At 48.9% G+C, this 140,615-nt stretch overlaps 5 protein-coding genes and 1 pseudogene across 7 annotated transcripts; 4 read left to right on the top strand and 2 right to left on the bottom strand.

Annotated features, from left to right (window-relative positions):
* Positions 1–3,860: 3,860 nt before the first annotated feature.
* On the bottom strand, positions 3,861–4,089 carry LOC122726077 (annotated as a pseudogene).
* Positions 4,090–5,115: 1,026 nt separating this feature from the next.
* LOC122725369 (nuclear body protein SP140-like protein) lies at positions 5,116–49,478 on the top strand. The gene is given in 20 exon segments (XM_043962454.1): positions 5,116–5,224; positions 8,595–8,745; positions 9,994–10,162; positions 10,588–10,686; positions 15,728–15,850; positions 17,377–17,463; positions 20,465–20,569; positions 22,278–22,420; positions 24,773–24,820; positions 25,617–25,694; positions 30,554–30,601; positions 34,356–34,395; positions 38,536–38,661; positions 41,240–41,379; positions 43,012–43,077; positions 44,830–44,948; positions 45,696–45,819; positions 46,594–46,665; positions 46,944–47,087; positions 49,162–49,478. Coding segments are annotated over 19 exon segments (2,007 nt in total). The 5' UTR covers positions 5,116–5,224; position 8,595; the 3' UTR covers positions 49,288–49,478.
* A 10,023-nt stretch (positions 49,479–59,501) lies between these two features.
* On the top strand, positions 59,502–72,840 carry AIRE (autoimmune regulator). Its single transcript, XM_044003101.1, has 14 exons — positions 59,502–59,651; positions 60,099–60,273; positions 60,501–60,653; positions 60,898–60,969; positions 61,676–61,789; positions 62,027–62,160; positions 62,733–62,813; positions 65,116–65,231; positions 66,460–66,550; positions 66,774–66,959; positions 69,648–69,766; positions 70,541–70,637; positions 71,504–71,572; positions 72,570–72,840. Exons 1-14 carry the CDS (start codon positions 59,502–59,504, stop codon positions 72,648–72,650), a joined length of 1,638 nt encoding a protein of 545 aa, XP_043859036.1. The 3' UTR covers positions 72,651–72,840.
* Positions 72,841–75,237: 2,397 nt separating this feature from the next.
* FAM183A (family with sequence similarity 183 member A) lies at positions 75,238–82,303 on the top strand. Its single transcript, XM_044004546.1, has 4 exons — positions 75,238–75,410; positions 79,708–79,767; positions 80,947–81,050; positions 82,193–82,303. The coding sequence occupies exons 1-4, from the start codon at positions 75,278–75,280 to the stop codon at positions 82,301–82,303; spliced, it is 408 nt and encodes a 135-aa protein (XP_043860481.1). The 5' UTR covers positions 75,238–75,277.
* On the bottom strand, positions 82,037–89,170 carry EBNA1BP2 (EBNA1 binding protein 2). Its single transcript, XM_044004544.1, has 9 exons — positions 89,019–89,170; positions 88,835–88,918; positions 88,405–88,565; positions 88,164–88,287; positions 84,293–84,382; positions 83,798–83,873; positions 83,585–83,675; positions 82,635–82,797; positions 82,037–82,536 (listed from the first exon to the last, which is right to left on the bottom strand). Exons 1-9 carry the CDS (start codon positions 89,079–89,081, stop codon positions 82,486–82,488), a joined length of 903 nt encoding a protein of 300 aa, XP_043860479.1. The 5' UTR covers positions 89,082–89,170; the 3' UTR covers positions 82,037–82,485.
* Positions 89,171–89,217: 47 nt separating this feature from the next.
* CFAP57 (cilia and flagella associated protein 57) lies at positions 89,218–136,611 on the top strand. Of its 3 annotated transcripts, none has more exons than XM_044004542.1 (23): positions 89,218–89,324; positions 89,468–89,651; positions 93,559–93,875; positions 96,866–97,152; positions 101,750–101,957; positions 107,650–107,802; positions 108,351–108,490; positions 109,091–109,256; positions 110,023–110,136; positions 114,604–114,816; positions 115,957–116,130; positions 116,972–117,133; positions 118,319–118,474; positions 123,320–123,413; positions 126,115–126,305; positions 126,942–127,115; positions 128,102–128,260; positions 128,489–128,632; positions 133,341–133,457; positions 134,272–134,406; positions 134,487–134,630; positions 135,224–135,356; positions 136,120–136,611. In XM_044004542.1, exons 2-23 carry the CDS (start codon positions 89,495–89,497, stop codon positions 136,323–136,325), a joined length of 3,744 nt encoding a protein of 1,247 aa, XP_043860477.1. In that variant the 5' UTR covers positions 89,218–89,324; positions 89,468–89,494; the 3' UTR covers positions 136,326–136,611. The 3 variants fall into 3 exon arrangements, with proteins under 3 accessions (XP_043860477.1, XP_043860476.1, XP_043860478.1); XM_044004541.1 differs by having other exon boundaries at positions 133,341–133,535; XM_044004543.1 differs by lacking the exons at positions 128,102–128,260; positions 128,489–128,632 and having other exon boundaries at positions 133,341–133,535.
* Positions 136,612–140,615: the final 4,004 nt, after the last annotated feature.

Genomic DNA, 140,615 nt, shown 5'->3' with positions numbered 1-140,615 from the left:
TTGATTTACTCAATCAACATATAACCCTTAAATTATGATGCTAAAGGGGGCAGTTAGGTGGTGCAGTGGATAAAGCACTGGCCCTGAATTCAGATTATTGATAAAAGGAGAGTCATTTGGCCATCTCTCTCAGACTAAGACCATCATGGTGGTGGGGCACAGAGTTTATATGCCCTTGAAATAGTAGGTGGTCAATAGGGCCAAGAATTGACCCCTGCACAGAGAGAGTATCTCCAGCCTTGGGCTATCAATTCAAAGAATGTCAATGGACGGGTGGAAGGGGGAGGGACCCCTCCCTGGATGGAAAGGCTTTCCTATCTATACAAATGTATCTGTCTCCACCCAAGCTTGAGTAGAACACAATGAGCTTTCCCCCCTGGCAAGCTTGGGATGGGTCTGGCAAAGATGAAGTGATTCAGTACAATGTTATTATCCAGGGGAAAGTGGATCCCTAAAAGTCAGGGCTTTAGAAGAAGGGGAGAAGCTCTGAATCTCCTGAAGATATTATTATTAATAATCATTTCTCACATTCCTGACCTGCGATCTTGTTTCTCCAGCTGCTTATTGGACATGTCCAACTGGATGGATACTCTGTAGACCAGAAATGTCAAACAGAGACCAGTAGACCTCAAACAGTCAGTTAAACCTCCAGAGAACCAAATTAAAATGTGTGAGGAAATGGATTTTTTTGTCTCTCAGTATGAATCAATTCAAAAGCTAATTAGAACCATCTGGGAGAATGTATCTGATGTAGGAGGCAAAAAAGAGGTTAACAGAAAAACCCAAGCTCTAATTCAGATATGAGCTCTAAGAGGGATTCAGATCTCAGTTAATGGATAACTTATAAGTCAGGATGCTAAGTTCTCTTACCCACAGTAATCAATACCCATAACAGGAACTGAGGGAGCCAGGCCATGAAGGCCTAAGACTATAACAATGAAAAAATGACAAGCTATAGAAATTTAGACTAGCAATAAATGATAAATGAAGATGTTTTGAAACTAAAGTAAGGGCTAAAATTTTAGCTATACTGTCTAAAATATCTGATGAGTGGCTGCCAATAAATTATAAGCTTTAGCAAGAGTTAGGCTTTTAAGCATTTATTAAGGAGAATAAGAATTTGGTAAAGAGAGAGAGAAAGGCCTAGATTAATCTATCTATCAAAGGGAGAGTGCGTTTCTAGCTCTGCTCTCCGCCAGAGTCCACGCGAAAAGAGAGCGCGCCAGCCTCCCCCTTCCACCTCCCACAAGCCAACGTCACTTCCTGACACCAAAGACAGCCGCATGGTCCTGCCCTCAGAGGCCCTCTTCTCATGTTGGAGCTTTCCTACAGTAAATCTCCAGCAGGTGGCGTCATTCCAATCATGACACTAAGCATAGGAATCAGAAAGAGACATGCACAGTAAAGGCCAAATTTGTCCCCAGATTCACCTTATGATGTGTAAACCCCCAAAACACACCTCCCCAGAAAAAGGTACCCATCTCGGTGGTTGGCTTAGGACTCTAAGAATTCCAAATTAGGATAAGCCCTCCCCTGTATCTCCCAAAGGTGGAGATTATTATAATGAATAAGACAGGTCTTCCCCTGTACCTCTGTAATTAGGGTGGAGATTATTTTAATGAAACTGATAATCAATTTATCCATACTACTTATTTGAGAGATGCCTTTCCACTTTTCTGGTTCTCTCCCTGTGGTCACTCACAGTATTGCAATAAAACTTGGGAAACTGAGTCACTGAGTCTTGTAATTCTTTGGGGATGACTCATGATCAATTTGACCCCCGATTCCATCCCATATCAGTATCCACAGGTGAGGGTTAACTTATAGGCTAATTAAGAACTGTCTGGAAGAGTATATCCCCAGATGAAGGTTAGTTTGGGACTGTCTGGGAGAGTCGATAGAGAGATTTTTCCCATGGGAAAAGTCATGCAGAGGGGTGGGAATACTGTGTTCCTTAGCCAGTTCTTGCACATAGATTGTAACCCTTGAAAAAGGGAGGGGCCATTTCACATTAGGGGTGAGAGGAGATAAAAACTGGCCTGCGAGCCTCCATTTTTGGTCACCCACCAGCTGGACAAGGGGTGGCCCATTCTTGCAAGAATGACAATAAATGAGCCTTTGACACATCACCAATGCTGAGTTCCAGAAGTTATTGAGGAGTGATATTTCTCACAAAATGTAATTGGGAAATGTTTAATGAAATAAATAAAAATACAGTACAACGTACATCATTATAATTTGTGGTTTTCTGTCAATAAACAACCATTGTTTCTTTTTTTTTCACTTAATATTTTATATTTTCACAATTACATGTAAAGAAAGTTTTTAACATTATTTTTTTTTAATTGAGGCAATTGGGGTTAAGTGACTTGCCCAGGGTCACACAGCTAGTAAGTGTTAAGTGTCTAAGACTGGATTTGAACTCAGGTACTCCTGAATCCAGGGCCAGTGCTCTATCCACTGCACCACCTAGCTGCCCCTTAACATTCATTTTTGTAAGATTTTAAGTTCCCAATTTTTCTTTCTTCCACCCTTCCCTCCTCCCTCCCCAAGACAGAAAGTAATATGTCGAATATTAAAATGTAGTTTTTGTATCTGCCTGTCTCCTACAAACAAATCAGAAATAATGCTTAATTTCTCCTACAAAATTAACTCTGCCTCACTTAAATCCAATTTATACAAGAGTTAAAAGACATCATCCATACCATTTAACATTTTTACCTACCTCAAAGTCCTGTGGTGACAAGGCAAGTGAGGAAACTGCATGTGCAGATACACTGGGAGCTATAGTCCCAGCCCTGCACACAGGCAGTCCAGGCCATTGGGGTTCTCTTCTTATGAGACTGAAGCAACTGTGGGATTCAGCAGCCCCCTGGATGTCTGAGCAGCCTTTTGGTAGAACTGAACCGCTCACCTCCTGGAATGAAGAAGGGGCTAGAAAAAGGCCCCTCAAAATGATCTATTTCACCTAACCTTGGCAGGCAGGATTGTACCCTGCAGTCAAAATACACAAAAATGGACAAAAACTTGTGCGAAGATGATTCCACTCTCTGAAGTACTTTGGAACCAATTGCATGTCGTGGGAGACACTGGCACGGGACCACCCAGCATGGTGTCCCTGCATCAAATAAGGTGTTGTGCTCTACGAATTGCAGGGGCTCAAAAGAAATGTGAGGTGTGCAGATTTAGGTACATCTTCCCAAATGTTCATGTGGACTATCTGTGCCCAGCCATGGTAGAACATTCCCAGCTTGTATTGGTCTGATCAGCCACGTGCAGACAGGCTGTTCCTTGACCCCAGGATAGTGATGTCATTTTGGTCCTCTTTGAGACCGAAGGACAACAACAATAGACTACATGCTTCTTGAAGACAGGTACTGTTTTTTGTCTTTCTTTGTATCCCCAGTACTTAGCACAGTGCCTGTCACACAGTAAGCACTTGATAAATGTTTGTTGACTGATTGACAGTAGCTGTCCTGCAAGACTGTGGTAGCAAACTGCTTGTAGTTTTCAAGCTTCCAGCTGTTGCTCTCATCTCCTCCTTAGCACTCTCCTTGCTCTTCTCTCACTAATTTCTTTTCTTTTCTTTCTTTCTTTCTTCCTTCCTTCCTTCCTTCCTTCCTTCCTTTCTTTCGGAATTACAAAGCTACTTTTAATATTCTGGAGTAAGCCCAATAGGAATAAAAAACACTGGGAGAGGGTAGTCTTCCTCACGCCCAGGAATGCCCTGGAGGAGAGCAAGGCTGCCTGGGGGAAAGGATGCACAGAGGGAACCCATTGCAGACACAGGGCGAAGGGAATGCCATCAGTTCTCGGACCTGTGAGCGCTACAGGAGGAAGCGAAAGCGTGACGCGACTGGCTCCAGGCACACGGTCGACCGGCAAGAGAGATGGGCATGAGCCATAGAGTTACTTGGGCTCTTCCTTCTTCTCATTGGCCTTTTTCTGCTTCTGTTGCATGATCTCCGAGTTCCTCTGCTTTCGCGCAGCGGCAGAGAGCCCGTCATCCCGGCGTTTTCCCTTGCCTGAGTCGCTTTGCTTTTTCATGTTCTTCTAGCCGGCCAGCTCACGCTGATTACCCCGGGTCATGGCGACGGCAGCAGCTCCGGCCTTACTCCCTCTCACTAATTTCTTACCAAATATCACCAACTATCTCCTGGTTACCCAGGGAGGGCGTGCCCCTAGGTAGTTTCCTGAGGCATTTTGAGAAAGAATGGAAGAGGGAGGTGGTAGAGGGATGAAACCACAAGAAGGCGAAACTGTTAGCATGGGGAGAAAGGAGGATAGATTTGAGGTGACCCCCAGGATTGTTCACCTGTATGACAAAATAGGCAAGTAGGAATAAGCATTTATACAGCCTCTACTGAATGCTTTTACAAATAAGACCTCATTTGATCCTCACAACAATGCTGTGAGGTAGGAGCTGTTATTATTCTCATTTTTACAGTTGAGGAAATTGAAGCAAACAGGGCTTCAGCGACATGCCCAGGGTCACAGAAATAGTAAGTGTCTGAGGCTGGATTTGAATTCAGGTCTTCCTGACTCCAGGCACAGCACTGTATTCACTGAACCACCCAGGTTCCTCTAAGTTAAGGAAAGAGGTAGCCAATGTAGTCTGTAGCCACGGAGCATAGAATGTTTAGAAAAAATATATTAAACAGAAAACCAATCTACTTCCAGGGAGTTGCTTGTAGTTGAGACAATGTCACGGGGTTTCACCCTCCCTCCCCTCTGCTAACTTTGGGGTGAAATGGCTGTGGCACGTCCTGTCTTCCTGCCTCAGAGGATTCCAGATCTAGGAATGGAAGGGACCCTTAGGGTAACAGAAGGGGAAGCTTAGGTTCTGGTAGATTAGGGAGGTGGAGGGCCCCATCATCCAGGGTCATACAGATAGCAAGGGGACACCTTGAGGGGCTGTGGTGTACCTGGGCATGGGCCCTCTGATAACCTAGCAGAAGCAAGTGATGCCACACCCTGCTCCCTCCACGTCCGCCTCCCCTGCACTCTTCTGGGTGCAGAGAGGGAGGGCTGGAGCCTGGCCCTCCTAGCTACTTCCTGACCGTGTTTCACCACCCCACTGACAGAAGATACTTTCACTTTCAATTATTATTTCTAACGAAGTTTTTAAAGAGGAAGTTAAATTCCTGGCGATACTGAGTCAAGTCTTGGATAAAATCGTCCCAGTTCTTCAAAGGTCAGACTGACCAGCCGAGAGGGGCTTCAGGTAAGGAAGAGGGCAGCTGGTGGTGACCCAGATTGTTGGTCCAGGGGGAGGGAGTAGAGAGAGAGGGGGCCGGGTGTGCCGGGCCTCCCTGAGGAGGGAGAGGGAGAGACAGAGCAGGAAGGGCCTTGGAAACTTGTGACTATAGCCATGCCTCTTCTGCTCAGGGGCATATCTGCATTTTAGAAAAATCACTTTGGAGGCTGAGGGGAAGATGGCCTGCGCTGGGGAGGGACTTGAGGCAGGGAGACCCATAACCCAGGAGTGAGGTGATGATGGGGGCCTGCACTAGGGTGGTGCCGGGGTGCAAGGAGAGAAGGGAGGAAGCGATGGTGACCCAAATGATAGTCTACCTCTTTGGAGGCTTCACCTTATTCTCCACAATCTCACCTGGCTCGTAGCCAAACAACCTAAGAGGAGTCTGGTGACAAGGCCACATACCGGACACAGGGCCATGAGATAACAGTGATGGGGAACCCCAGTTATCCACACACCCATTGGAGCTCTCCATCTAGACTTTCATCCTCCATAAAGGTGAAGGAGCCAACAAAGGGAAATCCTGTTGTGATCTGATTCTCACCACCAGGGAAGGGAGCACAACAGATTTGGGGAGAGCAGAGGGCAAAAGGGTCAGAGGAAGGAATGGCAGGAGCCTAACAATCAGACTTCCCAAGGAAAGGGAGCTTAGCTGGGATGGGACTCCTGAAACAATCAAATTCTGAGGAAACAAAGAGAAACAATTCAAATGAGGAGGAAAAATGTGATTTGTCTGAAAAGGCCTATGTGTGGCTTCCCTGGGAACTCACTAACGAAAGTAGGTTTTTAAAAGAGATGTACAGAAGATGGAAACAGGGTAACAAAAAATGAACGAATGAATAAAATAATGAATGAATGAATGAACAAATGGATGGGTGGATGAACTAAAGAATCAGTAAATGGATGAATAGATGGATGGATAAAGGAATGAATGAATGAACTAATGAATGAATGAATGAATGAAAAAGCATTGATAAAATAAATACATAATATGTACAAAGAACTGTTCTAAGTGATGAGGCTACAAAAAAAAAAGAAAGACAGTTCATGTTCTCAGGGAGCTCCCATTCTAATTGGAGGTGGAGAGACACAACACACACACACATACACACACAAATATATATATATATATATATATATATATATATGCACACACACAAATATGTATATACACGTGTGAAGTTTCGGTTTCAAGCACCATGGAAAGTTTCCATGAAAAAAACAAGAAAGTCATATAGAGATCTTATTGAAAATCTCTTATTCAAATCTATGATGGGGTTTTTTTTGTTTGTATCAATATTTTCGACAATTACTATTAATGTCTTGGATAAATTACTTTCTCTGAAAAAAAATGATTTGAGAGTTTTTAGTGAGTTGTAAGAAGCCCTGGAAAAGAAAAGACTTAGGAGGCACATGATGGTCAACCCCAATATTTGAAGGCTGAAATGGTCAAATAATAAACATGTCATGCTTTGTTGCATTGTGCCAAAATAGGAGAAATGTATGGGAAGCAGTTGGAGAAAGCCAGAAAATAGGCTTGATACAAGAACCAGCTCCTAACAATCAGAGCTATCCCAAAATGGAATGGGCTCCCACTGTTACACAAGGGATCCTATCGTTGTCAGTCTTTCAGATGGAGGTTAGATATTATAGAGGGGATTCTTGGTCAGGTTGCCCTAGATTGAATGTAGCATGTCTTGCAATTCTGAGATTGACCCTGGGATCTCTTTTTGTGTCCACTTCCCAAGAACTGAATTCCCAGTGCATCCTCAATTGTGGACCATTCCCTCAGCTCTTGGTTCTTGGTCCTCTGTCCCATCTCTACCCACTAACTGGAGTTAGTCCCTTAACCTCTGTGGATCCCAGACTTCTCATCTGTACAATGGAAGACAGAGTGTAGATTAGATGATAAGGTCCTTTCTAACTTGAAAATCTCTCTGTGGTCCTATTTTTCAAGAGGCCAAATAAAAGAAAATCCAGATGGAAGAATGGAGCTCACAAAAAAATGGACTTTTCTTCAATTCAAGCTTCTTCCTTCAGACATGTTTCTACCAAATCCACTCAATCTCCCCCCCCCAAAAGTAGAAATAGCTGCATACATTTATATTTTTTTTTACTATTTGGATAAATTCTTTCATTTCTGAGATTCTATTAACTTTGCCTTTCTCTCAAAATGAAATTATTTATTTTTAAAGGATGTTGCCTTTTTTGTTTGTTTATTTGAACATTAAAAAAATTTCAACTTACTAAAACAAGTAATATACTATTTCCTCACCAAAAAACAACAACAACAAAAAACCAAGTCCCCATGGTCCTTAAGGTTCAGTCCACTTCTTTTTGTCACTTTCTAAAAAAACACATTCATTTCTGATCCTGATCACCACCTGACATCACCAAGAACTTTGATATCTAGAACATTCTTTTGGGTTTTTTTTTTTTTTTTGCTGTGGCTGCAAAGGAGATGGGGATCTGCAGCACTTTCAGAAGCTCTTAGTTCTCATCTCCACAAGGACTACTTCCCCGGACAATGCCTGGGGATGGAGGGGGGGGCAGTGAACCTGGCTGGAAACAGAGTGGTCCAGGAGTTACTGCTGTTTCCAGGGCTCTTGGGTACAGGGACCAGGGCTATTAACATCAGAGTCTGAGGGAAGGTGGTGGTCAAGTGGTAGCAGTAGTTTAGATTGTCTGGAATATGCCTCTTGTCTCACCTTTAGGGCACCTTCAGCTAGGCTGACTTTTCTGCCCCAGTGGTGGCAGTTGGTCAGCCATTGGTATCATTGTTGGTGGGGATAGCAGATCCCTTTTCCACAGTAGGAGTTGCTCCCCTGGGTGATGACTGGGAGGTTAATGGTATGGAGCAGTCAACACTGCTATTTTGGTGGGGGGGGTTGGGAGTATACCTGCCCATCAGAGGCAGTTGGTCAGTGACTAAATCAGTCTTCTAGTTTTTAGAGATTTCCCTGGAGTTTTATTCTGAGAAAGTGCAATGAACTGAGAGAGAGCCCAGAGCTCTCCTCTTTGGGATAATTAATATCCCCTCTGACACTGGATCCTAGTGAGCCCTTTGTGGGAGGAAAGGAATCCTGGGCCATCAGCCATACTTATAGTTGTATCAGTCATCACAGATGAGGCCAGAGGAAGGGGGAAAAATCCTGAGCAGCCCCTGCTCTGCTCCCCTAACCTCACTGGGTCCTGTCCCCTTCCTGTTTTGGTGGCTTCAGTCTTCTGCTGAAGAGAAGGGATCCTCCAAAAGCCCTCAGAGAGCCCCTATACATTCTCCCAGATACTTCCTCCATGTTCTCTGAAAGACACATTTTCTATGGTCTTCTCTCCACAGGATGTCAGATCTGGAGAGGAAGGTGGTTAAGGATGACCTTCTCACCACCTTTAAAAAGAAAAAAGTAGAAATATCCCGGGCAGTAACCACCCCATCTCCTTTCCTGGAGATTCTTCAAGACTACTCTATTATCACTGAGCAAATGTACCTTGTGAGTATTCCCCATCACCTGTTCAGTGGCAGCCCCCATCAAGCTTACATAGTCAATCAATCAGCTAATGTTTATTAAGCACCTATATGCTGGGCACTATGAGAAGTGCTAGGGATGCAAGTACAAAGAATGAAACAATTCCTACTTGAAAAAAATCCCTACTTGACATTCTAATGGGGAAGCAAGAAGCACATATAAAACTGAAGGCAAGGAGACAGCTAGGTGGTACAGTGGATAAAGCACCAGCCCTGGATTCAGGAGGACCTGAGTTCAAATCCGGCCTCAGACACTTGACACTTACTAGCTGTGCGACCTTGGGCAAGTCACTTAACCCTCATTGCCCTGCAAAAATAAACAAAACAAAACCTAAGTAAATAAATATACCGGGTAGTTTGGGAGGGAGGACACTAGCAGTTGAGAGGGTGTGAGGAAAAGCTTCATGAAAGAGGTCATACTTGGAATCTGCAATCAACTCCTTTTCCTTTTCCTCTCCCTCTTTCTCTTCCTCTCTTTCCCTCCCCCTTAATCTCCTCCCCCTCTCTATTTCTCTTTGTCTCTGTCTCTCTCTCCCAGTCTCTCCCTCATGCCTCTCTCTGTCTCTTCTCTTTCTTTCTTTCCCTCTCCTCCACACATATCCAATCTGTTGTCAAGTCTTATAGATCCCCAACATATCCTCCCTTCTCTCTACTCACACACAGAGCCACCAACCCAGGTCAGGTCCTCTTTACCAGAAGTAGTCTCCTGGTTGATCTCCCTGCCCCTTTGACTGTGTGAACCAAGTAAACTGGAACTGTAGGGAGAGAAGGTGGGGGCTCTTGTAACGATTGCTACAAGGTGATTGCAACAAGCCAGTATTCACAGAATGTTTGAAGGTTTGCTCAGCACTTTTTATATGCTACCTTAGTCAAGCCTCCCAACAATCCTGGAATACAGCAGCTGAGGCTGAGAAAGATTGAGTGACTTGCCCAGGATCACACAGCTCATGAAGGTCTTAGGCAGGATTGGAGTGAGTGCAATGCTCTCTCCACTACCGTAAGCTATAGTGAGAGGGCAATTCAATGAGAGTTGGGGTCAGGGCAGGATCTCCAGGACTTCCCAGTGGTGACTGGCTTCCTTGTCCAGGAAGATCCCAAGCCTGGAAGCTGGAGATGGTTTGAAGATTTTTCAGCATGGTGGGAAACCCCTTTTTGGGAACATGGAGTCATCTGATAACCATGATAGTAACCCTGTCTTGTCAATAATTCTTAGCATGCACAAGAGGAGTACCAAAGATCGGTTCCTGTGTACAATGTGGTATACAACATTCTCATGCATCTGGAGAAGAAATTCAGCACCGAGATCCCAGAAGTCTTGTTTCACCCCATCAACCTGCAGGAATATCCGCCATTGGTCCAAATCAAAAAGCACTTCGATGACTGTAAGGGGAACATAGAGCCAGAGGGAATTTGGGGAGGGGGGCTCCTATGGGTGCAGGGAGACAGGAAGGGACATTTTCCCAACTTCCATTGTCATTCCCAGGGCATAGATGGTAGGCTTTGACTGTCACAGCTGCCACACAATAGCTGTGTCTTCCTGTGGATACAAGGAGAGGTGTCTGCTCCTGTCTCCCACGGGCATTCCCAGGGTTAGTTAGGTCTGGCAGCTCTGGGGATCCCCAGCTGCCACACACAGGAGCTGTCCCCTCCTATGGGTACAGGCACCTGAGCAGCTCCATCCATAGTTGCATATAGGGCTTAGATAGGGAGCTCTGAAAAAGATATGAAGAGCCAGGGAGGTATCTGTCCCTGTGCACTTTGCCTGCTTCTTTGACTGAAGCTTTCCTTTTCTGTCTATTGCCACCAGATGAATCATCATCAGAAGCCAGTGGATCATCTATGATTCAGAGGAGTAGCCTTGATAAGACAGTGTTGGCTGTCAGCACCCCACAAAGCTCCATCCAAGGTATTTGGGCTTTTAGGAGACCTCCTGCCTCTGCTCAGGCCTCTCTTACACAAATCCTTCTCATCTTACCCACTCCCCTCCCTTGTCTTCTCTCCCTCTTGTGTCCAGGTTTCCCCCTCATGCCACATCAGGTCTTCCTCTGATCTCCTGTGCATATCACACACAGGTCCCTGAGGGCAGCCCCTTTGGATTTTCATCTTTGTAATAACTGCAAGATTGCAGGAAGTGAAATAAATAATTTTGATTAGATGAAATTCAAACATTTTTGCATAAATAAAATCAGGGCAGACATAATTAGAAGGAAAAAGGAAACTGAAAAGAAATTTTTTGCAGCAAGTTTCTCTAAGAACCTCATTTCTCAAATATATAGAAAACTGAGCCAAATTTATAAAAATAAGAGCCATTCCCCAGTTGATAAATGGTAAAAGGATATGAACAAGCCATTTTCAGAAGAAGAGATCAAAGCTATCAATAGTCATATGTAATAATTGCAACAGAAATAATAACAGCTCACTTTTCTTGTGATGCTTTAAGGTTTGAAGAGGGCTTTCCAGATATTATCTCATCTGAGCCAGAATGGATGAGGAAACTGAGGAAACTTAGAGATGTGAATGGACTTGCCCAGGGTCACACAGCAAGGAGGCTTCTGCCATAGAAATACTGATTCTGAAGTCATGGCATCTAAATAAATTCATTTACTCTCCTAAAAACTCTAAGTGGGCCCATAGGCCGATGCTGATTCTCACAGATGCTCTAAGGCCATAAATGAGCTAAGGGTAGTGGTAGTGGTGGTGGTGGTGGTGAGGCAGTTAAATGGAGAAAATTGAATGGCTTCAAAATAACCAGTAATTTTATTCAACCAATTTTGTTTTCAGCAACAAACATTTATTTTATTTTCCAGTTACATGTAAGGGTAGTTTTCAACATTCATTTTCATAAGATTTAGAGTTCCAAATTTTTCTCCCTCCCTCCCTTCCTTTCCTTCCCCCTCCACAAGATCGAAATCAGGTTATATATGTACAATCCACAAGTGTTCTTTTTATCAGTTCTTTCTATAGGGGTGCATAGTAAGCTTCCTCATTAGTTCCTTGAGATTGTCTTGGATCATTGCACTGCTGAGAGTAGTTAAGTCATTCACAATTGCTCATTGAACAATACTGCTGTCACTACGGCACAGTGTCCTCTCAGCTCTGCTCACTTCAGTCTTTCAGGGTTTTTCAGGGATCATCCTGTTTGTCATTTCCTGTAGCACAAGACCATTCCACTACAATCATATAACAGCTTTTTCTATCATTCCTCAATTGATGGACATTCCCTTGATTCTCAATTCTTAGCCTCCACCAAGAGTTGCTATAAGTATTTTTTGTACAATTTGTCCCCCTTTTCTCTTTTTCATGATTACTATTATAAACTGTTTCCCTTCCAACCTATTCCCTTCCCCATCTTCTTTCATTCTATCACTCTTCAAAAGGGATTTGCTTCTGTCTGTCCCCTCCCCCACTCTGTTCTTCCTTCTTTTGCCCCTCTCTCTTTATCCCCTTCCCCTCCTATTTTCCTGCTGGGTTAGAGAGATTACTCCACCCAATTGAGTGTGTACATTATTCCCTCCTTGAGCCAATTCTAATGAGATTGAGGTCTTTGAGCCAATTCTGATGAGTGTTAGGCTCATTTACTGCCCAGATTAAATAGGTTACTACACTCAGTTGGGTGTGTCTGTTAGTCCCTCCTTGAGGCAGCTCTGATAAATTTAAGGTCTTTGAGCCTTTTCTAATGAGTGTGAAATTCATTTACTACCCTGCTCCTCTCCCATCTCTTCCCCAACTCCATAAGCCTTTTACTTTCATGTAAGATTTCACTTCTGCCCTTCCCCCTCCCCCAGTGAATTCCCTTCACCCCTCAATTTAACCCTAAAGATGTCATCACCTAGCTAAGTGACACAGTGGACAAAGCATCCACCCTGGACCCAGGGGGATCCCAGCCAAAACCCGGCCTCAGACACAAGACAGTCACCCACTGTATGACCCCAGGTATGTCCCCCAGCTCCAATTTTTTTATGGTCCTCTAGGGTCTTGCATTTGAAAGTCAAATTTGCCATTTAGTTCAGGTCTTTTCATCACAAATATCTGAAAGTCTTCTTTTTCATTAAAGTCCCACTTTTTCTGCTGAAAGATAATGCTGAGTTTTGCTGGGTAGGTGACTCTTGGTTGTAATCCCATTTCCTTTGCCCTTTGGAATATCATATTCCATGCCCTCCGGTCCTTTAATGTAGAAGCTGCTAGATCTGTGGGGCTCCACAGTACTTGAATTCTTTCTTTTTGGCACCTTGCAATATTTTCTCCTTGACCTGAGAGCTCTAGAATTTGGCTATAATATTCCTTGGAGTTTTCCTTTTGAGATCTCTTTCTGGAGGTGATCGGTAGATTCTTTCAATTTCTATTTTAGCTTCTTCTTCTAGAATTTCAGGGCAATTTTTCCTGAGAATATCTTGGAAGATGGTGTCTAAGCTCTTTCCTTGATCATGGTTTTTAGGTAGACCAGTAATTTTCAAATTATCTCTCCTGGACCTATTTTCCAGGTCAGCAGTTTTTCCCAGAAGATATTTCACATTGCCCTCTATTTTTTTATTCATTTGGATTTTCTTTATTGTGTCTTGGTTTCTCATAAAGTCACTGGCTTCCATTTGTTCAATTCTAATTCTTAAGCAATTATTTTCATCAGAGAGCTTTTGTACCTCCTTTTCTGTTTGGCCAATTTGACTTTTCAAGCTATTGACTTTTTTCTCATGTCTTTCCTGCATCACTCTCATTTCTCTTTCCATTTTTTCCTCTACCTCTCTAACTTTATCTTCAAAGTCCTTTTTGAGCACTTCTATGGCCTGAGACCAATTCGTATTTTTCTTGGAAGCTTTAGATATAGGGGCCCTGATGTTGACATCTTCCTCTGAGGGTGCCCCTTGGTCTTCCTTGTTACTGAAGAAACTTTCTATGGTCCTCACCTTTCTCTGTCGGCTCATCTTGCCTTTCTTTTACTAGGCTTTTAGCTCCTTAAAGTGGGGCACTGTTTCCAGGCTGCAGTATCCCAAGCTTAAGAAGTCCCAGGTGGTATGATTTAAGGAAAATCAGGTTCTTCCCTCGTCTGGCCTGTTCCCTGGTCCTTAAATGACCCCATACCAACTTGCTAATCAACCAGCTTTGTGTGTTGTGGTTGTTAGCTCCAATGAGCCTGTGCTCCTTCCCCACCTGGGCCACTGCTACTCAAGCCTACCTCCTGGTTCTCAGCAGGGGTGTAAAATCCAAGTTCTGCCTTAGCACCAGCACAGACCCCTGTAGTCTCCCCCCTGCCCAGGGCTCAGCCCACTCACCAGACTGTGAGTTTAGTTCCAGACGACACTGGTGCTTCAGCTGATTCAGAGGCTCTGGGGATCTGCTTTTCTGGTGAGGCCTTCCTGGGACTGGATCTCTGTCAGGGTGACTGTGGGGTTGGGCTCGACTCCTGTATCAGCACAGCAGCTCCCTCCTTCTGACCTTCCAAGCCGTTCTTGGCTAGAAGATGATTTCAGCACATTCTTCTGTGAGTTTTGCTGCTTCGGGCATTTTCCTATGGCGTTATTTGGATGTTTTTTGGAGTGATTGTGTCATGAATTCGGGAGCTCACTGCCTTTTTCCAATTCTGTTTTCAAAGAAGCCTCATGGCATAAATACTTTGTCTCTGTGGTGCAATTAAACCCTGTGTAGGATAATCTTACATGTTTCTCTCAAAAATTAGGTTGATGCATGTCTTCACCATGACTGGTGACCCAGGGAATCATGAGAGGCTTACTGAATGAGGCTCAATTCCCTGGCAAATCCTACTACTAGTAGGAAATTCTATGATTCCATATCTCACAGAGATTAAATTCTACGATTCCATACCCCACAGGGATTAAAAGAAAGACACCCTATAGTAATAATGAAGACCTATAAATAGAACAGAGACCCACTGATTGTGGAATAGCTAAAAAAAAGTTGTGGTGCAAGAATATATTGTAACATTACTGTGCAATAAGAAACAATGAATATAAAAAGTTCAGAGAAGCCTAGAAAGACATATATGAACTGATACAGAGAAAAGTAAACAGAATCAGGGAAACAACAAAGCAAATTCTGCAACAATGTTAGCATAAAGAATGACAAATTGAGTGCTGTATAATTATAATGACCTAGTTTGGTCTTAGTGAAGATGAGGGGAAAAAAGCATCTCCTTTTCTTTCTTGAAGAGGTGGGAAATTATAGGTATGGAACATATGCTGCATATATTGTCATATCAAATGATGTGTTAATTTGACAGTCCTCCCTTAAGAAAGGTTATTATAGAAGCTAGGAATGGAAAAATACTAACAATAATATTTTAAAGCTTAGTATAGCTGTGTGCCCCAAAACAACTTGCCAACCATCAGTTTGTCTTCCCTCCCAGCATTTGTGGGGCCCCCCCAGAATCTTGACATGTAAATCAGGCAGCTTCAGGCAGCCACTAAAAATATTTAAGTATTGTACTCTCAGAAGGGCACTCTGGAGCAGATCTCCCTTCCTGATCTCTATGATCCCAAACACAGCATTGCCCTTATGTGAGTTTTACTCTGTATATGTCTAAGGTGTATCCTGGGTCCCCATCTCTCTCTCCCTTTCTCCCTCTTTCCTATCCTTTACCAATAAAACTTAACATTGAACTGATCCCCATGGTTAGTATATATTATTCTTGGCATCCAAACCCATTAAGGGATTTACCTCTCTACTGTCTCTAGCTGGCCCACAGGCCTTTTCTGAAATCTCAACTGAGACCCCAAATGAGGACTTTATCTATTGGCAATCCTACCTACACTGGGAGAATCTGACACTCTGTGCCCCATCACTGAAAAGAGGGATCAGTGGGAAAGACCTCTGTCCTCTGTGACATTGAAAATAATTACTATAGACATCAGTTTGGGATAAACACATTATTAATTTATCAATATTATAACAGTAAGGAATTGACTGTGTGTCTCCCTATCTTCTCATGGTCCCAGACGGTGTGTTGGAGGAGGAAAAGAGGGCATCAGCATACCAGCCAGCACAAGCAGGAAAAAGGCCCCGAAAGCAAAGAAGAAAGGTCCAAAAGACCAGAAGAACCCGAGTGGTGTCTTCCAAAGGTTTTTATCCTTTTTGGATAGAGGCGGGTCATTATGCATCAGTCAAATCTAATTGGGTCATTAGAGATCAAGTAGATCTAATTGATTAGCATTATTTAAATCTATTGGTTGACATGACTTGAAGGTGGGCTATATTATAATAAACTCCAGGGATAGCATCAGGAAAAGGAATGGAAAACCCCTCACTCCAGTTGGTCAGGGTCAAGTCCATTATCCAGCAATCTAGACAAAAGAATCTATCTCCATTCTTTTTGTTCCCCTGGGTTTGTCCCAGATGAGATTTGATGAAATTTCTCAAGGAGAATTTTCGGGGCAGGGGGGGGAGGATTGATCCCTGGGTTCCCCTCAAGAAATAGATTATTAATAATTATTGTCATGGGGCAGCTAGGTGGTGCAGTGGATAGAGCACCAGCTCTGGATTCAGGACTACCTGAGTTCAAATTCGGCCTCAGACACTTTACACTTACTAGCTGTGTGACCCTGGGCAAGTCACTTAACCCCCATGGCCCCTGAAAAAAAAAAAAGATAAATAAATAAATTATTATTGTCTCCCACCTCCCAGGAGGGACTCCCTTATGCCAGAGAACTGTCACACAAGATGGGGGTTGTTATAAACCTCTAATGCTACCAACCTCTCAGGGCTACCCCTAGGACACAGAGAGGGGACATGGCCACCTGACCTGCCAGTGAGAGTGGGGAGTTGGGAGAATAACTGCAGAGGATGTATCGTGAGTATCAAGATAGCTCTAAAATCTAAACTCAGAAGCCATCTGATCAAACGGATTCTTTTGAAGATGAGAAAACTTAGTCCAGACGGGCTAAAAGGCTTTTCCAAAGTTGCCAGGCACTAACTAGCAAAGCTGGGCTCTGAAGTCAAGCCATGGGACTCCAAGATCAGTGGTCGTTCCACCGTGTCACACTGGGATTGTAACGTCGCAGTGGGGAGAAGCTGAAGGGAGGCACATGGTGGCTGTGTATATTAGAGCTCTCCAAATTGGAAAGCTCCAACGGGTGATATAAGATATTCTCTCTTCCATTGACTTTTTTTTTTTTGTGGGGCAATGAGGGTTAAGTGACTTGCCCAGTGTCACACAGCTAGTAAGTGTCAAGTGTCTGAAGCCAGATTTGAACTCAGGTCCTCCTTAATCCAGGGCTGGTGCTTTATCCACTGTGCCACTGCTCTTCCATTGACTTTTTAAAAATCACATTTTATTTTTTCCCAATTACATGTAAAAATTTTTTTAACATTAGGTTTGGTTTTATTTTAAACATTTTGAGTTCCAAATTTCTCCCTCCCTCTCTCTCCTCTCCAAGCCTCCTTGAGAAGGCAAGCAATTAGATATAGATTTGGTCTGGTTTGGTCCCAGCTGGCTCATAAGGTATGGAATTCTGGGGCAGAGTTTCAAAGAGTGATTTGGTCCCCTAGTTCTGGGGAGTTTTATTTTGGGGGTCTCTAAAGGACAGGGGCCCAGAATGGCCCTAACTGACCTCTTAATGCTTCCTTCCTCCAATTTTATCTTTCCCAGGTGCCAGTAATAACAACAAACTTTCAAAATTGGGGAGACAAAGGAAGCCAGGAACCACAAAGAAAATCCATTGGATGAGGAGGAGAGGTAAACTGAGCTTTTAGCCCAGTCTGTCCACGTTAGCCCTGCTGGGAGCCTCCAAAAGTCTGTGTGCTTTGAACCCTTCTTACCAGATTGTCTCCAGCTCACCAGAGTCCCAGGCTGTGAGTCCAGCAGGAGTGACTCAGAATCAAAATGTAAAACAGAGCTTTAGGAGAACCCTGGGCTCTGTTGGGGTCCCTTGTCTGTAGCAATCAAGGGGAGAAGAATTGCTGGGTTAGACACGACCCTGAGGATGGAGCTGTTGTTTCATTCCCACTTCAGGGCATGATGCTTAAAAATCTGACTGGCTTCCTTTGGCCCTCTTTACCTCCTCAATGGGAAGTAAGCATTTCTGCTTAGGGTGCACAACATCCTGAATCCAGCCTTCCTCTCCTCCCTTTCCCTTTCTAGAGAGTATAGGCTGCCTGTACTCATTGCCTCCACTTCCTCTCCTCCCCATCTATTCTCTCACCCTGGCACTACAGACCTTTCCTGCTGACCTTCTAAGCTGTCTTTGGCTGGGAAATGATCTTACCCGGTCCTTTTGTGGGTTTTACTACTCCAGGAATTGTCTTATGGCATTATTTGAAGGGGTTTGGAGGGATTTGGGGGAGAGCTCTGAGGAATCACGTGGCCTGTCCTCTACCATCCTGGCTCCGTCCAGGAAGTCCTCCCTATCTATTCTCAACTCTTCCAGTTTGGCTTCACCACCACCCCCTCCGTCCAACTGAAACTTCCCTCTTCAAAGTCACTGTTGATGTCTGTTAACAAAAAACCAAGTCTTTTCTCATTGCCTCCACTTATTTGACCTCTTAGTAGTTCTTAATACTGTCAGTCACCTCCTCTGTGAAAATAGTCTCTCCTTCATCGCGTTTTATGCCACTGCTCTTTCCTGGCTCTCCTACTTAACCACTCCTCAGCATCTCTGACATCTTTTTCTTTCTTTCTCTCCTTTCTTTCTTTCTCTCTTTCTTTCTTTCTCTCCTTTCTCTCTTTCTTTCTTTCTTTCTCTCTTTCTTTCTTTCTTTCTTTCTCTCTTTTGGGGTGTGTGTGTGTTTGTATTGTTTTGTTTTGTTTTGTTTTTGAACTTGACCTTATCTTTATCCATGCCTTGCCTCCATGCAGTCTTTACTTGCTTTCCTTCTTGGCTCAACACAAGTAATATCTCCTACAGGAAGTCTTTTCTGATTTTTCTCTTCACACACACACACACACACACACACACTCCATGTGGTGCTCACATGGTGCCAATTTTAGCCACATAGGAACTGTCTAGGTAGGGAGGCATGAGGCCCTCTCTATCGTCAGAGTGGCAAGAGACATCCTCTCTTTTGGCCCTAATACCTGCCATTCCCTGGAAGTAGACTGAGTAACCATTGTGGTCTGTAGAACAGCAGAGAGAACAGAGGCGGTTAGGTGGTACAATGGATGGAGTGCTGGACATAGATTCTAGAATATCTGAGTTCTAATTTGACCTCAGACACTTAGGACTGTGTGACCCTGAGTAAGTCACTTAACTTCTGTCTGCCTAGGTTTCTTCAACTGCAAAATGGTCCATCTCCAGGGTTGTTGTAAGCATCAAAGAGATAACATTTGTAAAGCACCTGGCATATAGTAGGAATGTAATTAAGCACTTGTTCCCCTTCCTGAGAAAATTTTAAAATTAACAATAAGTTTTAAAAAGCCATTAAGGAATCAATTTCACAAAACTGTAGGACCTTAACATTTAGAGCTGGAAGAGACACTAGGAATGACCTGGTCCTACCCTTACATTTTGTTGATGAGGAAGAGGAGGCAGAGGTAGAGTGACTTGTCCAATGCCCTACATTCAGGTCAGAAATAGCAGTGCCAGTCAGAACTCAAGAAAGATCCTCCACCCTTTCTATCACACGTTGCTTCCTGCCTCAGACTCAAGGCTTGGGACTCTAAGGCCCCTGTTCATTCCTCTTGGCCACCTGCCTTCTGACACCCTAATAAACTTGGGCTTAAGCTGGGACCATCGAGTCTGACCCCCTGGTTTTCCAGAGGAGGAAACTGAGGCCCGGGGATATTCAGTGACTTGCCTATGGTCACACAGTTAGTAAGTAGCAGAGGTAGAGTGATGGTGCTGCTTATAACCAGCATTTATATAATGCTTTGAGGTTTCCAAAGCACTTTGCAAATATTATCCTACTTGATCTACACAACAATCCTAGGAGGCAGGCACTACATTATTATTTCTATTTTACAAATGAGGTAACCCATGTATAACTTATTTTGAATTGCTTGAGTTCTTGTGGGTGGGGGGTAAGAAGGGAGGAAGGAAGAGAAGGTGGAACACAAAGTTTTAAAAAATTGATGTCAAGGGCAGCTAGGTGGCACAGTGGATAGAGCATTGGCCTTGGATTCAGGAGGACCTGAGTTCAAATCCATCCTCAGGCACTTGACACTTACTAGCTGTGTGACCCTGGGCAAGTCACTTAACCCTAATTGCCTCATTAAAAAAAAAATGATGTCAAAATTTGTTTTTACATATATTTTGGAAAATAAAATTCTATTTAGAAAAAAAAATTTAAATACAAATAAATACAAATAACATAAAATAAATGCAAACGAGGTAACTGAGGCAGACAGAGGTTTATTGACTTGTCCAGTGTCACACAGTTGATAAGTGTTTGAAACAATTTGAACTCAGGTCTCTGCTGCCTCAAGGATTTGAGCCCAGGCCCTCTGTCTCCAGGGCTCTTTCTGCTTTACCACACTGCCAACTCAAAGGTGGGCATCTCTATGGTGCTTTAAGATCTCATCTGACTCTCACAAGGATCCAGGGAGGAAGACACTGCTCTGACGCTCCTGAGTAAATTGCCACAGCCCCATAGGCAGCGAGCCCTAGAGGCAAGGCTGGCATCTCTGTCCCTGTCCCCCAAGGCTGGCACTCTCTTCCTCTGGAGCTCCTGGCAATGCCTTTTCTTGGGGTAGGGCACAACCTGGGTGGGATAAAAATCAAATCAGATCAAATCTCTTCCAGTTTTCAGAAAGGTCCGAGATCCAAAGGTGAATCTCCATCTCCCAGAGCTTCCAGTGACCTGTGGGAAGGCAAAGGGCACTTTACACAAGAAAAAAATGAAGGAAGGTGAGCCTTATGTCCTCTGGCTCTTGGGAAAGCCAAGCCCAGAGGGATCGATGGAAATGGAAGGGTGGATGGAGGGATGGATAGAGGGATGGATAGAGAGATGGATAGAGGGATGGTTGGAGGGGTGGATGGAGGGATAGATAGAGGAAATGGATTAGAGGGATGGTCGGAAGGATGGCTAGAGGGATGGTTGAAGGGGTGGATGGAGGGATGGATAGAGAGATGGTTGGAGAGATGGACAGAAAGGTGAATGGTAGGATAGATAGAAGGGTGAATGATGGGATAGATGGGGGATGGATAGAGTAATAGAGAGGGGGATGTTCAGAAAGGTGAATGGAAGGGTAGATGTAAGGATGGACAGAAGGGTTGATGGAGGGATGGATGGAAGGATGAATAGAGGGGTGAAAGAAGGGGTGGATAGAGGGATGGATGGAGGGTGCAAGTAGTCACTAGCTCAAGAACATCTGGTTCTTTGAGGTCACAGTCCTTCCTGACTCTTTCTAAATGAGCTTGGAAGCCCAATAAGTATGTATTAAGTACCTACTATGGGCATAACCCATAGTAGAAAACAACCCAGTCTCTGCCCTCTGGGAGCTTATGAGCTTGTGGGGGATGGGGGCGGGGCATACAAACACATAGACTCCCAGAAACTTAATAGCCATAAACAGGGACCAAACCTGTGATTTCATTTGTATAAGGAACTCCTGGGTGAGGAAGTTCCATCTACCAGTGCAGGTCACCACCTTCTCTGCAACTTGTAGTCTTAAGATTTGCCTTTTTGTTGTTCATTCATTTCAGTTGTCTCTGACTCTTTAAGACCCCATTTGGAGTTTTCTTGACAAAGATACTGGTTTGCTGATTTGCCATTTCCTTCTCTGGCTCATTTTACAGATGAGGAAACAGGCAAAGATGGTTAAGTGACTTGTCCAGGGTCACACAGTTACTAATTATCTGAGGCCAATTTGAACTCAGGTCTTCCTGATTCCAGGCCTGGTGCTCCATCCATTGTGCCACCCAGCTGCCTGAAGATTTTCCTAGAGCAGCAATTCTCAAACCTTTTGGTCTTAGGGCCCTTTTGCACTCTTAAGAGTCATTGGAAGAGGTTTTGTTTATGTGGGTCATACCTATCAATATTTACCATATTTGTCAGTTGTGGAATTAATGCAAAGAGAATTCATAGGAAGTCGTTAAAGAACAAAGAGTTTGGAAAAGCTGGACTCAGGTCATGAGTCTGCCTGCAGCAACCAACTAGTCAATCCACAGGCATTTAAGTGCCTACCCTGTGCCAGACATCGTGCTAAGCTGGGGATACACGAGGCAACAAAACAAAACAAAACAAACATTCCCCGTTTTTGAGGAGCTCACAATCCAAGGAGGGAGACAACTTGCAAACAACTCTTTCCAAGCAAGCTATAGATAAATGAGGCCTCAGCTTTCTTGGTTTGGGGGTAGGGTGCAGTTGGGAGACCAGGTAGTGTCTAATTCGGGTGCTCCTCAAGGAGGCCAGAACCCAACAAAATTCAAGGAATCTCAATCTCTCCCTCACTGTCTCTGTCGCTCTGTCTCTCCATCTCCCTCTCCCATCCCTCTCCCTCTGTCTCTATTACCGGTTCCCTCTCCTCCTTCCCCCCCTCCCCTCCCACTTTCTTTCCCTACCTCTCTCTCCTCACCCGCCTTCACCCCTCCTCACCCCCCTCCCAAATTCTAGGCTCCTCAGAGAAGTGCATCGAGATGAAAGATGGGAGGTGGCTCACCCTGAGGGAGTTTTGAAATTGAAGGTGGCGAGAACTTAGCAAGAATTGGAAGAAGAGCATCTACTGTGGCTTCCTCACGCTGCACCATCTCCTCCAGGTAAGGCCCCAAGCACTCCCAGCATTGGTGGGGAGGGGTGCTGCACACCAGCCACCTCTCCAGAGCTACCTCTCCACTCTCACACACCTGTCAACCTGCTCTGAATGAACTTCCCTCACCCAGCCACACACACTATCACCCACTTTCACACTCACACCCAACATTCACACTTTCACATGGAGCACAAATAATACAATAAAACGCACTGCAGGAGAAGTCATGGCCGATAGTCCGGTGCCCCTGCCCTGTCACCAGCAGTGTTGGGCACTTGACCTCTGGCAACTGGGTACTCACTGAGTTGTCCATTGTACTTGCCCTGATTTCTGGGGCCCTTTTGAGTTTTCTTCAAGTGTTCAGTTTTACTCCCAGTATGAATTGTTCTGTTGTCTCCAAACGTCCCTCTCTACCCCAAAACTCTGTGTGTCTGTCTCTCTCCCTCCTTCCCCAACCCCCTTCCCTCACCCCCTCCTTCCTTCCCTCCCACCTCTTCCTACATTTCTCTGTATCGGTCTTGTCCACTCTCTGTTATCTGCCCTTGCAGGGCACACATACATCTTTTATGTGTTTCTAAAATCTAAGTTGTGGAGTACCCTATGCGGCTCCATCAATCTCTTCAGACAAGTCTCATTTGTCCTCCTCAGTAGAATTGTTTCCCATTGTGTCTTCAGAATTTCATTCTTGAGAGTTTTCCATCCTTCCTGGACTAATTTACCCTGTAGAATTTTAGATCATGGCGCCCTAACCTATCTTCTGCTCCAAATTTGGTCAACATTAAGACATAATTTGCTCATTACCAGTTTTCAGACCTTTCTTAATTTTGTCCAATTTCTGATGGATGCTTGGCCAATGGGGGTATCCAAGGGGCCAGTTCTGAATTCTTTAGCTGGAAAGAATTCTATTTTCTAGCTTGATTGAAGAAACTTTATTGTGGTGAGTATGCTCAGCTTTAGGGACAGCTAGGCAGCAAACCGAATTAGAGCCCTGGCCTGGAATTGGGAAAAGCTGAGTTAAAATTCAGCCTCAGATACTTAGTAGTTATGTGACCCAGCACAAGTCACCTAACCCCCATTTGCCTCAGTTCTTCATCTGTAAAATGGGAACACACTGGAGAAGGAAATGGCCAACCCCTCTAATAACTTTGCTGAGAAAACCCCATGGACTTGTCCATGGGGTCACCAAGAATTAGATGTGACTGAAGAACAACAAATGTTCAGTTTTGAAGGAAAAGCCATTTTAGAGGACAAGCCTACTTGACTTGCTTTCCAATTAACTTCTTTTTTACTCATCTCTTTCATTTCCTGTTCTTGCTCAGTAATTTTTCATAATTAGAACCAGTGCTTTTGAAACATGTAAATCAGTTCCTCCTGGCTATTGGTAAGAGGCTTTCTTTGCCATTGAAGCACTCTGGATTTTGTGATTACATTACTGGGTGAGTTCTATATTGTGTTCTTCTCTATTGGGCTCCTAGGAATAAAGTACAAACCCTTCACCTTGGGAGTTAAGATCATCCCAGAATCTGGCTTCAGTTTACCTTTCCAGATGGGTTTCATGTTACTCCCCACTGTGCACTCTACATTCTGTCCAAGGGGGAGTTTAATGCTCGTATATACAATTTTAAATCTCACACCACAATTACACAGGCTATCTCCTTGATGCTCTCCCTCCTCCCTTCTACCTCCACCTTGGAATGCCCAGGCATCATGGATCAGCCCAAATGCTACTTCCTCTCCAAGGGTCTTTCCTGATCACTCTGGTTTTTCATTCCATCCCCCTCCCTTTGCCCCATCCCCATATCATTTCGTATGTTTTTAATATTTAGTTTATGTACATACATACTGCTTCCTCCAAGCAAAATCTAAGCTCCTCGAGGGCAGGGCCTGTTCAGCTTTGTCTCTGGATCCCCAGCACTTAGCACATAGAGATTCAGTAGGCATTTAATAAATGATTGTGGAGTTGAGTCGAGTTAAATTGTCTTAGTCCAAATGAGGTGATCACAATCTTCCTTGTGGTGGTGTTAGTGAGTATGTAAAATGGCCATTGGGATGGACTGTCCACAGGACTTGTCGGTCACCTGTAGGTGGGAGGTTAGGGCAAAGGAAGCACGTGAACTGCCCCTGAGGCTCAGATTCAGAGTGGACAGAGGGTGGAGGTGTACACCACAGGAGGTTCAAAGTCAGAAGGAGGAGCCATTTTGGGGGAGGGAAGGGCAGGCTGTGAGTTTTGTTTTAAATGATAATGAGATTTTGAGATGGAAATTGTTAGTACAGATTTAGAAATATGGAACTGGGAGGGGGGTGGCAGGAGAGACTGGAAACAAGGAGACCCTGCTCATTAACTTTATGTCCCTTTCAGAAAAAAATTCTACCTACTCCTCCAAGAAAATATGGCAAGAGTAAAAAGGTAATTATGACCTCCCTTACCCAGGTGGCTCCATGTATTAGCTAGAACAGCAGTGATAAATAGAAACAGAGGCTATTAAACCAGAGGATCCCTGCCAGCTGCATTTTGACTTAGAAAACCATATATCAATATTATCTATGTTCTATTGTATTTTTGTTCATTTCATTAAATGTTTCCTAATTACATTTTTAATCTGGTCTTGTTGGCAGTGGACCCTACCACATTTGACAGCTTGATTTAGGGGTCCCTGAGGGCATCAAATATAATGAATGCCTGCTCCTGGGAAGAGTCTCTTGTATTTATTTTGAATATATTTTTTATATTTGGTTTCTCTCTTTATAGAGTATAAACTCCTTGAGGATAAGGTCATTTATGTCTTTATCTCCCTAACACAGAACATGAGGCCTATCACACAGTAGATTAATTAATGCTTTTTAAAAAATTGATTGGTAGTTGCAGCTTAAGGAAAATACTTTGCGAACACCACCTGATTTTTAGATTCAAGGAGCTAGTTATGCTTCAAACCACTAAAAGGACAGAACTGGAGTCACAAAGATGTGGAAGAGAAAGATCTGAGAGTCATAGTAGCTGCCAAGCCAAATAGTCAGATATCAGTGCTTCATACCTGCCATTGGGATGCACATCAGGAATTCCACACGTAGGGAAAATAAGTTCATCTTTCTTTGAGTTTCTGACCTCAGTTTTCACACAAATATTTCATCCTCAGACCTTTCTGGTCACAATAAATGAACACAGAATTGAACCAATGGGCACTAATTGAGTGTGGTCTCTGTAGTCCCTCCCTGCAGGTAAAACTAACAGACAGCCAAGAGCTAAGAAAAGGAGACTTCAGTGCAAGTCTCCATCTGCTCAGGTAAGTCCTTCCTTCATCAAGAAAACAGATGCCTCATCAGTTCCATCCCAAACTTTATTTTACTCTCTTCTAGCTTCATATGCTTTGCTGTTGTTGGAGGGGAGTCCACTGCTTTATTTAGAGTCTCCACTAGTTTTTCTAAACTGTCATTTCTCAGGTTCCTTTTCTTCTTTTCTTCCTTCAAGTGTTCTATTTCCATCCTTGCAGATGACAAAATTTCCTTTGAATCTCAGTGAATTCTAGACTTCTCTGAAGATTCTCATGGTCAACCCTTTCTCCTTTGGGGGGCTGTGGGTCTTACAGGCTTGGTCTTTCCTTTCAGAGGTCTCTCCTCTTCTTTCACTGTTCATTGTGTGGGGGCTCACTTCTTCATTGTCTCTTTTAGTTTTCATTCTTTCAGAACTTTTCCCAGTTGTGCTTCTTTCCTCTCCCCTTGTTTTCACTCTTTTATCCTGTTCATATTTGTTGCCCTTTAGAGGTAAGGCCAACTATCCTGAAGTGGGTGTGTTGTTCTGTGGCATGGAAGGCAAGCAGAGCTGATAATGGAGAACAGAGTTCTCCATGGCATTCCATGCCCAGAAGAAGGATATTCTAGGGTGGCCCCACTGAGGACAGGCATACATAGGGCCCAGCTTGTCTGAGGTATGGATTGGCTGTAAGCCGGTCACTGGGGAAGAGATCACAGATCCCCTGGGACTCTGAAGCTCATTCTCAAATGAGATAATATTTATAAGGGCTTAGCACAGTACCTCGCACATAGGTGCCATATCAATGCTTATTCCCATTCCTTCCCTCTGAAACTCTGGCCATTTCAGGAAAGACAGCTGGCTGCTTCAGGGCCACCTACAGAGGGACGAACAGAGTGAGAGTGTCTTCTATTCTATTAGGCAGCTAGATAGTGCAGTGGATCAAGTGCTAGACCTGGAGTCAACAAGACTTGAGTTCAAATTTGGCCACAAATTTACTAGTTAGCTGTGTGACCTTGGGCAAATCACTTAACCTTTTTCAGCCTCAGTTTCTTAATCCATAAAATGAGCTAATTCTGTGTTCTAAATTTTTCTTCCTCCCTCCCTCCTCAACCCTCCCTATGAGATCAAGCAATTCAGTTTGTCATACTGGTGCAGTAATGTGGAACATCTTCAACTTCCTTGAAAGTGTTTTGCTTTTTACTGCTCTCTTCCCCAATCTGCCCTTTCCTCCTTCCCTTCTCCTCCGCCCCTTTTCTCCCTCCCCCCCCAGGGCAAAAATATATTACTATGCCTACTTGAGTATGTATGTTAGTCCTTCTTTGAGCCAATTCTGATGATATTAAGGTTCACTCACTCCCCAACTCCTTCCCCCCTTCTGCTCTCCTCCATAAGCTTTCTTCTTGTTTCCTTCATGTGAACCACCTCTCCCCAGACCATCTCTCCCCTTCTCCCTGCCCCAGTTTATTTCTCCTATACCTCAACCCTATTTTAATGATGTCATCATGGATTAGTTAGGTGGCACGGTGGACAAAGCACCAGCCCTGGACCCAGGAGGCCCCAAGCCCAAATCCAGCCCCAGACATAAGACACCCCACCCTGTCTGCCCTACAAAGAACAAAACATAAATGCTTTACAGATATCATCCCTTCATATTCAGTTCAGCCCTGTCTTCTGTGAATTTCTTGTGAAGACTTTTTTGTTTTGTTTTGTTTTTTGGTGAGGCAATTGGGGTTAAGTGACTTGTCACACAGCTAGTAATTGTCAAGTGTCTGAGGTCACATTTGAACTCAGGTTCTCCTGAGTCCAGGGCCGGCACTCTATCCACCGTGCCACCCAGCTGCCCCTGAATTTCTTACTGAGATAGTTCTTATGATTTCAAAGTATTATCTTCCCATGTAGGAACATAAACAGTTTGATCTTTTAATATCCCTCATGAAGTCTTTTTCCTGTTTACCTTTTTATGCTTCTCCAGGATCTTGTATTTGAAAGTCAAATTTTCTATTCAGTTCAGGTCTTTTCATCACAAATGCTTGAAAGACCTCTTTCTCATTGAAATCCCATTTTTGCCTCTGAAAATTATACTCAGTTTTGCTGGGTACGTGATTTTTGGCTGAACTCCCAGTTCCTTTGCCCTCTGGAATATCATATTTCCATGCCCTTCAGTCCTTTAATGTAGAAGCTGCTAGATCTTGCTTTATCCTTATTGGGGCTCCACAGTATTTGAATTCCTTTTTTCTAGCTGCTTGCAGTATTTTCTCCTTGACCTGGAAGTTCTGGAATTTGGCTATAATATTCCTGGAGGTTTTCCTTTTGAGATCTCTTTCAGGAGAAGATCGGTGAATTCTTTCAATTTCTATTTTAGCTTCTGCTTCTGGAATATCAGGGCAATTTTCCCTCACAATCTCTTGGAGGATGGTGTCTAAGCTTTTGTTTTGGTCATGGTTTTCAGGTAGTCCAATGATTTTCAAATTATCTCTCCTGGATTTATTTTCTAGGTCAGCTGATTTTCCAAGGAGATATTTCACATTGCCCTCTATTTTTTCATTCAATTGGATTTGCTTTACTGTGTCTTGGTTTCTCATAAGGTCACTAGCTTCCATTTGTTCAATCCTAATTCTTAGGCAGTTATTTTCATCAGACAGTTTTTTTAATCTCCTTTTCCATTTGGCTTTTCAAACTGTTGACTTTTTTTCTCATGACTCTCCTGCATCGCTCTCATTTCCCATTCCATTCTTTCCTCCTTTTCTCTACATCTTCTTCCTATTTCTACTACTTTCTCTTCAAAGTCCCTTTTGAGAGCTTCCATGGCCTGAGACCAGTTCACATTTTTCTTGGAAGCTTTGGGTGTTGGAGCTTTGACCCTGTTACTATCTTCTTCTTCTGAGGTTGTATTGTGGTCTACCTTACCCCCAAAGAAGTTTTCAATGGTCTTCTGCTTTCTCTGCCTGCTCATTCTGGCTGACTATTTCTTGTCTTTTAACTCCTTCTTTAAGTGTGGTGCTGCTTCCAGGACACACTGTTCAAGCTACAGCATAGCTTAGGGGGATGGTTGGGCTTCTTCTCAGCCTGCCTGGCCTCACTTTCATTTGATTTTAAACTCTCCACTGGGGGGTGGGGGGTGGGGCTGCTTCTTGGCTCCACTCCTGTTCTCAGCTTCAGAGGGCCCCAGGTGTTTTGGGTTGAGGAGGGGCAGGCTTTAATCTCACTTGGCCTGTTCTCAGGTCCGGAGATAACCTCAGGCCTACTTTACTAAGCAACCAACCAGCAAAGCTTTCTGTGGTGTGGTTCTCAGCTTCCGATGAGACTGCTCTCCTGCTCTCCTCCCCCACCTGGGTCTCCTGCCACTCAGGATTTCTTCCTGGTTCCCCTCTGGGGTGGGACAGTCGAATCCTTTCCCCCACTCCACTGGTACCCCTGCACTTACCCCCACTCCCCGGGTCAGCTGTTCAGTCCGACCGCATGCTCGGTTCCAGAAGACGCCAGTGCTGCAGCCAATTCAGAGGCACTGGGGCAAATTCCTCTGGTGGGTGTCTGGTGTGTCAGCCCGATTGCAGGGTCAGGCTTTATTCGTGGCCCAGCACGGCCCCCTGAAATCTATCTATAGCTGGAGAAAACTCTCAGCCTGTATTTTTGTGTGTTTTTCTGCCCCAAGGGTTTTTTTATTGCTATTTTTGGGGTTATTGTATCAGGAGCCCTGTGGGTTTAATGTCTTTCCTCCACCATCTTGGCTCTGCCTCCCCCCCCCCCAGTCTTGTACAAAGAATCTTAATGCAAGACAGGGGATGCAGCAAAGTCCAGTAGGAAACCAGAGGCATTCTTGGAGCAGACTTCATGCTTTAGGCTTTGTATTTCAGTAGACAGAGCCAAGGCCATGGAAGGGAAGTCTAGGCAGAGGGGATGGTGTCAGACAAGGCATGGAGGTGGGAAAGGTCATTCATGGTAAGTTTACACAAGTTGTGACCTTTTCCTGACCCAATCCCAAAACCAACCTGTGTCCACCTTCTAGTCAGGCTCATGATTAGTAATTTTGTCTCTTGGGGAAAGCCTCAAGAGATGCTAGGGACAAGGTCCTAGAATGGTGGCTGGGTCGAGCAGACCCTCACTTAAGGTTGTGCTTAAGAAGAACATAAGTAGTTAATGAGAAGAGGGATGGACAGTGACTGCTGCAGATTTCAGTTGGAAGGTGGCCCTCCCTTCCTTTTTTTTTTTTTTGTGGTGCAATGGGGGTTAAGTGACTTGCCCAGGGTCACACAGCTAGTAAGTGTCAAGTGTCTGAGGCTGGATTTGAACTCAGGTACTCCTGAGTCCAGGGCCAGTGCTATATCCACTGCACCACCTAGCCACTCCTCCTCCCTTCCTTCTGAGTGATGTGGGGGCTGTGGTAGTAGAACCTTGGGGATAGCCTCCGCTGAGTGTGAAAGAGCATGGGTAGGGAATGAGAGATATCACAAAGGAGTCCCCAGGTAGGGGTGAGGAGGATACAGGGGCCTGGATGGCTTCTGAGTGTCCAGAGGATAGGGGTGGCCACACCAGGAAGTCCACAGCCAGAAGGAGGAACAAGAGGGCTGATGGAGGGGAGAAGAAAGGGGGAGTTTTCATTATTTGGGGGGGGGCAGTGGGGGTTAAGTGACTTGCCAGGGTCACACAGCTAGTAAGTGTCAAGTGTCTGAGGCCGGATTTGAACTCATGTACTCCTGAATCCAGGGCTGGTGCTTTATCCACTGCGCCACCCAGCGGCCCCCCGGGGAGTTTTCATTTAGATGTGCTGAGTTTACATAATCAGGGGGCAGGGAGCTGGACACTTCTGAAAGGCAATTAGAAATATGGGACTAGAAGACAGAAGAAGGAAGCTCCATGGGCCCTGCTCATTCTGGTTTTTCTCCTTTTCAGAATGGATCTGCACCCCAACCTAAAAGAAGGGTCCTCCAGCGAAAGCAGGTAATTTAATGGGACTTTCCATGTTGAGCTATTGACTGCCCCAGGAACCCTCTGAACTGGGTAGAAGCAGCTCTTATCAGGGCAGATGTGGCAGCTGGCCCAAGACTCTTGTGGGAGGAGAAGCTGCTCTTCTTGGTCCCCAAGGACAGAGTCAGGAGTGGGGGATGGGGCAGGGAAGCTGAAGAGAGGGTTACATTGAGGCTCATGTCAGTAAAAGCTTCCTCATTCTAAGAGCTATCCCTTAGCTGAAGGGACAGTCCCCCTTGGGAGGGGGTTTGTGTGCCATAGATAGGGTTAATGGGTTCTTGTTGAGGTCTTGTTGGACTGGATGCCTACCGAGGTCCCACCAGCTCCCGGTTCTGTGATTCTTTGAAATCTGATGAGTCTCCACTTGCTTTGATAGTTTATCTTCTTCCTGTGGTTTTGTTTTCAGGAAAGGTAAGGGTAAACTTTCCTGTCTTCATTGTTAGACGGGTTGGGAGCCAGGATCAAGAATGGATTTGTTTTCCCGCCTAACTCCCGTCACTCCCCCGGGGTACCTGGAGCCAATTACTGCTCCTGAATTGTGGAATGCTACCTAGAAATCAGGGCTAGCAACAGAAATAGGGATAGAGTCAGGGTGTCCCTAACCCTAATTCCATCTCTCCTCCCTTTCATGATGGAACTCTGCTGGGATCAAAGTGAAGTTCATTGGTACACCTCCTTTGGCAGACTGGGCACTGGCAGACTCCAAGCTCATGCACAGATCACTGCTAGGCAAGGCTCAGCGGTCACACCTGCCAAGTCCTCCACTCTTCTTCTTTTCTTCACTGCCCCAGTGAATCTGTGCTCTTTGGTGAGGCATGCCCTCCACTTGGCAGGAAATCATCCACCCAAGGCCTCTTCCTCCTGCCCTCCACTTATGAGTCCTCCCCAGAGAGATCAAGGGCTGAGGCCATCTTTTAAAAATATATATAGGGGGGCAGCTAGATGGCACAGTGGTTAAAGCACCGGCCCTGGATTCAGGAGGACCTGAGTTCAAATCCGGCCTCAGGCACTTGACACTTACTAGCTGTGTGACCCTGGGCAAGTCACTTAACCCCCATTGCCCAGCAAAAAAAACAAAAACAAAACCAAAAAATATATATATAATATTTTATTCCTCCCAATTACACATTCAAACAAATTTTAAAAACATCTTTTTAAAGTTTTATGTTCCAAATTCTATCCTTCTCTTCCTCCCTCCCCCCTCCCTGAGACAGCAAACAATCCGATATAGGTTATATATGTGCAATCATGTAAAATGTATTTCCATATTAGTTATTTGGTACAAGAAGACCAGTAAAAAAAGGAACAAGATAAAGTGAAGAGCAGCATGCCTTGGTCTACATTCAGACAGTATCCGTTTTTTTCTGGAGATGAATAGCATGCTTCATCATGAGTCCTTTGGGATTGTTGCCAATCATTGTATTGCTGAGAATAGCTAAATCATTCATAGGTGTTCATTGTATGAGATATTTCTGTGGCTGCACACAGTGTTCTCTTGGTTCTGCTCACTTCACTTTGCATCAGCTCATGTAAGTCTTCCCAGGTTTTTCTGAAATCAGCCTACTCATCATTTCTTAGAGCAAAACAGTGTTCCATCATAATCATATACTACAGCTTGCTTGGGCTCAGGTCATCTTGACCAGACTGGCCTACTTCCTGGTCATGCTTTCATGCCTCTGATAATATCTTTAGGCTTATAATTGATGTCTTTTGTTTTCAACACTATAATCATGTCCCAATATTCCTCCTCCCCTTTCTTCATTGGGTGACACATGTAGCCCCCTCATGTCCTTGGGTAAGATTCTCTTGCCCCTCTTGATGATCTGAGACATTGACCACTCAGAGACCACCAAACTTTATGACTCACAGCCATACGAGGCATCTCTAGAAGAATGTTGGTGTTACATGTACAAGAATAAATGAAATATATTCAGAGTAAGGCTAGGATAGTGACCTCCCAGAAGAGGAAACTCCCTTTATCAAAGCAAGTCAACACCATCTCTGAAACAGATAGTCTTAGAAAGTTGCCCAGAGGCCTAAGATGGTGAAGGGCTTGCCACATGGCCAGTAGGTCTCGGATATGAGACTTGAACCCAGATCTTTTTGGCTTGAGAACCAGCTCTCATAGAATAAGGTTATTTTGAAGGGAGTTATTAGAGGCAAGGGAGAGAATGAGGAAGCAGATAAAGAAAGACTTCATGTAGGAAAGGTGAGCTTGGAAGGTAGCCTGGCATCCCAGAAAGGTGAGGAAGGAGTCCATTCCAAGCACTGGGGACAGTCAGTCAGTGCTATGTACAGAGAAGGAGACAGAGTGCTATGTGTGGGGACCGGAGAAGGCCCCTTTGGGTGGATCTGAGAGTGAGGGGAGATGAAGTAGATTGAAGTCAGGCAGAGAAGAGCTGTAAACTCCAGAGGAGTTTATATTTGATCCTGATGGGGGGAGGGGTCATTGTTTTATTTTGCCTCACACCTCAAGTTAAAGATCCAGGTTTAGGAATTTCCAAGAAATCGGTACCCGGGAAGCTGATATAAAGAAATGCTTTGTTACTTTGTGGCTCAGCAGGCAGGAGAACAAACACTGTGTGGCAATGGAAGCAAACAGAGGTTCTCCTCACAAATGCAAGAAACTCACCCAGCTGGAGGGGGAGGGAGACATGTCAAGGAGGAACATGCTCAAAGTTGGGGTTCAGGTGGTGAAATTATATACCCTAAGAATGGGTATTGGTTGAGAACAAGTAATCGGTGCCAGATGTGGGAGGGGGCCTTCCTAACGTGGAGAAGTTCTTGGGGTCACTTACCAATAGCAGTTCTGAGGTGAGGCTCAGACAGGGGAGTTTCTTTATTGGGACCACAAACTAGGTTATCTTTCTAGGTCAGCAGATGGAGAATGACTTAAGGGCCCTGCAGCAGGTCAAGGGTTTCATCCAGTCAAAATCTGTGAGCATTATTTGCCTGACTGAGTTCACATGAATCAGAACAGTGGAAAACTAGAAATTGTCTCTTTGCCCATCTGTTCTAATGGGCATTAGTCCCACTTAGCCTAAGTAACTCCCTCTCGGGTCCTGTCATTATAACTAGAATACCAAACAATCGAAAGCTGACAATTACCACTGGTTATTGATGAAAATCAGGGATCTTTGATTCCACTGGGTTAGAAGAGGGAGGCCCAGAGCCAAGGGCACTTGAGTCTTTTGTCCTGATGGGCAGGGGCCCTGGCAACTTGTCTCATTTCTTCAGCAGTTCCTGGGCCACTACCCCATGCAAGTTTTCAGGATGCCAGTTCCAAGGATGTCCCTCTCTTTGACCAACTCCCTGGCATTGGAGTGTGCATGAGCGCATGCAGGCACACAGTCACGTGGACAGCCTGAGAGGTCTTTCCTCTGGAATAGAGAGAGGACCATGAGCCTTGGACTCTTTGAGACACTACCAGATGGAAGGAGATTTGACCTCATTGAAGTGATGGCACACACACACACACACACACACACACACACAGCTTAGGGCTCCTCCCCATCCTGGGAAATACAGACCCAGTGGATAGCACCATGCCTAGATATTCTAGGGCAGCCCAAGGGATGGTTGGCTTATGCCTTACATGTTCTCTCCAGGATTGGGGAGGAGAGGACCAAAGGTCCTGGAATTCTTGGGTCCATCCCCTAAGACTCATTCTGCATTGTGCACAAACACACTCTGACTGGCATTTCCTCTCTATTGTTTGCCACAATAGGTACCAGAAAAGACATATTGCCGCCTGCCCCAGTTGCCAGGTTAGTACCAACTTTTAATTCTGTTTAAGATTTCTAATTTGCAAAAGGAACAGATTCTGTCTTAGGATCATAATACATGAATATTTCCCACCAGTGGCGTTATATATGATATGTAATAATAATAATAATTTGCATTGACATGGAGATTTAAGATTTGAAAAGCACTTTATACATGTTAACTGATTTGATCTTCACAGCAACTCTAGGAGAGATGTGCTATTATTATCACCATTTGGCAGATGAGGAAACTGAGACAGATGGTGGTTAAGTGACTTACTCAGGACCACACACAGGATTTAAATTCAAGTCTTCCCTACTCCAAGTCTGACACACTCCCTGCTGGTCCGCCTGGTTGCCTATGTAACACAGATGCACAATTATATGTATGTGGAAGCCACAGCAGCTGAACTGTAGGAACAGGGAGACAGCCGCTTTATGTTTGGAGATGAAGCTCAAAGAGCAGGGGACTTCTGTAAGAACTTTGTCGTGGCAAAACGATGAAAGGTCTGGGAAGTTCTATGTACCTGGGTGCCTTTTAAAAACTTTATTTAGGGGGCAGCTAGGTGGCGCAGTGGATAGAGCACCGGCCCTGGATTCAGGAGGACCTGAGTTCAAATCCAGCCTCTGACACTTAACATCTAGCTGTGTGACCCTGGGCAAGTCCCTTAGCCCCAGTTGCCTCACCCAAAAAGAAACAAAGAAAAAAAAAGGATAAAAACTTTATTTAGGGGCAGCTAAGTGGCACAGTGGATAGAGCACTGACCCTGGAGTCAGGAGTACCTGAGTTCAAATCTGGCCTCAGACACTTGACACTTACTAGCTGTGTGACCCTGGGCAAGTCACTTAACCTCAATTGTCTCAGCAAAAAAAAAAATTTTTTTCAAATAAATTAAACTTGTAAAAATTATTAAAATTAAATTAAACTTTTAAAATTCATTTAAATATATTAACCCTTTTAATTAAAATAAATTAAATCTTTTTATTTATTAGAAACAGATTTAAAATTTTCAATTTATTAAAATTAAATTAAACTTTAAAAATTCATTTAAAATATATTGACCCTTTAATTTATTAGAAACAAATTAACTGGGGGCAGCTAGGTGGTGCAGTGAATAGAGCGCCAGCCCCAGAGTCAGGGGAACCTGAGTTCAAATCCAGCCTCAGACACTTGACACTTACTGTGTGACCCTAGGCAAGTCACTTAACCCCAATTGCCTCACCCCCCAAAAAAGAAAAGAAACAAATTTGTTCTTTTTATTTAAAACAAATTAAACTTCTAAAAATTATTAAAAATAAATTAAACTTGAGGATTTTAATAAAATTAAAATTTTGAAGATTTAATTTAAAATAAACCATTTAATTTATATTTTATTTTGTCCCTCTAAACTTGACAGTCACCCACAAAAATGAGCACTTTTTAATATCTGACATGCACAGAGGAACAAGGAAAGAGGTTTGTACAGGAAACCATGAGTCAATACTACATAAAGCTTGTATTTTTAAAAATAATGTCATCCATTTGACATATCAGCTTCAGGGTCGTCCTGTCTGTCTTCATCTTCTCAACTCCTCCTAGCTCTCTTCTCCGCGTAACTCACTGGGTGAACTTTCCCTGTGTTCAGCTGAGTTTTCCTTCACTGTCAGTCTCTAGAGACTGGGAACTGACTCTGCTACCGATTGCCTGAGGTCCTATACCTATAAAGTTCTGTGTCACAGAGTCAGGGACAAAAAAAATAGTCAGGGACAATCTTTTCTGAGCTCATTCTTATTCTCTTGCATGATGCACGTGTCAAAGGCCATAGGGTGATTGCAGTGTGTGTATGTATGTATTTATATGTACATGAATATATGTGTGTATTTATATTTGAAGAGAGAAAGAGACAATGTGGTGGGAGAAAGAGAGAAGAGAGGAGAGAGAAAAAAAGAGAGGAGAGAGAAGGGAGAAAGAGGAGAGAAAAAGAAGAGTGAGAAAGGAGAGAGAGACAGAAGGAGAGACAGAGACACAGGGAGACAGAGAGAGACAGAGAGGGGCAGATGGGCTGGTGCAGGAGATCAAATGCCCAGGATTCACGTTCTACCCCTGACAATAACTGGTTCTGTGACCCTGGACACTTGAGTATTTAGCCTTTCTAATCCACACATAACTTTCTAAGCCCATCTGCTAAATTACAGATGAGTTGTGATTAGTTTTGGTACAGGGGGGCACTACACCAAGGAATGACAGCTGCTGAACATCTGAACAAATGGGAAGTGGTGGGGATGGTTTGGGAAGACAGGCAACATGTAGCTTTCTGCCCCCCCCCCCCGCCATCATGCTCCCTGAGAATCTGAAGCGACCCCTCTTTCTCACTGACTCCTCCCTCCCTAGCAGCTCCTGAATTCTGGCCCCTCAGCACCACTGGCAAGGGGTCTTGCAGCCCATGCCTCCCAGCATCCTGCTGGGCCCAGTGACTTCTCATATTTTGGGGGGATCTCATTCTTCAGCTTATAGTCATCACTGGTTCTCCTACAATGCCTGATGCTCCAATACCCCTGTGATCCTCCTTGGTGTTCATTCTCAGGTTCTCCCCCAAGCCATTTGGAGATGCCAATGATCATGTCCTGCTCCCCACCCCCTCAAGTGTCCCTGCACTGTGCATGGGGGTGGGGCTCATAGAACCACCATGGAGTGCCCAGCCAGGAGCACTTGTGAATATCCCATTCTGTGCAAAGTCAAGGACCAATGGGGTATCCACTCTGTATTCTTTCTTTTTATGTTTTTGTTTTTGTGGGGCAATGAGGGTTAAGTGACTTGCCCAGGGTCACACGGCTAGTAAGTGTCAAGTGTCTGAGGCCGGATTTGAACTCAGGCCCTCCTGAATCCAGGGCCAGTGCTCTATCCACTGTGCCACCTAGCTGCCCCCCTGTATTCTTTGTAGTGTGTCCCCTGAAACCCTCAGGATGCATGTGCCTCTCAGGCCAGAATTAGCCTACACAAGTGTGTTCTCCTTTTCAAAGCAGATACTTCAGAAGAGCTAATAGGGGGCAGTGTGGGGAGCAGTAAGAACAAGTCCACTCAATCCAACAAGCATTTATTAAGTGCCTACTGTGTGCCAAGCTCTGTAGTAGGTGCCAGAGATACAAAGATAAATAGGCCTTGTCCTCATTGTAGCTCATATTCTCCTGGGGGAAATAGCATGATCACAAAAAAGTAGATATAAAGTAAATGGAAAGTAATTTAAGGGAGTAGTAAAGGAAGGAGGGAGGGGAAGACCACAGATACCTGGAGGGATCCCCAAGTGCCAAGGTGGTGGGGTTTTTTGGAGGCAGTCAGGGTTAAATGACTTGCCCAGGACCACACAGCTGGTGAGTGCCAAGTCTTGAAGAGAGCCAAACATTCCAGCTCTTGTCAGTTTGGGGGGATTGTGTTGCTGAGGTCCCCTCCCCCACCACTGCATAGGCAGCCCTGCCCCACAGCTCCATCGTGCGGGCTCTCTCTCTCTCTCTCTCTCTCTCTCTCTCTCTCTCTCTCTCTCTTTCTCCACCCCTCTTTTTTCCTCTCTCTCTCCCTTTCCATCTTCCTCTCTCATTCTCTCCCCCCTTTCTCCCTCTCATCTGTCTCCCCTTCTCCTTTCTCATTCCTTTTTTTTCTGTCCTTCTATTTCCTTTCTTTTCTCTTTTCTTTATTTCTCTCTCCTTCCTTTCTTTCTCTTTTCTTCTTTCTCTCTTTCCCCTTTTGCTTTCTTTTTCTTTCCCCTGCCCCATTTTATAATCAGTCTGTCTGCCTGTAACTTTACCCCTTGCTGGGTTTGGGGGTGGGGTTTGGCCATGTTGGGCTGTGTGGGGGATTGTGGCAAACTTTCACTTGGTTAAACTATTTCATGGGATTTTCACTGAGTTTACCAGAAGGTGACCATCACTCTTGCCTTTCGGGATGACTGCTCTGATCGTTACTTTTTTGTATTATTTTCTATCCTCCTTTGTTCTCTGCTCAGTTTCAGTGAAACCTCATTACCAGAGACACCTGTTGCTTCAGTTTTCATCCCTGGAAGAGAAACCTGTCCTCTTGACCCAAGTCCAGTCAAGGCTAAGGATCAGAAGGGATTCTGTGGTGCCTCTGAGAACTGAACAAACATTGTCCCTTTTATTTTCTTGTGACAGAGAAAAGAAGGGTAACTACACTTCATGATCGACCGAAGTACGTGGCACAACTCCTAACTAGGCGATGGATTCCTGTGTCGTGCAAAACGAGCGCAGGGCGCTTGTACAAACACAGATTTGCCTCAGGTGAGTTCTCAGAGAGGCAGCTGGTGTGCCATGGAGGGGGAGGGGCTTCCTAAGGTTCATTACACCTCATAGCCTCTGGTTTTATCACTCTTCAAGGGACACTGAAGACTGAACAAAAGAGAAAACTGAAGGAGAAATGAGTGACCCATCCTCCCAGGTTCTCCCCTTGACCATCCTATGGTGTCTGTGCCCTTGGGTGGCATAGCCATGAAGGCAAACAGGTTGGCTAGCTAGGGTGCAAAGAACATGGGGGCAGATTTGGTGGTCAGAACTGAAATGAAACTATGGTGTGTGATGACTAAAACTAAATATATGTGGTCACCTTACCTGTCCCCAGTGTGGGGAAAGCTAGCTAGGATTTACTTATAAATAAGAAGCTTCAGCAACAGTTTAGGCATTAAGCATTTATTAAAGTATATTAAGGTTTAGCAAAGAGAGAACACACGTCTCTGAAAGGATAAGAAAGTCTAGCTAAGATCTACACTGAACAGAGAAAAAGCCACCTCTACCTAGCAGATCATGCTACCAAAAGGGAAGTTCCTGAGGCTGTTCAAGAGGAAGCTCCCTGTGGGACCGGAAGTGGGGGGCAGGGGGGGTCCCCCCACACAGCTCCAAGCTAATTGGCTGGTAGCATTCAAGTCCATTGATTGACATGACTTGAAGGCGGTCCATGTTGTGAGGTAACTTCTGCTGGGACCCATGCTCTCTCAGCAAGGGGGAGCCCCTGGTAATATTTTCACAGGTGTCTGTGTGGGACCATGATTATAACATGAACCTGGAATTATCACTGGTGATATAGACAGTCTATGCTGATTTCTAGGACTGAGAATTGCCATCAGTGCAAATGAGGGGCATATCTGCTTCTGAACAGATGCCTGTAGACAAGCACCAACCTGGACTGAAATGCCAAAGCCCATTAGACAGGGTCCTCAGATGTTGAGGGAGTGGGAGAGGCCAGGGGCTAACTCTACGATGGCCAGTGGGCAGAGGTGCTTGTGGGGAATTGGACACACCTTCATAAATGGGTAAGAAGGATGGTCTCTCACATGTAGCAAGGTTACACAGGTCTACCAGCCTCACTTGTGGGTCACCCCTGAAACTGCTGTTGACTCATTCCCATATTTAATCTAGGATAATATGACAGTATATTTATAGATCTCCTCAGTAAGTAACCAATCTCAATTAACCAATTGAGTTCAGAGCCCCCATTCCAGTTCATCAGCTATTATTTATTCAGTAAACTAGAGATGTGTCTTTTCCAGATCATTGTGACTCATTATTTACTCATTAACATGAGTTGTAGGGGCAGCTAGATGGCACAGTGGTAAAGCACGGACCCTGGATTCAGGAGTACCTGAGTTCAAATCCGACCTCAGACACTTGACACTTACTAGCTGTGTGACCCTGGGCAAGTCACTTAACCCTCATTGCCCTGCAAAACAAACAAACAAACAAAAAACATGAGTTGTTACTCATGTTAGTGGTGTGCACCTAAATATTTAACAACTGGTTCTCTGGAGGGAAAAAATGTGTGCATGACACACTTTAAAATTTGATCTGCATAATTAATATTTTCTCCATAAGTTCCTTGAGTCTAGGTAATCAACAAAAACCAAAGTCAAACCCTGATTTTAAACATTTGCTGATTTCTGAAATGTAAATGCTCCTGTTAAAAATTTAACAGCTCTTTCAACCTGGTATAAGCTGACTCCAGCACCCCCTCAACCCCCCCCATTTTCCCCCCTTCCTCATTCTCTCTATATACTTAATTTCTTAATCTTCTAATGTAGGCCCAAACTATGGAGGAAAAGGAGGGGGCAATCATGGTGGTATGTGCTTTGGAGATGAAAAGGCATTGAGTGGGGCAGCTAGGTGGCACAGTGGATAAAGCACCAGCCCTGGATTCAGGAGGACCTGATCTCAAATCTGAGCCATACCCATTCTTTTGTGTGTGTGTGTGTGAGAGGCAATGAGGGTTAAGTGACTTGCCCAGGGTCACACAGCTAGTAATTGTCAAGTGTTTGAGGCCGCATTTGAACTCAGGTCCTCCTGAATCCAGGGCCAGTGCTTTATCCACTGCGCCACCTAGCTGCCCCAACACTCACTTTTGATTGTTCTCTGACTGTTGTTTCCATTTACATTCTTCTTGTCATCATATATTTTGTTTTCTCGGCTCTGTTTTCTTCATTCTGCATCAGATATGTGAATCTTTCCATGCTTTCCATTCATTCCATTCATCATTTCTCATAGCACAGTAATATTCTAATACATTCGTGTACCACCAGTGGTTTAGTTGTTCCCCAATAAATGGGCATATACTTTGTTTCCAATTCTTTTCTATCACAAAAATTGCTACTATAAATATTTTGTTCGATAAAGGATAACAGATATTTTCGTCACTTTATTTGCCTAATTCCAAACAGTTTTCCAAAATGATTGTACTGATTCACAACTCCACCAACAATATACTAGCATGTTCATCTTCCCACAGCCTGATGTTCTCTCCCCTTCTGGAAGGGTCAGGAACAGGCAGGCCATGAGTACCGAAGGGTGAGCTTGAGGCAACTCTTTTTTACAGTCGATCGAGGAAAATGCATCCGGACGAAGACCAAGTGGTACACCCCAGCAGAGTTCTTGAGCATGGACCCTGACTGCAATCTTGTGTTCTGGACCCACAGCATCCTCAGTGGTGCCCTGCCCCTGCAGGAACTGATTGAGGTAGGCTCATAAGTTTGGCTCCTCCCTGGAACTCTGGGCAGTCCAGCACTTTTTTTTGTTTTGTTTGGTTTGGTTTGGTGAGGCAATTGGGGTTAAGTGACTTGCCCAGGGTCACACAGCTAATAAGTGTCAAATGTCTGAGGCCAGATTTGAATTCAGGTACTCCTGAATCCAAGGCCAGTGCTCTATCTACTGAGCCACTTAGCTGCTCCAAGTCCAGCACTTTGTACGCTTGTGAGGTGGACAGTTCAGAGGCCATGAGGTTACAGGAAGGTCATCCCGTGCCCTGGACTTTGGTCCAGGCTCTTGTCCTCTCTCTACCCCAGTCAGAACTTGTGTCTTTCATCCCTTCAGGACCCTGGCTTCTTCTACCAGCTAGTCTGGAAATAGTATAATCTGATCCACTGAATGTGTTTTAATGAAAGCTAATGTATTAATAAGGGAGGGCACTCCCATCACAGCATATACCACTCATCCCTCAACTGCATATTTTATCCTGTGGTGTTCTTGATAGAAAATCCTACTTTCTCCAGCATAAACTATTGGCAATAGAATGTAAGCACCCTGAGGGTAAGTGTTATGTCTTGTCAGTCTTTGCAGCCCCAGCACCAAGCATAGTGCCCGGCATACAGGAGGTGTTTAATAAATACTTATCTCCTTGAGTTGAACAAGAGGGCAGGCGCAGGAGGGCAAAGACGAGCTAGCCAGGGAAGGGCAGAGTTTGAAGCACATGGCAGGGACCTTGCGATTCAGATCACAGTGTGTAGTGGCTGCCTAGCCCACATAGGCTGTGAGCCACAGAAGCCTGAGGGAGCATAACTGGTCAGGACTTTGGGGGAAACTAGACCAAGGTAGATATAGCCCCACAGGATGCCAAGGGATAAATGAGCATGCAGGGACCTAAGACCAAGCCCTGAGCCAACTTAAGGCAATCTGACAAGCATCTCATGAAGCACCTCCACGTATTTAGTGCCAGGTCTTGTGCTACAACATGTGCTGACGTTCTATTGGGGAAATGTGATCAGGGTCTCCTGACTGCTGGAGGCCAGGACCCTACACCTCTACAGCTAGAAATCCCAAGAGAATGCTTGCAAGATCTGGTCAAGGATTCAATTGTCACTGACCCCTTGACATAGAATTATCACTACTCAGATCTCAGGTGTATTTTTGCCCAGTATCCCAAGCAATTCACATGCTCCACTGTGAGAGACTTTATCCCAGAAATACACACTAAGCAAGTAAACAAACACCAACACAGACATTCAGGGACAGTCATCCACTCAACAGGTTTCCTGAGCCTGTGGCTCTCTTGTTCCCCTTCCTTCTGACACTGTCAGTCCCACAGTGACAGAAACAGTGCCAGAGGAGCAATACCAGCCCAGGAGCATGGACTCTTCCTGTGGTAGAGGCCTCATGCGGCTTGGATGCCCTGCCCCTCTCCATGGAGACCCTTGGTCCTTGAGATGTGGTCCTGACTTTCCTCCACAGTAGTGTAGACAGTTTTAGGAGCTATGTCTGAGGGAGATGAGAGCATGTCAGGCAACACGGGGTCAGCTGTCCCACCCAGCCCCCGAAGGGCTTAGTGTCCTCAGAGGGCACCTCCCTCAATGGCACTCTGTCTTCTCTCCACAGAACAACATTTTAGTGCTTCACATAGACAGCTGCACTTGTGTCATCTGCAAGGAGGAGGATGCCTTGGTGAGTTCTGCGTCCCTCCCTTGTCCTGCTGTGGCTGTGTCCCTCTGTCAGCACAGTAAAGCTCAGCCTGAACTTCCCCACCTTCTCATTGACCATGAGGAAGTTGGGGCCAGGATAGGGTCGTTTACTTGCCCCAAATCACCCAGTGAGTCAGTGGGGAAACCAAGGTCGGAGGCCAGGCCCACAGACAGGCACTCCAGGGTCCTTCCACTATACCTCAGGGCTCACATCATATCATCAGGTACACTCATTTTTATAATGAAGGGATAAAAAATTAGCAGCAAGCATGTTTCTGTTGTTGTTTAGTTATTTTTTAGTTGTGTCCTACTCTTTGTGACCACATTTGGAATTTTCTTGGCAAATGCTGGAGTGATTTGCTATTTCCTTCTTCAGCTCTTTTTATAGGTGAGGAAACTGAGGTAAACAGGTTAAGTGACTTGGCCAGGGTCATACAACTAGTAAGTGTCTGAGGCTGGATTTCAACTCCGGTCTTCCTGACTCTGGGCCTGGTGCTCTAACCACTGTACTACCTAGTTGACCAAGCGTGCATTTAGAGTCCCTTAGAGTCTGCAAAATACTTTACAAATATTATCTCATTGGCTTCTCACAATAATCCTAGGAGGCCAATACTATGATTATCCTCATTTTACAGATGAGGAAACTGAGGCAGACAGAAATTGAGGGCTTTGATCCAGGGTCATACAACAACTGAGGTAGGAGTCAAACTCAGGTCTTCCTATGTCCAAATATAGCCCTCTATCCCACCTGCATTCTGTATTCCAGCGTTGCTTGATAGGATCTGTGTTGGAAGGGAGTGCCCTCACTGGTGAAATCACCAATCCTTAAAGAACTCGGGAGGCGTCAGGTTCTACTGCTACCTACTGCCCTGTATGTGTAACCTGAAAGCCCTGTGTAAATGTAAATTGTTATTATTACATATATGTATACACATGTATGTATATATGTATGTTTAAATCAGAAACTCACAAAAACTGCCAATTTGTTTCATGTCATATATGTCCATTTTTAAAAATGCACCAAGAACTTAAAAACTGGACAAATCCTTTGGCAGAAAAGTCTGTGGGACTGCTGTGGTGCAAGGAGGACCTGGGTTTGAATCTGTTTCTCACTCCCTATATATTCTTTTTTTTTTTTTGTAAGGCAATTGGGGTTAAGTGACTTGCCCAGGGTCACACAGCTAGTAAGTGTTAAGTGTCTGAGGCCAGATTTGAACTCAGGTACTCCTGACTCCAGGGCCAGTGCTCTATCCACTGCGCCACCTAGCTGCCCCCCTATGTATTCTTTTGAAAAATCACAGAAGTTAATTTGATACCTATTAGGTATCTATGATGTCATAGATGTCACTAAGCCTTGGTAGGAAAGGAATCCCTTATTCAAAAAGAGGGGGGAAGGAGTAACACGGTCTATTAAGAAGGTAAGCTCATATTGGGGGAGAGCAGGGTGAAAATCAGTAGGAGCAGCTGCATAAGTGATCTTGCCAGTGAGGTATACTACAGACCACTGGGACAGAAAAAGGATATGGATGAGGAATTGGAAAAATATCACAAGCCTGAAACAGAGGCACCCCCTCCTTTCCTTTCTCATCCATCTGGCTGGTTTCCTCTGTATTTCTTGACTCATAGATTTCCTCTTCACAGGAAATATCAAGTACTTCCATGAGTAGAAAATCAAACAGCTCCAAGACCCCGCAGATTCACAAGTAATACTTTCTTCCCTCTCTCATCTTTTCAGCCAGAGAATGATGATGAGTGTTTTATATGTAATGATGGAGGTGAACTGTCTTGCTGTAACTCATGCCCCAGATCCTTCCATAAGGACTGCCACATCCCCCATATTCCTCAGGAGCCTTGGTGAGATCAGACTCCAACATGCAGAGTGTCTGCATGGGGAAGGGTGAGGTGGGGCCCCTGAAAGTGCTGAGCTTCCAGGGTCCTGCGCTATTGGCTAGAGGCACAGCCCTTCTGTGGGCTGTCTCCAGTTTCCCAGAGATGTCAAAGTGTTAGCCATCAGGAATGGTCCTGGGGCTCTTGTATTTTGGGGAGGGGGACCACATCCATGCACACAGCTCTGAGTTTGGCGCATAGTTATTAAGGAAAAGTTGGGAGTGCCAGGGTCTTGCCTGTGGCAATCATTTGAATGGAATGGTGGGGCCTAAAGTGCCACAGTTGGCCAGCATCAGGACCGCGGCTCCATCAGGACCCAAGGTAAACTTACCATTAGTCCCTTTAGAGAGAGAGAAGGAGACAGCCACTGTACTCTTAATGATATGAGTGATGGCTTCAGCCAAGGATATGGAATACATAATCATGGACCCAGGGGTATGGTAGAGCATCTACAAAAGTCCTCAGTCCTACTGGAAAAAAGAAATGTTGGGTCAAAGAGTCAGAAGATCATGACTAACCTACCCAGGGGACTCAAAGTACTTGCCCTCCTGTCCTCTTGTCACCTGTTAGATTGAGAGTGAGGTCTTTGAGGCAGGGTCTGTCTTTTGCTTCTTTTTGAATCCCCATCACATAGCACAGTGCTTGGAACATAGTAGGTGCCTAATAAATATTTATTGACTAATCAACTAACTGACTCTTTCTCTGGCCTCTCAGTGGAGAATGGAACTGCACCTTCTGCATAATAACAAAGAATAAGCAGAAGCAGGTCCCAGAGAACAACTACCTTCAGGAGGAGTCTCAGGTTCTAAGGCACCGGATGTACCCAGAGCAGCAGCTGGTGAGTCAGGATGCTATCCTTTGTGAAGGTCGGGTCCTTTCTGATGTCACAGTGACCACCAGCCTCTCTGCTGCCAAATACATACACACACACACACACACACACACACACACACACACACACACACACAGGCTGGTCACTAGAAAAGTGTTTGGAATGTCCCCATTTCACTTAGACCTCAGGTCTTTAAGGGCAAAGAAGACTTTCAGCCCACTTTCTGCATATTCCAAATACCCAGAATTCTTGTGTTCTGGACTGGAAATGCCCAGTCTGATTATTCTTTGGGATTCAAATGAATAAAAGGGTTCAATTCTGACTGCTGTTGCAAGCCAAGGCAGAGAGAAGCATCATGAGGAAGGTGTAAGTCAGAGTTCAGGCAATTTTCCAGAAGCATTTAGAGTGTGTCACTGGCCTTGGGAGCAATCCATTGACGTCCAAGCCAGGGGAAGAATCCCTCCTAATCTACTCATCTGTTGTTGGCTTCAGAGTCCAACATGGGATGGACTCTTTCTTTTGGTTGGCCTGGCTTGGTAATTGCAGCAAATGAAGACAGAATACAGGGTCAAAGGGGATGCCCATTCATATGGAAATGGACATGGTTCTTTCTCCAGTGAAGTCACTCGGGTTGAGTAAGGGAGCATACAGGGACTCTCTCTCTGCTAGCTTGCTAGCATGTTCAGCTTGACAGCGAGTGCATTGGGTCCTTCACACTGGGCAAGACCATCCCCCCAGTTGGTCTGGTATTATCTCACACACAAGTTTCATCTCCTGCAGAAATGTGAATTTCTCCTGCTGAAAATGTACTGCTACACAGAAAGTATCATCTTTACTGAAGATCCATCCTATGTAAGTAACAGTGATTCAAACCATGCTCTTACCTCTGAGAGACAATTTATTAAAAATTCCCTAAACTCCTACTGCCTGCCAAGCCCTGCACTGGGTACTGACCACACCCAAGTAATAGAACACATTGGGTAGCCTACAGCCAAACGGGGCTGCCCATACCCTGGGTCCCCTGGATTCCACTATTTCTATGTGAGGCTGAAGTTTCTCATTGTTTCATTGGAAATTGATGAAAGCACTGCTGGGCTGAAGCTGTCGTCCTTCCGTGTCTTTGTCAATAGATTAAGAACTATTCCAATCATGTCAGAGAACCCATGTGGTTGAACCTGGTGAAGGAGCGTCTGAGGGATGAGACTTACAACACAGTGGAGGGCTTTGTCCTGGATATGCGCCTGATTTTTTCCAACTGCAAGAAATTTAACAAGGTGAGTGGCATGGCCTGCTTCCTGATGCCCTGGCATCCTAACCCTGGCTGTAAGTCCTGACTCCTCTGTACTGCCCTTTCCCTTCTGTTCTCATCATCATCCCTTTCTCTGCCTGCACTGTTCAGGGCCTGACTTGCCCCACTTTCTATCATATCTGTGTCCTCTTGGTTGCTGCCTGGCGGCCCTCCTCCTGGCCCACTGCTCCCTTTACCTGGGTGGGAGGATGTCTTCCTGTGGTTCCAGTGAATTCCAGCCATCCTTTACTAAAGTACCCATGGTGCACCAGGCCCCGACTCCCCATCTTGTTCTGTCCTCAGGCACCTGCTCTGGGTGACTCTCTTGGCTTCCAAGGCCCTCCCTCCCCATCCCCTCTCCCCACTTCAAGCCCATTGCTGTGGGCTGGCTGGTCACCCAACCAGGGATACTAAGGCAGTTGGAAAATTACTCTCTGGAACTGGACCACTCATAGGAAGCCATAGGCCTGAGTAGGCCATGGTCATTAGCAGATCTTGGCCAGAAGGATGTCATGGCCAGAGGCCCCAGAGCTCCCCTACCTTTCTCCAAGAGGGAAGAGCCCTCAGGCTCACAGGGTCTTACATCGCTGAAGACAGAAGGGGACAAAAATCAAATTCATCAGGCAAAATTCTGGATTTCTTCTACAGTAGATGCAAGTGCTAGGAAATACACCCAGATCACAATATTCATTCATGTTTCTGACAGGGTAGAAAGGATTGATGAGTAAAACATTCAAAATAATCCACAGGAAGGCCATCTGTTTGGGATCTGTGGGTTTTACCTGCCAGCTCTCTGGCCAACTGTCCCCTTTAAACCTCAGCACACTCCTTGCTCCCTCTTCATTCTCTTCCTTCTCCCTAGCCCCACCTCCCATAGTTGAGGAAGTTCACTATTCCCGACAGGTGCCCTCACTGACTCCAGCTGTGCCCCAAGCCTGGATAGGAGGGCCAGGTCATTCCCTGGAAACCAGGATCCCTTATTCAACTTCTATTTTTTTAAGTGAGGCAATTGGGGTTAAGTGACTTGCTCAGGGTCACACAGCTAGTAAGTGTTAAGTGTCTAAAACCAGATTTGAACTCAGGTACTCCTGACTCCAGGGCCCGTGCTCTATCCACTGTACCACTTAGCTGCCCCTCAACTTCTATTTTTTAAATTTAATTATTTTTCTATTAAAAAAGCATTTTCTTTCCCTTTCCACCTCCCTTCCATTGAGAAGGGAAAAAGAAAGCAAGCAAGGAAAGAAGGGAGGGAGGGAAGGAAGGAAGAAAGGAAAATTCATAACAAATAAGCAAAGTAAATTCCCACACTGGCTATAACCAAAAATATAGTAGGTCTTATTTTGCCTTGTGAGCCCATTCTGTCTCTGTTAAGAGGTGAGTAATGCTTTCCATTAGTCCTCTGGAATTGTGATTTATTATTGCATTGATCAGAGTTCTCAAGTCTTTCAAAAAGTTGTTTCTCTTTGTAACATTGTTGTTACAGTACAAGTTGCTCCCTTTATTCTGCATCAGTTCATACAAGTCTTCCCAGGTTTCTTTGAAACCATCCCATTCATCATTTCTTACAGCACCATAATATTCCATCACATTCTTATACCATAACCCAACAAAGAGCTGCTACAAGTATATTTTTGAACATACAGTTCCCTTTCCTCTTTCTTTATCTCTTTCAGATATAGGCTTCTTAGTATTATCATTAAGTCAAAAACCATTCACAATTTAGTGACTTTTGGGGTAAAGTTCCAAACTGCTTTCCAAACTGCTAATTGGATCATTTCATAGCTCCACTAACAGTGTATCAGCGTTCCTATTGTCCATTGTCTAAGTGACTAGGTGCCACAGTTGATAGAACATGGTACCTAGAGGCTGGAAGTCTTGAGTTCAAATCTTGCCTCAGACACTTACAATGTGACCCTGGGTAAGTTACTTACCCTCTGCCTGCTTCAGTTTCCTCTTTAAAATGAAATTCATGAGGACACCTATCTCACAGGATTGTTGTAATGATCAGATCAGATATTTGCATAGTGCTAAATAAACATTATCTTTTTTTTTTCTTTCAGAACAACCAGTTTGGAATTCTAGGAGAAAAGCTGGAGGCAAAGTTTGAGAGAGATTTCAGAGTGGTCTTTGATATTGAGGGCATAGCTAAAGTGAACCAACGATGGTTTCACCAAATGTTTCCATGACTTTCTCGAGTCCTGCTCTTCATTCAGTGGCTCAAACCCAGCCCCTCCTTTGTTGGGACTGGGAAGTTCTGGGTCTCTATATTCATGACCCTTGCCCCCACCCCATCCCCATACCAGAAGATGTAAAATGCTGACCCTTCTTGTTCTGTTACATCTGTCCTCAATTTTGGGGGGGTTTTTGGTTGGGTTTGGTTTTTGTTTGTTTGTTTTTTAGTGAGGCAATTGGGGTTAAGTGACTTGCCCGGGGTCACACAGCTAGTAAGTGTTAAGTGTCTGAGGCCGGATTTGAACTCAGGTACTCCTGACTCCAGGGCCGGAGCTCTATCCACTGCACCACCTAGCTGCCCCTGTCCTCAGTTTTACTAAGGATTTCCCAGCAGTCTTCTCTTTCCAACAGAGTAGAAGCCTTTTTGTTACACTCCCCAAGAGCCCAAACAACTCCACCTGAGCCCATTGGCCGGAGATTGCTGCTGCCATTCTTTCAGCCAACAAACACTTGCTTACTAGGAGCCCAGAATTGATTGAGAGCTGGAAGAGGCCGCAGAGATCATCTTATCACCCGCTTCTCCTCCCCCTCACCCCACCCCCGCCATTTTACATAGGAGGAAAATGAAGAGAGGAGAAGGATCTTGACTGAGGAAGGGGCAGAGCCAGGATTCTGAGCCAGCCCCTGTGTTCCTTCCACCACCCGACACTGCCTCCCTGCATATCCAGGCAGCCAAGGCTCCTGCCCTCAGAGGGCATGGTACTCTCTCAGCACAGGCAGTGAGAAAACTAGACTTGGTAGGAATCTGGCAGCTTAGAACTTATTTGGGAGCCTCTAGGGGAAGCACTTTCTGATTCCTAGCCCATATAGACACTAAATGCATGTTTGTGTAAGTGATCCAGATTCCAGTCACAACCTGTTATAGGGCCTAGCATTCCAGGAGTTCTCTGGGGGTACATCAAAGAACCTTCTCCTTGAGAAACTAAACCAAAGGACAGACACACCTAAAGAGATAAGTGGAGCCAGATTGGGACTGAGCTAGCTCCAGGACCACCACCCTTCATTCCAGTCTCCTTCACCCCCGGGGAGATAAGATTGGGTGTGACTGCTGGCTTTGTGCTGGGAGGAGGAGAGAGATAGCTTGAGAGAGCCATATCTACCCCTCACCCAACTCCCCCAGCCACCACCAGTGGGGGATGGTCCTCCCTCAATAGAGGAACTTTCCACAGTCAGACAATCACCTCATCGGACCACCATCAGACCTCTATAAAAGTATCTGCCTGGGGAAGCTAGGTGGCGCTGTGGATAAAGCACCAGCCCTGGATTCAGGAATACCTGAATTCAAATCTGACCTCAGACACTTGACATTTGCTAACTGTGTGACTCTGGGCAAGTCACTTAATCCCCATTGCCCCCACAAAAAAAAAAAAAGTATCTGCCTGTCTCCTGCTTGGGGAGATTGGTATCTCAGAGCCATGCTCTGTGACATGCCTTCTCCCCATGAGAAGAAGTCTAAGGATTTCTCTCTTAGTTTCCCTTCCCCAGCCCCTGAATAAACTATTATCTTATTCCACTGGATTTGTGTGCAAGAGGGTGTAATTCTTTAAAGAGGAATTCCTAAGAACCCCTAACCCCCCTACCCTATTTTCCCCATAACACAACTGTTCCCCCTTCCCACCCCGCCAAGGTTGCCAAGTGAGTGAACCAGGTAGGGAATTGTAGGGACACGTGTTGCCACATGCCCAGAGCCAAGGATAGCCTATGGACTCCAAAGCCTGTGTTATTTCTATCCCTCCCTGTACATCATATACCCTAGAAAATAAAGGCTACCTTGGGGATTGAAGGAAGCATGTCTACAGGAGGGGCCAGCTCTCCAGGCAGGCTGGGCTTGGAGCCAGGGAGAGAGCAGCACAGTCCCTGGATGATCAATCCTCTACCAGCCCAAAGAGGTTGCATTTATGTGGTTTGTCTATTGGGTGACTCCCAAAGGATGTAGTGTCAGCACATAGTGCCGAGCATATAAAAGAAGTTTAATAAATGCTTGTGTTCTTATTACCCTTTCTATACCTTATGGAATTTTTAGAATGTAAACATATTTCTTTTTTTTAAATGAAATGATGTTTTTATTGAGTTAAATATATTTAAATAGGCAAGAACCACAAAGGATGAGATGCTGTAGGATTGAGATCTAATCCAGTCCAAGCATCTTGTTTTACAGATCGGAAGACTGGAGCCTACAGACCTTCCCAAGGGACTTTTCCAGGATCCCTCAGGGAGCACATCAGGAGGGTGAAGCTGGAGAAGTCGTGAATGTTATAGAGGTAACAGGGAAGCAGGGAAAGGAAAGGAAGCGGACCACTCCAAGATAGGGACCTGTTAGTTTATATCCACACAGCCAGGTAACAGGAGGGGATGGGTCCAGGAGGGCCAAGGTATTGTGGTTAAGATTGAAAGGGGGAGGCAGCCAAGGAGAGGTGCAGTGGATAAAGCACAGGCCCTGGATTTCAGGAGGACCTGAATTCAAATCCAGCCTCAGACACTTGACACTTACTAGCTGTGTGACCCTGGGCAAGTCACTTAACCCTCATTGCCCCGCCACCCCCCCCAAAAAAAAAGATCAAAAGGGAGACAGCAGGGAGAGCTTTCCTCTTCCCCAGTGGATAGTATTGAGATGGTGAGTGCCTCCCTCCATTAACATCCTTCTTTGCCAGTGTGGTACTCACTACCTGCTAGAGCTTCCATTTCTGTCTATGAAATGTGTTTTGTACCTACCTCCTCCTTCCCCCACAAGGGGGAAGCCAAAATTCATTTGATTCTTTAAAAGGCAAACCTTGGGGGCAGCTAGGTGGCACAGTGGATAGAGCACCAGCCCTGGAGTCAGGAGGACCTGAGTTCAAATACAGCCTCAGACACTTGACACTTACAAGCTGTGTGACCCTGGGCAAGAGTCACTTTACCCCAATTGCCTCACCAAAAAAAAAAAAGGCAAACCCTGGAGCAAAGTCAGGAGGAAACTGGCATCCGTGCATCATGGGAGAAATCTGACTTCACTTTGGCTCCTCCAACATGAGGACTCATGTCTTCCACAGCACAAAAATTATCCCTTACATATTTGTTTTGGCAGCACATGCCTCATTTTTCTGGAAACCTGCTATCTTTCTTTGCCCATAAAATAGAGAACATCTTGATCATCAATAAAAATAAACAAGAGACACAAATGTTCTGTCTGTATTCCCTTCAGGGAGGCTTTTGACACATCAGTGGAACAGTCATATAAAGATCACTTATTAAGCACCTACTATGTACTGGGGGGGGTACACATTTCTATGGCACCTACTATGTGCTGGCTACTGTGCTAAGCCCTTTTACAAATATTTCATTTGATGTACCAGTCACCATACTAATAACAGGGGTTACAAAGAAAGGAGTTGCCCTCAATGAGCTTAATGTCTAATAGGGGAGGCAACATCCAAAAAAGCTATGTGCCAATAAAATGTATACAAGATAAAGCAGAGGTCATTTCAGAGGCTAAGGAGGACTGGGGGCAGAACCAAGATGGCAGCATATCAGGAAGAAGTACAACAAGCACCTTGCCCCCTTCCAGACTCCCCCAAACATATCTAGATGATACACCAGACTGAAGTCTGATGGGGAAAGGCAAGAGAACAATCATAGGTCATGGCTTCTCCAGCCCAGATCAGCACAGGGACATAGGGAGGTCTGCAGACCTTGGTGATGGAGTCTCTCCAATAGCATGCCACAGGGAACACTCCAGGACCCTGGACAGAGGAGGTCCCAGACCCTATGTTCAGGGAACAGAAACAGGTGCTGTATAATAGTTTTGTCATTCGCTAACCAGTTTTAGGTTACAGATCCAAGGCAGACTAAGAAGGTGATCCATGCCCAGGTTGGGTGGGGGAGAGGGGGGAAGAGCCAAAGGTGAGGAGCCTCGGCAGGGACCGAGTTGTAGAATCAAGCTCAGAAGCAAGCAGCACCAGTGTGACTCAGACCTCAGGAGGAGAGGGGAGGCTCAGTTATAGTTTCTAGCCTAGCCTGAAAACTGCAAAGGAATAACAAGTGCAGGAATCTCAGACCAAAAGAGGAGACTATGGGTCTATCATTCTGAAGCAACAGAACACCCCAGCTGGCTGATAGGGGCTGGATATAGCAATGGTTTACCACTGCTCAGACCAGAGGATGGTGACCAGACTTCACCCTGCTGCAAAAAGTGCTGGAAGTCTGCAGGCCCTGAGATCCCAGAATAACACAACACTCAGTACTCCCCCGAAAAGTAGCAGCAGGACCAGAGCAGACTTGCCCTCCAGAAGTATACAGAATCCACCCCTCACATCAAGTTCAAAGTCAGGAAGTAGGCTGGAAGAGTGAGCAAACAAAAAAATAATCCCAACATCAAAAGTTATCATGGTAACAAGGACACTCAAGATGCAACCCCAGAAGAAAAGGATGACTACAAAATACCTGCAAGTATAGTCTCAAGGGAAAACACAGCTTGGCCACAAATCCAAATAGAATTCCTGGAAGAGTCAAAGCAAAAGCAAAACAGAGAGAGACAGAGAGAGAGAGAGAGAGACAGAGAGAGACAGAGAGAGACAGAGACAGAGAGAGAGAGAGAGAGAGAGAGAGAGAGAGAGAGAGAGAGAGAATCAATTAGAGCACTAGAGGAAAAAAATTAGAAAAGAAATAAGAGTTGTGAAAGAAATAAGTGAAAAGAGAATTATTAATTTGGCACAAGAACTACAAAGCTTTGCCTAAGCAACAAAAAATATCTGAAAAGATAAAATAGAAGCCAATGACTCTTTGAGACCACAAGAAATATTAAAACAAAGTCAAAAGACTGAAAAAATAGGATAAAATGTAATGAGAAAATAAACTGACTTGGAAGAGAGATCAAGGAGAAAAAATTAAGAATCATTAAACAACCTGAATGCCACAGCCAAAAAAAGAATCTAGATATATTTCAAGAAATCAGAAAAGAAGACTGTCCTGTTCTCTTAGAATAAGAGAACAAAGAATCACCGAGGAAAGCTGAGTACACTCCTACGGGGTGGGGACAGGATCTTTTTTTTTTTTAATTTTTTGTTGTTACTATTCTTGCTATGTATGACTCTTATTAAATACTTTTTTGTGGGACAATGAGGGTTAAGTGATTTGTCCAGGGTCACACAGCTATTAAGTGTCAAGTGTCTGAGGTCAAATTTGAACTCAGGTTCTCCTGACTCCAGGTCTGGTGCTTTAGCCACTGCACCACCTAGCTGCCCCCTGGGAATGGATCTTTAATGAAATAGAGGACTTCTAAACATTCCTGATGAAAAGATCAGAGCTACATAAAAACAATGAAGTTCAAACACAAGAGTGAAGAGAAACATTAAAAGGAAAGTGGGTATAAACAATCAAAAGGGACTAACAAAGATAAAGTGCTTATAATTAAATACGGGGAGATGATGCATTTTCCCTATCATCATCAGAAGCCATAGAGTAAATCTAATTAGACAGATGACCTAGGAATGGTTCAGTTAGAACTTAATGATCTTAAAAAGAAGAATAGAAAGAGAGAGGAAGAGGAATACATTACTGAGGAAGAGAAAGGAAGGTTAGGAAATTATCTCACATAATCAAGGTGCAAAAGAAGATATTAGCATAGACTAGGAGGAAGGATTTGGGGGAATGGCTAACACTGGAACCTCACTCACTTCAAAACTAGTCAAAGGTTACATGAATTGATGCTGACAGAGAGGAGCAGAACCAGGAAAACATTGTACTCAGTAACAGCAACATTGTGTGATGAACAATGGGGATAGACTTGGCTCTTCTCAGCAGTGCAACAATCCAAAACAGTTTCAAAGAACTCATGATAGAAAATATTCTCAACATCCAGAAAAAAAAGAACTGTGAATTATGAATGTATATCGAATCATACTGTTTTTAGTTTTGGACTGTTTTTTTCCTTCTTGTTTGAGGTTTTTCCGTTGTGCTCTGATTCTTCTTTCACAAGATGACTAATGTAGAAATATGTTTGATGTGACTGTACATATACAACCTATATCAGACTGCTTTCTGTCTTGGGGAGGAGGGAGGGAAGGGAGGGGGGAGAAAAGAAAAATTTAGAACTAAAAATCCAGTGTAAACAAATGTTGAAAACTATCCTTATATGTAATATGTAACTGGAAAATAATAAAATTAAATTTTAAAAAATAGACAAAAAACTAGTCAAAGGAAGGAAGATATACATGTACACACCCCCATATACATAGATATAGATATAGAAATACATTTCACTCCACAAGGAGGGAAAGAGGAGAAAGAAGAGGAATTTAGAAGAAGGGTACATTAAGGGAGGGATTAGTCCTAAGTAAAACAAATTCTACCTAAGGGGGTACAGAAGTATTTAAAGCTGTTTTTGAGGGGTCAAAAATTAGAAAATGAAGAGGTAATCAACTGGAAAATGGCTAAACAAATATGAAAGTTATGGAACACTCTTGTGTTGTAAGTAATGATGAAGGGGATGGTTTCATAGAAATCTGGGAAGATTTTTATGAACTGATGGAAAGTGAAGTGAACAGAATAAGGAGAACGATTTCTATAATAATAACAATATGGTAAAGACAAATAACTTTAAAGATTTGGACCTCTGATCTGTCCATGGAGGAGGAGGAAGAGGAGAAGGAGGAGGAAGAGGAGGAGGAGGAGGATGCTGGGCACTGGACTAGAGTTGCAAATACAAAAAAGAAAGTCCTTTCCCCAAAAAAACTTACAATCTAATGGGGAAAGAACACCTAAAAGAAAGCTGAAAAGGGGAGGGGAAGAAGGTACCCCTATAGGGGTATGGGGGATCCAAAGTCGTTCAATCTGTTGGGGAAAAGAGCAGAGGAGTCTGAGCTTCCTCACTCAGGGGATCCAGGTTTGGCCACTAGGGGATCTATGAGCTAGGTCAGTCAGGACCTGTGGATGGTCAGGGCTCTGTGCTGAATAGGGGCCAGAGCTTCTGTGTGTGGTCACTTAGAAGATGAGACTCAGTTTCTATAGCATCCTTGCTAAATAGTAAAAAACCCCTCAGGCTCTGTGGAAAGTCCATAAATTCTGCAGGTGGCCCACCTTAATCACACCATACAGTGGGAGGCCTTGGGCCTCTATCTCCTGTGGGTAGATGGATTACACCCTCTCTGCCAGCTGAGTTTGCTGAATCAGGGCTGAACCGAAGAAGTCATTAATTAAGTGAAATTCAATTAAGTTCCTGATTTCAGAAACCAGTGTGTACGGTTAAATAAAAAATGTGAAATCTAGCCCTACCATCAGGTCCTGTTCTCCCTTTGCTTATGTCCCTGAGGCTTTGCTGTCCCCATTAGTGTTAATTAACCCTAAGTTAGATAAAACATAGAAGGTAGCGGGCAACCTGAGAACCAGAAACAGATAGTCAACAAAAGTCCACTTGTGAGTCCAGAGCCTTGTAGGGTTGCTGACATTTGAGAGTTGTGCCACATGCCCTAGCCACTAGAGACTGCTCTTGCACCTCCTGACACCCAGACTATTAAACAAACCTAGGCAAAAGCAGTAGGGGCAGCTGCACCCGACCCCCTAGCGCAAGGGGAGCATCACTTTCAGTGACTCAGCAGAGCATGGCGGCAGGCTCATTTGTTGAAGGTTTTCCTTCCTTCTTTCCTTCCTTCCTTCTTTCCTTCCTTCCTTCCTTCCTTCCTTCCTTCCTTCCTTCCTTCCTTCCTTCCTTCCTTCCTTCCTTCCTTCCTTTCTTTCTTATTTTCATTTTTTTCTCCACAGTTCTGGGAGATAATTATTGTGGAGAGGAAAGATTCAGCTGTGCTACCCATTTCCACAGGAGAGAAAAGTATTGTCTAAGTTCCAAGATTAGCTGGATTCCATGAACCTAAGAGGTCAGGAACATTGCAGGGGGAGAAGGGAAAGGGAGATGTGGGGAGTAGAAGGGCAGGTAGAGAGACCTTCAAGAATTTCTCTTTTAAAAAAAAAATTCCAGGTGAGGATGATGATGGACAGAAGGTAGCTTGGCTCAGCTCTGAATCTGCTTCTCTCCTCTCTCCCAAGGAGCCCTACCTTTGCTCCCTGGAGGACAGAACGAAAGTGGTTCGTGGCTCCTCCAGATTCCCCAGCTGGGTAAGGAGACAGTAAGAGAGCACCAGCCACCCTGGCTGACTTGAGGCCACCCAGTTCATCTGGACTCAGTCCATTCGTTCCTAGATCCTGGAAGAGCTGGCCAACAGCACGGCTGAGTCAGCGTCAGTGAACTTGGAAAGATGGGGGAGAGAAGAAGTGGCCCGGGGCCAAGGTCTGGATTTTCCCCAAAAGTTCAAGTCTAAAGGGTGCTGTGGCAGCCAGAGGCGCTCATGTGGAGGGACAGAGCTTCTAGGAAGAGGGAGGTGAGAGTCCGGCCAGAGCCATGTGCTCAGTTCTAGGCACCTTGGTTTATCGGGGACACAGAAGTTGGAGGAGTGTCCAGCATGGCCAAGGGCCTTGGCTCCATGGCTTCTGAGGATAGGCCGAAGGAACTAGGCACAGGGCAGAGAAGATTCCTGGGAAACAGGAGAGCTTCTTTAAGCATTCGAAGGGTGTTGTGTGGGAAGGAGGTCATGCTCAGCTGCTTGGCCTCAGAAGGCAGAAGCAAGGCGGGAGGAGGAGGTTCAAAAACCTTCCTCTTAATGAGAGCTGCCCCCAGTGTGAAGGGGTGGCCTCAGCAGGTGGTGGGCTCCCCCCCCACTGGGGGTCTGCAGATAGATGCCCACTCCTCAGGGATTCTGTAGAAGGGACCCCTAATGGCTGTCAATTAGACAAGGTGATGCATGTGATTCCTGAGGTTCTCCCGGCCCTAAAGAGGGTCCTAACCCTTTGCCTCTTTTATATTCAGGCTCCATCTTCCTCTTAAATGGAGCCAGGTTTGGTCCTCACCCCCATCAGTCACACACACACACACACACACACACACACACACACACACACAGAGCCATGAAATTGTGCCACCCATTCCTACCCACTGACACCTGGGCAGAGAGATCTCCGAAATGGAGTGCATCCTCCCCTGCTCTGCTTAGGTTCTGCCCAGACTGAACTGGGCACCCTCCCAGACTGGGAGAGCAAGGAGGTGAATTCACCCAGGCCAGCCCCCACCCGCTCACCAGGATGCTCGTGACTGATGCTGACTAAGCAATTCATGTTTGCGTGGAATTGTAAACGGTCACTCCGGATCCTCAGAAGCAAGACTCAGGAAAGCCCCCAGGTTACTCCTGGGTACTCCGGACCTTCTCTAAGCTTCAGTCACACCCCTGAATTCAGAAGCTCCCCTGGGGATCCTGATTGGTTCCTCTGATGAGGGTATTTCTGTTCTTTCCATGAATGGAACTGGGTATAACAGCACAGGAATCAGGGTGGGTGCCAGCCTGGCCACCCTACCTGTTTTCCTTTCCCCAGGCCCCTGCTTCACAGTCTCACCACAGAAAGAAGGAAGATAACTGTTTGGAGTCAAGTAGCCCACCTGCACCCAGCCCAGGGTGACTGACACCAAGGCCAAGTGAGCAGAGGAGAGACAGAAATCTTATCACTAAAGAGAGACAAGCAGAGAGAAGCCAGGCAAGCTGACCCTCACAAGGCATTGCCTGAAGCTAGTGGGGCAGGGAGTGGGGAAAAGGGGGGAAGGGGGGAAGAGGGGAAGTTTGAAATAGCAGGAACTTGGATAGGGGTAGACCTATACCCTATTCACCTCCAAGTGAGGGGGTGGGAATATCCCCTTTTTTGGTCTCTCTTGCTCTCTTTGTATTTTGCTGTCCTTATCTGTCTCTGTCTCTCTTTCTGTGTCCATATTTCTTCTCTCTGTCTCCTTCTGTTGCTGTATTTCTCTCTGTACTTCTCTTTCTGTCCCTGTATTTCTCTGTCATTATCTCTCAGTGTCTTTCTGTTACTATCTCTATGTTTCTGTCTCTGCCTCTTTCAGTATCTGTATTTCTTCTGTCTCCTTTTGACTTTGTATCTCCCTCTACCTCTATTTCTCTCTTCTCCCTCCCTCTCCTCTCCCACCCCCATTTCTATCTCAGTATCTCTTTCTGTTACTGTCACTGTCTCTGTCTCTGTTTCTCTGTCTCTGTGTGTCTCTCTCTCCGTCTCTCCGCCTCTCTGTTCGCCCCACCCAAGTGACTAGAGAAGCCAGGTCAGCTGGCTCCCCATCCTGCCTAGCATCGCTTCTCACAGGATGTCCAGCTCAGACAGACCCTCAGGGGAAACAGATGCCCGGCAGCTCCTGAAACTCTACAGAACTGAGATCTCTATGGCGGTGGATGACACCTTCCCACTGCTCCACGGCCTGGCTGATCACGACATCATCACAGAGGACAAGTTCAAGGTAGGAGAAAGGAGACTTGAAGCCTTGAGTTTTGGAAGCTCTAGGTTTGGGGGTCTGTAAGTGTCCCACAGCCCTCTGTGCCCTGATGCTGGATGAAAATCCCACAAAAGGAGCCTATTCCCCACCCCTCCCATCCCCAACTGTCAAAGGCCAGTTTGGGGGTCAGCCGTGGTCCTGATGCTGCCACCACCCACTCAAGGCCTATGAGGTGCATTTTGGAAGCCAGGCTTTCCCCACCAGGAGACAAGGGGGCCAGCCCCAAGTCTTCCACTCAGCAGGCCTTCAGCAAGTTCCTTCCCCCCTCTGGTCCCGTTTCCCCATCTATCAAGTAAGGGACTCCAGAGTCATTTCTAACTCTATGGTTGTGGGATGGGGGAGAATCAGGGAAAAAAAAAGATGCCCAGACTTCTCCATGCCCATTCCCATGCCAGGTGTGCTCTCTTTTAGGAGACTCAGAGTCTGAGAGAAAGGGATGGCTGCCACAAGGCCCTCCATGCCCTGCTCAGCTGGCTCCTGGGCAGGGACTCGGCCTCCATCCGAGGCTTCTGGACCGTGCTGTTTAAGGACTACAACCTTGAGAGATACGGGAGATTACAGGCCATCCGCAGCAGCTTCCCCAAAGGTGAGGGCAGGGTGGTCTGGGGGCCTCACTCCATCCAGCGGACTGCCCTGGCAGTGCCAGCTTCACCCCGCACTCCAGCTGAGCCCCTTCTGTGCATCCCAGCTTCCTGCTCCCCATGGGAAGGACCAAAGGAAATCAAAATATGGGATCCCAAGCCGCCCATGGGAAATATTGCCCCAGAGAGCCCTGCCTGCTCCCAGCTCACTTGGAAGCTCCTTGTCTTGCAGACGTGGACCTCAGCCGAGGCCACAAGGGGAGGAGACCCCCAGCCAACCTGAAGGTCTCGAGCACCTACAGACTCCAGGGGAAGAGGAAGGGCCTTGAAGAAAAGGACTCCCCTCAACCAGCCTCCCAGTCCCTGAGATGTGCTTCCAGTCCAGGTATGTGACAGAAAGGCATCTCGCATGTGTCTGCTGGTCCCACGGCTCTTTGTGGCCCTGCTGCCCTGCTCACAGTCCCTGGTTTCCCTAGTGGCCCGTCCCCACTCGCTGTGAGCATACACCCTGCCTTAGTGGGCTCAGTCTAGAGCTACAGGTCCCACTGCCCCCCCACCTTTTCCCACCAAGGACGACATCAGGCCCAATCTCTGCCTAGGAGTCTGTTTATTCTCTTATTACCATACAGGACCCCCCCACAAAATGAAGCCCCCCAAGAAGCCAGAGAACCCAGAGCCCCCACGCTTCCCCCTGGGAAATGGTGAGTGAGTTTTGAGGAAGAGGGAGGCATGGGCATGCTTGTAGGCAGCTGTGAAGGAGCCAAGAGAGGAAGAGAGGCTGAAGTTTAGAGAGTGGGAATCTGCTAGAAAAGACAGAAGTGGGGGGGGGGGAGCTAGGTGGCGCAGTGGATAAAGCACAGGCCCTGAATTCAGGAGGACCTGAGTTCAAAGCCAGCCTCAGACATTTGACACTTACTAGCAGTGTGACCCTGGGCAAGTCACTTAACCCCCATTGCCCCACAAAACAAAAACAAAAACAAAACAAAGTGTGAAAGGCTTGCCTTGCTGCAGTGAGAGTCCAGCTGAGATTATGTAAAATAAATTGGTTATGGATGGCTCTGTGACTTTCTCCAACTTCAGTAAGTTGGGGTGCAGACACTGAATGGGGGGAACGATCCAAGAGGAAACTTGGTAGTGCAAGATCAGAAATACAACAGGGAACAGACTTGAGAGAAGAGGACAGTGGAGAGATGAATTGTTTCACCAAGGGGTCGAGATGGGGAAGGGAGGAGAGCGTCGCCAGTGCAAGGGCATGGCCAGGGAGAGAAGTAAGAGATGGAGGGGCTGGAGGTGGCTGTGAGAATGGAGAACAGGCGTATGATACCCATGGGGGGAGGTGTTCGAATCGAGGGCGAGCTTTGGTGCAGGAGCAGACTGAGAGGCATCTTCTTGTTTCTCACCCCACAGGAATACGGAGTGTGTCTGCATCAGTCCAGAGGGCTGTGGCTGTGTCGTCCACTGAGCTCCCAGGCACCTGTGGGGCAGTGGAGGGCGTCCTCATCAAACAGGTCTTTGAGTCAGGTAGACGATGTTGGGGGGCAGAGCCTAAAGAGCAAAGGAAGCAGGAGGTGTGAGACTCTTGAGCCATCCTGTCCCTACAGCCAAAGACTGAGCCGATGGGGTGGCCCGGCGTCGGACACGTGGCTGAGAGAGCTGACATGGGGACCGAGGGCTCCAGAGCACCTGCAGAGACAGGGAGGGGGCTCCTCCCTAGCCCCCAGTACAGCCCTTACCTGACCCCGGGCTCTGCCCCTCCAGGTGGCTCCAAGAAATGTATCCAGGTAGGTGGAGAGTTTTATACACCAGGCAAGTTTGAGGAGCCCAGCGGAAAGAACAAAACAAGAAGCTCAAAGCCGCCAACAAGAACCAAGGCTACCCAAGTGCCCCAAAATGTAAGGCCTGCAGGGAGGTAGGCTTAGCAGCCCCTCCTGAAGTAGGCATTGAAGTCCTCCTCTCACCTGCCCTGCCCAGCCCTGCCCTGCCCAACAGCAGCCCCCCTGCCAGGACTGCCCCCCAACGGAGACCCCAAAGGGAGCTGATTGGGAGCTGGGAAGCCTCAAGGGCTATCCTGGGGCTCATGTGGTCATCTCACCCCAGAGCTGCCTGGGGGTAAAGGCTCCCTGAGCTCCCCCCCCCCCACCATGGCCAGAGACCATCCCTGCTCAGCCTGCCAGAGACAGTGTGGCTGTGGGGGCCTCCTTGCAAACCCATTGGGGAGACAGGACTCCCCTTCCCAGGACTCCCTTGGACCCTCCTCATCTATATGCCAGCTCGGGGCCAGAAGGGCTGCTTCTGAGGCCCCCAGGGGCACCCCGAGTGTCCCTCCAGCTTCTCTTTGTCTCAATCCTATCTGCAGCATGGGAACCACAGCCTGTCTCTTCACTGGAATGAAGGAGCTTTGCCCTCTGCGTAGGGCACAGCTCACCTTCTGATGGGTGAGAGCCCTCTTGTTTTCCACCCCCAGGGCAGGGCAGAGCTGCAGCTGAGCCAACAGGGCAGTGTTCCTGCCCCTCCAGCACAGCCCCCAGAGCTGCACCTCCACCAGGTAAAGATAGGCTCACCCCTTCCCCCCTTCCCTTTTTCCTCTCCTCCTCCCATATCTCACTCCACCAGACTTACTCTGACTGAGGGGCTAGCGGGACCTTGGAGAGCCCCGACAAGCCCCGGGGGGCATGACTTGTCTAAGTTCACACCAACACATAGCAAAACTAGGACTGGCACTGACATCCCCCCAGGACATGTCCAGAGCTCTCCCCTCTCCATTCCTCAGCCTCTCCAGCAAGGTCATTCTAAGTTCTGACCAAGGGCCCAGAGAAGCACAGTCCAGGACAGACAGGGAGGCCCCACTGTGGGACCCAGATGTTCGTCCTGGATGAGGCCAGAGAGAAGACTAGAGCTGTGCCCGCCCCTTCCATGATAGGCCAGGGAGCGGCAGCAGACCAGCCTCCTCTGACATTAAAGGGGCTTGGCTGCACTCAGAGGTTTCCTTTTAAAGACCCCAGAATTACAAGGCCCAAAAGGAACCCAGGCTACTCTAGCTGAACCCAGACCTGGCCAAGGATCCCTACTACAGTGTAGCTCAGGAGCGGGCAACTGGCTTGTGCTTAGAGGCCTCACTACCTTCCATAACACCCTGGCACACTCTGGGATCTCTGTGGACACAAGAGCTCACACTCAGAGCCCCTCCTGGGGGAGCTTATGCCTCTAGGATTCCCATGGCCAGGAAGACCCTTCCAGAAAGAGGTCTGCACCAGTCAGACTGGGGGTCCTCAGGGAACTGCAGGCTCCATGGAGCAGGCTGACCTTGGCCTCAAGAGATTCAAAGCCAGGAGGAAGGCAAGAGGGGACTCTCCCAGGGGTGGTGGGCGCTCAGAGCCGAGATCCCGCCTCAGGTCTCCTGGCACCATGGGCCCGCAGGACGGTCCCTGACCCTGGAAGCCAGCCCAGAGAGAAGGGTGTGTGGGGAGGAAGGCCCAGTCTGGCAGATCAGGAGCACCACCATCACTGCCTCAGGGCCCGGCGTCTAGTCCCACGCCCTCCCCGACCACCTTAGCTGTGTGATCCTGGACAAGGCCCTTTTCCTTTTCCGGGGTCCGGTTTCACCCTCCATCCTATGAGGCCCATTGGTCCCCATTAAGGCTGATGTTCCATTGTCCTACTGGAGGGAGACAGGCAGGCAGGTGCGAAGGTTGCGAGGCTGGACCAGGTGACATCTGGGGCCCCAGGCGTCTCTTGGAAGAAATGGTCCCACAGTAAAAGCATCAAGCACAGTGGTCACTGAAGGTAATGGGGGCCAAGTGCTTTGCCTGTGGATGAGTGAGCTCTGGCTCGTTCCCCTCGCCCACAGTCCCCTGTGGGCACAACCTCCTTAGGAAGGGAAGAGGTGGCTGGGGGACAGCTAGGTGGCACAGTGGATAAAGCACTGGCCCTGGATTCAGGAGGACCTGAGTTCAAATCTGGCCTCAGACACTTGACACTTACTAGCTGTGTGACCCTGGGAAAGTCACTTAACCCTCAATGCCCCACCAAAAAAAACAGAAAAAGAAAGGGAGGAAGTGGAGAACACATGCATTGAGGATGGCCTCCGTTCTTAGAACCTGTGGGCATCCCCCTCCAGAGAAGACACTGAGAACCCCCGCTGATTTGGACTAATCGGGGTCACTGTGGCACCCCATCCTGCCACCACAGGGCAGCATTTCCAGAACCCCTGGGACCTGTGCCCTCCTGGCACCTCTACCCGCATCCCTGTCAAGCCCAACAACTGAGAAACTACACTTGGGTTGGGATGAATTTTCAAGGAGCTGAAGAGCTGCACTGGGAAGGAAGGATGGGCCCTCCAGGGCAGAGCCAGAGGCCTGGGGATGGGGGGAGGGCAGGGGAAAGCTGCAGCCTGGGTGTCAGGGAAGGCCTTCTAACCCTCTTAGAGGCTGCGGGCTGTCTCCTCCTCCAAGTGAGGCTGGGCCACCCCTTTCTGAGGGATGTACAAGAGAGGACGTCTTTGGGTCCTTCCGGCTCTGACACTGAGAGCCGCACGGGGCGCAGAGGGGGTGAGGGTTATCTGCGTGATTGTGTTAGCAGCTCACTCTGCTTTGGGAAGACTCTGAAGGGTACCAAGGCAAGCTGGTGGGCACGGGCCCCCAGGAGGACAGATAAGGCTGAAGGACAGGGCCGTGGCTCACTGGGTTGGGGAGGAGGGGAGACGGGTCCCTTAAATCACATGGGCAGCCCTGCGGCTGTCGCCTGCCACGTTCTAACCGGCCCACGGGATCTCTGGCTCAGGTCTGAGCTCAAGGAGGGGGCGTTCCAAGCTGGCACCGAGACTGGCATTTTGGTCTCCTTGCCTTTAGAAGAACGACGATGAGTGTGCCGTGTGCAGGGATGGTGGGGAGCTGATCTGCTGTGACGGCTGTCCCCGGGCTTTCCACCTGGCCTGCCTCAAGCCACCACTGACTGAGATTCCCAGGTAAGAGCCCAGGTCAGTCCAACCACAGCCCCCAAACTCAGCTGAAAAGAACCTTGGACACCCCTTTATCTTCCTCCTAACCCAGGAGGAAGATGAAGGGAGTGAGGTATGATTTGTTCAATTAGCCATGGCCCCATCCACTGCTTGGCATGATAGAAGAGGGTATTGGGAGCATACCACAGTGAGACCACCCTATAATCCCCCCTCCCAACCACTGGGGGAGAGGTTTAGCTGGACAGCAGTCTATCTTGCCCAGAGGATGTAGTAGGGTAAGTAGATCACAAGCCAGACTGGCACCAATGTCATACTAGCATAACTGAAAAAGCTGGTGAGCTCTTAGGTTGCATTAAGAGCAGAGCAGGGGGGCAGCTAGGTGGTGCAGTGGATAAAGCACTGGCCTTGGATTCAGGAGTACCTGAGTTCAAATCCAGCCTCAGACACTTGACACTTAACTAGCTGTGTGACCCTGGGCAAGTCACTTAACCCCCATTGCCCTGCAAAAAAAAAAAAAAAAAAAGAGCAGAGCAGCATCCAGGACTGGGGGGTAGGAGGGGGAGCATTGTGCTGGCCTCTGCTCTGGTCAGACCCATGGTCAGTCCTGGGCACCACAGTTTGAGAAGGACATTGATAAGCTGGGAAGTGTTCAGAGGACAACCAGGGTAGCAAAGGGTCCTGAGTGCATGTCATGCTGTGTGACCCTGGGCAAGTCACTCATTGTCCTGCCCAAAAAAAAAAAAAAAAAAGATCCTGAGTACATGTCACACCGGGGAACATGACAGCCATTATCAAGTGTCTCAAGAGCTCTCTTGGGAGGAAGGTGGAGGCTCCTTCTCCTTGGCCCCAGAAGGCAGAACCCCAGGAGCAAGGAGGGGAGGGGAGGGGTAGCAAAGAGGCAGATGAAGGCTGGATGCCAGAAACAACTTCCTAAGGGAGATTCATCCATAAAGGGAAGGTGTTGCCTTGGAAGGTGGTGAGCTTCCCATCCTTAGAGCCTCAAGCAGAGGCTGGATCACTACTTGTTGGGTCTATTAAGATAGGGGTTCCTTTTGGGAATGGTTGGATTAGACGTCTCTGGAGCCCTTGCCAGCCCTAATTCTGTGACAAGTCATTTCTAGATTTCCTAAAATAAATGGTTTTTTGGGGAAGGGGTGCTGGGAAGCACTGGTGAATGGACTCTTCCTTCCCCCTTCTCTGTGCCCCTCTGCCTGTGGGGATACTCTGCTTCCAGTGGGATGTGGCGGTGTGGATGCTGCATAGTTGGGAAGGTGCACCAGGATGGGCATCATGAAGGGCAAAGAGACGACCACTCAGAGACTCCGGTACGCAACTAAACTGAGGCCCCTCAAATCTGCAGGGATGAGAGTTCCCTTTTCTCCAACTGTTCCCTTGCCCATGGTCCTCATTATGTCTCCCCAAAGGGACATAGCCCAAAAGTTGAGGGGTGGGTAGCCAGTGGGCCTAGGGGTTGGTCTTCCCTTCATTGACATTGTCCAAAGTGGTCACTTACCATTCATACTGGACATCCCTGCTCTTTCCAAGCAGGCTTTCCTTGGACTGAGGCCAGCTAGAACGCAGGAGAGGAGCCTGGTCCAGGAGACTGCCCAAGGCCTAGGGGTGGCTTTCCCGCTCAAACAGCCTCTCCATTCTGCTTCTTCTCCATCTCTGATGCCAGCACTTCCTCTGGCTATCTGCCAGCCCCCCCAGAACTCAGGGCCTGAGAGGCAGCAGGTGAGTGAGATGTTGCAAGGTTACAGGCTAAGGACTCCCAGTCCTGACTCTCTGGGCTTGGTTGGCCTCCTTCAAGCAGAATCAGGTCCCCAGGATTCTAGGCCCTTCTACTCTTTCCTCCCTCTTGGGAATTGCAGCCAGATGGTCATTTGAGGCAGCAGGTGCTGGCCAGAGGGTTATTAATGACCAAAGCAACTGACGCTTATAGAGAGGCATCCCTCGGAGGACAGCAGCCCAGGCCTTTTAGACCACAGACCCTCAGGGCTGGCATGGACTGTAGTGGCCAGCTAGCTCAACCTACGCCCCACTCAGAAGCCCCTCTGCTACATCTTCCACAAGGGATGGTTCAGGCTCTGATCCCAGACCTACAGTAAGGGGGCACCCCCCTTCCTGAGGCAGCTTGCTCCATTGTGGCAGATGTCTCTTGGTTAGCTGCAGGCTCTGCCTCCTCGGGCCAATCAGGATAACTCTGAATCCCCTTGCACAGGACACCACACTGTAGGGGAGAGCTAAAATGATGGGTGACAAATGTTTATCGATTAACTTATAGTCAGAATCCAGAAAGATATTGACAGGCTAGAGTGCTAGTCCCAAACTAACAGTTTTCCTTCTGTCTTTGTATCCCCAAAGATTTTTTTTTAGCTAATCAGGGTTAAGTGACTTGTTTAGGGTCACAAAGCTAGTATCTGAGGCTAGATTTGAACTCAGGTCCTCTTGATTCCAGGGCTGGTGCTCTGTCCACTGTACCATCTAGCTGCTCTTTCCCCTGGAATTTAAGAGAGATAAATCTAAACTCTTACACGGGTTCAAAACTCCAGCCTCACAAATATAAGGGGAGGCATGGCTGGCCAGCAGTTCATCTGAATAAAATTCTGGGTTGCTGAGGACTTCAGGTCTAACTGATATAAAATGTAGCGAGACTTCAGGTGAAAAAACAAATTCAAGGTGAGGTTACATTGAGAAGCATGGTGTCCAGGATGAGGGAGCTGAGAGCTGCCTCTGCCTTGGTCAGGCCACAGGTAGAGGACTGTAGTCAGTTCTGGGAGCCACAGTTTAAGAAAAGCATTGATCGGGGCAGCTAGGTGGCACAGTGGATAGAGCACCGGCCCTGGATTCAGGAGGACCTGAGTTCAAATCTGACCTCAGACACTTGACACTTACTAGCTGTGTGACCCTAGGCAAGTCACTTAAGCCCAATTGCCCCCACACACAAAAAAAGCATTGATTGGATGGGCAGCGTCCAGAGGAAGGCAGCCAGATGTGGTAGGATCAGTTGGAGAGCTGAGCACATTTAGACTAGAGAAGAGAAGATTGGCTGGGGGAGGTAGGTGTGGGAAAGATGGAGAATGAGACCTGAGAACACTGTCCTCAGGTATTTGAAGAGCTGCCACACAGACGAACAGACAGATGAACTGATGGACAGACTGGCAGAGGGACAGACAAGGGATTAAGCTGGGTTTTTTTGACCCCAGAGGAGGCATGGTCAGTTAAAGGCCAATGAAGGCTAGATAGATGGAAGAACTGGCTGCCCATGAGAGTCAACCACCTTCCCCCCCACCCCAGCTGCCCAGTGGCCTACACTGCCTCGGGAGGCAGCAGGTCATCCCTTGGTGCAGGTCTGGAATCCAAGGACAGATGACCACTTTCCTTCAGGTGGTTCAAATGACCTTGGAGTCTTTTTTACTAGGACTGAAGTTGCGGTTCAGGATGAGAAGCTATCAAAGGTGTGATTTGTAGCCTGGGTAAAGGACGTGGTACTGCCCCCCACCCCCAGCTCTCTCCAGGCTTCTGCTCCTAGGCAAGGATTGGCTTGCTCCTGCCAACCTACCTCATGCCAGAAGCTTGAGGTGGTTCTCCAGAGGGATGCCCACACAGCTACAACTCACCCCTCAGGCTGTTTAAACCAGGCAGAGAAACAGGTGCAAAGTGGAATTGGTGGGGGAGGGAGGCAGTCAGGTGGTGCAGCCCTGGATTCAGGAGGACCTGAGTTCAAATCCAGCCTCAGACACTTGGCACTTACTAGCTGTGTGACCCTGGGCAATTCACTTAACCCTCACTGCCCCGAAAAAAAAAAAAAAGGCATTGGGAGGAATTTAGTACTCAGTCCTCCAATCAGAGGAGACAGGAAGCTGGGGGCCGGGGGTGGGTGGGAGGGGGGACATCAGTCAGGGCTTGAGTTAGCAGCACAGCTGTGAGCTTAGACGTGATGAGCTTAATGTGGGAGGGGCAGGACAGCAGATGCACTCTCTCCCATACATCCCCAAGTTCCTTTCTTTCTGAGGAACTCTCCAAGCTAGATGGAAGGGGATGCTTTGATTCCACCTTTTCTCACCAGTCTCGGCTGCTTTCCTTTGTTCCCCGCCCCCATGTCCTTTTCCGTCTCTTTTAGTGAAAACAATGTCACCATAAGAAAGAAGGCAGCTCCTTAAATGCAACATCATTGTACGTTGTGGGGTTGTGCCAGCAGAGGAGCCTCCCAGATGGGGGTCTCTCTGCCAGCGGAGGGAGCCCTCTGGTCTCAGAGACACAACAGCTCATGGCTTTGTCTGGCAGGCTCTCTCCTTGGAGGAGCAATCACAGGAAAGAGAGTGTTGGGGGGGGAGGGTAAGATGGGGAGGGGAGTGCTGTGCTTCCTGGCTCAGGTACCCACATGATCCTCCTGGTGACGGGATCTCTCTGTGGCAGCAGCTCTCAGCTGAGGACAGGTGTGGGGTCTGCCAAGGAAGCGAGGACGTGCTTCACTGTGCCCAGTGCTGCAGGACCTTCCACTGGGGCTGTCATTTTCCAGCTGACTCCAGCAGGACAGGGTGAGTGAGGTCTGGGCGGTGCCAAGCTGTTGGCCAACACAAGCCTGCCGGAATAAAGCCCTTTTTGACTGTAGCCATCCACCTTGGAGCCCCCGAGGTCCCCTACTTTTAGGAAGGTTGGCCACCTCCCAACCTGCTAAAAGGATGCTGAGATTTTGCCGTTAGAGATGCATTCCTTTGGATGTCAGGCATTAAAGAGCCTTCACACCTTAGTGTGAATTACTGTGAGAGTTTGGGTTAGAAAAGAAGAGATGAAGGTGTAACCTTGGAAGTCACAGTCCAGAGAGAAGGACAGGGCTGGGTGGGGAAGATGGGGGACTGGGCTTCCATCAGGGAACGGGATGCCAAAATAGAGGGGAATGTCAGGGCTTAAAAAGACATTAGAATTGCTCACCTTCTCAGGGGGTGGGAGAGGGTGGGAGAGAGGGAGAGAATTTGGAACTCAATGTTTTAAATGAATATTTAAATATTTTAATGTAATTGGAAAATATTTAATGAAATAAATGAAAAAATTAAGACATCCAAGTTGATCTAAGACTTCCCCAGGGCCATATCTAACTACAGAAACAGGAGGCTCACCTGGGACAAACTCTTCAAACCTAGTTAACTTGAGCTTGGTAAACTGAGTCCTCCCCCAAGAATGGAAACATGAAAGTGGGGGAAACCTGAAACTCTGGGCTCCTTTGCCCTCCTGCATCCTGCCAACAAGCCCAGCTCACCCCCACCTTGGCTTGTGCCAGGAAACAGGTAGCTTCTCTGTCCTTTCCCCTCCAGTGGGAAGATCAAGTGCAAACTCTGTTCACAAGATTCTGCCCTCACTCCTGGAGAGGACACTCTGAGCTCTAGCATCTCAACCCAGGAGTCTGTGAAGGTCAGTGGGCTCTCAACTTTCGCCAGGCTCATCAACCTACTGAGATTTCCTAAGCCCTGACAATGCTGAGATGTCCACTGTGGAGGCTCTCAAGAGACCCTCCCAGGAGCCAGAGGGAGCTTCAGGCTTTACACTGTGCGTGGCTTCACAGGCCACTATCCACTGGAGACAAGGGCAAGCTGTGAAGTTCAAAAATGGACCTTGACTGAAGTGGACCCCAGCCCTCCTTCTGTAATTCAAGTCAGGCCAGAAGACATCGATTAATGTCTCAATGAACCACTGTTTTTCAGTCGTGTCTGACTCTTTGTGATCCTATTTGGGGTTTTCTTGGCAAAGTCACTGGAGTGCTTTGCCATTTCCTTCCCCAGCTCATTTTACAGATGAGGAAACTGAGACAAACAGGGTTCAGTGACTTGCCAGGGGTATGTCTAAGGTCAGATTTGAACTCAGAAAGATGAGTCTTCCTGACTCCAGGGCAAGTGTTCTATACACTGAGCCACCTAGCTGCCCTTAATGAACTTGATAACTCTAAATTTATGCTTCCTGCTTTCCAGGCACCCTGACCCACAGGGCTCCCCAGACTTCCAAAGGGAGCTCATGACAAAGCCCCTTTGAACCTATGGGACCAGCCCCAAGGTGGAAAGGGAAGGAGGGTTAGAAATAGTTGCCCCCTCCCCTTCTGTGGCAGGAGGTGTGCACTGGTCCCTGACCCCTCAGGACTGGAGGCTAACAGTCTTCCAGGAGGGTCAGAACAAGTGCCTCTGGGGCTGACTGCTTGTTGGGGCTGGTGTCCTGGGGAAAAATCTCACTGGAGTCCCAACCACCACTTGAAACTTGGCCTGACGATTCGCTTCTCTCCAACGCAGGTAACTGGAGATTCTACTCGGAAGGAGACCATTCTGAATAAAGATGAGCTGGACTCACTTCTGGGAGAGGTAACTGACCTGTGGACTCTTCTGTTAGCCCCTAGTGAATTCTACCTTCTTGGGTTTGACTCATCGGTCTAGCCCTTTGAGATTGCCCTAAAACCTGACTCTACCATCCATCATGTTGGCCTGGACACGTGTCCCTTCTATGCCTTAGTCCAAGTCCTTGCTGAACATGTTAAATAACCCAGGGTCAGCAAAGATCCCTGGGGGCACTCCACTAGAGACCTCCCTTATGGCTGAAATTGATCTATCAAAGACTACTCTGTAAATCCAGTTCTTCAGCCAGGCACCTGCCTGCCTCCCATCATCTTGTACACAGGGCACCGTGTAGACCACCAGGGTCCCTTCCAGCTCTGAATCTATGATGTGTCTCTGCACTGACAACTGGACTGGGGGGGGGTCTTAAAAGGCCCTTCTAGTTCTGTTCATCTAGTCTTCTTGGTATCAAGAAATAGACAATTCTTACTGGCACCTGCAACGTCCTGGAGTGTGAACAGTTCCTATATCTAGTCAAGTTCCTGATCAAAGTTAGTTATTTTTCAGGTGGGGTGGGGTCAGGGTGGGGCTGAAATGGAGGAGTGGGTTGGAGATAAATGGGTGAAGAGAGGGAGTTGTGCATGAAGCTCTAGAATCATGGGGTCCTGCACCTGGCGCTGGCAAGGACTTCAGAGGCCGGGGAGTCCGTCCCTCTTGTTTTACAAGGGAGGAAACTGAGGCTGAGCACGGTTCAGTGAGTTGCTGAGGGTCACACAGCTATTAAGCGTCTGAGGCAGGATTTGCACCCGGGATTCACCCCTGAACCCTACCCACTAAGCCCTGGCTGCTTCTCAAATAGAGGTCCAGATAGAACTCCAACTCCTTCTTCAAGGCTGAGGGGACCAATGCCTTAGCCATTAGGCAGGCAGACTAGGCTGAGGGGAGGCAGGCAGGTGGCCTCCTCACCTGTTCCTATAACATTGTGGTCCCCTGAGCTACCTGAGCATGGCCGGGCTCTGTCTTCCAGAACTCCTTTGATGGAATCCTGCAGTGGGCATTCCAGAATATGGCACGCCCCCTCTCTGAGGCCCAGAGCTTTTTCTCTTAATGCTCTATAAAAACGGAGACCATCCAGCCAAGAAGGAATATAGACAGGTGGTGGTGATGATCATCTTGAGAAGCCCTGGGCTCTTTCCCACACCTGGATCCAGCAATCGGCAGATTTCTTGAGCATCCCCCCAATGCAGGAGCAATGACTGGTGTCTGGCTATATGATGCCATGGAACAAAAGTACTCATTTACTTACTCAAGATCACTCATTTATGTACTTTGTGGGGGGGGGATATAGGGCGGAGGGGGAGTGGGATGGAGTGAGTGACAGAGGCAAAGATGGAGGGCCAAGGAGGGAGGCACCTCCCTATCCTGGATAAAAAATCAATGAGGTAAATAAAATAAAGGAATAAAAATCCACTTTCAAGGCTGTGTGGAATAGGGGAGAGGGGACTGGAATTGACATCAGGGAGCTTCAAAGTCCCCCTCTGACACTGGACTTCTGCACGTGACCCTAGACAAGTCACATCACCTCTGGTGTCTAAGGAACTCCTCGACCCCTCTCAGGTTTTCTGAGCAAGACATCAAAGGGTTGGAAGGAGTTTCCACACGGCCGTATCACCAGCCTATCAGGTATTTTGCATTATACAAACTCATTAACTTCTCATCTGGGGAAAAAAATACAAAATAAAATAAATGTTTAGCGGGGCAGCTAGGTGGTGCAGTGGATAGAGGACCGGCCCTGGATTCGGGAGGACCTGAGTTCAAATCTGACCTCAGACACTTGACATTTACTAGCTGTGTGACCCTGGGCAAGTCACTTAACTCTCATTGCCCCACCAAAACAAAAGAAAACACCTCACCTGGGGTCCAGGTGGTACTGAAAGGAGCTGGTCTGAATACCAGCTCTACTGCTTCTGAACTTTGTGGCCTTGAACAAATAGCTTACCCTCTCAGGGCCTCCCACCTCCTCCTTGGTAAGATGAGGTCCTTGTTGACTTCAATTCCCATGACCCCAGGGCTCCTGTCTCAGATGGTGGAACTTAGAGTCTCATCCAGAAGACAAGCCCAGCAACGTCACATCTCTCAGGTTAGAGAAATAATTCACTAACAGTGAATCATACTCAAGAAGGAGCCTTTCTGGGGCAGCTAGGTGGCACAGTGGATCAAGCACTGACCCTGGATTCAGGAGGACCTGAGTTCAAATCCAGAATCAGACACTTGGCACTTACCAGCAGTGTGAACCTGGGCAAGTCACTTAACCCTCATTGCCCTTCAAAAAAGTAATAATAAGCCTTTCTCTGTGAGATGAGGCCACTAGAATTCTCTCCCCAGAGACTTTGATGCATCCACCCCAACAAGAAAGTGTGAGTGACTCAAAGAGGAGCCAGGTACAGGGTGGCTTCAAAGGAAAGGACCATCTCAAAGGGCACAGCTGTCCTGACTTCCTGAAGTCAATTCACATTCTTGACATGGGACTGTGCCCTGGTGCACAGCCTGTCTCAGGGCACTGGACTTGGAAGGCAGCATGCTCCTTGCTAGGCCCCTTCCCCAGTGTCCACAGACCTCTCTGTCTCCCTGTGCCTACCTTGGCTAGAAAAAAATGACTCACTGACTTCTTGGATTTCCCCATCAGGGTTCAGTCTGGTACTTTTCTAGATCTGTTTGAAGGAGTTTGGGAGGAGAGCTCACTCTACTGCTTCCCATTACTCCTCTTTCCTGGTTCTGCCTCCATTAAATAGGATTTTTCAATTCAAATGAACACCTACTATGTGCTAGCCACTATCCCAGGTGATGAAGATACAAGCACAAAAACTAGACTCTGCTCTCAAAAACTCTCCTTGGGGTGTGTGTGTGTGTGTGTGTGTGTGTGTGTGTGTGCAATAACACATACACATATAGAGAAATACAAAATATATAGCAAATAAATGCAAGGGATTTGTTGGGGAAGACCCAACCATTGGAGGGTTCAGGAGATGGTCCAGTTGAACAGAGTCGGGAACGAAGTTAGGCATTTCCAGAGACTCAGGTGAGGACGGTGGCCTCCAAGCCTTCGGGACACCTTGGCAAAGGCCCGAAGAGCGGAAAGGGAGTATTGATGGCTAAGTGGAGAAGGCAAAGTGGCCCAGTCGGGGCGAGGCACGGAGTAGGTGAGAAGGGGTTGTTAGCCAGATAGCGCTGCGGGAGGATGTATTGGAGAAGGGTGGAAAGTGGAAACGGAGACCGCGGGCTTTTCTTTTTTAAAAAATAATTAATTTTTGCGGAGCAATGAGGGTTAAGTGACTCGCCCAGTGTCTGGGGCCGAATTTGAACTCAGGTTCTCCTGAATCCAGGGCCAGTACTTTATCCACTGCGCCACCTAAGTGTCCCTGAGAGTGCGGGCTTTTCATGATTAGTATTGTGAATCCCCTTAAGGATGGGGGTGGGCTCCGCGGCTCTGTGTCCCACCCGCTGGGAAGGGGTCGAGGTAAATACATAGACGGGACACTTTGGAGAGTAGTCTTGGGGGAGGGGAAGGAGCACTCAGGCTGGTCTGAGTGTGGGCCGGGGGACCGGGGGGCCGGGCGGGCCCCACTACTGCGGGGGACGGGGCGGAGCGAGGCTGGGCAGCGGTTGCCTGGAGACGGCGTCTGGACCGGCGGCGACTGAGCCCAGAGCGCAGCGAGTAGCAGCTGAATACGGACCATGGCTTCTCACGGGCGAGAGAAAGCACCTCCGGACCAAGTGCATCAGAACCAGATCATGTGCGAGCTGATCCGCAAGGAGCTTCGGGCCCAGAAGCTGTACACTCACTACCACGTGAACCCCAACCGCAAAGGTGCGCCCCCCACCCCCGCCCCGGCCCGTGAGGAGGGGTACGGGCTCCGGATGGCAAGTGAAGGCACCATCAGGACGTGCCTGCCCACCCCCGGCCCAGCCGCCCGTGGGGAGGGGATGCCCCGGGAGAAGATATGGGGAGTCCTAAGAACCAGACCAGCACGTTGCACATAGAGGCTCCCATAAACCCCATTAAGGGTGCACCCACACTGCAAATACCAAATGAAGTCTTACTGCCCTGCCCACCCATCTGTGGGCACAGGAAGAGGCTAAAAGGGGAGCCCCGAGTCTCTGCCCCAGGGAGTTGTGTACATGGAAGGCCACATGAACCCCACATGAACACTCACCCCTAGTCCCCTCAGGATTTAGTGGGAGTCAGAAAGGAATTCCTATAGCCCACTCTGTGAGGTGAGTCTGGGGGAGGGGGACTACAGGGGAATGCTGGGGTCTGAAGCTCAGCTGCAGCTGCAGAGGCCAACACACTGTAAAGGGATGATGGGGGTGGGGGTGGGGGTGGGGGTGAAGAAGGGACATAGGGAAAAGCACCCTAGGTGGCACAGTGATGAGAGTACTGGACCTGGAGTCAGAAAGACCTGAGTTCAAATCCTGCCTCCTACATGTATTAGCTTAGTGACCCTAGGGAAGTCTTTTGTCCCCTTTCTCAGCTTTCCCATCTGTAAAATGGGGGAAATATTAGCACCTGCTTCCCAGGGGCTGTGTGAGAATGAAATAAGATGATATTTTGTAATTTTTGCAAACCGTAAATGGCCATATTAATACTATCTCTTAATTACTTAATAACTTAGTATTTAATAATAGTAGCTATTATCACTTTATTATTGTATAGCTAAATACTAGCTATTATCTCTTCTACAAAATGAGAACAGGCAGGATCCACAGGAGAACCCAGCTCTTCTCCTGTGCTCCTCCCCCACCCAATGCCAAGCACCAGACTCTGGGGCTTCAGAGATGAATGAAAAAAAGGGAGCTCCAACTTCAGGCCCCCAAGGAAAATTTGCCCCAAAGTTGCCTTCTAATTCCTTCTTGGGGCAGCTAGGTGATGCCATAGTGCGTAGAGCACTAGGCTTGGAATCAGAAAGACTCATCTTCCTGAGTTCAAAAACAGCCTCAGACACTTACTAGCTATGTGACCCCAGGTAAGTCACTTAACCCTGTTTGCCTCACTTTCCTGATCTGTGAAATAGCCTGAAGAAGTAAATAGCAAACCACTCCAGTATCTCTGTCAAGAAAATCCCAAATGAGATCACAGAGAGATGCAACTGAACAACAAAATGCCCATCTTGCCAAACTTGGAATGAAGCTGGAAATTTGAAACTAGAAATCCTTTTTTTTTTTTTTGAGGCAATTGGGGTTAAGTGACTTGCCAAAGGTTACACAGCTAATAAGTATCAAGTGTCTGAGGCCAGATTTCAACTCAGGTCCTCCTGAATCTAGGACCTGTGCTCTATCCACTGTGCCACCCAGCTGCCCCTAGAAATCTTCTAAAAACAAATGTTGAAAACTATCTTTAAATTTAACTGGAAAATAATAAAATATTTATATGGGGGAAAAATCAATTAAAATACATAAATAAAATGGAATGAGGCAGGAGTAGTCAAGCACCCCCTATAAGACACAAACAGGGGCATCCCAGGGAAGCAGGACTAGGCTCTTGAACCCTCAGAGAGTACCTTGGAATTAGGGTCAGGGTTAGATGTGCACACGAGGTGCCCTCAGCCCTCCAGATGTGGTGAGCTGGAGAGAGGGGCTCATGGAATAAGGTAAGCTGAGCCTTTACCTCTTGAAGTCCATTTTCCCTTTAAGGCTCAGCTCAGTTGTCAGTTCTCTTAATAGCTACATTAAGGTCTGAAAAGCACTTTACATGTGTGATGTCATTTGACCCAACAACTCTGTGGGGTCAGTGCTATTATACCCATTTCATAAATGAGGAAACTAAGACACAGAAAGTTTTAGCACCTTGTCTACTGCTAATTAGTGTCTGAGGCAGAATTTGAAATGGGGCCTTCCTGATTGCCAAGACTCTAGCCACTGCAACCCCTAGCTACCTGCTTCTTCCATGAAGCCAGACTTTCCTACTGTGCCCCAGAAAGTAGTGATGATCTGTCTTTCCTTGAATCACTTAGGCCAAGATGTTTGACTTTCATATTCCTTTTGTGAACATACTTGCTTATTTTCTTTGCTAAACTGAACAAAGATTTCATCCCTCCTAGTATCTGGAACACAATAAGTATTCACGCCCCCCCCCCCTTTTTTTTGGTCCCAACCTAAGATTTCATTCTTGTGGGAAGCATCCGGTGCTAAACTCCCTCTCCCAAGGTAGCATTTTTCAATTTAGTCCTAGAAAGCTGCCTTCTGCAAGTCAAGGTTAAGGAGCATGCCCTGGCTCATGTAGTCTGTCAGAAGTGTACCTCGAACCCAGGGCACCTCGTCTATGAGGGCTGTGCTCTACCCCCTGCACCATGCTGCCTTTCTTATGATCGACCGCAGAATCTCAGAGTTTGGAAAGAAGGTTAATCTGGCATGACCTGTTCTGGATGAAACCATATTGACTTTCTGCAGCGACTGCTTCCTTTTCTAAATATTCTCAGTCATCCCTTTAAGGATACATTCTGGAGTTTTACCAAGAAATCAGATCTTGCTGGGAATCTTTTGTGCTTTCCTTTTCCATTCTTTTGTTGGTTGGTGGTGGTTGTTTTTCTGGTGAAATCTACAACTCCCATTTTAGATCATTACAGTGAAAAGTGGGTGTGGATGGGAAAGAATCGATTAAAAGCACCGGCTATGGGCCAGGCTGAATGCTAAGCTCTAGGGATACAAAGAAAAGCGAAAGCCAGGGAGTACCACAGACAGTTATGAAGTCGATGTGGGCTTGTTATTGGGGACGGCTTCCCGGACTTTAGGGGATGTGGACTGGCCTTGAAGGGGGCTGGGATTTGGATCCTTAGACACAGAGGAAGGCACTTCAAACGGGAGGAACAGAACTCTTTCTGAGCCTCATTTTTGTCAGTCCCAAACTATGTATTTGGGGACCAAGCTTGAGGAATGAGTTAAAAGGATGTTTTGTGGGTGCAGCTCCAGCTCCAGGGCTGGTAACTCCTCCTTTGGGGACTCAGATAAGTGACTGGACTCAATCTTTAAGGTTCCTTCTAGCTCTAAACCCAATGAGGCCACAGATGTGACTCTATCCCACTGCTGTTGCTCCTCCAAGAGTGTTTCAGGCCTCAGCCACCTGTTTTGTTTTGTATTTTCACACCACCGCCAGAGTCTGAACAAGAGTAGTGGGTAGAAGGGGCAGCTAGGTGGCACAGTGGATAGAGCACCGGCCCTGGATTCAGGAGGACCTGAGTTCAAATCCGGCCTCAGACACTTAACACTTACTAGCTGTGTGACCCTGGGCAAGTCACTTCACCCCAATTGCCTCACCAAAACAAAACAAAACAAAACAAAATAGTGGGTAGAGCACTGAACTTGGAGTCAGAAACACATGAGTTCAAGTCCTGGCTAACCTCTCCAAGCCTGCTTTCTCATCTCTAAAACAAGGCTAATACTACCTGTGCTGACAACCTCACAGGGTGGTGGTGATGAATCTCAAAAGTGAGGTCTAAATGTCTGTTATGATCACCACCTTGGGAGTGAGCTCATGCTGTGGGTCATGGGTTCTCTGGTGTTGTCTCGGCTTCATGCAATGACCTGGCTTTGGACAGGGGAGTTAGCTATGAAGAGAAGGGGATGGTTAGTGTTTCAAAGAATCACAGAAATGCAGGGTCAGAAGAGACCTTAGCAGCCCCTGCCCACAAAGAAATCCCCATTTATAACACACTCAAGTAGTCACCCTGCATCTGTCTCCGTGTAGTTCACACTATTCCCATCTTTGGGCAGGGAGAGTGAGGTATAGGAAAGAGTTAACAATGGGCTAATAGTTCTAATACTGTTTATCTGTACTTCATACCATCACTACCCTGAGGGTAGGACAGAGGGGAAGGGATAAAACCCCAAAAGAGTAACACCTGTCCTGTCCTGTTCCACTCCAGTACACACCAGGCTTGGGACAGGAGTGAGGTACAGAGGGAGAGTTAGTGCTGGAATGACTCTTGAACTCTCTCCAGTTCACACCAGGTTTAGGGACAGGAGTGGGGGTGCAGAGGGTGAGTTAATGCTGGGATAGTGACTCTTGTATTGTTTCACTGCAGTTCACACCAGGCTTTGGACAGGAATGGGGTGTAAAGGGAATTAGTGTAGTGCCAGGATAATGGCTCTCATGCATTGTCTCTCAACAGTTCACACCATCACCAGGAAGCCTATGTCCTGGCATGATAATATGGAGGAACCTGCAGATGGTAAGGATTCCCTCTGCTCAAACTGATGAACTAGGTGGGGACATTTCACCCAGTGGAGTTGTAAGCTTGACTCTGCCCTGGCCTGTTCCCTGAGGCTGTGAGCTAAAAGCAGCAAGTTAGCAGGCATACAAGTAGTAGTGTTGAGAGGTGTTCACGAGGGCCCAGACTCTGGTGTGACTCAGGTCCAGATTATAGCCAGATCATCCAGAAGCTTGCTCTTTAAGGGGAGAAGGGATTTCCCTCAATATTAAGTCCATCTTCCACTGACTTCTCATCATATCATATGGAGATTACCCTGGGTCTCTGAAGGATGAGAAAGCAGAGCAAAACTTGATGGGACTCGTTAGGCCCAATGCTGCACAAATAAATTGTGGAGGTCATCTATCAGCATACTCGTCGGGGCCAGACCTGCAAATGGACAACAAACTGGGCCAGGTCAAATAAGAGGCAGCAGTGGGGGTTACTGTCCAGTGCTTTTACTGACTGCAGGTTTGTCTCTGTGAGACAAGACCAATCTTTTTATTTTTCCTTTGTGGAGCAATGAGGGTTAAGTGACTTGCCCAGTCACACAGCTGGTGTCAAGTGTCTGAGGCCACATTTGAACTCAGGTCCTCCTGAATCCAGGGCCTGTGCTTTATCCACTGTGCCACCTAGCTGCCCCCCTAAACATTCTTTTTTTAATTTTTTTTCCCCAGGTGAGAAGTTAATGAGTTTTTACAATGCAAAATACCTCTCTAATCCCCATCCCCAATTTGATCTTTCTTCCTTGACACTGACTCCATGTTGACCTTGGGAGAAAACAGGATGGCTGTGAAGGATTAGAAACTATTCGGCCCCATTCCCATGTGAACAGTTCCCTCTCTTAGGGGCCAGTCTGTTGACACCTTCCCCCCCCCCCCCTCCCAACTTCATGAGTACATGATGGGAGAGGTGTGACAATACAGTTCATTTTTAAAAGATCCAGGGGCTTTGGTGGACCACCAGCCCAACACTGACATACTATTGTAGGGGCTTTCAATACCAGGCTGAGCATTTTGTGTTTTCGTGTTCTACAGGGTGAGGCGGTCACTTGTGTTTAGAATTGCTAATCTGGTGGCCAAGTGGGGGATGGATTATGGCACAAGATGGCCTTTTGTCCATGGCATCTCAAAAGCTCCCTAACCTATCTCTTATCTATAGCCAAGTTCCTCAATATCATTCACTATGCCGCCCAGGGACCCAAGAAGAAATACTCGGAGCCCCAGACAGAGAGCCAGGAAGTTGGCTGGGACTCAGAGCCCTTGGTGAGTGTTCCCACTCCACATCCTGGCCAGATAGAAAGGCAGCCAGGGTGGCCCCTCGGCGAGGGAAGGCCCCAAATCTGTACACCCTGTACCCCCACCCCGAGCCAACTCCTCAGGCTTCCCAGGCCAAGGGCCTAATGAGCTACACCAGCCCATCACCACACAGGACAAAAGGAAATAGGCTTATTTTATAGCCACACTTTTTGGTGGGGAATCACCTTTACCTGCCAGGAGTCAGAGGGCTGCATCAGGTCACTTTCAGGCTCCTCCAGCTGACTCCAGTCAGGGTGTCCAGGTGACAAATGGCAAACTCACTTATTAGCAATACCAATAGCTTGGGGGAGGTGAACTTGAAAACATTTGCAGCATCAGTCCTAGGGGCCTGCACCCCACAGTCAGAGACAAGAGGACTAAAGAGAACACAAGGGAAGAACAGGAAAGAGGAACCCCAGAAGTACCCCCACCTCAGCCTCTGTCAGCAGACATCACAAGGCCCACACAAGCAGGCTTCAAAGCAGGAAGGGACCTCAAAGGCCCAGTCCAACACCTCCCCCTCCCCTTTTTTTTCCTCTCCCCCCCTTTCTGATGAGAAAACTGAGGGGGAGGCAGGTGAAATGCAGAGCCAGCTCCAAGTCGTGCCCTCAGCCCTCTGGATCTCAGGATCAGACATCCTTGGTCCCTCCCTGACCTCTATGTTTACCCCTTACCCCCCTATGCTGCCCATCTGTAACCTACAGATGAGGAACTGAGACATAAAGTAACCTAGGGTCCCACAAATGGACTACGGCCAACATCTGAACTGGGGTCCAGTGCTCTGACCCCTGCAACACTGCTGAATGGTGGGACTCATCTACACAGCACAGTGGGTTGAGGCTGCCACTGAGGAGCATCCAGGGGACCAGATACCAAGGAAATGGGACAAGGACATTCTACCGAGCGAGAGGAAGTCCAGGGGCAGGGGAAGAGGAGACACAAGAAGCAGAAGGGAATGCTCCCGGCAGTCATTTATTTACAGAGCCCTTGGAAAGGGGCTGGCACTGACCCCACAGGGGCTACAAATAGATGGGGTGGGTGGGGATAGAGGGCAGCAGGGGGACAGCCACCCCACCCCCTCACGGCCATGTGTATTGTCCTTTCCCCAGATCCCCAGCGAGCGCAGGGACCCCAGGATCAATTTTTTCCGCAGCTACAAGGACATCACGAAGTACATGGCGGAGTTCTGGCGCATAAAGGCCAGACAGAGTTCAGACTAGAGGGGCTCCCCGGTCCTTGGGCCATGCCCCAATCCTCTGAAGCTGCTCCCACCCATTCCCGGCCCCGCCCTCCTCCCCCCGGGCCCCCCACCCCCTCAGCACCACAGGGGTGGCCAAGGGATGGCCGGGGCACGAGCCTGCGTCCTCTCTCCGTTCCCAGTCCTCTGTATAAAAGGGGGCGCTTAGCGTGCTCGGTTCTTCATTTTCTCTCTTGCCCGTTTTCCAGGTCTCTTCTAAAAAAATAAAGACAAAAAGATATTCCCAGTCTCAGATGTGTCTTGCTGCTCTTCCCTCCCTTCTGCTGTGGGCCCTGGCCACTAGGCAAACTCACATTGGACAGCTTCTTGCCCATCTTGTGGGGGCCCTTGCCATGGGCGGTGCGGGCCCGGAAGCTGGACACATCATCATAGCTCTCCCGGGTGTTCCTCTTGGACCCTTTCTTCCTTCCGCCAAACCCAAACTTCTGGTCTTTGTACCGCCGCTTGGCGCTGGGCCTGAAACAGAGTGTGGTCTCCCCTCAAGGTCTCGGCCCCAAAGGCCTTCCCAGACCCCTCCTCCAGGTCTCAACTACTACGGCCTGACCCGGCAAGCCCCCGAGCCAAGTAAACCCAGCAACAACCTGGGACCTCTGGGGCCCAACAGGAAATCCTGTTTGGCTTTGAAAGCCCCTCCTCTCTCCAGACCAAGGGGGTTCCACACGCTCTACGATCAACCGCAGGCTCTTCCCACACCCACACCTTCTCACTGGCTGTGCCACGGCATCCTTCAAACCCCACCTTCTGTAAAGGATCTTTCTGGGCCACAAAGCCCACCCCACCTCACCCTCATCAAAGGCCTAAGAGCCCCGGTCACCCGCTGCATGTCCCCATCGATCACAGTCTTTCCCAGTAGAATGTGGGCTTTCTCTCAAGGGAGAAAGGGAGGGCCTGACACTCGATACAAAGTGCTCAATGAATGCTTGCTGATTAAGGGGCCGGCCAGCCCAAGGCGTCTGCCCTGATGGGTTTCTACATGGCACAGTGGATTTCTCAGCCTGGACCTCCAGATCAGGAAGCCTGCATTCCAGTCTAGCCTCAGATGTGACCTCACTTCCCTGGGGCAAGTCACTTAATCCCAATGTCTATAGCTGCAAAGTGGACAGTAAGAGCTCTCACCTCACGGACCTCAGAGTAGGGAGGATCCAGTGAGATCATGTGTAAAATGCTTAGCAGAGTGCCTGGCACACAGTAGGCACTTGATTAACATTCCCTCCCTCCAAAGCAGGAGAAAACCCAGCCTCACCCCTTCTTCATCTGCTGGCCTTTGGCACCCTTCTCGCCACGGGAAAGCGCCCGTCCATCTCCCTCAAGGAAGTCCAGCTTGTCAGTGAAGCCTGGGTATACAGTGATGTGGTCAGCAGGGCCACACACCAGGGGAACAAGCAGCAGCCCGCGGTGGAATCTCCTCCTTTAAGGCCCCAACCTGCCAGCCTCCCACCCTGGGTCTGCCCCCCACCTTTCTGGTATTTCTTGATGGCTGTCATCATCTTAGACTTCTCCTGCTGCCTCTTCTGAAGAACCTCTCTCTGGACCTACAAGAGACACAGCCCAGGCCCGTAGAGAAACTCCATGTGTGATTTACCCCGGCTCACAATGAGCCCGGGAAATAGAAGACCAAATGTGAGACTGGAGCCAAAGCAAGAACCGAGTGTCCCAGGGTCAAGACCCCCCGTGCTCACGGAAACACCAAGGCTGGGCCTCCAATCTTCGGCCACCCCCAACACCCCCTTCTCCAGCCGGTGGAAGCACATCCACAGACACAGGAAACACCTCCCTCCCCTCCGGTAACATCAGAAAAGAGCAGTGAGGAGAAGGGGGCTCCTGGGCCCAGGTTTGCTCACATTAGCAGACTGGATGCAACAGGTGACCAGGCACTTGGGCCTCAACTCCCCGGATGTGAGCCCGGAAGTTGGACACCAGGGTCAGGCCCCACCCATTTCCCAGCTCTCACCTTCTTGCCATATTTCCTGAGTGCCCGGAGCTGCTTGGCCTTCTCAGACTTCTCCATGGCGGCCTGTTTCATTTGCAGCTTCTGTCGAATCTAGAGGGAGCCAACAAAAGGAGCCCTGAAGCCGATGGTGCCAGTGCCTGACCCCTGTGATCCCCCAGTGCCTGGCAGGAGGTGGGAGGGCAGACCTCTATTCATTAGCATCACCGAGACTTTGGGAAGCACCTACTCTATGCCAGGCCTGTGCTGGGCTCTGGGAATAGAGAAAGGTAACCATCACAGCCGCCATCCCCAAGGGGACCAGTCTAAGGGGCAGAGACAATGTGCCAATGACCACATACCAACAAGACAGACTCAGAATACAGAAGGGGTGGCCGTGACACCAGTAGGCATTAGAGGTGGGACTTGTACCCATTACTCCAGGTGGATTTTCCCAGTGGGAAGAAAGCAATTAATTCCATTTCAATTATAAAGACTTTCATTAAGCCCTTACTCTGTGTGCCAGGCTTACTGCGATGCAGTGGGAACACAAGTACAGAAGTGAGCCAGTCCCTGAACTCTAGAACACACATCCTTAGATAAATAAAAGGACACTAGATAGGAAATCAATACCTAATGATTTCAGGGTGGAGTGCCCAAAACTGGCAATCAAGAAAGGTCATCCCAGGTGGTATTTGAATTAAGCTTTGAAGGCATGGGGGACAAGTAGGAGGGAGAAGGAAATCGGAGTACAGGGAACAGGAAGGAAAGGAGCATTATTAGGCACTCAGGTGCCAAGTACTATGATAAGGGAGTCTATGAGAAACACAAGTTGGAGACCAGATCACAAGACACCTGAAGAACCAAAAGGAGTCATTTATATTGTCCTAGACGAAATGGGGAGCCACTGGAGGTTCTCCAGCAAAGGAGCAGTGACACGGCCAGGCTCGTGCTAGAAGAACAGCATTCTGGCACTTGTGCAGAGAACCAGAGAAGAGAGAGGCCAGAGACAGGGAGCCCAAGCCAGATACCTCATCTGGGGAAGGACCAAGCACAGGAAGATGGACACCAGGAAGGGAAGGTTGGGGGGCGGGGGTTATCCCAAAGGCAGGAGGTGGGGGACTGGATGCCTGGAGCTGAGCATCACATGCACAAGAACAACAGGGCTCCCACCCTTCAGCCCCTCTTGAACCCATGGCAAACAGCGGAGAGATGCCAAGCACCGCCAAGCACCTCTCCAGCTCTTCCCTGACCCTGCAGCCAAGGTAAGAGGAAGAAGCCATGACACAAGGGGCTGTCCCAGCCCTGATGCCCCTCACAGCCAGGCCCACAGGCCAGAACGTGTCTGGGAGGGCCAGTCGACACTTTGAAAGAATGGACTCCCACCTGGTTCAGATAAAGCATTGTCAATACTGCTCATCTCCTCAGTCAAGGAGAATGACCTCGGGGTTAGAAAGCACCAAAGGGGCTCACACCCAGGATGAATAAGGAGATACCAAGAAAACCCAGGGCAGCCAGGTGGTACAGTCAGGTGTCATGCCTGGAGTCAGGAAGACCTGGATTCAAATTCAGTCTCAGGACACTTACTGTGTGACCCTGGCAAGTCACTTCACCCTGTTTGCCTCAGTTTCCTCATCTGTAAATGAACTGGAGATAAACCACACTAGTATCTCTGTCAAAAAAACTTCAAACTAGGCTATAAAGAGCTGGAAATGCCTGACCAACAACAAAGAAAACCTCTCTGCCTTCAAGCACATCATATCATAAAATCATCATCAATTTATGGCCTGGAAGCCACTGTCAGGGTCTGCTAGTCAAACCCTCTCAAGGAATGGCTGGAAAAGCAGAGGCCCAAGGTCCCCCAGGTGGCCAGCATTCAAACCTAGGACCTCTCCCCAGGGTGCAGCTCTCTCCCCTGGGCCACACACTACCTTCTGTCATCACCCGGCCCAGAAAAACATCTCAGGCTCCCAAAGGTACTGACACGTGACAGGGGAGGGGGTCTGAGGGAGACCCCACAGGGCTGGATGGAGGAAGAAAGAAGGCTGCACCCTATCAAGCTGGAGAGCCTGACTTGGGATTTCCAGTACAAATGTCACAAGCGGTAAATACAGAAAGTCAGAGGTCGTCTGTTAAGGAATGGGTCAGACCAAGCTTACCATGTTTCCCTTTGACAGTTAGTAAATATATAAGAAAAATGTGGAGGCGCACACACACACACACACACACACACACACACACACACACACACGCGCCAAGTAACCTCATGGTCAGCTGCATTCAAAAAGTCACTGAATGGCCTGACCCTAAGAGTCATGGCTCAGCCTGGGACACCTGCCTTACGGAGGGGGACGTGCCAGAAATCTTCAGCTGGTCACACGCTGTCGCATCCTCCCCCCCCCACCTACGGGACAACCCTGTGACACCGAGTAAGTGAAGTGCTGCTGCCATCCTCCTCTGACAGATGAGAGTGACCTAACAGAGCCAGGACCACACGGCTGGGAAGGGTGAGGCAGGACTCCCAAGTTCCCCACCTGGCTGCTGACAAACCCCCCAAAAGATCTGACAGGCCAGAAGCCTGGGCTTCAAGAATAAACAAAGTCTCACAGTCGTGTTACAAAAGTCCAAGATGGGGAGAGCTGAGTTAACAGCCTGATAGCCACCCCCCCCCCCCAGCAAGTGGGATCAAGCAACCGAAGTGACCTTGGGCTGCACTAACCAAGGCAGTGCCCAGGACCAGGGGGAAGAAAAGCCTCCCAACTACTAGAGGCTGCATCCCAAACTAGAGGGAGTCATGTTTGGGAAACAACCCTTGTTAGAAGACTTCCAGCCAAAGCCAGATCTTTGCTGCTTCTGCTACTGGACACATTTTCCCAGCATGGGTAAAACAAGATGGCCTCTGAGAACCTTTTCAGCTGTAAAATGCTTCCCTGAGGCCAGAGGTGCTGATCCCTCTGTCTTCTGCCCGTGTCAGATGGCAGCCAAAAAACACTGGGCTCACACCTGGGAGCATATTTTAGGAAGGACATTGCCAGGCAGCCTTAAGACATGGGAGACTCAGGTGAGCCTAAAAAAGACTTGGGGGAACAGGAGTATTTGAAGCAGTTAGCCTCCTCCCTGGCCCAAGGTAGCAGGATAATAAGCCAGGGACGGGGGAACATTGCAGAAGTAGAAAACATCCTGTCAATCAGAGTAGTTGATAGTGAGATGAAGACTCAGAGAAGGTGTTTTCCCTCATCCTTATTCAGAGGGTGGGGGGGGGGGGTGGAGAGGGAATACCCCAAGAGACTTTGTGGATCCAACAATGTTGGGAGTATGTAGCCTATGAGGTCATTTCCAACACTGGGACCCTGCTACAATCCCACAGGAGCCACCTTCCTTCCTGCAGAAGCCAGGAAATGCCCCAGTCAGCACTGACATGTATTTCCCACAGGAGACAAAGGGGGCCAAAGAGCACTTTACTGCAAACCCAGCTCGAGATGAAATGAGAAGCGGGCAGCTAGGTGGTACAGTGGATAAATCGCCGGCCCTGGATTTGGGAGGACCTTGAGGCAAAAAAGGGCTTAACAAAAAAAACCAAAAACCCAAGCTCTAATTCAGATATTAGCTCCAAAAGGGAGTCAGACCCCAGTTAATGGATAACTTACAAGTCAGGATGCTAGATTCTCTTACCCAGAGAAATCAGTGCCCATAACGGAACAGAGGGAGCTAGGCCATGAAGGCCTAAGACTTGAGTTCAAATGCAACCTCTGACACTTACTAGCTGTGTGACCGTAGGCAAGTCACTTAACCCTCATCCCCGCCCCCCCCAAGACGAAATGAGAAAGCAAGGGCTCCAGGGTACAGGTGGGAAGGAAAGCAGCCCCTGCGCAGACCCACCAGGGCGGACACCCACCTTCTGCATCTGCTGGTCGGACTTGGCCATCTCTGCAAAGTAGTCCTGGGGCCTCTTGGTGGGGACCTGGTGCTGGTGGAGCCGGGGCAGCACGGCCAGGACGGCAGCCTGGGCCTGGCGATAACTGGCGGACAGACACCGGGCATCTACAGAAGGCGGCACCTCCTGCTGCCGCCCCCCCACACCCCCGCCCAACTGACCCCTCCCCTGCGGGAGCCGGAGGCTTCCTCCCACAACTTACAAGGTCATCTCCCTTCGGAAGTCGTCCTCGGGGTCCACGGCTCCAGGCTCCACGGGCGTCTGCGGCGTCGCGAGCTCTGGCGCTGGCCCCACGGTCACGTCCAGCCGCTCCAGCCACGCCAGGTCCTTCCGGAACTCCGCCAGACACTGACCCAGGCCGGCCTAAGGAAGGCACCCAGTGAGCTTGCCGGGGGGCCCTCCCCCGGCACAGAGCGGCGCTCCCCATCCCCATCCCACGCCGAACGCGCACGCGCGCGCTCCCCATCTTCCGGCCAAACCTAGAGTCGCACACGGAGCCTGCTGGCTCCTCCCCCCTTCCCTCCCACGCTCATCGCGTCACTGCGCATGCTCCAAAAGCGCCAGGCGTCGCACGTGGAGCCGGGGCGCGAGCCCGCACCCCCCCCCCCCACACCAATCTCGCCCGTGCTCACCACGTCATTCTGCTTGCGTTTCGGCGCCTCGAGCTCCACGTTGAGCCCCGGCTTAAGCACGCCCCGAGCGAAGGCCTCCTGCAGCTGCAGGGACACAATAGAGAGTCAGGGCGGGCCAGGCCCAGGGAGGGAGCGGGATCGGGACCAGGACCGGATTTGGAACGGGGGAGGGGGAACCACCGACCTCGGCGTCCGAGAGCGCCTCTGAGTCCGCCTCCGAGTCCGACCCTGACGCTAGCGCCGCCATCGCTGCCTCCCTCGGTCCAACAGCCCTTCCTTCTTTCCCCAGTACACTCGCCGCCGGAGCCTCGCCGTCTTCACTTCCGCCAAGAGACTTCCGCTTCCGACAGGAGGACCCGTCTCTTCCTGTTTACCGTTGCCGTGGGAACGCAGAGGTTCCCTGAGAGAAGCCAAGCCAAAGAAAAAGGAGACAGAGTGTGTGTGTAAAGAGAAAGGAGAGAAAAAAAGAGAGAGAAGTGACTGAGGCCAGGTGCGGAGGGGCCCCATGAGGCCATAGGTCAGGGACAGGGGAGTGGGGCCGGGGTGACCTAACTCCGAAGGATCGGGTGTCCCAGCCCGTGGGACGGTGGGGTCACAGGTCAGGGGTCATGGTCACTCTCTCTCCCTCCGCAGCCGCTGCTTCCCCCTCCCGGCGGCGCCATGTCCACTGTGGTGGCCCAGGCCCAGCACATCTTCGGGCTCTGCGCCCGCGTCGCCAATAACCTCTGCTTCTTCGACGAGCAGATCATCATCTTCCCGTGTGGGAACCACTGCGTGAAGTACAATGTGGACCAGAAGTGGCAGAAGTTCATCCCAGGTACCGCTGCGGGAGGGCGGGGAAACTGAGGCAGCCCCCTTCCCCTTGTTCGCCCAATATTCTCCTCCCGCTTCGAGGCTCTGCTCTTACACCCCCCACCCCCAACACACAGACCTCACCTCACACTGAATGACGTTTGCATTTCTGAAGAACTTTGCAAGCATTATCTCCTTGTGGGAAGTAGGTGCTATGATTGCCCCATTTTACAGATTGGTAAACTGGAGCAGACGGGATAAGTGGCTCTCGGGGTCCTATAGCTGGTAAGGTTTGAGGGAGGATCTGAACTCAGGTCTTCTCTCCCGATGTAGCTTCTCTTCCTGCGTCTTTCTCCATTACTATGGACTCTCAGAGATCTTTAAGAACCAACCTCATGTGCCTTTTCACAGTCCTCATCCTACTAGCCTTATTATTAGGATAGCCTGTATCCTTGGTGCCAAGCCCCTCCCATTTTGGGGGTGCTGGAGCCTAGCATTCTCCTCCTCAGACTCCCATCCACCCTGGTACAGACCTTCCATTTAAAGCTTTGGTTTTTGCAAGGACAGAACTACAAAAAAGTAACCCCTCTCCACTCACCCTCCTCTCTGGAATAGCCCCCAGTCCACCTGCAGCCAAAATCCCCAGGGATGGTGCTTGGATGTGCCTCCCCTTGGAGTCAGGGGAGAAGGTGGACTCCTCACTTAGAGAAGCTGTGGATCTTGGATTGGCCAAATTGTTAGAGCTTTGTGGGTACCTAGGGCTTCCCTTCCTTAAATCATGGGGTTTAAAACACATCAAGGTTGTATCAATAAAATAAATTGGATCAGCAAACAGAAAAAGATCTAAAATCCTGATGTGCCAAGTCCTGTGCTCAGTGCAGGGGTGCAAAGAAAGGCAGAAGCTGAAGGGGAAGATAACATGCGAATAGCCAAGTACATACGAGATAGGTGCAGATTAGGTTGGAGGTGATTTCATGGGGCACTAGCAGCTGGAGGGACTAGGAAAGGCTTCCTTTCAAATGTAGGATTTGCTGTCTCCAAGGAAGCCAAGGAAGTTAGGAGGTAGAGGTGACAAGAGAGCATCCCAGGCATGGAAATGGCCAGTGCAGAGACCCTGAGATGTCGTGTATGAGCTGTAGCAGCACAGCTGGTGGAGAGGAGGCCAATTCAATGTAGTTCATTAAACATTTATTAAGCACCCTTGTTGTGGAGTCATTTTCAGTCGTGTTCAACTCTTCATGACCCCATTGGAGGTTTTCTTGGCAGAGATACTGGAGTGGTGTGCCATTTCTTTCTCCGGATCATTTTACAGATGAGGAAACTGAGGCAAACAAGGTGAAGTGACTTGCCCAGGGTCACGGAGCTAAGAAGTGTCTGAGGCTGGATTTGAACTTGGGAATATGAGTCTTCCTGAGGCCAGGCCCAGCTCTCTGTGCACTATGGCGCCACCTGGCTGTCCTGTCTAGTAAGCACATATGCTTAATTAACTGAACCTTCAGAATGTGTGGAGAGGAGTCAAATTCAATCAGTTCATTAAACGTTTATTAAGCACCTGCTGTGTGCCAGGCACTGTGGTAAGCACTGGGAATACAAAAAAGAGGCAAATGGCAGGTCCTCGCCTTCAAGGAGCTTACAGTCTAATGGGGAGATAACATGCAAACAAATATACATAAAGCAAGCTACATACAGGATCAATAGGAAATAATCAACAGAGGGAAGACACTGGAAGGAAGAGGGGCTGGGGAAAGTTTCCTGTAGAAGGAGGAATTTTAGTTGGGACTTCAGGAGTAGAAAGCCTGGAGAGGTGGAAAGGAACCATCAAGGAAGGGCATTAAGAGCGGAACCAAGGGCAGCCCCGGGCTTGGGAGAGCGATGACATTGTCAGATCTGGTCTTTGGGGTAATACTGCCGGAGCGATGATGAGAGGATGGGAGAGGCCTGCCCTTTGGGCACTGTCTTTGATGCGTTTGTATGGGCCAGGTGGCAGTGGAGAAACCATACCTGACTGAAGGGCAGACAAGTGAGCCATCAAGGGTGACGTCAAGGATGGATAGTAAAAGGAGACTTGGGAGCAGGGAAGAAGAGAAGGGGTTCAGTTTGGGTCATGCTGAGTCTGAGGTGTCCCAGAGGTACTGGGAGATACAGGACTGAGGCTGAGGAGAGAGGGGAGGGCAGAATCCTCTGCAGAGAGAAGCTACAAGAGGGCTGGCATGGAGCCTCGGGGGACACCCACTGTCAGAGAGGCACGGGGATCCCTGGATGCTGACGACCACCTTCTTTCCAATATCCTTCTTCCCGTGGCTTCTGGAATCGTGCTCTTAAAGTGGCTTTTTAGAGTTTCCTCCAATTCCTTCTCAGCCTGACCGTGAGGTGGCCCAGAGGTCTGTTGTTGGCCTCCTTCTCTCTTTGTGCTTTCCCAGAGTGATACCTGTGGCTCTGACCTCTCCCAGGGCCCAGAACCTCATCACCAGCTGTCTATAGGACCACACACACACATGCATGCACACATACACTCACACACTCCCCACCAGCCCGACTTCACCTGTCCCTTCCCCCCACAGCAGCCCCTTGTTTCAGTGCCTGCTCTCAATTCCTCCCTTGTCCTTCCCTCCCCCTCTCCTGCTGTTGCACCACCCCTAGCTTTGGTGCCTCTCTCCAGCACCACCAGCGCAGGCTAGGCCCTGGCTGACTCGGGCTTCCAGACAGGCCTCCCCACCTCTCTCTGATCCATCCTTCCTAATCCAAACAGTTCAGTTCAACACACAGTTACTGAAATGCTGCCTACATTCATGGCACCATGCCAGAAGATGATGCCAGTAAAATCCACATCCCACTGGGGAAACCACATAGACGCAGGTGAGAAAATACAAAGCCATTTGGAGGGAGGTAGAGAGAGCTCAAATTAATTTTCCCCATTCACACAACTTGTTAAGTCTTTCCTTGGCTCAAAACCCTTGGCAACACCCTCTTGCATACCAGTTACAGCTCAGACTCCTTGCCACAACGTTCAAGGCCTCCAACACAATCCAGCCACATATCACGTGTTCCACATTTACTAAAATGGAATCCTGCACATCCCTCAGTGAAAAGCCTACCTTGTACAAGGAGCATTTCCCAGTTCTCCTGAATTCTGATGTCTTCCATCTCCAAATTATCTTGTCTGTAGCTTGTTTGTACTTAGTTGTGTCTGAGGTTCAAACATCAGCCACTTCCCCCAATCCCTCTTTGTATAGATGTCTACTTGTGCACCCCAAATTACAGGAGGGAATTTCTCCTAACTCCTCACCCTCCCCCCAGTGTACTCCTCTTCCTATCTTTCTCCATTCTTCTTTTAAGATCATCAAGACTTGACATAGCCACTCCCCGGCCTTCCATCTTATTAGACTCCCTCTGTGGCCCTTGATAATGATAGGGTTGGGGGCAGCTAGGTGGCGCAGTGGATAAAGCACTGGCCTTGGATTCAGGAGTACCCAAATTCAAATCCAGCCTCAGACACTTGACACTTAACTAGCTGTGTGACCCTGGGCAAGTCACTTAACCCTCATTGCCCTGCAAAAATTAAAAAAACAAACAAACAAACAAAAAAGATAATGATAGGGTTAAGAGGGGACACACAGGGGCAGCTAGGTGGCACAGTGGATAGAGCACTGGTCCTGGATTCAGGAGGACCCAAGTTCAAATCAGGCCTCAGACCGTTGACACTTACTAGCTGTGTAACCCTGGGCAAGTCACTTAACCCCAATTGCCTCACCCCAAAATAAATAAATAAATAAATGAAAAGGGACACACAGATCATCCCCTGTTTATCCTTGGTCAGTCCATCGTGACTAATAATTGCTGTATGACCTACTGAGTGAATGAATGAAAAATGCACCACATCCACCCATGGCTCCGTGGCTCTGTGGCCCACATGCATTTCCCTCCGCTTGCAGGCTCAGAGAAGAGTCAGGGAATGCTTGCCTTGGCCATCAGCCCCAACCGGCGCTACCTGGCCATTTCAGAGACCGTGCAAGACCGAGCCGCAATCACCATCTACGAGCTGTCCTCAGTGCCTTGCAGGAAGCGGAAAGTCCTCAGCAACTTTGACTTTGTGGTTCAGAAATTCGTGAGCTTAGCCTTCTCTCCAGACTCCAAGTATCTTGTGGCCCAGACAGGAGCCCCCGAGTCCAACCTCATCTACTGGATGTGGGAGAAGCAGAAAGTGATGGCGATTGTTAGGACTGACACTCAGAACAACCCGATCTACCAGGTAACGTGGCTGTGCCCACGGGAATGCCCAAGAGGTGGGCATGGGTGTGTGCACATGACCTGTCCAGGCCAGCTGGGCACCCAGGCCAATGCTAGCAGAGCTGCCCAGCTGACGTGTGTGCCTCCTGCCCAGTAAGTACATAGGAGAGGTACAACTCTGGGGGCTTCAGGGGAGGAAAAGGAGTGTGGGATCATGGGATTGTCGACATGCCTAGAGCTGCCAGGACCTTGCCAGGGAGCAATCCCCCAGAAGAGGCAGGAGAACTGGAGCCTGACTCTCCTTCCCCGGCCCAGTCATTAGGAAGACTTGAGCTGTGGCTAGAAAGGGCTTTGCAAACTGCACAGTGTGCGCTGGGGTGGGGGGTGGGGGGGGCAGGCTGCGACTGCTTACCGTGCCAACACGAGCCTCCTGTCACCCCTGCACCGTCCTCTCTGGGGGAGTCCTGCCCTCAGGAGCCGGACACAGCCTGGGAAATGACTGAAATAGAGTTCATGTCCGAGGTCTTCCCAAAGGGATGAACGGGGTCTGCCCTCAAGTCGCAGAGTCGGGGCAGGACCCTCCTGCGTCTCTGAGATGCCTTCTGAGAGGGCAGCCCTTCCCAGCCCAGTCACAGGCCCAGGGACCAGGGGGCCAGTCTGTGGCTCCTCCACAAAAAGGACCCAGTGCCCATATCTGTCCCCTTAGCACCAGTGCCCGTGCCAAGCATTGTGCATCGATGTGCCTCAGGGTGGCTTAGCCAGGCCCCCTTTACAGCCAGTCCCTTGGCACCCACACAGGGGCTCCCGGGAACATGCTGGTCCACATTAAGCCTTCCCTTCAGGCTTCCCTTGCTCTGTAGGATGCTTCACAAAGGCCCATCCCCTGCAGAAGTGGAGACTCCTCTGGCTGGTGTCGGAAGCCTTGCACATCCGGCTTGTGCGGTTCTCTGCAGGTTCAGCAGGTGACCCTGCGCCCCAGCACAGTCTGTCCTCAGCAGCCAGACTGACCTGTTTGCTTCTGCCCATCTGGGTGTGTCCCCAAGTGCTCACTCTCCCCACCTCTGCCTCTGGAACCACTAAGTGCCAGCTCCTTGTCAAGGCCTTTCCTGATTCCCCCAGTTATTAGTCCTGTACCCCTCAAATGCTACTTCTGTTTGGTGCAGAGCTAGTTAGTGCCCAGGAGGGCAGGAATTGCCTCATTTGTCACCCAATTACCAAGAACAGCATGGTCAGTGTTTGCTGACCAATGAGTGGTCAGGGACTTGGGCATCCCCTGATCCTAGCCAGGCTGGGACCTTTGGGTGGAGGTGATTGAGAGCCCCTCACTAGGGCATTCGCATGGGGTGCTCCTGACCCTTTTGGCCATAGGCCCTGATTAACTCTTTATCAGACACCCCACAAGCTGATCTAAACGTCCTGCCCCATTCTCGCTCCCAGTCAGTGAAGGGGAGGGCCTCACTGCCCTTTTTAGTTGACAATAGAGGCCTTTGACCATCATCTCCCTCCTTTCCTTCCATCTTCATTCCCAGTGTTCTCTCCTCTGGCTTCAGTCTCTGATAGAGGGTGGGCAGCCCACCCTGCAGCTGCCCATGCCCTTGTTCTCATCGCCTCTCTTCTGACCTAGCAGACCCTCTGCCCACCCCAGCGCTCACTCTTACTTCCTGATTTGCCCCCTCTGCAGATTGGACCTTGTTGCCTACCCCATCCTTCTTCGGTCTCTCCTGGAAGTTTCCAGGCTGTGCGTAGACCCCTCTGAGCCCAGGAGTCTAGGAAATGCACAGCCTAATTTGTGTGGTCCCACCACTGTCCTTCCTGCAAGCAGGCAAAGGACCATTGACAATATGATCAGCAAATGCCAGCTGTCACAAATCTCATAGGGCCCATCTTTAAATGGAGACTTGAACCCAGGACCTCACGTGGTGTAGGCCCAGCTTCCAGAGTTAGGGTTAGGGACTTGAGGGTCTATTACAAACTGGAGGTCAGGAAGGCCAGGCCCTTTTCTATTCAGTGAGAATCCTGTCACTGACAGGGAACAGAACCAGAGCGTCAGAAGGGAGCTTGGGATCCTCGGGTTTACCTCACACCCACAAAGAAGTGCCCATTGTCCCTTGGTGGGCAGATGGTGCCTCGGCCTCTGCTTGTAGCTCTCTGAGGGGGAGGGGGAGCCCCCCACCCCTCCTGCCTCTACCTGGAATCTGTTGAGCGCCTCGGGCAGCTGCTTGCTATGACCAGCTCTGCAGAATGAGGCCAATGAGTGACCAGCCCTGGCACCCCTGTGGCCAGTTCCCCACCCCAGGTCGCCTCCCACTGTAGTCTTTATTACCAAGATTTGACCTGGAATCCCCTGTTAGATCAGGGGCACCGTCAAGCCAGCACCCCCAGCTTTCCGTGCCCTTTCCCAGGGGCTTATTCACCCTCCCTTTATAAAACCCATATCTTGGGGCAGCTAGGTGGCACAGTGGATAGAGCACTGGCCCTGGAATCAGGAGGATCTGAGTTCAAATCTGACCTCAGACATTTGACACTTACTAGCTGTGTGACCCCAGGCAAGTCACTTATCCCCAGTTGCTTCACCAAAAAACAAACAAACAAACAAAAAACCCATATCTAAAATTTGACTGGGATTGGAAGGCAAGTTCCCGATCTCCCCCCAGGCTTGACTAACACCAGAACTCGCTCTGTGTCCATACTCGGTGGGCACCAGTTTGCTGGGGTCAGCCAACCTCAAGAGCCTTTGACTAGACCAAGGAGTCAGCCAGATCAGAAGGCACGCCCAAGCTGGCATCCCCTGGGGGCTTCAGTGACCCTCGTGGCTCTGCTGGTCAGTCGGCTGGTGGATTCTTTCTGTCGATGCACTTCCCCTGTTGGAGGCATGGGAAGAGCAGGGGCTGCTTCCCTGCGACACATGGGGCATCTTGGGCAATGGGAAGCAGCTCTGGCTGTTTGCAGACAGAAGACGTTTGCTTTTGGATACATGTGAGAAAACTGGCTTAATGTTTTTCCCTCTTGCAGGTGAGCTTCAATCCCCAAGATAACACTCAGATTTGTGTCACTGGAAATGGAATCTTTAAGCTTTTCCGCTATGCTGAAGGGGCATTGAAACAGACCAATTTCCAGCGGGGAGAGCCCCAGAACTACCTGGCCCATGCCTGGATCTCCGAAGACCGGATTATTGTGGGCACCGACATGGGCAAGCTCTTCCTGTTTGAGTCTGGAGATCAGCGCTGGGAGACAAGCATCGTGTGTAAGGAAGCGATCAGCGAGACCAAGCAGTTGGAGGTGATGCAGGAGTCCGAGAGGTAACGGCCCCTCCCCAGGGCTTCCCTCCGGCCTCTCTGCAGCCCCGGCCCCAGCTGTCTCAGCTTCAGGGGGTGAGGGCGATGGGGCTGTCAGGCAGGGCTGGTAAGGAACCTCACCTGGTGTAGCTCATCCACAACCGTGCGCTAAGCGCCAGGGACACAGAGACCCAGGGGAGGCAGTCACCACCCTCTAGGCTCTCATCACCTTCTAGGGGAAACAGAGAAGCAGCTGCCAGACAGAGGCAGTGATTGTGGCCGGCGTCAGAGCACCCTTGACTGGAAGGATGGAGAAAGGCCTCATGAAAGTGATGTGAGAGCTGAGGCCCAAAGGGAGGCAGGATAAGGAATGAAAAGCATACCGGGCATTGGCACAGCTTGGGCAAAGACGCAGAGGCTGGAGAAGGAGCTACATGGGCTGGGGCACAGTGAAGAGGTGGGGGAGGGTAGCTGTGAAGCCCCATGCTGAGGGGAGGTATCACTTTGAAACTCTCTAAAGCGTGTGTCATCTGGACGCATGGATTCCTTAGGTTTACTAGCACTTGTAGGGGTGGGATTTCCTCTGGTCTGTCCCAGATTCAGTCCTGCCAGGCCCCTTGAGGTACAAGTGTCCTTATTCTGTCGGGGACCCTGCTGACAGGCGTCTCTCTGACTGGATCTTCCAGACCGTGGGTCCCGCACCCTCATTTTGCTCCAGGCCAGGGCAGCAGCATCCTTTGTCCCTGCCGTTCTCTCGGTCGCCTCCCTTTGCCATCTCCCTGAGCCTTCCATGTGAAACCAGCCAGCCTGCCCTGCATCACACCCCTGCAGGATGCCCGGTCCAGCAGCACAGTGACCCTTTCTGTGAATCCCATTCCCTGGGCTCTGTTGCTAATGGGTATTTCAGTTCAAAATTGATCTGCCCCTCGTGGAGTATCGGGGGACCAATACCTAGAGCTGGAAGGACTGGCCCATTTATGAAGTGCCCCCTGTGCTGGGCACTCGAGTGACAGTGACAGAAAGGGTCTGTGCCCCTCAGAGAGCTTACACTCTGAGATACCCATTCTTGGGCCAGGCTGGTGATGGGCAAAGGGCTGGGCTCACCCACAGGGCAGATGGGCCCTTGCTCCTGAGAAGCAGTCTGCCAATCAGGGTGTGCCCCCCGATACCTCAGTATCACGATCTGAATGGGTAGCTAAAGCACAATGACAATGGTGCTGGGAGAGAGAGTTAATCACTGGGGAGATCAGGGAAGACTTAGGGCAAGGGTGGGGGCACTGAGGCTTTGCAGGAAGCCACAGATTCTGAAGATGGGGGTGCAGGGGAAGGCTGGCGTTAATGCCATGACGTTGGGGGCTTAGGGAGGCACAGAACTGTGCTCAGCATCCACCACCTGAACCCTTCCCCTGACAAACAGTGATCCGGGCCGGCCTCTGCTGAAAGACCTCCCAGAACGGGGAGCCTCGTCCCAGGCAGTCTGCTTCCCTCTGCAACAGGACTAGTCCTCAGGACATTCTGAGCCAAAGATGAGGAGACAAAAATAATCTCATTCAAAAGGGTTGGACGGCTGACATTAATTGTACCTTGAGGTCTTACTGGACCTGCTCAAAGTCCCTGCCGCAGCCACCATCCGACAGATGGAGAAACAGGCTCAGAGAGGCAGGTCAAAGGACTCCCGGCCCCCGTGTCCAACAAGGAGTCCGTTTCTTTTTCCTCTGGACTGAAGAGGAATCTCTACATCTTGTGGGGTCCCATTGCTGTGGATACTGGCCTGAGGCTCTGCTGAAACCACAAGCAATTGACCAGGCTTTGTTTTGGGCCTCCTTCTGCCTTCTAGTCCAAGCCAGACTCTCAGGCAGGGCTGCTGAACTGGGGTCGGGCGGTCAGGAAACTTCTGCTCATGTTGACTGTGATGCACCAGGCACCATGCCCAGTGCTGGCACCACAAAGAAAGGTAACAACCAGCCGTCCTTCTCAGAGCTCAAAATCTACGAGTGTTCCGTAGGATCAATGGGAAATATCCAACAGAGGGAAGGGATTAGCATGAAGAGGGGTCGGCACAGGCTTCCTCCAGGAGGTGAGACTTGAAGCCGTGGAAACCAGGAAGTGGAGAAGATGATGGAGAGTGTCCCAGGGACCTTCCTGGGAAATCCAGTGAAACTCCCCAGACTGGGGAGATGGGTCGTCTTGTCAGGGGAGAGAGTGTGTGTGTGGGGGGGAGACTCCCTCGCTCCTTTGGGCAGTCAGCAAAGCCTGTGGACCCCTTCTCAGAATCGTGCCTGTAAATAAATGTACAGAATTAAATGCAGAGGATTTCAAAGGGCATCAGTTCCCAGACCCAGGTTCAGAATCCCTGCTGTCACATGCTTCACAAGGGGCTGGCCAACATCTGCACAAGTCCCCGCCACAGAGCAGGAACTCACCGCCTCCCCAGGCGGCCCCTTCCTTTGAGGCAGAATCGATGGACGGGAGGTCTGTTCCTGTGTCCAGCCCACCCTGGCCTCTTCGCAGTTTGTCCCCTGCTGGGCCCGGCAGGAGCACCTCAGCTGTCCACCTCAGGGCAGCCCTTGAGAACACAACCTGATTGATCTTCCATTTCTTCCTCAGCAAAGACTGAGGATATTCATTTGGTCTTTACCATCCCCTTGTCTCCAAGATTGCTAGTCAGGGGCGGCTAGGTGGTGCAGTGGATAGAGCACCAGCCCTGGATTCAGGAGGACCTGAGTTCAAATCCGGCCTCAGACACTTAACACTTACTAGCTGTGTGACCCTGGCCAAGTCACTTAACCCCAATTGCCTCACTAAAAATAATAATAATAATAATAAACATTTTCATTTAAAGTTCTGAGTTCCAAATTCTATCCCTCCTTCCCCATCCCTCCCTGAGGCAATAAGTAATCAGATATGGGTTATATATGTGCAATTATGTAAAACATTACCATATCAGTCATTTTGTACAAGAAAACTTGCATAAAAGAAAAAGGTGAAAGAAAGTGAAAGATAGCATGCTTCAGTCTGTATTCAGTCAATAGCAGTTCTTTCTCTGGAGGTAGATAGTCTGCTTCGTCATTAGTCCTTTGGGATTGCCTTGGATCATTGTACTGCTGAGAATAGTTAAGTCTTTCACAGTTTCTCATTGAACAATATTGCTGTCACTGTGCACAATGTTCTGGTTTTGCTCACTTCACTGTACATCAGTTCATTCAGATCTTCCAGGCCTTTCTGAAATCATCCTGTTTGTCACTTCTATAGCTCAATAGCACTCTACCACCATCATATGCCACAGTTTATTTAACCATTCCCCAATTGATGGCCATCCCTTTAATTTCCAATTCTTAGCCACCACAAAAAAAAGGTGCTATAAATATTTTTGTACAAATAAGTCTTTTTCTCTTTTGGTGGATGTCTTTGGGATATAAATGTAGCAGAGGTATAATTCCAAATTGTTCTCCAGAATGGTTGGATGAGTTCATAACTTCACCAACAGTGGACTAGCATCCCAGTTTTCCCACATCCCCTTCAACATCCAACATTTTCCCTTTTTATTATATTAGCCACTCTGATAGGTATGAGGTGATACCTCAGAGTTATTTTAATTTGCATTTCTCTGATCAATAGTGATTTAGAGGGGCAGCTAGGTGGCGCAGTGGATAGAGCACCGGCCCTGGAGTCAGGAGTACCTGAGTTCAGATCTGGCCTCAGACGTTTAACACTTACTAGCTGTGTGACCCTGGGCAAGTCACTTAACCCCAATTGCCTCACTTAAAAAACAAACAAACAAACAAAATAGTGATTTAGAGCATTTTTTCTTTTGATTGTAGATAGCTTTGATTTCTTTGTCTGAAAACTGCCTGTTCATATCCTTTGACCATTTATCAATTGGGGAATGACTTGTATTTTTATAAATTTGGTGCAGTTCTCTATTTGAGAACTGCAGCCTTTATCAGAGATACTTATTTGAAAAATTCTTTCCCAGTTTTCTGCTTTCCTTATAATCTTGGTTACATTAGTTTTGTTTGTGCAAAAGCAGAGAAATCTCCTTTCCCAAAAGCTGTTGGAGTGGGGTCAGCGCACAGGCCTCCTAGCAGGACTGCCCTCCTAGGCAGGGGAGCATCCAGGGAATGGGCTTCTTCTCTTCCCAGGGTCCATGCCTCCGGCTGTGTTGTTAGCATTTTCTTCTTGTTCTCTTGGTGGAGACAACAGACAGCTTGTTCACCTTCCCACACCCATCTCTCTCCAGAGCCCCAGCCTGCTCCCATAACAGCTCGTGAGCCCTCCCTTGTGGCAAGTTACCCCTCTGCTTCCCCTCTCATCCCAGACTCTTCTGATTTCCCTACCAGAGACCAAGAGGGCCTCGGATGATGCCAGGGCACAAGATGGTAACCCCCTGCCTCTCTTTTATTCTGACGGCTTATGTCCTGGGAAGTGTTTGGTGCTGGGTCAGTGGTACTTCGGGGCTTGGGTTTCTGAAACTCCATCTCCATCCGACCTAGTCTCAGGGAGGACAGATAGAGGCTGCTGTCCAGCAGCCATGGGGTGGGTTCCTTCTCCCCACCAGTATTCTCAGCTCCATTGAGGCTCTTCCTGTGGATTCATGTGATGTGTTTTTTTCCTTTTGTAGCCTCATTGAATTCCCAGCACCGAGCTCTCCTGACATGTCCAGTGAGCAGCTCTTTGTGGAGAAGAGTGAGAGCCAGAATTTGATGCCAAAGGTGTCTGCGATTGCTGCCTACTCAAAGGGCTTTGCATGTTCTGCGGGGCTGGGCAGAGTCCTGCTCTATGAGAAGATGGAGGAGAAAGACGCCTACCGGGAGAGCCGGGAGATCCGGGTAAGGAGAGGGCTGGGGCATGGGCAGGAGAAGGAGGCCCCTAGGATCCACCTTGGCAGTTAGGTCTGGATCTGGTGAGCCTCGGAGGAGACAGCTGCTGAGAGATGGCGGCAGAGGACCACCGTGTCCTAGCAAGGGTGGCCAGGTTTAGTGTCGTCATATGTAGGGAGGGAGCCAGTCGGGGCCAGAGGACAGGGAGCCAGAAAGAAGGAGGCCTAAAAGCCCAGGCTGACCTGAAGATGGAGCCAAGTCGTGGTGGGATGAGCCCGCAGTACTCCGGGGAAATGGAAGCGGTAAGAGGAGGGCCATGCTCACAGCGTACATCGAGGACAGAAACTTGCGGCTCCAAAGTCCTCCTGGGTTCTGGAAGGTTCTACCAAGCTCTGCCCCACAGACGAGGGTGTGCTCATTACCTGTGGGCCGAAGGAGGATGGATCTTCAATGAGCATCTATTAGGCACCTACTACATGCGGAGTCGGGGAGGCAGTCCCTGCCTTCAGAGAGCTTACACTCTACTGGCAGGCACACACAGTCACATAAAAAGTACAAACAAGGGGCAGCTAGGTGGCACAGTAGAGAGAGCACCGGCCCTGGATTCAGGAGCACCTGAGTTCAAAGTTGGCCTCAGACACTTGACACACACTTACTAGCTGTGTGACCCTAGGCAAGTCATTTAACCCCAATTGCCTCACCAAAAAAAAAAAAAAAAATAGTACAAACAAAACGGGTGCTAAATGTGAAGAAGAAGAGGCTGCAGTACAAGACCAGCACAGCCCAATCCCATCCCGAGAGCCACATCTGGGGGCGATAGGATTTGGAGGGGAACGTACAAGAAAGGTGGCAAGGCAGCAGGTAACAGGCGCAGTCTGGAGGAGGAGGGCACAACGCCGAGCATCATTGCTGCTTCTGAAGTGCATCCCTGGGAGCAGCCCAGGGGAGAGAGGTGGGACGACACTGTCCCCTGCCCTGCCCCGCCCTCATCAGTGCAGCCGGGCCATCTCTCCTCCAGCCTTCCCACCGAGGACCTCGTCATTCAGCTGAACCCGCCCTCTCCAGCATCACCAGATCTGATGGCCTCTTCTAGATCCTCAGCAGCCTGGACACTGTCGGTCACCCTCACCTCCCGGACACTTTCTCCTCTGTTAGTTTTTATGGCCCAGTTCCCTCCCGGCTGGAACTTCATCCGGGTCATGCCCTGTGGGTTCCCCTCAAGGGTCTGGTCTGGGCCCTCAACCCCACTTGCTGCCACTGGAATCAGCCCCCATGCATTCAGTTACCATCTCAGCCCACATGCACCTTTGATGCTGCTGAGCGCCCTTTCCTCCAGGATGTCCTGGGACACTGCTCTTTGCTGGTTCTCCTCCTGCCTCCCTGACCACTCACTCCTCAGTCTCTTTTGCTGGATCTTCATCCGGGTCACTCTCTCTAACTTTGCCTGTCCTTCAAGGCTCTGTTCAGGGCCGACTTCTCTTCTCTCTGTACTCCCTTACTTCTATGGGTTTAATTATCATCATAAGCATTTAATATTTTTCCAATTATTTTGGTTTGTTTTTATTTCTGTAGAGATTGTTTTGTAGTTCCCACAGGTAGTTTCCACGTGTGTCTTGGTAGATACATTCACAAGTATTTTATTCTGTCATTATTCTCATGGAATTTCCATCTCTTCCTACTAGGTTTTTTGGTAATATACAGAAATGCTGGTGATTTAAGAGGATTTGTTTTCTGTTCTGCAGTTGTGCCAAGTGTATTAGTTGTTTCAGTCCATTTTTAGTTCACTCTTTAGGCTTCTCAACAGGCGCCATTTTTATCATCTGCAAAAAGCAGTGGTTCCGTTTCTTCTCTGCCTTTGTTTATTCCCTTGCTTTCTTATCTTATTGCTGAGTGAGCACTTCTAGCACTCTATTAAATTGTAGTGATAATAATGAGCATCCACCCTTACTTTACCTTTATTCTTCATGGAAAGTCTTTCATTGTCTTCTATTACATACATTTGCTCTTGGCTTTGGATAGATGCTACTTACCATGTTAAAGAAAAGCCCGTTGATTCCTCTGCTTTCCATTGTTTTCAACAGAAATGAGTACTGGGTTTTGTCAAAATAATTTCAGCATCTATGTATATAATGTGGTTTGGGAGATTTTTCTTATTAATATGGTCTATTATATTTATGATAAATTTTCCTTTTGTTAAACAAAAGCTGCATTTCTGATAAAAATTCAACCTGGTTGTTGTATAATCTTTTTAATAGGATATTTTAGCCTCTTTGCTAATATTTTGTTTAAATTTTTTGCATCAGTGTTCATTAGGGACTTTTGTCTACAGTTTTCTTCCTCTGCTTTGTCTCTCCCTGATTTAGGTATCAGGATCCTATTTGTATCATAGAAGGCGCTTGAGAATATTCCCTTATTTTCCTATTTTGGCAGTTTAGGTAATATTAAAATTAATCGTTCTTTAACTTTTTTCTCTTAGGAATTCATTTATAACTTGTTTGATTTCTTTTTCTGGTATAGGTTATTTAAATAGTTGATTCTTCTGTTAATCTGGCTAGTTTATTTTTTTTGCAAAAATTCATCCATTTCTTTTTTTTTTTTTTTTGCGGGACAATGAGAGTTAAGTGACTTGCCTAGGGTCACACAGCTAGTAAGTGTCAAGTGTCTGAGGCTGGATTTGAACTCAGGTCCTCCTGAATCCAGGGCTGGTGTTTTATCCACTGCACCATGTAGCTGCCCCCAAAATTCATCCATTTCATCTGAGTTATCAGTTTTGTTGGCATGTTATCATAGTTGAGCAAAATAGCTATTGATAGTTTCCTTCATAATTTTCTTCAATTGTTGTGAATTCTTTTTTTTTTTGATATGAACAATTTGATTTTCCTATCTTTTTAAAAAATTAATCTAGCTGTTTTATTTGTTTTCCCCAAGAAAAACTGCTTCTAGATTTATTTATATATTAAATGAAGCATTTTCTTTTTAATATTTTTCTTTTTAATATCTTCTTCGATTTTCAGAATTTTTACTTTGGTGTTTAGTTGGAGTTTTTTGATTTGTTGCTTTTCTAGGGTTTTTTTAGCTGTATGCTCAAAATGATTGATTTGGGTTTTTCTCTTTTTATTGATGAAAGGGTTTAAAGATACAAATTTTCCCCTAAAAATTGCTTTGGCTACATCCCTTACATTTTGGTATATGTCTCATTGTTTTCATTTTCATTGATGAAATTTTCTTTTGTATGATTTGTTCTTTGACATACCAGTTCTTTAGGATTGAGTTATTTAGGCTCCAGTTAATTTTTATTCTTTCTATAAAGGCCTTTCATTGAATACCATTTTTAATTGCATTGTGATCAGTAAATGATATGCTTAGTATTTCAGCTTTTCTGCATTTGTGAGGATTTTATGTTGCATCATCAGTTTTTGTAAAGGTGCCATGTACCCCTGAAAAATATGCTTCTATCTGTTCCCATTCTAAAGTTCTATTCAAGTCCTTAAACTCTTTCTTGTTTATCTTTTTATTAGATTTGTCTAATTCCAAATAGATGTACTTGGACTGGAATTTGGGGTTAGAAAGGATATATTGAGGGGGTTTTTTCCCCTTTTTTCAGTTATTTTTTTTTAAATTGGCAAAACTCCTCCTCTCCCACCCACACAGCCCTGCCTTCATAAAGAAAGAAAAGCAAACCCCCTGTTACAAACACGTATAATCAAACAAAACACATTTCCACCTTGTCTCCTCAAATATGTCTCATCCTACAGTTTGAGTCTTTCTCCTTTAAGTCAGGTGGTAGGTAGCATTTCATCATGGGTCCTCTGGAATTGTGGTTGGTCCTGATACTGATTAGAGCCACCCAGTCTTTCAAAGTTCTTTGTCTTTACTGTTTGGTCACTGTATAGATTGTTTCCCTGTTTCTACTCACTTCACTCAGGGTCAGTTCATACAAGTCTCCTCAGTTTTCTCTGAAACCATCCCCTTGTGCATTCCTACCAGCACAAAGGTATTCCATCACTTTTCATATGACAACTTGTTTAGCCATTCTCCAATTGATGGGCATCCCCTCAGATTCCAATTTGTTGGGACCCCAAAAAGAGCTATCAGTATTTTTGCACATTCTTAGAGTTTGTTTTGTTCAGAACTCGTCCCTCCTCTAATGTACCCTCCCTTTAATTTCCCCCTTCCCCCTTCTCCCCTTTCTCTCCTATTTCTCTCTTGAGAGAGATTTATTTCTGTGCCCAACTTTGTCTGTTTTCTTCTCTTAAGGTCAGCAAGACCTAACAGGACCACTCCCAGGTGTTGTATCTAAGTAGACTCCCTAAGTGACCCCTGGTAATGATGGGGATAAGAGGGGATACATATCATCTCTCCATATTAGAAAGTAAGCACTTTATCTGTTTACACACACACACACACACACACACACACACACACACACACTTCAGAGACCTTTATAACCTCTCCCTCCTCCCCATTTCCAGTCTTCTCCCATCTCACTCCCCTCCATCTAGGATGTGATCCAATGTTGCTGTCATTTTTACTGGATGAGTCAGTCCCATGCCCGGAATACTTTCCCCCTCATCTCCTTCTCTTGGCTTCTCTGGCTTCCTTGTGGCATAAAGAGCAGTAAGAAAACACCCCCCACCCAAAGCTGGGGCACACCCTCCCACCTAATGCACATGGCATCTTCAGGAGGAAGGGGCACATGCCCAGACTAGGGTGGAGAAGCACACACTTGGGCAGCACGAGCGGCTAAAGCGACCTCCAGGTCCAGCTCCCAAGAACTCTTTCTCTTCTCAAGACAAAGACTCACTCCCCTGCTGTGCCAAGGTCCCTCAGTGTCCCCAGGGGGACAGGTTGTTGCTCAGTGTAGCTCCCTGGGCCTTCTTGTTCCTCTCTCCTTCCACCAAGGTAGGGGTCGAGTGTGGCCCTGGTTAGTTTAGCTGAATGCTTTCCCTAGCTTTTCTTTATCCCTAGGGATGTCTCTCTAGGCAAGGGAAGGGTGTGAGGTTTTTTTCTTTGTTTTTGTTTTTCATTTCTTTTATTGGAAGGCAGTGTGGGTTAAGTGACTTGCCCTAGGGCACATGGCTACCAAGTATCTGAGACCAGATTTGAACTCAGGTCCTCTTGACTCCAGGACCGATGCTTCATCCCCACTGTGCCATCCAGCTGCCCCGACAATGTGTTTTTAAGAAAGGCAACATTAAATCAAAAGCTATCAACAAACATTTAGAGTTTTAAAATGCAGGTTGACAGTGGCTTGTCGGTCTGTCTTTCACAAGCGCCAGTGACTTTAGTGAGGTTTCCCCAAGGACATTTCCAGAGAAAGTCCCCAAAGTCATTTGTCCAAGAATCCTGCCAGGAAATGGGAAAGTTCCATCTCCTCACACCAGCGACGTTCGGTCCTGCACCAAGATTGTTGAGGATTTCTAAGGTCCCCTTGGCCCTCCCCAGGCCTGATGGTCAGTGAAAAAAGGCAGAGGGACGTCATTTCCCATGTAGGAAACTGGTCCCTGCCATTGTTGCCTCGGAGTCAAGAAGATCTGAGTTCAAATCCCACTTCCGACCCTTACTAGCCATGGGACCCTTGGCAAGTCACTTCCCCTCTGCCTCAGTTTCCTTATCTGTAAAATGGGAGTAACAGCAGAATGTAAAACGCTAGAGCTAATGGGGGGCGTCTCCTCCTCCCTGGGCCCGCTCGGCCGTACAGATTCCCCTGGACCAGCACAGCAATGACCCGAGCCAGTCCGACAAGCAGGAGATCCTCTGTATGTGCTTCAGCCCTTCTGAGGAGACGCTGATTGTCAGCACCAACAAAAACCAGCTCTACAGCATCACCATGTCCCTGACGGAGATCAGCAAGGTGAGCCAGGAGGGCCCGGGGTCTGCCCCTCTATCAGGGGCCGTCACGTCCCACCTCCATTGCTCTCTACCAACATGATCAACCTGGGACAAGTCCCGGCCTCAGAGGCCCCTTCCAGCTCAGAATCCTAGAGTCTAGGAACTCTGTGGAAGGTAATTCCTACATGGTCAAGTGTCCAAACCATTTCTACACATGCGGATGTCCCAATTGACAAGCACTTAGTAAACACCTATAGTATACCAGGACCTGGTATAAAATGTCAAGAAAGAAACAAACAAAAAAAAGGAACTGGATCCATTCTTAAATGTGCTGGGGCCCAACAGGAAGCAGCTTCTCCAAGAGCCAATGACCCTTGTGTGTCTCTTCCTCGTTGTACCACTGTTTAGTAGCAGAAGGCCCCAGGGGACAGGGACCTGGACTTCTGTCCTCTCAGTGTTATTTCCCCCCAGTGTAATTTCTTACAGTTTCTTGGCCTGTCCCACCTGGGATAACGCACAGGCATGAGGAACCTGGGTGCCCCTCAGCGAATCCTTATCTGGTTTTCCCAGGGGGAGCCTGCCCAATTTGAATTCCTCATGTATCCGCTGCACTCTGCGCCCATCACGGGTCTGGCTGCTTGTATCCGCAAGCCCCTCATTGCTACGTGTTCCCTGGACCGATCAGTGCGCATCTGGAACTATGAGACCAAGTAAGAAAGAGAAACTCTGGAGCCAGCGATGCTTGCCTCACTTGGGCTATTCCTGCTTACCACGTGTCTGACACCTCCTCATGCCAGGCAGTGGCCAGAAGGACAGCCCTGTCTCTGGCCCATGCTGGCCGTGTGACCGTCCCTTCTCAGGGCCCCAGGGTCCCTGAGGCCTCTGAAACCATCCGTCAGAGGAGGTGCTGGGGGCAGCTAGATGGCGCAGTCGATAGAGCACCAGCCCTGGAGTCAGGAGGATCTGAGTTCAAATCTGACCTCAGACACTTAACACTTACTAGCTGTGTGACCCTGGGCAAGTCACTTAACCCCAATTGCCTCACAAAAATAAAAAAAGGAGGTGCCAGCATGTACTGGGTGAAGGCATGATAGAAATCATGAGTCCAGGCCAAGAAATAAGGCCAAGGCCCCGGGGATATGGAGACCAAACCCGATGATCCCTGTCTTCGGGGAGCTTCTGTTCCATTGGGGGATGTGGGAGGGGTGAGCCTGTTAACAAGGGCTCTTTTAAGCATTGACTTCAAGGAGCTGCCCGTTGGGGGGGGCAGGGACGGTCCCATCACGGACCCCTCCCCGTCCTGTCCCCAGTAACCTGGAGCTGTACAAGGAATACCAGGAGGAGGCCTACACGGTCTCCCTTCACCCCTCTGGACACTTCACTGTGGTCGGCTTCGCAGACAAACTGCGCATCATGAATCTGCTTATCAATGACATCCGGTCATTCAAGGAGTTCCCCATCCGAGGCTGCCGGGAGGTAAGAGCTGCGGGGAGAGCGCCGATTGCTGGAACCAGAAGGGCCTTGTCCAGCCTCCGCTTGAAGACCCCCAGGGCTGGGGGCTCATGTTCTGCTCGCTCAGAGGGTCTCCTCTCCATGACTGAGGCTCAGCGCGGGGCCCCACTGCTTGTGACCTGCTTCTCCTGTCTGCCCAAGTCAAACGATAGAGTCCCTTCTGTTTGTCCCTCCTTTGGTCTGCACCCAAATCTTTCTCGCCGCACTCCTTCCCCACCACCTTGTTCCTGGATTTCCTCCCACGAGTAACCTCAATGTCCAATGGGCCAGACTCCCCTCCTGCCCCCTCTGATTGAAGGCCTGACTGGTCCTTCTAGGACCAGAGCAGAGGCCAGAGCCACACAGCTTGGCTCCCACCCACTGAAGGAAAGTCTGCCATCCCCTTCTCTTACTTCCCCGCCAATGAACCTCAGACAGTAATGGACCCATGGCTCCTTGGGAGAACCAGCCCCCAGGCATGGAGTAAAAAGGGGCCCCGACCAGAGTCAGGAGCGAGGAAGGGGATCTGCGAAGTTGGGCCTGGGGGTTGTAGGGGCAGGGAGGGAGCACTGGCCATCACAGACTGCCCTCCCTGGCTAACCCGGTGGGCAAAGTGTCCCCTGGAGTCATTGCACAACCTCCCCCTCCCTCCCCACCTGGTCGTCATCAGCCCTGAAGGGCCTGGAGGGGTCTGCAGGATCCTTGGGCAGGGCTCTCCCCATGGGTCTCTCTCCTCCCAACCTCTCACTAGTGCGCCTTCAGTAATGGAGGTCACCTGTTTGCTGCCGTCAATGGGAACGTGATCCATATCTACACCTCCACCAGCCTGGAGAACATTGCTAACCTGAAGGGACACACAGGCAAGGTGAGTGTGGCCAGGTGTGGGGGGAGGGGCCAGCCAGACAGGGTAAGATGAGTGTGGCCAGGTGTGAGGGGGAGGGGCCAGCCAGATACGGGTAAGGTGAGTGTGGTTAGTGTGGAGGGGAGGTACCACCCAGCCAGTGCAGGCTGTAGGGATCTCCCACTCCCCACCCCCCTACCCCCCACCCCCCCACACACACACGCTGGCCATGTCATGCACCCTTTGGGCTTCCAAGTGACAAGGTTAACTCACACAAAGTTTGCAGTCATAGAATCCGAGAGTCAGAAGGGGCCTCGGGCTGATGCCTGACCCCTCCAGAATCTGTGTGACCACCTGGCATCCAGCCTCTGCTTGGGGACTTACAGGGAGGGTGCTTCACCATCCTCTGTGGTAGTTCCCCCACCCACCCGACACTTCTCCCCGCCAATCCAGGCTCTGCCCTCTTGTGTCAAACAAGTCTGTTCTCTTCTCTGCGCTCCACGTAGCCACGTCCCTCACCCCGTCTCCTTTAGGTGTGGACTCGGGGCCCCTTGCCACCCTTCGTGTCCTTTCTCCTCCTTAACTTGTGCCCAGTAACCTGGATGTGGCTTTATCAGAGTCAAGGACCATAGGATCATCTCCACCCATGTTCTGGACATTCAGATTAGGCTCTGCTCCCTTGGGGGCTGCTTGTCACACTAAAGGAAAGGGGCAGCCCTGTCCAAGGGCCATTTCCTGGACTGAGCCCAGAATTCAGATGACTTTGATGGGGGTGGGGCTCTGTGGCCCCCGTTTCCTCTTTCTACTCCCAGAGTGGGCACTAGCTGGAAAAGCTCCTCCTTGGCTCTTACACAAGTGGCAGGGCAGCAGCACGGCCACAGCCTTGCCCCCCCCCCCAGGTTTAGTGTCATTCCTTGCCCTTCTCCTCCTGTTCATCCACCTGAAAGGGGGGATTTAATGAAGCCCTTCTCTCTTCTAGAACCCTGGTCCATTTTCCCACTTGCTGGAATGCCAAATTCTAACCAATTTAATGCTTTTATACAAGACCCAGAGGACCAAACAAAATCCCTCCACCATGTGGAACGGATCAGCTGTAGAGCATCATTTCACTTCAAATGACTTTCAAGGATTTTTCAGACTTAGTTGAGATTTATGATTGATTGACTGGGCTTCTTACCACTGAACTTTGAATTGAATTGAAATTGAAATTGAATTTGAATTGAAATTGAAATTGAAAATTGAATAAATCAAGCCCTCCCTTATAATTTTTTTTAAAATTTAAATTAAATTTAAAAATTAGTTGTTTTAAATGTAACAGTGACCACCTCAGTCTTTACTGCTTAAAAGAAAGGCATGCACGTGTTACCTCTCCTCCAGGATTCTCCAGTATGTTTGCCTAAGGGGCTTGGGGGTATCTTGTTTCTGCCTTTGACTCAAGCCCCTGCCAGTTGTGTTCTCCCAATTTTAGGGCTCCCCTGCACCCTAGTTCCACTCAGCCACTTAACAGTTAGATCAGCTTTTACAAAGGAATATTGACTTCAGAGGTGTAGCAGGAGGGAGGTATAATCCCCACTAACAATCCCTCCAGCCTCTGGAGACTTTGAATTTGGTTCACAGCTGGTCTTGTTACCTATATACCATGGCCCCACAACTTCTAAGTCCAAAGCCCCTTGGGTTTGCATCCCAGTAACCTGGCTTCTCGTGGCTTCCCTGCTGGACTGGCAGTGTCTGGTCTGCAGCTCTAACTCCATGTTCACCACGGCTCAAGAGCCTCATGGGGTCCAAGGACTTCACTGCCTACATCTAGAACTGAAATGGACAAATAAAACAGACCAAACCCCCCGACCTGATTCTTGAGACCACGGGCCTTAAAGGGAATGGGGGGAAGGTAGCACTACTCACCCACACAGCTCAGTGCATGGTGCCCATGCTGTGGGCAAACAGGACCCCCATCCCATGGATGCTGGCAGAAGGAAAGTGAGACTGTCCCAATCTGGCAGTCAGAAAGATGCAGCTTGTTCTGACTGTGCTGCTCCCAACCAGGTGGGATGTCTTCTTCCAAAAGTAGATCTCTGGTGTCTCCCACATGGGTGCCTCCAACTTATGTGATTTAGGCATGCGCAACAAAACACAAGGAGTGGGAAAGCCCAGGGATTTCAGGAGAAATTTAGGCAAAGTTTAAAAAGTCATCAATTAGTTCTGGCCATATGGTTCCTGTGTTTGTCTTGGCAGATAGACTCCCACATATTTTATATTGGCCACAGTTATTTTAAATGGAATCTCTCTATCTGTTGTTGCTGGCCTTTGTTGGTAATATATAGAAATGCTGATGATTTATGTGGTATTATTTTGTATCCTACAACTTTGCTAAAGTTGTTAATAATTTCAAATAGCTTTTTAGTTGATTCTCTAGGATTTTTCTAAGTATAACAACATATCATCTGCAAAGAGTGATAGTTTTGTGTCCTCATGACCTATTCTAATTCCTTTAATTTCTTTTTCTTCTCTTATTGCTATAGCTAACATTTCTAGTACAATATTAAATAATAGAGGTGATTATAGGCATCCTTGCTTCACCGTTGATTGTATTGGGAAGGCTTCCAGCTTATCCCCATTACAGATAATGTTTGCTGATGGTTTTAGATAAATAGTACTTATCATTTTAAGGTAAGCTCCTTTGATTCCTATGCTTTCTAGTGTTTTTTGTTTGTTTGTTTGTTTGTTGTTTTTTTAGTGAGGCGGTTGGGGTTAAGTGACTTGCCCAGGGTCACACAGCTAGTAAGTGTTAAGTGTCTGAGGCTGGATTTGAACTCAGGTACTCCTGACTCCAGGGCCGGTGCTCTATCCACTGCACCACCTAGCTGCCCCCAGCTTTCTAGTGTTTTTAATAGGAATGGGTGCTGTATTTTGTCAAAGGCCTTTTCTGCATCTATTGAGATAATCATATGATTTCTGTTGGTTTTGTTATTGATATGGTCAATTATGCTGATAGTTTTCCTAATATTGAACCAGCCCTGCATTCCTGGTATAAATCCCACCTGGTCATAGTGTATGACCCTTGTGATATATTGCTATAATCTTTTGCTAGTATTTTGTTTAAACTTTTTTCATCAATATTCATTAGGAAGATTGGTCTATAATTTTCTTTCTCTGGTTTGGCTATTCCTGGTTTGGGTATCAGCATCATATTTGTCTCACGAAAGGAATTTGGTAGGACTCCACTTATTTTTTAAAATAATTTATATAGTATTAGGATTAATTGTTCTTTAAATGTTTGGTAGAATTCACTTGTGAATCCATCTGTACTGGGGTTTTTTTTAGGAAGTTCATTGATGGCTTGTTCAATTTCTTTTTCTAAGATTGGGCTATTTTTTGGTGGACTTTGTTTTGATTTGGGTTATATTTTATTTTTTCTTCTGTTAATCTTGGTAATTTATATTTTTGTAGATATTCATCAATTTCATTTCAATTATCAAATTTGTTAGCATATAATTGGGCAAAATAGTTTCTAATAACTGTCTTAATTTCCTCTTCATTGGTGGTAAGTTCACCTCTTTCATTTTTGATATTAGTAATTTGATTTTCTTCTTTCCTTTTTTTTCATCAAATTAACCAATGGTTTATCTATTTTGTTGTGTTTTGTTTGTTTTTTTTTTCATAAAATGGAGAGCAATTTGGAACTATGCCCAAAGGGCTATAGAACAGTGCATACCCTTTGATCCAACAATACCACTGCTAGGTTTATATCCCAAAGACATCCCCCAAAAGAGATATTGATAGCAGCTCTTTATGTAGTTGGTAAGAATTGGAAATCAAAGGAATGCCCTTCAACCGGGGAATGGCTAAACAAGCTATGGTATATGATGGTAATGGAATATTATTGTGCTATAAGAAATGACAAGCAGGATGATTTCAAAAAGGCCTAGAAAGGGGGCAGCTAGATGGCAAAGTGGATAGAGCACTGGCCCTGGATTCAGGAGTACCTGAGTTCAAATCCAGCCTCAGACACTTGACACTTACTAGCTGTGTGACCCTGGGCAAGTCACTTAACCCCAATTGCCTCACTAAAAAAATAATAATAAATAAAAAAAATTTTTTTTAAAAGGCCTAGAAAGACTTGTATGAAGTGATGTATAGTGAAGTGAGCAGAACCAAGAAAACATTGTGCACAGAGACAGCAATATTGTTTTGTTTTGTTTTGTTTTGGTGAGGCAATCGGGGTTAAGTGACTTGCTCAGGGTCACACAGCTAGTAAGTATCAAGTGTCTTGAAGCCAGATTTGAACTCAGGTCCTCCTGAATCCAGGGCTGGTACTCTATCCACTGTACCACCTAGCTGCCCCAGCAATATTGTTTAATGAAGAACCATGACTGATTGAGCTCTTCTCTCAGCAATACAATGATCCAAGAGGCTGATTTTTTTTTGTGCATACCCCCAGGGCCTTGCACAGAATAAGGATGTAACAGGGGCTAATCTTCCCTCTTTTTCCAGATCCGGTCAATTGCATGGAATTTGGATGACAGCAAGCTAATTTCTTGCGGCACAGACGGTGCCGTGTACGAGTGGAACCTGTCCTCGGGGAAGAGGGAGACCGAATGCGTGCTCAAATCCTGCAGCTACAACTGTGTGGGCATCTCCCCTGACTCCAAAATCATCTTTGCTGTTGGATCTGACCAGACGCTCAAGGAGATTGCAGACTCTTCGGTGAGTGAGGTCATGATATTGGGAGAAGGGCTGGGGTGGGACCCGAGGAACAGGAGGTCCTTCAAGCTGCTTGCCTGAGAGTGGTCCCCTGCCTTAGCCGCCGTCATGGGTCCTGGAACAAATGGTTCTCACCCCACCCCCCACCCCAGGAAGTCTTCCCCTGCTTGTGCTAGTCACTGCCCCAACTCACCAACAGGCATGAGGCCTATTGGCTCCCCTCCAGCTGGTTTAGAATACAAATACAAGCAGCAAGTCAGTCCCTGCCCTCAAGGACCTTCCCTTCTCATAGAGAAAATGGTACATTTAAAAAATGAAAAAGAGTGTGGGGGCAGAAGGAGAAATGAAGGTCCCCAGGGCAGGAACACAGGCTGACAAGCAGAGGCAGGAAGTCAGGGGTTAGCCTGGAGAGAATGAAGGGCTGGCCGGCCTGGGCCTCCCCCTTCAAATGGAGGTTCTGGGAGGAAGTGGCCTATGGGAGAGAGGGCCCACACAGGTGGAGGGAACTCTCAGTGAGCCTGCAGGGCCGGGGGGCTTCTGGGGCCTCTGCAGAGAGTCAGGAGGGCAGCCGGGAGGGGGGAGCTCAGTTCGGGACAAGCTGAGTTGGAGGTGACCGGGGACATCCTCTTTGAGCTGTCCAGGGGGCAGTTTGTAGAGCAGAATGGGGGCCCAGAGGAGAAGTTAGGGCTGGGCAGACAGACAGACGGATGTGAGATGAGAATCGAATCCCAGGAAGCTGCTGGAGTCCCCGGGTGGGAGGTGGAGAGAGGAGAAAGGGGGCTCGGGACAGAACCTCGGGGGACGCTATGGTTAGGGAGCCAGCCGAGGAGCCGGGAAGGACTGGGTTTTCTGACTCCTCCTCTTCTTTCTCTTTCCTGCTGCATGACTTCAGACTCTGAGTCAGTGAGCAAGCATTTCTCATGCACCTACAGCACCCGGGAAGAGAGAACCAAGATGGGGGGGCCGGCCCCAGCCCAGAGTTTTCCGGCTCGTGTGGTGTCCGTGGGCAAAGTGCGGGATTGGTGCCAGCAGGAGGAGGCGCCTGGCTCTGGGGCACCTTCCAGAGACAGCCGCAGTGCCTCCCTCACAGCAGGACCCCCTCCCTCACACTTCAGCCCCTGAGCAGAGTTCTCTGTGTCCCAGGTGCTTCGGGAAGTGTCTGCCTTTGATGTCATCTATACGGCGGTGGTCATCTCCCACTCAGGGCGCATGGTGTTCGTAGGCACTTCGATGGGCACCATCCGATCTATGAAGTACCCCCTGCCCTTGCACAAGGAATTCAATGAGTACCAGGCGCACGCTGGGCCTGTCACCAAGGTGAGAGGGGCCCTCTTGCCCTCCCCTCCTCCGCTCCACACCCTTCCCCCATCTCTCACTGGCCGAAGCAGGCCGTGCAGGAAGAGTCAAGGGAAGAAACTGTTGTTCAGGTGCCTTTTAATGCCAAAGAAATGTTGAGAGGCTTCCAAGAACTCAGGGAAGTCTTCCCATCTGACCAGCATAGGACAACTGAGGAACAAGACGCCTCATCCCCAGTGGGGCAGCGCGTGGCCCCTGAGAGTGCAGGGAGTCAGAGGTGGCCTGACGGGACAGGACCGGCTCTCAAGCTCATGGGCCAGCACTGCCTCCCACAGTGGGGTTACAGACGCCCTGAGGGGACGATGGGGCCTAAGCAAAGGGTTTGCTCAGCTCTCCCGAGGGTGCACAACCAGGGCAAGGGGCTGAGGCCTAGCATGAGCCTGTGCCTGAAGCCAACGCATGAGTTAGGACTGACGCGCTGTGTTTCCCTGTGGACACAAGGGTGGGCAGCCATGGGCCTGAGCTGTGTTCTCTGGCAGGGTCCTGCCCCAGCTGCTTTTCTCTCCTTCCTTTGGAGCAGACCGGCCCTAACTGAAGCCTGCCGACAGTCAGGCAGGGGTAGCCACACGCGCTTGGGAACGCTTTTCCTTGTGGCCTCCAAAGAGGACGTTCCCTCGTTTAGAGATAAGAAGCTGAGGAAAGGCCCCGTCCTCCCGCTCCTTTGGCTGGAGCTCTGGACAGGACTCTCCTTGTCATCCAAAGGCCAAGAGGTGTCCTGTTTTTCTAGGAGAGAACAAGGGCAGGACGTGGCTGAGAGGAGTGGCCCCCGAGCGCCTCTTCATGCCCAACCCTTCCTTCTTAGATGACCATCACGTTCGATGACCAGTTCCTGCTGACCAGCGCCGAGGACGGTTGCCTCATCACCTGGAAGGTCTATGATAAGGACGGCCGGGGTGTCAAGAGGGAGCGGGAAGTGGGCTTTGCTGAGGAGGTGCTGGTCACTAAGACAGACATGGAAGAGAAGGTAAGGGCCGGGGGCAGCTCTGCTCTCTTTATCCACACACTCCTGGCCAACTCCTGGGTGGCAGAGGTTGGGCCCAAGCATGGCCCCACTGCAGGAGGGCATGGGAGAGTCCCCAAGAGCTAGGAGCTCATTGGCGGGAGGATTCCCACTGCAGTCTCCTTGTTGGGGAGTGCAGAGGACACGTGGCCCCTTGCTGTGGGGGCTGGGATACCCAAGCAGGCAGGGGCAGCCTGGAGCCAGATCGACCGGCTTGGGAGAGCGGATGCTTCAGTGGTTAGGGTGAGCATTCACACCAGGGCCAGATTTACTGGTTTGTTTATCTAGATTTAAGAAAATGATGGATGGATGGATGGATGGATGGATGGATGGATGGATGGATGGATGGATGGATGGATGGATGGATAAATGAAAGAAAGAAAGAAAAAAAAGAAAGAAGTAGCTGTCAAAGGGAAGCACTGAATGTCATGTGTACCATGGCCCAACCTTAGGCCAGTTTTTCCATCCATCATTAGGCCTAAGGCTCTGTTCTGTGGGCACACCTGCTGGGGTTAGGGCTTAGGTAGCCAGACTGTCCCCATCAGTGAATGTGAACATTGCTGCAGAGCACAGGAAACATGGGGGTGGGGGGAATCTTTGAAAAGTTACCATCTGGAAGAGGAGGGGTCTCTTCCTCTCTTCCAGTCCATTCCACACCTGGTCACAGAGTGCCCCTGGACAGTGTGAGGGTCTGAGCCCTCACTTCCCCACCCAATAAGCAATACCTGCCCACACCTGCCATGTGCCAGGCCCTGAGCTGGGTCCTGAGGGGGATCCGAAAAGAAGCCGTTCCAGGCCAAGCGTATGCTGTATGGGCATGTGTGTATATGCATGTGTGTGTGTGTGTGTGTGTGTGTGTGTGTGTGTGTGTGTGTGTGTGTGTGTGTGTGTGTGTGTGTGTGTGTGTATATAGATAAATGTGTACTGCAGTCAGTCTGGTGTAAGGAGGAGAGCGGGTACCAACTCATGAGAAAATAGCTGAGGATGGTCATAAATCCACAGGGATAGAAGATGGGGCCTGGGCGGGGGTGAGGCACAGACTCTTGCCCAGGTGGGCCAGCTGGTGTGGGGCACCCCTGGTCCTGATGCTGGGGCTGGGGCTGGCTGGCACAGCGCAGGCCACCCTAACGCTGCAGTCTCCCTCCGCAGGCCCAGATCATGCTGGAGCTGAAGACTCGAGTGGAGGAGCTAAAGATGGAGAATGAATACCAGCTCCGACTAAAGGACATGAATTACACAGAGAAGATCAAGGAGCTGACCGACAAGTTCATCCAGGAGATGGAATCTCTGAAGACAAAGAACCAGGTCTGTCTGTGCTTGGGGTGACCCCCACATGCCCTTCCTGTGCAGAGGGGGAGGAGCTTCCCCATTCAGACTCCCTTCAGTCCTAGGGTGGGAGGAAATGAAGCAAGGGTGGGAGGGGAGAAGGGGCTCAGATCTGAAGGGTGTTGAGAACCTGCCCTTTACACAAACCCTGGAGCAGGGGACCAGCACAGATGGACATTTATTAATCGCTTACTGCATACCAGGCTGAGCTGTGACAGATGCTGAAGAGACAAAAACAAGGAGCTTCCCATACATAAAGAGAAGCAGAAAGTGGGGGAGGGGACCCAGGAACACCGTTTTGGAAAGAGCATCAAGGCAGCTAGGTGGCACAGTGGATAGAGCACTGGCCCTGGAGTCAGGAGGACCTGAGTTCAAATCCAACCTCAGACACTTAACACTTACTAGCTGTGTGACCCTGGGCAAGTCACTTAACCCTCATTGCCCTGCCCAAAAAAGGAAAAAGAAAAAAAGAAAATCATCATCATAATAAGCACCAACATGGTGCCTCCTAGGTGCCAGGCCTGCGGCCAAGCCCTTCATAAACATCATCACACTCGATCCTCAGAACCCCCGGGAGGTAAGGCCCCAGAAAGAAACACGCAGAAGAAATTCTGGAGAACAGACGTGCCAGACAGGCTTCGGGTCCACAAGCAGTGATGGAAAGTACCCCCACAGCCAGAGCTGTGAGAAATCCCGCCTCCCTCACAGAAGCAGAGACTTGGGAGGACTGAAGCCGCATCTCTCTGCAGAGCCATCAAGTGGTCTATCCCAAGACCACCCATCATCACTGGCGCACCGGCAGGTCATGTCCAGCCTCCTCCCCGGTGCAGACCTGATGGAAGGCATCCCTTATTCACACCAGCAGAGGAGCCACAGTGGCCCCTCCCTGACATGGGTATGCCCTTGACACAATGTGCTCACAGCTTACGCTGCTCAAACAATAATTACCAACATTTACAAGAAAACAATACCTTAAGGAGCAAAAAGGGTGCCCTCAACATGTCCCAGGCATGTAAAGATCAATTCCTTATCCATTAGGAAAGTGTTGAACAAGCTGCCACCCAGCCACATCATGCTCACGCCACCTTTGTTAACGACCACGATGTCTTTGTATTGGTGCCTTACAGCCAGGCATGGTGAGAATGGGGGAGTCTTTGATGTTCACACAAAAAAACTGTGCTCTGTTTAAAGCACATGACCCACACAATAACCTCAAGAACGATCGATGTATAACACGGCATCTCCCCCAGGCAACTGAAGCCCACTGTGGTTCTACCAGCCATAAATCCATGATCGTCACTCCTGAGCAGCAATGTTGGCCTTCAGGTTAGAGGGAGCTGTGTAAGTCACAGCATGGATGTAGATGGAAGCAAGTTATATGGCTCCATTGAAAAACACCTTGAGGGCAGCTAAGTGGCACAGTGGATAAAGCACCAGCCCTAGATTCAGTAGGACTTGAGTTCAAATCTGGCCTCAGACACTTGATACTTACTAGCTGTGTGACCCTGGGCAAGTCACTTAACCCTTGATGGCCTGCAAAAAAACAAAACAGACAAAAAACAGAATAGGCCAAATGGAAAAGGAAGCACAAAAATTCACTGAAGAGGATAATTCCTTGAAAAGCAGAATTGGACAAATGGGAAAAGATATACAAAAATTCATTGAAGAAAAGAATTTATTAAAAAGTAGAATTGACCAAATGGAAAAGGAGGTAGAAAAGCTCAATGAAGAAAATAATTCCTTAAAAATTAAAATTGGACAAGTGAAAGCTAATGATTCCAGAAGCCATCAAGAAAGCAAACTCTAGTAAAGCAAAATCTAAAGAATGAAAAAATAGAAGAAAATGTGTATTATCTCATCAGAAAAAACAAATGACACATAAAATATATCAAGGAAAGATACTTTAAGAACTATTGGAGGGGGGCGGCTAGGTGGTGCAGTGGATAAAGCACCGGCCTTGGATTCAGGAGGACCTGAGTTCAAATCCGGCCTCAGACACTTGAAATTTACTAGCTGTGTGACCCTGGGCAAGTCACTTAACCCCCATTGCCCCGCAAAAAAAAAAAGAACAATTGGAGAAAAAAAAAAACTATTGGAGTAGCTAAAAGCCATAATCCCAAAAAAAAGCCTAGACATCATCTTTCAGGAAATTATCAAGGAAAACTGCCCTGGTATTCTAGAACCAGAGGATAAAATAGAAATTGAAATAATCCACTAATCACCTCCTGAAATTCCCAGAAATATTATAGCCAAACTCCCAAGCTCCCAGGTCAAGGGGAAAATATTGCAAGCAGTCAGAAAGAAATAATTCAAATATCATGAAGCCATAGTCAGGATAATACAGAATTTAGCAGCTTCTACATTAAAAGATCAGAGGGCATGAAATAATGACATTCTGGATAGGGCTAGGATTACAAGAATCATCTACCCAGGGGGCAGCTAGGTAGCACAGTGGATAAAGCACCAGCCCTGGATTCAGGAGCATCTGAGTTCAAATCTAGCCTTAGAAACTTGACACTTACTAGCTGTGTGACCCTGGGCAAGTCACTTAACCCTCATTGCCTGGCCAAAAAAAAAAAAAAATCATCTACCCAGCAAAACTGAATGTAATCCTTCAGGGGGAGAAATGGATATTTAATGAAATCGAAGACTTTCAAGCATTCCTGATGAAGAGACCAGAGCTGAATAGAAAATTTGACTTTCACATACAAGACTCAAGAGACATAAGAAGGTAAACAGGAAAGAGAAATCATAAAGGATTCAATAAAGCTAAACTATTTACATTCCTACATGGGAAGATAACACTTGTAACTCCTAAGAACTTTATCATTATTCGGGCACTTAGAAGGAGTGCACAAAGACAGAGGGTATGGGCGTGAGTTCAGTATGATGGGATAATATCTAAAAAATAATAAAATTAAGGAGCGAGAAAGAGGAATGCACTGGGAGAAGGGAGAGGTAGAATGGGGTGTATTATCTCATGGAAGAGGCACAAAAGAGCTTTTATAATGGAGGGGAAGATGAGGGAATTGCAGGAAGTGCTTGAACCTTGCTCTCATTGGAATTGACTCAGAGAAAAACATATACACTATTAGGTATGGAAATCTAATTTTTTTTGTTGGTCTGTCATTTTCAGTCATATCTGACTCTTTGTGACCCCATCTGGGGTCTTCTTGGCAAGGATACTGGAGTGGATACTAGCTCATTTTACAAATGAGGAAACTGAGGCAAATAGGGCTAAGTGTCTGAGGCCAGATTTGAACTCAGGAAGATGAATGTCTTCCCTGATTCCAGTCCCAGCACTCTATCTATTGTGCCACCTAGATACCCAAAATCTATCTTACCCTATAGGAAAGTAGGAGGAAAAGGGGATGGAGAGCTGATGGAAGGGGGAGGTGGTAGTCAGGAGCAAAACACTTTTGTGGATGAACAGGGCAAAAGGAGAGAGTAGAATAAATATGGGGAAAATGGGATGAAGGGAAATACATGATAACCATAACTGAGAAAAAATTATGGCAAGTTTCTCTGATAAAGGCCTCATTTCTCAAATATGTAGAGGACTGAGTTAAATTTATAAGAATACAAATCATTTCCCAATTGATAAATGGCAAAAGGATATGAATTGTCAGTTTTCAGATAAAGAAGTCAAAGCTATCTAGAGTCACATGAAAAAATGCTCTAAATCACTATTGATTAGAGAAGTGCAAATTTTAAAAACTCTGAGGTACCACTTCACACCTATCAAATTGGCCAAATGAAAAGGAAAATGACAGATGTTGGAGAGGATGTGGGAAAATTGAGATATCAATGCATTGCTGATGGAGTTGTGAACTGATCCGACCATTCTGGAGAGCAATTTGGATATATGCCGAAAGGTCTATAAAACCATACATATCCTTTGACCTAATTAAAAACAAAAAGGAAAAGGACCTATATGTACAAAAATATTTAAAGTAGCTCTTTTTATGGTGTCAAAAAATTAGAAATTGAGGGGATGTCCATCCATTGGGGAATGGTTAAACAAGTTGTGGTATATGATGGTGATGGAACACTATTGTGTTATGAGAAGTGAGGAAAGGGTTGTTCTCAGAAAAACCTGAAAAGACTTACATGAACTGATTCAGAGTGAAGTGATCAGAAGCAGGAGATCATTGTACACAGTAATAGCAATTTTGCATGATGAATAACTGAATTATTTAGTTATTCTCAGAAGTACAGTGATCCAAGAAAATTCCAAAGGACCTCCAGAGAAAGAACTGATGAACTCTGAATGCAGATGAAAACATTATTTTCTTTAACTTTCTTTATTTTTCTTGTTTAAGTTTGGTTTTTGCTTGGTGGGGTTTGGGATTTTTGTCTGTTTTCTTTTGCAACATAACTCATATGGAAATATGTTTTGCATGACTTTGCATGTATAATCTAGATCAAATTGCCCTGGGGTGGAGGGAAGAAAGGAGAGAGAATAAATGCAAAAAATTTTTAAATGAACGTTTAAAAAAATTTTACACGTAATTGAGAAAAAGAAAAGAAAAAAATTTGAATAAAACAACAACAATAATTGTACCCACCTCTCCGTGGGTTGTTGGATCGATATGCTCTAGAAATATAAGTGGTTGTTCTCCCAAGAACAGAAGAGTCTTCCCTCCATGATTGCCCCCAGAGGTGTGCTAGGGAAGGCTGGATGGTCTTGTAAGAGAAATTGACCTCCAAGGTCCTTCCCAGCTCTGGGACTCAGGGATTCTGGGAAGATCCATCCTCCCAGGAACTCTTACATAGAACTATGTAGAAACAGGAAAGAGTGTCAAAAGACTGTTTGGGTTTCAGGTGCTGAGAACAGAAAAAGAGAAGCAAGAGGTGACCCACAATAACTACGTAGAGGACCTCTTGGAGAAGCAGAGCCGAGAACTACAGGACATTGGTGAGTGAGGTAGCCACCAGAACAGCAGCACCGAGGGGGCTGGGCAGTCGTGGTGGGGGAGAGGGTCCTGATATGGGCGGGGGGGAGTGAGGGGCACAGTGCCCATCCTGCCCATGTCAGATGCCTGGAGGTCTTGGAGGGAAGTGGGGCCTTGGGTTTTACCAGAGCTGGGTGGAGAGGGGCCCTGACTAATGCAGAGGAGCCATAGGCACTGTGGAGGAGATGCCCTGTGTGAAACCCAACAAGTCACTTAACCTGGCAGCCTCATTTTCCTCAACTGGAAAATGGGTATAATGGTACCTGCCTCCCAGAGTTACTGTGCTGATCAGAAGAGATATTTATAGGGGACAGCCAGGTGGTGCAGTGGATAGAGCACTGGCCCTGGAGTCAGGAGGACCTGAGTTCAAATCTGGACTCAGACACTTGACACTCACTAGCTGTGTGACCCTGGGCAAGTCACTTAATCCTCATTGCCCCAGGGTCAGGGTCAGGGTCAGGATTAGACCTTGGGAATCTGGTTATCTGCCCACACGGCAGATCAGCCCCTTCCCCCAATCTTCCTGCCTATGGTGGTCATGGCCAAAGATGGCCTGTACCTTTATTTCTTAGAGATTTTGGATTTGGAAAGTCATCGTGCATAGTGGCGGGAGAGCCAACTCTGGCGTCGGAAGACACTGGCTAGGGGCCCCTGGGCAGGTGCTTTCACCTCCCAGGACCCCAGAGGGCTTCCCCACAGGAGGCAGGGCCACATTTGGAAGTCAGAGAAACTGAACCCTGATTCTGGTTCTTCTGTTGACTACCTGGGTCGTCTCAGCCAACCTGGAAGGGCCCTTCCAGTTTCTCCACCTGGAGCCTCTGCCAGGCCTGATCTTGCCACCATCACTGCCGTGCCTCCCGTCCAAGTTTGTGGGCCAGTCACACTAGGCCTTGTTATCCATACATTGTCTCCTCCTTGAGGGCAGGGCCTGCCTTTTGCCTATCCCTGTATCCCCAGACCTCAGCACAGTGAGCACACACATAGGAAGTGCTTTATAAATGAGGTGGCTCAGTGGATAGAGCACTGGCCCTGGATTCAAGAGGACCTGAGTTCAAATTCAGCCTCAGACACTTAACACTTACTAGCTGTGTGACCCTGGACAAGTCACTTAACCCCAATTGCCTCACCAAAATAATAAAAAATAAATAAATAAATAAATAAAATGCCTGATGACCGACTGATCACTGCCACAGTCCCCCTACTCCTCCCCGCTTCCAGAGCCAAATATCAGTTGAACAAGCATAGAACACCTACTGTGTGCCAAGGGCTGAGCTAGCTGCCGGGGAAGGAAAGGTTTAATACAAAACGGGTCCTGTTTTGTCCCCCCAAGCCTCAGCGAGACCTCTGAGGTCTCCTTTGTCTCCTTGTGTCAGGGCCCCTGCGTCCCTTCCCCATGTGACCTTGGGCATTTCTGAGCATGAGCGCAAGGGTGGCACTGCCTGTCTGCTGCCCCTAGTAGGACCGTGTCTCCTGTGAGCCTCAGAGGGTCTCAGCTGCTCTTTCTCCTCTTCCCTCAGTGCAGGAAGGCTTCACCTGGTGGCCACGTGCTGACCTCCCCCTTCCAGACTTCTCTTTTAAGCTTTTTGGAGACAGATTCCTGCCCTGGCCGGTGTCTGCTCTTGCCTTCTGTATCCCTTGCCGACCATGGGTAGCTGTGAGGGAACCTGTGCCCTGGCATCATCCATCTCTTGACCGAGACGTATTCTCAGGCTATGCTTTCTGGCTTCCTGACAGCAGAGCTCTTGGTGCCCACTTGGCACCAGCAGTGGGAGGGGCCATCAGCCTTGCCTAGCACTGTGGAAGCACCGAGCCCTCCCAGTCACTGGCTAGCCGGCCCCTACTCTGACCCACAGACAGCTCAGCTCCCTCGTGGGAGAGGCTCACACGCGTCCGTCCGTCCTGGCCCGAGGTCTCTGAGCTGCTGGGAAGCCCGTCCATTCTCGGGGGGCTGCCAGCCCTGCCTCCTCCCGTTCTCTTGCCCTTCTGCCCCTTTGCTCATGCATGGTGCCCAGGACAGTGACAGATACAGCAGCACACAGTAGGCAGCAGAGATGAGTTTCTTTTCTTGCCCCATTTATTTAGAATTTTATTTTCCCCCAAATTACGTGTAAAAACAATTTTTAACATCAGTTTTTAAAACTTTGTGTTCCAAATTCTCTTCCTCCCCACCCCCTTTAAGAATGCAAGCAATTCAATATAAGTTCTACATGTGAAGATGAGTTTCTTCAAAGGTTGCCAGGGTCCTGCAAGGTCTTCTTCACGCCCCCCAGCTGAGGATCCCCCTCATTCCCCCCCTGCAGACATCCTCCAAGCCTGGAATTCTGAGCTCCCCACTCACCCTCATATTTCCCATCCTTCTCTCCTCCCAAATCTCCATCTAAAGGCAACTGCTGGGCCCTCCACTCCTCCCAACCCTCTGTGTCTTTGTCCCTTAGTCATCTCTGTGTGTGTCTTCCTGTGGAGGGCAAGGTCTGTCCCTCATTTCAGCATGGAGTACAGTGCACACAGCAGGGGCCAAATCAATGCACGTTGAGCTGATTTGGCCAGCAGGGGTCCAGCATCCCCTCCCTGGTCCTTGGGCTCCCCAGTTTGCGGGGTGGTTGGCGGCGACAAGCCCCAGGTCTCCTGAGCATCGCTCTCAGCACCTTCCATCCTTCTTTCTAGAGTGTTGTAACAACCAGAAGCTGCTGCTAGAATATGAGAAATACCAGGAGCTGCAGCTCAAGTCCCAGCGGATGCAAGAGGAATATGAGAAGCAGCTCCGAGACAACGAGGAGACCAAGAGCCAGGCCCTGGAGGAGCTGACAGAGTACTACGAGGCCAAGCTCCATGAGAAAGCCAGCCTGCTGGAAGAGGTGTGAGGGCCAGGACAGGCAGGCCTGCTGAGGGCTGGGACGAGGAGGCCCGGGGTCCTGTGAAGGCCAGGCAGGGAGGAGGAGGCCCGGGGTCCTGTGAAGGCCAGGCTGGGACGAGGAGGCCCGGGGTCCTGTGAAGGCCAGGCTGGGACGAGGAGGCCCGGGGTCCTGTGAAGGCCAGGCTGGGACGAGGAGGCCCGGGGTCCTGTGAAGGCCAGGCTGGGACGAGGAGGCCCAGGGTCCTGTGAAGGCCAGGCAGGGACGAGGAGGCCTGGGGAAGAGGTACCCACAGTGGAAAGTGGGAAGCTACATCCCCCTCTCCCTTCAGATGTGTTCAGGTAGGCTTAGACTAGGTCTCTGTTAATCTAAAGAACTCACGTGACCCCTGGGCCCTTCCCCAGCCCCGGCGCACACGAGGACCAAAGGGACTGAGCCCCGTCCCACCCCATCTCCACTGATGAGCTCAAAAAACCCAAGCTCCCCACACGTGGGCCCATAGCCCACCCCAAGGCACAGAGAGGAGAACCAGGCCAGGCTTGAGGCCCCGGCCCACGGGCCCTCAGCCAGTCCTGGGCACGTACTGGGAGCAGGGACAGGGGCTAAGGCTTCTGTCCTCCCCCACGATCTCTGAACCAGGCGCAGGATGACGCTCGGCAGCAGCTGCGAGAGTTTGAAGAGACCAAGAAGCAGATTGAAGAAGATGAAGACCGCGAAATCCAGGACATCAAAACCAAGTATGAGAAAAAGCTCCGCGACGAGAAGGAAGCCAACCTAAGGCTCAAGGGGGAGACCGGCATCATGCGGAAGAAGGTGAGCCCCCTTGTCGTGGGGGTCCGAGAAGGGGCATGGGGAGCTCAGGGGGGGCTGGGGGACCAAGAGGAGCCAAGGGGGGCCGGAGGGGCCCAGGGGGCCGAGAGGGGCCGTGAGAGGCTGAGAGGGAACTGAGGGGGACAAGAGGGCAAGGTCAGCCTGCCTGACCTTGGGCAGAGGAAGTGTCTGAGAGGGCATCTGGCCAAGGAGAGACCAAGGGCTGGGCCAGCTGCCTCACTCCCCTCTCTCACTGTTCCTCTGCCCCTTTGTCCCTCTCCTCATAACTCTGGGGCCGGCCCTGGGCGTGACCCTCTGTCTAGTCCTTTGGCAAATATGGATTCATGAGCAAGGCTGTGCTGTGTAATCACTGAAAATGTCCCTGCCCTCAGGGGCCCCCAGCAGGCACGGGCCACCCTCTGCTCTGCTCCAGGTTCACCAGGCCTGCACATATTCCAGCCGTCCCCCTTGAGCCTGGCTTTCCAGGCCCCTCAGTTTACCCATCCCCCTCTTCTGTCACCTCCATTCAGCTCATCCCTGTCCCTCCTAAAGGTGGGGCCAGAGCACAGAGTGAGACTCTAGAAGTGGCCTGGCCAGGGCTTCAGCCGTGGGCAGTTCCCAGTCCTCCGTGCCCATCCATCCAACTTTTCAGAGACTGCCAGCAATATAGAGGCCACATGCTTAGCACTGACCTGACCTGAGCCACTCGAGCAGCTCAGTGATGAGCCCCCAAGCTTGGCCAGGCTGGTCCTGGGGCAGCAGGCCCCTAGACCACCATCCCCAGGCCTCCTGGGCCACATCTGGCCCAGAGAGAATGAGGCTGATGTGAGGACTGAGCTCTTTCTCATCCGCGCCAGCACAGCACCCCTCAGTCTGCCAACACGACGAGCAGGCATGATGGTCAAGGGCCGTCCCCTGCAGGGAGGCACTGGGGGGGGCTGGATGCCAGGACTCGGGTCATCGACTGTCTGCTGTGGGGTGGGCTTCAGTTCAGCAGCCTGCAGAAGGAGATCGAGGAGCGGAGCACGGACATCGAGGCCCTAAAGGGGGAGCAGGTGAAACTGCAAGGGGTCATCAAGGCCCTGGAGAAAGATATTCAAGGCCTGAAGCGGGAGATCCAGGAGAGAGATGAGACCATCCAGGACAAGGTGACAGAGGCTGCCCCCGGGCCTAGCCTCGGGACACGCTGGGCAAGGCAGCTTGGGGGCGCCTCGATCCCCCCAGTCATTGTGGCTGGGGCCTCATTGCCCCCAGCAGGGGGGCTCCCCCCCCAACCCCCGGCCTCCTACGAGCTCCGGGGTCGGGGTCCCAGCCGGCTCTCAGAGGGCTGCATTCTGGCCTTGGGAGAGTCTTCGTGAACCCTTGTGTCTCCTCAGGAGAGGAGAATCTATGACCTGAAGAAGAAGAACCAGGAGCTGGAGAAGTTCAAGTTCGTGCTGGACTACAAGATCAAGGAGCTGAAGAAGCAAATTGAGCCCCGGGAGAATGAGATCAAGGCCATGAAGGAGCAGATCCAGGAGGTCAGTGCCCCCCCCCCCCACCAGGTCTGCCCCGCCCCCCGCATCCGGGCAGGCAGCCCCAGGGGCCGAGGAGCTCCCCAGCACAGCCACACATTCCGTCAGTCCAGGGGGTCTTGGCTTCCCCAAGCAGAGGCTCAGAGAAGGGCTTGGTGCAAGGCTCCCTCCCCAGGCGTCCCAGCACCTTGGTAGGAAGGGGCTTCCGAGGCCCTGGAGGCCAAAGCACCTGACAGGAGCCCACCCGACCGCCCGCCGGGGCCACATGCCTTCCTCCCCGGCACTGCTGGGAGACAAGCCCCAGGGGCCACCAGGCCAGTTTGTGGATGAGTCATGGCCGAGTGACGCTTTTAGAATCTCCCCTTTGATGCCCCAGCCTTTGCCCAGAGGCAGTGCGGCCTCAGCGGGCAGTGTGGACCCAGGGAGCACGTGACTGTCCAAGGCCAAGGCCTTCGAGGAGGGGCCCCTGCCGTCTCCCAAGGCAGCCCCTTCCTCATGGAGAAGTTTTTCATGAACTGAAATCTGACCCTCGATTCAACCACCCTAGTCCTGGTTCTGCCTCCAGCGTCCAGGCAGAGCATCAGAGGCCTTCAGGGGCTTAAAGATGGCCCGTGTGTTCCTGTGAGCCTTCTTTCCTCCAGGGTGGTAGGGAGCCTCCCACCGATTCTGCCCCATCTGCACACCCTCCAGCTTGTCCTTACCAACTGTCAGTGTCCTGAACTGAAGGCAAGGGTCCAGAGGCCCCAGGACTCTCCTGAGATTCCCTCATGTTCCCCCTTTTGGCTTCCCCATCACCCTGCTGACCCTGACTGAGCTTGTAGTCCACTCAGACCCCTAGATCTTTCCCAGGACACCTGACGTCCAACCAGGCTTCCCCCATCCTGTGCTTGTGGAGTTGATTTTTTATTCCCAGGACTTTATTTTGTATTCTGACAAGACTTTAGATTTATCCCTATGGAATTACGCCCAAGTCTTGAGCCTGTCAGGATCCTTTGGGAGCCTGCCTGACCGGGTGTGTGATGTGCCAGCCATCCCAGCCTGTTTGGTGTCCTCTGCCCATGCCGTGAACACAGAGCAGAGCCCACTGTCTCTGCCTGTGTCCCAGGCATTGACAAAGATGTGAACGAACCCAGGGCCGAGCCCAGATCTGAGGTGGCCACTCTTGAAACCACCACGTAAGGGCTTCCCCTCTGCTGTAGACCCCCGCGCAGAGGGCAGTACTGCCGCAGGACCCAGCAGACGCCCGGCCTGGGGGAGCTGCCCAGAGTCCTGCCTCTACTGCCCTCTGCTGGCCCTGAGGCATCGCTGCCATTCTTGCCTTTTCAAGCTGATCATCTCAGTCCTGGGAGGCAGTAAAGTGCCATCACATAAGGGGAGAGCTAGAAGGCAATCCTGCCAGGACATGCCTAACCGGCGGGCAGCCATCAGACCTCTGCTTGTGGATGTCCAGGGAGGGGGCCTCAGCTCTTCAGAGGCAGCCCCTCCTTCCACTCCGGGACGACTCGACGCTCTTTGTATTGTTCACCTGCCTCCCTTCCCCCGAATCTGTGCTCTTCCCAATGCAGCCCAAGAGCCATCCCCACTGGCTCCTATGGAGTTTGATCCGCTGACCCCCAGACCTCGCCTTTAATCTCCCACTGTCTCCCTGTGCTCGCCCCATCTTGTTCTGGCGAGGTGGGGGGTTGTATTTACTCCTATTGGATGTTACTTTCTCAGATCCCGCCTGCCCGGGTCTTTTTGGAGCCTGGCTCGGGCAGCCAGCGCGGGCCTTTCCTCTCTTGTCCCCCATTAGACTGTGAGCTCCTCAAGGAGACGGCTGTTTGCCTCTCTTTGTATCTGCAGGGTTTGACACAGCGCTCGGCACACAGTAGACCCTTAATAAATGCTGGCTCTCTTTGCCGGCTGGTGTGACGAGCATCCCACTGGTGCCTTAATGAGAGCCATGGATAAAACCCTTCAAGCAGCCCAGGGTGAAGCAGCGATCCCAGGAGCCTCCACTGCCCACCTCCTGACACCTTGGCGTTGGGCCCGTCCATCTCAGGGCGTGATCGTCTATTCCACATCTCTCCATCTCCTCCACAAAAGTGCGATGAGACGCTTCATCAGGAGCTTTGTTCCAGTCTGAGTAAACTACATCCCTGGCATCATCCTCATCTGCTAGTCTGCCAATCTGAGGAATCAAAGTCCAGCTCACTCTCCTGGAGTGTGGAGCACTGGATCTGGAGTCAAGAAGACCCGAGTTCAAATTCTGCCTTGGACACTTACTAGCTGCATGACCCTGGACAAATCTCAACCTCTCAGCCTCAGTTTCCTCGTCTGAAAAATGGGGACAGTAATAGCACCTATCTCCAGGATTTCTTACCTTGGCAGCCAGCTCCTTTTCAGTCATTTTTTTCTGCTGTTTGCAATGCAAAAATGAGAGAAGCAATATCAGAAAGTAGCCCCACCTGCCTTCAGCTCCAGGAAGGGCTAACCTGCCACCCCCACAAAACATCCCCTGGCGCTCTGGGCAAGCTCTCCTCTGCCTGAATTTTTCCAGACACCGAGCCTTAATGTGCCTCACTGACCCCTGCTCCCATTGCTCCTTGTTCCGACTTCTGATGCCAAGGAGAACAAATCTAACCCATCTTGCATGAGGCACCCCCTGGATGCTTGAAGACAGTGAGCCTCTATTTCTGAGCTTGATACTTTATCCTGATCCTCATTTGGCCGTGTGGTCTCCCCTCAGCCCCAAGTGAAGGGAGCAGAACCAGGAGAAGGATTTACACAGAGATAACAACCCCAGGAGACAAGTTTGAAAAACCTTAGAACCTGATGTGCCCACTGGCACAGGACCTAGGATGTTGCTTCCTTCCGGGCAGAGAGGTGAGGGACACGGTGCAGACTGAGGCAGGCCTGTTTAGACGGCCGATCGGGAATGGGCTTGGCTCGACTGTGCTTATTTGTTACGAGGGATTGTTCTGTTTTTAATCGGGGAGAGAAGAAAAGGAAATTCAGAAGAAAGCACAAGCAGGGCAGTTTTGCAAGTCAGTCAACAAGCCTTTCTTAAGCATCTCTCACATGCCAACCCCTGTGCTAAGTCCTGGAGATACAAAGAAAGGCAAAAAGACAGTCCCTGCCCTCCAGGAGCTCACCCACCATGTAGGGGAAAGACAACAGCCATGTGATCCCAGCCATGGGACATCTACAGACACATGGGAGTAACCACAGAGGGGGGATGGGAGTACTAGGGCATAAGAGGAAGGGGAGCTGGGAGGACGGGCATGGCGGGGGGGGGGGGGGGGGGGGGAGGGCAGCTGGTACAAAGGCTCAGAGACAGAGATGGAACCTTGTATTGGAGGCCAGTGTCCCTGCGTTATAGCATCCATGGGAAGGGGGGTAAGGAGACTGGAGAGGGAGGAAGGGGCCTGCTTGTGAAATGGAGCCAAACATCGCCTTTCCTTTTTGAGCCTAGAGATAATATTGAGCAGGGAGTGACATGGTCACAAATGCAAAATCCCTTTGGCAGCTGTGGGTAGAATTGAGAAAATAAGGGGTGGAATTGATTACATTTGGGTCTCGACATGATGTGGCTGGTGGGCGTGGTGGCACACCTCAGCTGCCAGGGCCCTCCGGGCAGTTCTGGGCTGCAGTGGGCTACCCAGACCGGGCATTCACACTGAGTAAGGCATCGATGGGATGGACCCTGGGAGGCACCGGGCTGTCCAAGGAGGGGCAGACAAGGATCCCTGGCTGAAATCGGAGCAGATCAAAGCTCCCTCGTTGATCACAGGTGGGGTCAGGCCTGTGAGCAGCCTCTGCACTGCCAGCCTGGGAAAGACAGGGAGCCCCAGTCTTTAAAGAGCAAACACGTGAAATTCATTTTCTGTGCAGTCTCTTTCTACCTTCTGTGTGTATGGAAATGTTTATTGGGAGAAAGGGGGGAAGAGCAGATCAGAATCTTTTTTAAAGAAACAGTTTCTAAAAGAAGCTCCCTCCTGCTCTAGATTAAAACACAAGCTCCCCTTTACACATTCTACACTTTCACCTGGCTGGCCTGCCTACGACCTTTCACACACACCTGCACCCGCCCCCCATCTCCATGCCTTTGCCCAGGCTGTACCAGCCACCCAGAATGCACCCCTTCCTTACCTTCTCTTGGAACCCCTGGCTTCCTTCAAAGCTTAGTTCAGTGCCACCTCCTACAGGAAGGCCTTCCTGATACCCCTCGATAGTGCCCTCCTGCCAGAAATGACATATATATTCTAAGAATATATATGTGTGTGTGTGTGTGTGTATATATATATATATATATATATATATATATATATATATATATATATATATATTGGTGAGGCAGTTGGGGTTAAGTGACTTGCCCAAGGTCACACAGCTAGTAAGTGTTAAGTGTCTGAGGTCACATTTGAACTCAGGTCCTCCTGACTCCAGGGCCGGTGCCCTATCCACTGCGCCACCTAGCTACCCCAACGTATGTGTATTCTAAGTATACATACACGCTCCGTCTGTTTTCCCCCCTCGGAGGCTTTTCGAGGGCCCGACTCTCGCGTCATTCCTGTATTTCTCATACCTAGAACAGTGCTGGGCGCAGGGCAGGCACTGGGATGTTTACTGAATGGCAGTGTTTGCCCATGGGCAGTGTCAGTGATGCCAGGGAATGGGGGAGGGGGGCTGTGCTTCTCGGCCGCCCATGCATCCTGCCCCCTCTCTTCTGCAGATGGAGGCGGAGCTGGAGCGCTTCCATAAACAGAACACACAACTGGAACTGAACATCACGGAGCTGTGGCAGAAGCTCCGAGCCACAGACCAGGAGATGCGCCGGGAGCGGCAGAAGGTGCTGCACGTGCCCCGGGGAGACCCGTCTGCACTGACATCTGGGCTTCTCAGCCCGGGCCGATGCTGCTTGGCCCCAGTGAGGCAGAACCCTGAGTGGGTTTGGGATGTCAGGAGAATGCTGCTAAGCAGCAGGGCTGCCCCAGAGTGGGAGAGGACGAGGGGCACATGGGGACAGTGGCCTCCCTTTCCTCCCAGCAGAAGCGAGGTGCCCCTTTGCTAGGGAAGTGGTGGAGAGATGCTGGGCTGGGCCCTGAGGCAGAGGACCCAAACCGATGGATGGGGAGAGATCCTGGGGCCTGAGTGAATAAGACAGGCTTGGATAGTGTCTGCTTTGGGGCAGGGCAGGCTCAGAGCCGGTGGGTCAGAGGGCTCTATCGACGGTGAGTTCTGATGAGGGAATGGTGCCCAAGTACCCACCTGTCCCTAGAAAACCAAACAAGGGAGCCGGCCCAGGAAAATAGGGAAGGCAGCAGAGCCTGGGCTGGTGGTCTTTCCTCCCTGAGGCCAGAGGGGGCAGTACCCTACCCATAGCCAGGATGCCTCGTTGGGGAGGGAAGGGCTGCCATTGGCAGCATTCCCCAGGAACAGACGCTGAGGGAGGGGGGGGGAGAGGCTCTAAGCACGTGTACCAGGAGCAGAGCCCCGCCCCAGGCGCCCGGGTAGGCGGATCTTGTGACTCTGGGGTCTCCCGTATCAGGCTCCAGTCCTATTCTTCCCCCCTAGCAAAGGCAGGGGGGTTGACGAAGGGATCCTGGGACCTGGCCCGTGGCCTCTGCCCGCCCCGGGTGGCTGCTAACAGGTGCTGCTTTCAGGAGCGGGACATGGAGGCCCTAGTCAAGCGGTTTAAGATCGATCTTCACAACTGTGTGGGCTACATCCAGGAGCCCCGGCAACTGAAGGAGAAGATCCGCGCTCTCTTTGACAAGTACGTCCAGCAGGCCGACATGGTAAGTGGGAGCCCCGCCCGCCTGCCTCTGCCCCGCCCCGCCCCCAATGCCCACCCCCGCCCACCTGCCTGCCCCCTCAGGTGGAGATCGTGGGCGTGGACACGGACCTGCAGCAGGAGTACGTTCGGCAGAGGGAACACCTGGAGAGGAATCTGGCCACCCTCAAGAAGAAGGTGCTCAAGGAGAACGAGCTGCACCGGTCAGACAACGTGCGCATCATGCAGGTACCGCCGGCGGCCGGGGCTCCGAGCGGGGCTCTGTACAGACTGCCGCCAGCGTCTGGCGTTCGGACCCCTCGGGAAGGGGAGGAGCATCGTGCAGAAAGTCGGAATCTCATTATTCATAAAGAGCCTGGCAGTACATTAGCAATCGGTGCCATCCCGGGCCCCACGGGGCCCCCTTCACACTGAGCAATGCAAACTTCCCTCTCCTAGAAGAAAGAGAAAGGCTTGGCCCCGGGGCCCAACCACTGTCCTGGCTGGCGGCGCCGCTCCCCTCCCCAGCTGAGGGAGCGGGAAGAGCCCCCGGGCCAAGCTGTCCTGAAGCTCAGCGGACCCTTCTTCTCTCCCGCCCTCCCACTTCTGCTGGCTTTCACCCCCTCTCCAAGGGAAAAATTCTGTATCGATGCACAACATCCAGAGCCCTGCTTCCTTGGGGAGCCCTCCTATCCTGACTGGGGGCCCCACTGAAGGGGCTGGGGAGGGCCAGCTCTTAACTGTGCTTGGCTGCCCCTGGCAGAGTGGGAGGTGGGTTTGGATAGAGGTGAGCGTTGCCAGGGCGGGCTCACTCCAGGCTCGTTCTTCCTTCTTTTCTGCAGGAAAATGTGAGCTTGATCAAAGAGATTAACGAGCTTCGAAGGGAGCTGAAGATCACACGCACACAGGTGCATGACCTTGAGTCGGCTTTGAGGCTGACCAAGAAACTTCGGCACTCGGATGTGTCTGAAGCAGGTGATGCCCGGGCTGGTGGTCTTTCCTCCCTGAGGCCAGAGGGGGCAGTACCCTACCCATAGCCAGGATGCTATGTTCTGGGGGAGCAGCCCCCCTTGGCAGTCTGTCCTGGGCTTCTTTGTGCGGAGTCCCCTTGATCCAAGCCATGCTTTCAGCATCTCCAGAAACAAAGGAGGCCGAGCTTGACAGGAAGCTAGGGACCCTCCTGGTCCTGGCCCCCAGCACTCCTTCCTGTGCCTGGCCTCTAGATGCGCACTATCTCACTCCTTGATCGAACGTTTGGAGCCTCCCTGGCTGTTACCACTATGCCTCATTCTGGTCCCCAGACTTAGTCCTTTGTTTGCTGTTCTAGACTTCATGATCTCGTTCTCATTTCTGCTGTTCTAGATGTTCAGACCTCATTTCTGGCCTTGATTTCTAGAAATACCCACCTCTGGTCTTATTCCTTTGTCTAATGTTCCAGGTCTCTGGGTTTTATTGTTGTGTCTCATGTTCTAGACCCGTCCAGCCCCAGGCTCATTCCTTTGTTTCATGTTGCAGATCCATGGCCCTTATAGCTTTGTCTCATGTTCTAGGTCCCCAGACTTCATTTCTCTGCCTAATGTACTGGGTCACCACACCTCATTGCTGGGTCTGAGGTTATCAAAGAGTTGTCTAGAATTATTTTCATGAAACATGAGTCAGGAGCCCCCTGGGGCCCTTGGGCTGGACCCTAGAGTGGCCTCCAGAGCCAGGCCTCTCCCTTCTCTTTACCATCTCATAGCACCCACCCTGGAGAAGCCCACTACTGTTGGGATTGTGAGACTGAACGAGGAAGAAGAAACAGAGCGGATCATAGAGATGCAGCGATTAGAGATCCGGCGCCTGCGAGACCACATCCAAGAACAGGAGCAGATTCCAGGGCTGCACCCCCCAGGGAGGCTCCCTTCCTTGGAGTCTGACAGGGCCCTTGAGAACACAAGCAACTGAGCCTCCTGCCCAGGAGGCAATAGCCAAGCTGGCCTACAGGAGGCCTGGCAGAGGGAGGCCTATGTCCTCTCTGTCCCCTGCTGGACACAAGCCCTGCTCTGGCCCTGCCCTGTTTCCTGGGCCCTGGGGAAAAGGCAGAGGAAGAATAAAGAAAGGTGGTGGCCCTCCTGCCGTTTCAGTTATTGGGCAGGGGGCCTGGGGGCTGTCACTCCCCTTGGGCCCTACCCACCCTCCTTGTCCCCTGCACAGATGGCCACCGTCTGCCGTCCTACTTCCCCTGATGGTTTTACCACCAGAAAATTCAGGCTAACAAGGAAAGAAGACAAGTGGAAGTAGTGTCCCCAAATTTTCTCTCTTGACCATTGAAATTGAATCATGCTGACCCCTCACCCATCTACCCATGGGGCGCCATCCTGGATTCATCTCCCATCGGTTCTTTTCAATGGAACTTTGAATAGGCTCTGAGCTCCAGTATTCTCTCTCTCATCCCTCCTTGGTTCCCCTCAATTACCATTCCCCCATGAGACCCTCCATCCAAGATCCCTACCCTGTGCTGGCTCGGAGGTCTGGAGCCCTTTCAGCCCCACCCCACTCTATTCAAGATCCCCACCTTCATATTTCAGTGGAGGTAGGACCAGGCTCTGAGGGCCTCCCCTCAATGAGGCTCTGCATCCTGGATTTCTCACCAGAGCTCTTGAATGGAGCTGAGGCCTGAGCCTGGGAGCCTTTTCAACCCTCAGAAGGCCCTCCATCCTAAATCCCTTACATATATTTTTTGGTGGGGCAATAAGGGTTAAGTGACTTGCCTAGGGTAACATAGCTAGTAAGTGTCAAGTGTCTGAGGTTGGATTTGAATTCAGGTCCTCCTGATTCCAGGGCCAATGCTTTATCCACTGCACCACCTAGCTGCCCCTCTTACATACAATTTTAACTGCAGCCAGGCCTGAGCCTGAGACCCTACCTCAGCATGTACCATGAATCACTCTATCCCAGATCCTCCACCTGGAATGATTTCCTACAAGACTCTGCTCAAGTCCCACAATTCAGAGGCCTTTTCTGGCTCACCCACCGCCTTAGCACCTTGCCCCTGAAATTACCCCTTCCCTATTTGCCCTGTCTATATCTTGTATGTACTTAGTTGCTTGCATATTGTCTTTCCCCATTAGACTAAGCTCCCTGAAGTTAGGGATGTTTTTTTTCTTTTTTGTTTGTTTTTGCTTTTCTTTGTATCCCTAGAATTTGGCACAGTGCCTGCTCCATGGTAAATGTTTATTGATTGGTGATTACCCCCCTAGCCACCACTGCCCGACTGTGCCAGTCCCTCCTAATGTCCTGTACTGCCCACATCTACTCTGTGCAGCCTAGCCAGGTTTAGCCAATAGAGCAGGTCTCAACGGCAGCAACTACAAAACTTCATATGATCTTTGTCTACTGTGAGCCTTAGATGACCCTCTGAGCTAGGCAGGACAAACAGTGGCTGTATATGAGGAAAGGCTTCTTAATTGTCAAAGGTGTCACAGGAGGGAATGAGCTGCTGTGGAAGGGGGTGACCTCCCTGTCGCTGCAGGTCTTTCAGAAGAAGCTGAGTGGCTGTTTGCTCGAGCACTCACTTCTGGCAGTCTCTGATCCTAGGCTCAGAGAGGCGGTGATTACAGCAAGGTCACTCCTCTGGAATGGATAAAATGGGGCCGAGACAGGAATGAATGCAGGTGTCCTGATTCCTGGATCACCTACTGCCTCTCTGTCACCTTCACAGGGCAGGGACACACACGCACCCCAGTCCAGGAAGAGCCAGAATCACAGAACCTCGGGGATATCCAGTCCAAACCACTTGCAAACACAAGGCCCCCCTTTATTACCTCTGACCAATCTGGTGGCCCCATGGTATAAGAGAAACAGACTCGGATTGGGGGTCAGAGGGGCTGGGTTTGAATCCCTGCTCTGCAGCTGACTGCTCATGTGGCCTTGGGCCCTGGATTCAGGAGGACCTGAGTTCAAATCCAACCTCAGACACTTAACACTTACCAGCTGTGTGACCCTGGGCAAGTCACTTAACCCCAATTACCTCACTAAAATAAATAAACACATACATACATACATAAATAAATACATAAATAAAAAGAATGAGTGAAAGAAGGGTAGAGGTGTCGCTGTCCAGCAGATAAGGTGCTAGGGTTGACTTAGGTGTTAGTGAAGCATACCCAAGAAAGCATTGTCATCCCAAGCATCAAGAAGGATAGACTAAGGCTCTCCCCATGCTCCTGCTGCCACTTCTCATGGGAGAGACCCTGCATCCCTGGCCAGCACTGGATGTCCCTCCTCTGATGTCCTGGAGAGGTAGTGGCAGATTCAGTTCTCGCCATCACTCCCAGATAGTCCTTTTGTGCTTGTCGGCTATAACAGCAACAATAATGAGAGCATTTGTACAGAATTTTTGTTTGCAAAGAACTCTGCTATTTGGTCCTCAAAACAATCTTGAGAGGCAGGTGCTGTTATTTTTGTTTACAAGAAACTGATGTTGATAAAGGTTAGACTTGCCCAAGGACACAGGGCTGAGAAGTATCTGAGATTGGATTCAAACTCGGGTCCTCCTAACCACAAGCCCAGGGCTACCAACTGTAGCACCCAGCTCTACCGACTGTAGCACTCAGCTGACTCCAGAATTCTCCCCACCCCCCACACACACCCTGACCCAGCTTTCAGTCTCTTCCTCTGATTCCCTGTGAGTTTTTCATCTTTCATTATTTCCCTCGGTTTGGGGTTTTTCAAGTCTTCTTCCTCACTCTGTACCTCTGTCCACCCCTTCCTTCCCCTATGCCTGCCTACTCAAGTCTACCCTATCAGTTCCCCTTGAATCCCTCAGTCCCTGATCCTCTTACCAAGCCCCAGCCCTTAGTTACTCCTAGTTTTCCCCTTCTCCACTTCCTACCAAAACTCCCAGAGAAAGACACATGACCTTGATAACCTGACAAATGGGTCATTGAATCTCAGCTGGGCCCTCACCACTCACTGCATAGAAGCCTTTCCTTCCCCCACAATTGACTTTTGGGTTTGGGTTTGGGTTTTTTGCGGGGCAATGAGGGTTAAGTGACTTGCCCAGGGTCACACAGTAAGTGTCAAGTGTCTGAGGCCGGATTTGAACTCAGGTCGTCCGGAATTCAGGGCTGGTACTTAATCCACTGCACCACCTAGCTGCCCCACAATTGACTTTTTAATTGCCCTCTCCCCGGTGGCTGCTTCAGATGTCCTCTCTCCTCCAGTCCCACGTCCCTGTCATCGGAGAACTTCAACTCCTCCTGAACTGAGAAAATTAAGGTCATTCATCACAAGTTCCTTCTCACCAGGGTCCTCCACCTGTGCTGTCCTTGACCCTACTCCCATGGTTGTTTCAGTGCTTTGAAAACCTTAGAGCACTATATAGATGCTAGCTAGCCTAATTATTATAGCATCTCCTTCGGTGTCACTTCGATTCATAAAACCATATTGGTTTCTGAGGTTGAGCCATGTTGACAATGCCAGGGACTTTTGTGATTAGAACATTCTCTTCTGATTCCCCGGGAACTGTGGCAGTTGAGAAGGTGGGGACTACAGAGGCAGGGACAAAACCCGAGTCTCCACAGCGGTTGCTCCAGTGGACAATGGCAGAGGTTCTCTTGAGCAAATGCTTAAAGTTGGAAGAAAATGTGGAGGTCATCTAATCCAGGCATAGGGGAAGGAAGGGGTGGACAGAGGTACAGAGTGAGGAAGAAGACTTGAAAAACCCCAGAGGAGGAAACTGAGGCCAGAGAGGGTATGACTTGCTGGTCACCAGGTCATGCTGGTAGTCAGAGCTGGGGTTCAGGTTTTCTCCATTTCAAAGTTAAGTCCCTAGAAGCTCTGTGACTCTCAGTCGAATGTAAACTCCACAAGGATAAAGACTGTTTTGGGCTCTACAGGGTCAGTGAATGTGGGGATTGGGTAGAGGGTGTGTGATGGGGGCAGTTAGGGATCTGTATTCAGAGGGCTCCGTGGTCTTGGGAGCATCGGGAAATTGTAGGGGAACCAGAAGAGCAGGTGGACAGGCAGCATTCCTCCTCCTCCACTTATAGCCTGCACCTCCTCTTATTCTACCTTTTCCTCCTCCCAGGGCCCTGAATTGGAGGGATCCAGTTTCCAGTAAGGCCCCCGCCCTACCCAGCTGGGAAATGTCCCTGCCCAGATACTGCCGGGAGGGCAGGAGGCGGGCTGACAGAGCAGCTGGAGCCAATCAAGAGGAAGGCCCAGGGACAGGAAGGGACACCTGCTGCTTGC

Source organism: Dromiciops gliroides, chromosome 4 (assembly GCF_019393635.1).
Source record: "Dromiciops gliroides isolate mDroGli1 chromosome 4, mDroGli1.pri, whole genome shotgun sequence".
NCBI lineage: Eukaryota > Metazoa > Chordata > Mammalia > Microbiotheria > Microbiotheriidae > Dromiciops > Dromiciops gliroides.
This window is presented reverse-complemented; position numbering and strand designations above follow the sequence as displayed.

Excerpts from the sequence above, each read along its gene's own strand:
- FAM183A (XM_044004546.1), top strand. The coding sequence starts at position 75,278 with ATGGCTTCTCACGGGCGAGAGAAAGCACCTCCGGACCAAGTGCATCAG. Across the intron at positions 75,411-79,707 it reads CGTGAACCCCAACCGCAAAG|TTCACACCATCACCAGGAAG; the intron begins GTGCGCCCCCCA and ends GTCTCTCAACAG. Across the intron at positions 81,051-82,192 it reads GCTGGGACTCAGAGCCCTTG|ATCCCCAGCGAGCGCAGGGA; the intron begins GTGAGTGTTCCC and ends TCCTTTCCCCAG.
- CFAP57 (XM_044004541.1), top strand. The coding sequence starts at position 89,495 with ATGTCCACTGTGGTGGCCCAGGCCCAGCACATCTTCGGGCTCTGCGCC. Across the intron at positions 101,958-107,649 it reads GGGAGAGCCGGGAGATCCGG|ATTCCCCTGGACCAGCACAG; the intron begins GTAAGGAGAGGG and ends TCGGCCGTACAG. Across the intron at positions 114,817-115,956 it reads AGGAGATTGCAGACTCTTCG|GTGCTTCGGGAAGTGTCTGC; the intron begins GTGAGTGAGGTC and ends TCTGTGTCCCAG.
- EBNA1BP2 (XM_044004544.1), bottom strand. The coding sequence starts at position 89,081 with ATGGCGGCGCTAGCGTCAGGGTCGGACTCGGAGGCGGACTCAGAGGCG. Across the intron at positions 84,383-88,163 it reads CCGACCAGCAGATGCAGAAG|ATTCGACAGAAGCTGCAAAT; the intron begins GTGGGTGTCCGC and ends GGCTCCCTCTAG. Across the intron at positions 83,676-83,797 it reads CATCAAGAAATACCAGAAAG|GCTTCACTGACAAGCTGGAC; the intron begins GTGGGGGGCAGA and ends CTGTATACCCAG.
- AIRE (XM_044003101.1), top strand. The coding sequence starts at position 59,502 with ATGTCCAGCTCAGACAGACCCTCAGGGGAAACAGATGCCCGGCAGCTC. Across the intron at positions 65,232-66,459 it reads CCACTGACTGAGATTCCCAG|TGGGATGTGGCGGTGTGGAT; the intron begins GTAAGAGCCCAG and ends CTCTGCTTCCAG. Across the intron at positions 66,551-66,773 it reads ACGACCACTCAGAGACTCCG|GCTTTCCTTGGACTGAGGCC; the intron begins GTACGCAACTAA and ends CTTTCCAAGCAG.